This window comes from Mytilus trossulus, chromosome 4, assembly GCF_036588685.1.
Source record: "Mytilus trossulus isolate FHL-02 chromosome 4, PNRI_Mtr1.1.1.hap1, whole genome shotgun sequence".
NCBI lineage: Eukaryota > Metazoa > Mollusca > Bivalvia > Mytilida > Mytilidae > Mytilus > Mytilus trossulus.
In genome coordinates, this window is record NC_086376.1 from 62,813,650 (window position 1) to 62,934,924 (window position 121,275).

Here is a 121,275-nt window from a genome sequence, read left to right on the forward strand (position 1 = left end):
CTTAAATCAGTACTTTTATCTTTTGTGTTTTTGTTAATTTTTGTATCTGTTTCGTGTCGATCTGGTGAATCAAAGTGGTTTTTATCTATTTCTCAGATACAATAAGCAATAGGGCAATGTATTTGGTGTATGGAATGATTATAATGTGTACATATCTGTTTGACAGGTTTCATCTTACCTCGACCTCATTTTAAGGGTTTGATGAACAACTTTTATTATTCTTGGTTTTGTCTATTTCTAAGATACTTAAAGCAATTTGAATAGGGCAACTATATGATCCTAGGTTCATGGGATGATTGTAAGGTGAGCATGCATGTCTGTCTAGAAGAGTGAATGTAACTTGGCCTTGAACTCATTTTCATGGTTCATTGGCCAATAAAACGTTTTAATGTTTTTTGTCAGATACTTTATAACCAGAGACATATAATAATAAAATTGAATTATATTTCTCTGCTATAACAAACACGTCAACTTTATAAGGTGAAATTTTGTTGCATGGACTGATTTTAACTGTGTATATGTCTGTCTTTGTGTAACCTAATTTTTTTCAGAACAGCTATATAGCCTAAGGGACCTTAAATTGACCAGTGTATAACAATTCAAACGAAAAAACAACGATCTAATCTACATAAAACTTGAACGAAATGAGAAACACTTATGAACCACATCAACAAATGACAACCACTGAACATCATGTTCCTGACTTAGTATAGGTGCCAATAAATGCAGCGGGTTTAAACGTGTTTTTTTTAAATAGGTACCAACCTTCAAACCAATCTTCAGACTTTTTGCATCGGCTATAAAGATTATTCTGTTACATTACTCATTTTATCTTGTTGTATTCAAATTGAAATGCAATACATTGGATTCAAGACTTTTTAACAAACAGAACACAAATTAACAGTAGTTCTTGAAGCGGAAACATCAAATGAAATGCAAGTAACATCTGCAAAATTATACATTCCGACTTGCTTGAAAAAGTTGAAACTACAAAATATTTAGGACTTACTCTTCAATTAAATCTCCGTCTCTTGGATTTATTTGTAGAAACCTTAGAAAAGTCTCGCCTATAGTTAAAGCTCATGCATTTAAAGCTCATGTCCAACCTAAATTAGAGTACTGTTCAAGGGATCCACGTCAAAAACAGCATGTATAATTTCACACTTTCACAAATTGAAAAAAAAAATCACTATAGCAGCCCGTTCTATATGCTACTCAGTGCTTCCATATGATAACACTAGCACAGTTACTGAAATGATGACAGACTTATTGTAACCAACTAGAAATCTTAGAGTTTAAGATACATACTTGTTTTCTCCTACAAAATTATACACGAAATTGTTGCAGTCCCTACATGTAACCTTTTGTTCCGGTCATGATAGACCGCCAGGCCCAATAGAATCAGACATAGAAATCCATCGGACTCATCAGCTTAGGCATCTAAAGACAGTTATAAAAATTCATTTTTATCCACGTACAATAATGTATTGGAATCATCAGCCACAACAAATATAGTTTTATGCAGTTAAAATACTTTAGACTAGTACATGGTTTAAGAGTATGATCTCAGAATCTGCAGTTGCATCCCTACTTTCTATCCCTACGTAGCTAGGCTATTAAACTATATATTTTTAATGTATCTTTATCTAAATGTTAATTTTCAGATATACATGTACATAAGTTTGATTTTTATTTCGTCTTTTTTTCTGAGATTATTTTGCAAATAATTTATTATATTTTTTGTACAGGTATATGATCCCAGAGACATATATATGTGTATATATGTCTCTGATGATCCTTATATTTATATCGCCCGAAACTGAAAGATGATGAAGAAGAATCGGATCAGTTTCCGAATACGTTTTGCGATTTACAATATTTCAATATCGACCTTCACCTTTTTAAAACGTGGATTCACAAAAAATTGGTTGAAAGAAACAGATACTTTATCGATACTCTGTATTCCATGGAGAAACCTATGGTATTTTGTTCAAGTGGTTATAAAGTGGAATTCAGCACTGCGAAATTCACACTCAGAACAGTTGTAACTGGTAAGAATTTGATTTCCAACTCTTTGTTTTTTTCTTCCTTTGGGATTCAGAGACTGAACAAAAGCCATTTTACGATATGACATATAATTTCATCAACAATCAATTTTCAACTCCCTTTGACGGTGATACAAGATCCAAAAATGAGAAGCATATCCCAGCAACTTCATTATATTACTTGAACAATATTGTAGTCATTAGTACTACTACTACTAGTCTTTTCCAGTCTAGATAGTCTAGAGGCCTAGAAAAAAAGTTTCCTGTTGAAGTACTGCAGAGAATATCATTATGAGTTGTTTTTTACAAACATGTTGCATTGGGCATAGGACTTTTGGGCAGAAATAAGAAATGCACATATCATCATTTGTGCGTTTACAATTACATAGGACATTTTAGCGTCTGAAATTGAATACTAATCTTGTCTCCATTTTTAAATTCATGAAGGATGTTTGATCAAAATTTCCTGTAATTCTTTTATTTAAGAAATTAAAATATTTTTAAAAAGTAGGGGGACAAACAAAAGAAACAACATTTTATTTTTAATAATTCAACCGGTTCTGGCTAGTTTAAAACAGTAGTATAGACCAGAATTGATCCCTTCTTTAATATCAATCAAAATTTTAGAACTACATTTGTACATTAAATTTTTCATGTTCATCTTGTGAAATGTCCTTTCCTGTACATTAAAAACCAAAGAGCCAAATTTTACACTTGGCTACAATGTGAGCTTTTCTCATCACTTCCTGTCCATCGACTTGTCATCTGTGGTCCTCTGTTAATTTTTACAAAAATCTTGTACGTTGAAACTACTGGCCAAATGTGTTGATTAAACTATTCCTAATCAGTTGTTAAATGATGTTATGGATAAATTGTTTCTAATGTTTGTTTTGTAAGAGGCAGAAATTGTAACGTGAGGTCTCATAGTTGATAATACATGTATAAGGTCACTGTACATGTATACTGGAAAATAAGGGTGAACTACGTGTAGTGTACAGGAAGTCAGATTCAGTAGCAGCACAATTACAAAAAAATGTATGAAGATTTTGATAGAAAAAAAGGATGTTCCTTTTAGAAAAAGAATATAAAACATGTTTAAGTACATGTACACTTGTTTAAACAGTTATAATAAAACTTAGATAGTCATTCAAGTATGTACATTTGTACATGTAAAACAGGTTCAACTTTATTTTAATTTGAAGAATCATTTGAAAAACTAAATAAGATTTGCCAAAAAGCCATGGACTGACACTGTGATTCATTTATTTGAGAGAAATACCTATGTGAATGAAATATATATACAAAAAAATTGCAATTAAATACATTAAGATCTATATATAAGGGGATCCAAGCAATTGTTTAAAATCTCAAGATGCATACATGTAGCTTCATTATAATTTTGCTGAATCACTGAGTTGATTTACTTTATTTTCATTTATGTTTATATTTGTTCCATTGTACCATGTGTATCATTTGAACTTGCTTTAATTTTTATCAGAGTGACACACTTAACTTTAATTTATATACCAGTTGACTTTTTAATTACATGATACTAGATAGACAGTTGTCTTGTTTGACAATTATGAGAAGTTACAAATGACATGTTATATTGTGACAGCTGATCCTTGTTGTAATTGATTAAGATGTGAAAGTATAAATTACTCAATCATGTACATACTAATGTACAATTAACGGATAAAAAGGAAAATAAACATATGGAGCTGTACTGATTTATGCCTCTTTTCAGAATGAGAGACAATGATCTTAATCCAGCAACCATAGTGTCAACTACTTGTATAAAGTTTTATGTTTCTGAAGGTACAATATCTGGCTACTTTATAGTTTAAACATATTTAGTAATATTGGATTGGGAAACAAGTTTTACAAATTATATTAATCCTTTTCCACTTTGCGGCATTAGCCTGCTCCTTTTTCGAAATCTATAAGGGTGTCTTTTACGTGCAATTGATATTGCTCTCTCTGAACACAGGTCAGCCATTTATCGCCCCCTTCGGACAGACTATCATCGTTTCCTCAAGACCATACATGTGCTTGCAAATGGTGTCAAGGGAGAGCCGAAAATTCAGTCCCTGAAATTTTCATCCCGGAACGGGAATCAAACCATGAGCCTTTGTGTTAGTAGTCCGATGCACTAACCACTACACCACAGATCTCCTGGCTACTTATAATCTTGTAAACAAGTGCTTTCTGTAAGCATGGCAAGCAGGGATGGGCACGATTACTGACAAATGTAATCGATTAATAATCGATTACATGAAGGATTTTTGTGCAATCGATTAATAATCGATTACACTTATTTTTGTATGTAATCGATTACAATCTATATTGAATTTATTTTACTTATTTTTAACTTTTTTGTTATGATATAGAAGGTCTAGAATTATTGACAAACATTAAAAGTCTTTTATTTCAGATGCTGGAAATATACTAAATTTTGTAAGAAGATCTGGTTAATCTTATAAACTCTCAAGCAATATTAATGCACTTTATTTTATCAGTACTATAAACTGATGAATACATGCAGTTTGTCTCTTTTCATTTCAAATATAGGTTTCATTTTATCAAACTATTTTACTAAAGTAATCGAAATGTAATCGAAAGTAATCGATGATTACATCATAATTTTTGCTGTAATCGATTAAATTACGATTACATGTAATCAAAAATATGGTCGATTACAGATTACTGTCGATTACTTGAAAAAATGTAATCAATTACAATCGATTACGATTACATACTACGATTACCCCATCCCTGATGGCAAGTTCTATGAGGTTTCAATCTGCCATATATCCATCGTCCTTGACCTTATTTTAAAGGTTTAGGGATTGCCTAATAAGACATTTTTTTATCACATGATTTTTTTTTCAGTACAATACAGTACAATATTGATTATTCAATATTAAACAAAACATGTCAGATTTGGGTTTGATTTGGAATAAGATTAATACATTGTAGTATGTTAACATTATGACTTATGAACAAATCAATTTCTCCATGAACAATGTATACATTATTCATGTGCTGCAGTTTTTATTTTTTATAAGATTACGTATTGGTTTACTGTGTACACACATGGTTAAAAGTGATTTTAGACTGAAAAATTGCAGAATGGTTTATCTTCATCTTTATTACATGTACATTCATATTTAAGTTACATGTCTCTATACTATATATATTAATTGGGAGGTAAATGAATTTTTGACTGGGATGATTTTTGGATTAGAAATGAAATATTAATTTAGATTACATACATAAACTGTTTCACATATATGTTTATAAATTTATTTTCTTCAAATACTGAAATAAGCTGGTCCTTTGTGTGAATTTTTATGCCACCGCTACAGCAGAGGGGGCATCAAGTTTTACCCTTGTCAGTTTGTATGTCCATCCGTAATTGGGATCTCTTCCTTTAGATATGGAAAATTAGCTGATTTCTTTTTTTCATTCTCAAACTCCAGTTTGCATCAACCAATTGTTATAACTCTTATGCACAATGCTTACAACCAAAAAAACACTAGATTAAGTATGAATTTGGGTAGTGTTATAGTTACAGTACATGTCACTTTATTGATAATGTTATAAACAAGCAGGGGCCTCATCTGTGTCTAATTGACACTTTCCCTTTTTATTTTTCCTATCTTGCTACTGCAGTTGTATCAAAATGCTAAAAAGTTAATTTTAGGTTATTATTTTGCCTACTTAATTTTTCGAAATACCAATAAACATATTTTGATGTTACCTGTAAGATTTATAAGTAAGTCACTTTACTAGTGAAATTTATGCTGTTTGACAATGGGAATTCAGGGTTCGACACTAACGCTAGCCCACTAGCCTGAGACTAGTAACTTTTGTGTCAGGCTAGTTATTGTCCGTGTCACAGTAGCCTGAGGGGCTAGTAAATTTATTTGTCATTGAACATCAATGAATAGTCTGTTGTACTTTCAGCAGAGTACAGTCCAAACGCCAGTCATATTCTGACAACTTTGTCGAAAATGTCTGCACTGGTTCCACAATCTGTTTATTTGGCATTGGAGGGTAAAATTTCGACCATAAACCAGTTGCTATATACAGTCAAGTTGGCCTAAGGTTACTCAAACCATATTAATTACTGTAAATTCAGAAATTATCGCGTGCATTTATTATTGCGATTTTGTCATTTTACACTTGAATGCGATTTTAATTTTTACGATTTTGAGAAAAGTCATGCAATAATTTCTGAATTTACAGTATACCATTGTTCGTCCCTTATAGTAAGAAACCACAAAGTTACTAGATAACTGGTTTTGAAATGAAAATTGATTAGACTGCATACCTATACATTTGGTTTTATTGTATTTTATTATTCAAACCATATACTTAACGCTTTTATTCTCTATCGTATGCATTGTTTACCCTCATCTATCACATAGTTGTCTTGAAAATATTTAAAATTGGAAATGTCCTTTATAAAAATAGAGTGTTGAAAGGTTCCCTGTTGAAAAAATGCCTGAGTTTTGATTACTGGTATATGCATCTCAAAATGCTTACTAAAGTTACTCATGATGACTGAGCCACTCAAAGACCCAGTTTTTGATTTAGGATTTTGTATAAGGCAGCCTCCTAGTTAGCCAATATTTGCTCTGATGCTTGTAACAAATATATATATGCATTTCCCCATTTCCTTTCAATTTTATTTATCATATATGTAGATCCATCAGGGGTTGGGGCATAATTCATTTGTTATATTTTTTTCTTCACCTTATTAATTTGAATTAAAGTCTGACATCACTGCTTCAAAATGGAAGATCCCATGTGACGTTTTTTGTGTTGTTAATGTTTTATTTTGTCTTGCTTAGATTAAAAATTCCACAAGTCATAATGAATGACAAATATGTATGCATGAAATTGTAACAAAACTTTCCACTAAGTTTAAATAGTCACTATCTGTATTGAGGTACTGTACTACTACAATAGTAGTCAGGTATTACAAATTGTAAAGAAATTTTCCCACCATTTAAATTCATTGAAAAATTCATTGAAGAATATATGAATGATATTTTATAAAGGTGTGTTACAGTACAGAACAGTACAGAACAACAAAGGAATGATGATTTAGAATCACACATGCTCCTACGACCATCAGAACTTAAAATGATACAATTAATATCTCTTTTCCTCATACAGTTAATCGTGACTTTTCAGTATTGTTTGTCCTCTAAAAAAGAAAAACCTCAGATAAACCACCTTCATAGTTGTTTCAGTCAGCTTTTATCTTTTAAAAGGCTTAAAAAGTTGTTAGCAGTTACTTGATTTAACAAAGGGTAAGTCTTTTAAGGTTATATTAGTACATGGTAATATATAATATAAATAAAATGTACATGTATGTATATTTATAATTTCATTCGTTTAAACGGGCAGTGCATTAGAGTGAAATTAATTTCTCCTGGGTGTTTCATCATATGTAGCATAGAGGGCGTAATGTTTTCCCGCTTCAAAATTATTTTCGCGGTATTTTATTGCCTATGTTATCATTCAGCACGACATCGTCAATCTGAGCAGTCGAATTTTCTTGGTAAATTTTAATTCTGGTTAAAGTTTATTAAGCTTTTTATTTGGAGAGTTTTTTGTGTCGATACTGATGTTTGAGTTATATATTATATGTGTAGATATATATGTATGTATTGAGATTATTTATCATTAAATATAGAGCATCGGCGTTGTCGTGCGACTATCCACTTTACAAAGTCTTTGGTATTTATTATAGATTTTTATGTCGTTTGTATGCAGAGTGTGTACATATATATACTTGGATATTTGGTACAAGTATTGATTATACTTGGATATTTTGTACAAGTATTGATTATACTTGGTTATTTGGTGCAAGTATTGGTTTTATGTCTACATTGATGGGTGGTTTATACCAGGAGAATTGTATTTTCTTATTTTTTGAGTTAACAAATTCTGTGTTTTTCATTTGTATTTGAGAAATTTGATAGATTAAAGATAATGTTGATAGTAGGTGTATTATCCTCAGATGAACTGTTAAAACTAATTATTAGCTTTGACTCACTGCATCAAAAGTTGCAAAAGGCGATGAGACTTTAATACATGTAGTTGTAATAAGGGGTTAACTGTACACTGTTTCTCTGCCTACATGTAACCTATTTTTTATGCCTTAACATGCACTTTTCTAAAGTTAGTATTGATACTTTTAAAGTGTATTGTCTGACATCAAAATAATCAAATATCCTGATTCTTTTATTTTCATGGTAAAATAGGTAATAATTTCTGCACTTACTTTTTGGTTTGGCCTGATCAGTTTTCTTTAGACAACCATTTTCAATGCATTTGTAAAAAAACAAGTATTTTTCCGGTTTCCCTGAACAAAACCCTTACCACTTGAGATCAATAATAGGTGGAAAGTCAAATCACTATTTGAGAGCATTAAAACCCAAAATAGCCAATGATGATATTTGATTTATACATGTATAGATATAACAATTATCATAATTATTAATGGTTTTTCCTTGCAACATTATCTAGAAATGTTTGTCAATAAAGTAACACATTGTGTTCTTTTTGCTTCTCAGCATTGCTCTCCACTGCAATGAACCAGTATTTTACCAGTATTCTTCCCAACAAGGGAAATAATTCATTCTCCAATGTAATTTAAAAAAATCTGTTATAGATGTGAGTTTCTAGAAGTCCTACATGAAATGCTGATCATTGAATTAATGATGTTATTGCAGACAGCATGATTATATTGACATTTTGTGAAATCCCAAGAGGTTTAAATATTTATATTTAGAAGGTTTAAATCTCTTGATCATGACATTCGAGGAAAATGGAAAAAAAAGATATTACCAGCATGAGGGTTTCATATGCATATGGTTGTAAACTGTCCGATAGCTAGGGTTATTAGCATTTCAGTGGATATTTAGCTTTGAGAGATACTCAGGACCTAAAAACCTTGACTGAGTTTTATATAATACCGACTTCTTTTAAAATTCTAATTATGATTATCTGAAAATTGATAAATAAATGAACTGCTTATTTCAATATAAAGATTTAAATCAGAGTATTTTTACATAATAACATTTGTTTTGATGTAAATTGTATATACATATAGCAATGTCTTAAGATGTGCATTATTCATTTTCTTATTTCAAAAGGTTTTTGCGAAATATTATTTTGCTTTTGAATCTAACAAAAATTTACAATTGTTAACCTCATAAAGAGTTATATTTCCTGCTTTACCTGTCTCATTCATAATTATAATTGTGTATTCCCTACTTGAACAGTTTGGTTATGTAATTGTTTGTAAGCATGGCCTACATTTTCACATAATACTTCCTGGTCCGGTGGCAAATATTTCATTCCAGTACTGGTTAGGATTAGAAAAAAAGGAAATAATACTTTGAATAAGTAAGTACTGTAAAACATTTTGACCCAGATGTAGTTAACATCCTGGTAAGCACACATTACTTACATTTGTACTTTGATATATATATTATAGTTTTTCTAGGAAAATCCCTCATTTAATTTGTTCTATCATTGTTGACATATTTTTTAAACTTTTGTAACTCCTGTTAAAACATAAATAACACACAGCTGTCCTCTCTTTCTGCTCCATCAACAGATTTTTAATCCATTGAAAAGTGTGATTTGGAAAAGTATCAAATCAATTTAATGTTTCTATATCATATGTGAAGAAATTAAGGGTCTTATGCATCCTTTTTTATGCCCCAACTGTAGCTTATGCCTCTGTCTTAGTTGGTGGAAGGGGCATTCAGATTTACCACTGTCAGTCTACATATTTATGTTTAACCCTACATAAATACGTCCCAAAGTTAGTTACTGTTGTTACTGTTGTCTAACTTTAGTTTGCCTCAATCAAATGTTATTAAACTTATGGTATAAACAATTCTTATTACCACAAAAAACAGATCATTAGTTTGAATTTTGGTGATGTCACTTTTATTTTCTATTTATTCAACTTGTCCTAACTGTTTTTTTGTTTACATGAAAAAGGTTGGAACATTTTCTGATATTTCTCATGTTCCATGCCACATCCCTGTACTTTTAAGGTCATGTTTTGCAAAAAAATACCTGAGCATCTTGTTGGCATTTGGATGAATGATCTTTTTGTATACACATGTACCTGAACAGAGCTCAGAGAAATGTTAGTTTATGTACTTCTTGTTGTTACATTGCTGTCTTTATGATTTTTACCTAACATGCATTTATTCCTCTTTAACTGATGGATGTATTTATCATGTTTTGATGTTGAGTAGAATATAATGGTAGTATGATTACTTTCCTGATAGTTTGTAGTCTGGGAATAATGATAAACTAGACATTTGCCTGACCCATGTAATTCTACCTGTGATTTTAGAAAGTAATTTGCTGATGGGATAATTGTCTTCACAAGTCTTCATTTGATGATATATCAATGAGATCCTATGATTACAATAAACCATTTTCAGTTACAGATCAAATCATTTACTCAGCCTATGGTTGTGACATCCTATGGGCAAGTAGGTAGTAAAAGTCATTTGATCTGCAACAAGTTCAATTGAAAATGAATAAATAGTGATTTAGTGTTGTTTTTGCCATCAAACATTGGTAGTGGGATGAAGAATTAGGATTTAAGATTGGATTGTAGATACAATTACATACATTGTCATTTGTAATGGTAAGAGCGCTAGTTCTGTTTTAAATTATGTACATGTATTTTTACATAGTATTTTCTTTTTAGAGGTGGATTTAATGGTTGGGGTAGATCAAATGACCCGCCTCCCTTATGTAGCATCATATACATTTATGATAAAGCTGCTAATAATATTATTATTGTTTGACGTAAATTTTACATTGAGGTTCTGAAAAAGGAAATCACCAATTCACCAACATTCCAACTGACTCCATTTTCAGAAAACGAAATCTGTAACAAACATAAACTTTTAGCAACCGCTTTACAAGCAGAGCCAAATACAATGAAAGTCCCAACTATGAATTGGCTTCCGAAGCTACACAAAACCCCTTACAAATATAGATTTATTTCATCTTCAAGCCATTGTTCTACTAAATTGTCTATCATTCTTACCAGCACACTTGGTACAATTAAAAACCTTATAATAAATTGTTCAAATAAGGCCTTCGAAAATAGTGGAATAAATTACTTTTGGAGTGTCAAGAACTCGTTGAAGTACTTGATAAATTGCATGCTTATATTGCTGATTTTGAATCTGTTCAAAGTTTTGATTTTTCTACCCTGTATACCACATTGCCTCACATTCTCATTAAGAAAAAATTCACACACCTTATTAAATGGGCATTCAAAAAATCAGAATGTGAATATATATGTTCAAACTCTTTTAGGTCATTTTTTAGTAGCAATAAACAAAAAAACTATGTTAATTGGACATGTTTTGATACTATATATGCCCTTGAATTTTTACTAGATAACATTTTTGTTCGCTTTGGTGATTCCGTATATCGTCAGATTATCGGAATTCCAATGGGGACGAACTGTGCACCACTTATTGCGGACCTCTTTTTGTATTGTTATGAGTTACAATTTATGACAAAAATAAGCAAAGACCCATCAAAACAACATCTGATAAACAAATTTAATAATACTTTTAGATATTTGGATGATATTTTGGCTCTCAATAATGACAACTTCAGTATGTATATTAATGAAATTTATCCTGGTGAACTTACTTTAAATAAAGCTAATACTAACAATGACCACTGCCCTTTCCTCGATCTTGATATCTATATCACTAACGGAAAGCTGAATACCAAAATTTATGATAAAAGGGATGATTTTTCATTTCCTATCTTTAATTATCCGTTTTTAGATGGTGACGTTCCCTTGTCACCATCTTACAGTGTTTATATATCTCAACTTGTACGATTCGCTTGTGTATGTAACAATGTTTTAGATTTTAACGAGAGAAATTTATGTATTACTGAAAAATTATTACACCAGGGTTTTCGATATCACAAACTAGTCAAAACATTTACTTAATTTTATCATCGGTATGAAGACATCATTCGTAAATATAGCTCAACATGCAGACTTCTTATACGTTCAGGTATTTCACATCCAATTTTTTATGGAAATATTCTTTATAAAGCACAAAGGTGTCAGTATTCACCTCATAAACTTACAAAACCTTTGAATAGACTTATTAAGAAGGGATATAATTACGATACTGTTGTCAAGTCATTAAAGATTGCATATTTTGGCGTTAATATTGAGTCACTGATAAGGTCTTTGCGTCGGAACTAAACACATTTATTCTAAAAACAGTTGTTGGCATGACACGGGTTATGTTTTTCTCATATATGTTATGATGGTGTGATACTAAACCCCTTACGTGAAGGATTGTGCCTGATGTTCATATGATGAAATCATAATCTTTCAGTCAGTTTAATTGAAGTCTGGAGCTGGCATGTCAGTTAACTGCTAGTAGTCTGTTGTTATTTATGTATTATTGTCATTTTGTTTATTTTCTTTGGTTACATCTTCTGACATCAGACTCGAACTTCTCTTGAACTGAATTTTAATGTGCGTATTGTTATGCTTTTACTTTTCTACATTGTTTAGAGGTATAGGGGGAGGGTTGAGATCTCACAAACATGTTTAACCCCGCCGCATTTTTGTGCCTGTCCCAAGTCAGGAGCCTCTGGCCTTTGTTAGTCTTGTATTATTTAGATTTTAGTTTCTTGTGTACAATTTGGAAATTTGTATGGCGTTCATTATCACTGAACTAGTATATATTTGTTTAGGGGCCAGCTGAAGGACGCCTCCGGGTGCGGGAATTTCTCGCTACATTGAAGACCTGTTGGTGACCTTCTGCTGTTGTGTTTTTTTATTTGGTCGGGTTGTTGTCTCTTTGACACATTCCCCATTTCCATTCTCAATTTTATGATAAATGCATATACATTTTACAAGTATCATTCCAAAAATTTAAACATTAGCTTGCAAACGGGCCCCTCCCCCTTTTTAAATCCTTGATCTGCAACTGTATCCTTGGCCATAGCAGAGGAGGCATTAAGTGTTACCTTTGTTCGTCTGTATGTTCGTACCAAAATTTGTTTCCGTTCTCTAACTTTATTTTAGAAAACTTGTACACAGTGCTAATTACCACAAAACACAGATCCAGCTTCAATTTTGGTGGCGTCACTGGAACCGTTCTGAGTCCCCTTTATAAATGGAAAAATGCCTAATGTTTAGTTTCTTTCCTCTAACTTAAGTTTGCCTCAAACAAATGTTATCAAACATATATACAATTGGTTATTTCAAGAAAGTGGCGTTAATATCACCATTCTCGAGTTATACCCGTTTATAAATGGAAAAAAATGCAAAATTGTTAGTTTCCCTTAGCTTTTCTAACTTGAGTTGCCTCAACCAAACATTCTTGATTTATGTCCCTTTATAATGTTGTATGTAAGAGGGGGCATCATCTGTGTCCATGGGAACGCATTCTCCATTTATTTTGTTTGTAATAGTAGGGTCAGATTTTAAACCTTATGAATTTCACCCGGCAATACTGATTATTATAAGCATCTGAAATTTGCAAAATAGTCACAAATTTCACAAGATCCGTAGCATGAATTTGAAATTTGTTGCAAAGAAAAAAGGACCTGGTGTTTATTCAAGCACACAACATCTGCCAGCGGGGAAGGGGCATAACATTTTTGGAAAAATAAAGGCTTTCCTGATTTCACATCAATAAGTTCCCAAAAATGCTGTATGACGTCAGAGCAATCTCAGTCTAATTCAGGACCAGCTCTAAAGAGAAAACTATAGTTGCTTTCAAACTTTTAATTGCAGAATTGTTTATAGATGTAACCCATTGTGAAGTACTTATTACATTGCAGGGATAAAGTAAATAAACAATAAACAGGAAATGAATTTATCAATACACTGATCAATACTGATTGCAGTAGATTTCATTCATACATGTGTTAATCGATGTCCTGTTGTGTTTAATCACAAGATTATAGTTTTTATTGTCAACACAATAATTTGTTTGTGTTTGAATTTTAAGTTCATGTACTAAAAGTGGATTTGATTTTTACATTGATTGTGGTGTATTGTTGCAATTCACTTTGATTCTACTAAAATAGCAAGTAAGGTTATGATGTACATGTAAACTTTTTACAATTGTTGTATACATGTAATGTAGGGATGGAAACATATGAGCAATGAGGAAACAGTTGAGATCAGGTGGCTCAAAGGTAGGTTGGAGCTGTACATTTACATGTATACACATGGTTGAATGTTGATGATACTTTCATAACTAAAATTGAATGTATGTGCAATCTAAGCATTGAATATTATCATTCCGAATTCCCAAAAATAAATCCCAAATTCAGTTCAGCAAATGCTCACAATTCTGATTGATCTAGTCATTACAAAGCCAGAGGCGAACTTAGGGGGGGGGGGGGGGAGGGCAGAGGGCACAGGCGCCCCTTTTGGGGAAAAAAATTGGTTGCTTATATAGGGAATCACTGAAGCGTGACTGGAGGGGGCCTCCTCTTAGGTCAGTCAGTGGACCCCAACTTATGAAAATTTCTGAATCTGCCACAGAAAGCTAAACTTTTATCAAGCTTTACTCATATATGGTAATTTGGAGACCTCCAGGAAGAATTTTCATTGTTTACAGATTTGATGGTTTTAATGGTAGCAGTATGGTCACACATAATCTCCATTCAAGTCTTTAGGAAATCACATTTTCATCTTTTACTTTGAGAAACATATGATAGGCAATCTGAGCCTTACTAACCATGGGTAAAGTATGGAAGGTCAATCATTGCATTGGGTGAAAAGTGTGCTGCACTTTTTTGAAGACCATCTAGTTACCTATGTGGTGTTAAAATTTGCATCTTGTCAACTATCTTTATCCACACATATCACCTTTCATTTTACTTTTGTATTTGTCTTTTGGTTGCATTGTTTATTCTAAACATGCATAGTTTTCTCGTTTGAATTGTTTTACATTGTCTTATCATGGCCTTTTATAGCTGACTATGCGGTATGGGCTTTGCTCATTGTTAAAGGCTGTATGGTGACCTATAGATGTTAATGTTTGTGTCATTTTGGTCTTTTGTGGATAGTTGTCTCATTGGCAATCATACCACATCTTCTTTTTTATATGAAATATTTGCTGCTGGACATTAAGCAGAATCAATTGTTTGGTAAAGTTTGGTTAGCAACCTATTTCTGTATTAGTGTCTTTTAATAATTCAGAAATGTTTCCTAATTGAATTCCGTGGATTTTATTGATTGATATTCTGCTGTAGTTGATGGATGTCATTGTTTTAATAAGTTTGTTACTGTTGTTAATCTAATATCATATTGGTAACAGTGTTTTGAATACTCCAAATGTCATGACAAAATGTTGTTTTGAAAGTGGTGTTCAGTAAAGTTAACACCTCTTTAGTGACATACCTACATGAGACTGGCTTATATATAAGAGGAAGGACTTATTAACAAGTAGTTCTTGTAAGTACATAGTAGTGCATTTTTAGGCCCCTTTAGCTTGCTGTTCGTTGTGAGCCAAGGTTCCATGTTGAAGACCATACTTTACCTTATAATGGTTTTCTTTTACAAATTGTGACTTGGATGGAGATTTGTCTCATTAGCACTCGTACCACATCTTATATCTAGTACATGTAAGTAGAGACTGACTTATATATAAGAGGAAGGACTTATTAACAGGTAGTACATGTAAGTACATAATAAGTTACTTCCTGCTGCATATTTGAGTGATGTATATAGATACATGTATCTGGTGTCAAATGTTGAGTAAACAAAGATTGGATACATAAACCAAACTCACAAATATCTGTAAATTGTATGGTAGTCACAACTGATGCTACAAAAGTAAAAAGACTAGGATGTAACATCAAGGTAGTCTTACAATATAAATTGAATATAATAGTTATACTAATAATAACAGAATGTCTATTTTTAACGTTGGTCATTAAATTGTCTAATTTAGAAATATTTTCTTCGAGTGTGATAATTTTTGCAAAGGACAGGATGCACAAATATAAAAATTGCTTGCAAATTTGATTTTCGCTTTATCCAGGAACTGATTTTTTTTCTAAAAGTAATTAGTATTGCATTCCTTAATGCTCGTCATGAACCCTCAATTATTCTTTAAATAACTTTAAAAGAGGAGGCTACTATGTATAACGAGAAAGCAATTAAAAATGTGGGTGTCATAAATATATAGGGATTAAAAAATCTTCCTTAAATTATGATTAAACTATGATGAAGTAGTGTGGAAAATAATTCAGTCCCTGTTCCTATTGATTCTAAGGAGGAAGGTTCAGGTGGGTATTATAGAATATCAAAACTAGAAACCTTATATCCTTGTATCAGGTAGAAAACATCAGTGATATCCAATGCTTAGTAAGTATGATGCTTCTCCCTTTAATCTTAAGAAATTATTGAAAGCATATTAAAACATGAGACCACAGCTTTGATCTGACATATTGGTGTGTTTGACTTTGTTAAATCAATAGATATATTTATGAAGCTAATATGAGTATTAATATTGTCACTGTTTGACTTCTTGTTGCATGTGTAATACATAAGCTAGATCAAATTCATTTTAACAATTAACAATAGTAATACTTGTCTTAGAATGTACTTCTTTTCAATTCCTGAAAAGATGAAAAAATACAAATTCTAAAAATACATTTCTATAAATGAGCTTTATTTAGAGTCTGATTCTAAGTATGGTACACTTTTAAAATATGGATAATCGTTGGTCATTTCAATAATTTTGATTTTTTCGCTTGAGCAGCTACGGTGAAAGTAAGAAAAACAAGAGAGTTGAGATGACCAATGACAATCTGTATATCACTATTTTGCATATGACAACATCGAAATTAACATTGACAACGGCACATGCTCCCTTAGTTTCTAGTGATAATTTTTCATATCTCTCTACTGTGCTGAAAAAAGAAAATCCCATAAAATAAGAATATCAAAATATTACCCCACCTAAAACTCTTTGATAATTTTACATTTGCTTGTGTCTTAAATTGCGCTGAATTTGATATTTTGGAAATGAAAAAAAATGAAAAGCATTTTAATGAAGGTAGCACTGTCCAGTGTAACTTTTCTTATTTACTCAAAATAACGCATTGTTGACATGTGTATTTATTTCAAGCTTTGTTTCTTTTTAGCTCACCTGGCCCGAAGGGCCAAGTGAGCTTTTCTCACCACTTGGCGTCCGTCGTCCGTCGTCGTCGTCGTCCGTCGTCGTCCGTCGTCGTTGTCGTTAACAATTTACATTTTGAACTTCTTCTAGAGAACCACTGAATGGAATGGAACCAAACATGGCATGAATGTTCCTTATGAGGTGCTGACCAAGTGTTGTTACTTTGTAGCCGATCCATCATCCAAGATGGCCGCCAGCGGGGGACTTAGTTTAACATAGGACACTATGGGAAATGCATACAAATGACTTCTTTTAGAGAACCATTGAATGGAATGAAACCAAACATGGCATGAATGTTCCTTATGAGGTGCTGACCAAGTGTTGTTACTTTGTTGCCGATCCATCATCCAAGATGGCCGCCAGCCGGGGACTTAGTTTAACATAGGACCCTATGGGAAATGCATACAAATGACTTCTTTTAGAGAACCACTGAATGGAATAAAACCAAACATAGCATGAATTATCCTAATGGGGTGCTGACCAAGTGTTGTTACTTTGTAGCCGATCCATCATCCAAGATGGCCGCCAGCGGGGGACTTAGTTTAACATAGGACCCTATGGGAAATGCATACAAATGACTTCTTCTAGAGAACCACTAAATGGAATGAAACCAAACATAGCATGAATATTCATTCCTTATGGAGTGCTGACCAAGTGTTGTTACTTTGTAGCCGATCCATTATCCAAGATGGCCACCAGCGGGGACTTAGTTTAACATAGCACCCTATTGGAAATGCATACAAATGACTTCTTTTAGTGAACCACTGAATGGAATGAAACCAAACATGGCATGAATGTTCCTTATGTGGTGCTGACCAAGTGTTGTTACTTTGTAGCCGATCCATCATCAAAGATGGCCGCCAGCAGGGGACTTAGTTTAACACAGGACCCTATGGGAAATGCATACAAATGACTTCTTTTAGAGAACCACTGAATGGAATAAAACCAAACATAGCATGAATGTTCCTTATGGGGTGCTGACCAAGTGTTGTTACTTTGTAGCCGATCCATCATCCAAGATGGCCGCCAGCGGGGGACTTAGTTTAACATAGGACCCTATGGGAAATGCATACAAATGACTTCTTTTAGAGAACCACTGAATGGAATGAAACCAAACATGGCATGAATGTTCCTTATGAGGTGCTGACCAAGTGTTGTTACTTTGTTGCTGATCCATCATCCAAGATAGCCGCCAGCCGGGGACTTAGTTTAACATAGGACCCTATGGGAAATGCATACAAATGACTTCTTTTAGAGAACCACTGAATGGAATAAAACCAAACATAGCATGAATGTTCCTTATGGGATGCTGACCAAGTGTTGTTACTTTTTAGCCGATCCATCATCCAAGATGGCCGCCAGCGGGGGACTTAGTTTAACATAGGACCCTATGGGAAATGCATACAAATGACTTCTTCTAGAGAACCACTAAATGGAATGAAACCAAACATAGCATGAATGTTCCTTATGGAGTGCTGACCAAGTGTTGTTACTTTGTAGCTGATCCATTATCCAAGAAGGCAGCCAGCGGGGGACTTAGTTTAACATAGGACCCTATTGGAAATGCATACAAATCACTTCTTCTAGTGAACCACTGAATGGAATGAAACCAAACATGGCATGAATGTTCCTTATGTGGTGCTGACCAAGTGTTGTTACTTTGTAGCTGATCCATCATCCAAGATGGCCGCCAGCGTGGGACTTAGTTTAACATAGGACCCTATGGGAAATGCATACAAATGACTTCTTTTAGAGAACCACTGAATGGAATGAAATCAAACATGGCATGAATGTTCCTAATGTGGTGCTGACCAAGTGTTGTTACTTTGTAGCCGATCCATTATCCAAGATTGCCGCCAGCGGGGGACTTAGTTTAACATAGGGCCCTATAAGGAAATGCATACAAATGACTTCTTTTAGAGAACCACTGAATGGAATAAAACCAAACATTGCATGAATGTTCCTTATGAGGTGCTGACCAAGTGTTGTTACTTTGTAGCTGATCCATCATCCAAGATGGCCGCCAGCAGGGAACTTAGTTTAACATAGGACCCTATGGGAAATGCATACAAATGACTTCTTTTAGAGAACCACTGAATGGAATAAAACCAAACATGGCATGAATGTTCCTTATGAGGTGCTGACCAAGTGTTGTTACTTTGTAGCCGATCCGTCATCCAAGATGGCCGCCAGTGGGGGACTTTTGAATGAAATTAAACATGTTCCTTTTCTTATAAATGAGGTTGTGTTGTCACTTTTAGCCAAATTTTATATTTTTTTATATGATTTCAAAAACCCAAGTAGAATCAGGTGAGCGATACAGGCTCTTGAGAGCCTCTAGTTTAACCAAATAAAGATTAAGATTTTGTTTGTTTACATTTCTTATTATAGAAATGAAATCTGGTCACACTTGAAAAAACCTGATCAAACCACTCAAAAAGACATAAGCCTAGCAGGACACTTTACCTGAATATCATTAGTGTGATTATAATTAGCTTTCTTTTACTTTGATATTGATTGATATAGATTAGTGTGGTTTATTTGAACACTGTTCCTCACCATGGTATACCATATATTTATCATTAGATTTATTAATTGTGTATTTTAGAAAAATGGTAGGATTTTCATTGTTTAAATGGAAACTATGTTTTATTTAATTTCGGATTTGAAAATTTCAACATGCACTGTACATCATGTTAAAGTCTACACTTCTTTAGATATTTAGAATTATGTACATTTCCAGAGACTGATCCAAGGGGGATGCCCCCCCTCTTTGACAATCAAAGCTTTTGAAAAGGGACATAGGATTGGATTTACAAATTGCTTGATACTCCAATTACACCTTACACTGAAGATATAAGAATACAAAGATAATTCATGAAACAAGATATTTTATTTAGACAATCATTTAAAGGGTTAATTGAGTATGGAGGGCAACACTTAGCAATATTGTTTGTCTGTTTAGTAGGAAAATATAGTTATTTAATTATAGATCATAATATCTGGCATTAGCAGGTTAATTATGTCAACATTATTGTATTTATAGACCTGGGTACTTTTATATCTTCATTGACCTGGTTCAGAATGGGGGTATTGAGTTTTTATTCTACGTTGTATTTTGAATCTCTCCTTGAGATGACGTAGATGAATGTTGGAACTTTGAAGCTTTATTGTTTACAAAAAGAATACTGGAATCTCAGTTTAGTAATGATGTTACTGTAAATAATAGATGTATTACTTGATATTTACACCATTGAATTTGTTTTATTGTCTGTGAGGTGTCATAAAAGGATATTCATTCTGAGAATGTGAGATATATTGGTTCTTCTAGATTAGTCCCAAGAGTTATTTCTTCCACCCACTATTTTATATACCTTGTGAATAGTTGAGTAAATTACTGGATAATTTGATTTTTATTCTTTCTATTATAAATGGTCATATCAATGACAATGTTGCCATTTATGGAATTTATCTTTTCATAATTTGTCTTTTGTTTATGCAAAAGTGTATAATTGTTTTGTTGATGATGAAAACAACATAGAACACGTGTTGAAGGACATAAACTATTTCATTTACACACATATATACTGCAATACAAAACGTGAATTTAAGAAGGTGTATTGTGTTTTTATCATTACAGGAATAAAAAACCAAAACTGTAAGTACTTTTGTACTTGTGGATTATACTACACATTTATTTTGACAGTACTGTTTTTATTTGAACAGAAATATTTTTCAGTTACATTTATTAGGATATTTTTTTTTTAGATACAAACAATGATGTAAGATGTACAGGTGATGAAGTCATATCTGCTCTTATTTATAGTATTTTCACTACTCTGAACCAGTTTTGACTTGATTGGCTTAGTGCACATGCAAGCGGCAAAAATAGATCATCTTTGTCAGTTAAAACTTTGTTTGAGAAAGTCATTTCTACTATAAAGTGTATCATATATATATTCTTTTGGAAATATTATTGAAGTGAAAAATAATAGGAAATGGTATCTTTCTTATGCGAAGGTATTGTTCATTTACCTGGCTAGTATTTATTCAATTAAGGTTTATGTACCCTTCTGTAGCCATTTTTGTACAAATTTTTCAAACCTCAATTGTATCAAAACTACAGATACAATGAATAATAGAGTTAGGCCATTTAGTACATATTTCAAGGGGAAACTTGATGCAATGCCTTATTTTTTACTGTTTCATTGCATTTGACAGAAAAAGAGGACTTTGTGCCAAATAAATCAAGATTTTTGTAGAAAATCCACAGCCTTTAATACAGAGATTTTTGTTTTAAAATTTGAAACATAAATTACTCACTTGATTTTCTATGATGTGCTAGTGTTTATTTTTTACAAAAAGTTCTAAGCAACCTGTAAATTCCGAAACACCTCGTGCTGAGTCACTAAAGTCGAGCGCACCCTAAAAGGTGTACTTGATTTTGGCCATATTTATATTTGTTTTAACCAATAACTACATTTATAAACTTGTTTTAAGGAAATCAATGCTAGCACTGCAAGCAATAATCCTATATCTATCAGTCATCAAATTGCCAAATATGAGAGTACAAGGATAAAAGCTGTGGATTTTCTATAAAAATCTTGATTTATTTGCCACAAAGTCCTCTTTTTCTATTAAATGCAATGGAACAGTGAAAAATAATGCTTTGCGTCAAGTTTCCTCTTGGAATATGTACAAAATGGTATATCTCTATTATTCATTATATCTGTAGTTTTGATACAATTGAAGTTTGAAAAGTTTGTACAAAAATGGCTACAGAAGGGTACATAAACCTTAACAGGATGAAAAGCTATTTTTGCCTTTCGTGCAGCCTTGACCTTCATATGCTTTTTGACTCTTTAGTTTAAAGCTGTTGAAATTTATCAGTCCCTTTCAGTCTTGTGAGGCCTGACTGGAGAAAATTATGGAGTATTTTATGAAATACATGTACATTACTACAGAAAATATTCATAAGCCACAAGAACTGATGACAAACTCCGAATAGATTTCATCATCTCTGTGCCTCATAAATATTATAAAGCTCTGTCCACTTGGTGTCTGCAGTCATTGGTTGTCTGTTAACGGTTTTGAACTTTCCTTGGAGTTTGTTATGTTTGTTATTTTTACTATTTATATAAATCTTTTCCTCTGAAACTAGACAAGGCTAAATGGAATTAAGCTTGACCAAAATAAGTTTCTAGCATTGATTTATATTCTAGTGTACCAGTACAAAAAATGTATTATTGTTGTAGAGTGGCCATTGCGAAGAATCAAATTGATCCAGATGAACAACACTGGTTCTTGTTAGAGCCTCCAGTGAGCAATATCTGTGTTCATGCTGTTAAATAATAATAAGATTAATAATGCTATATAATATATATGCTTATTTCATAGCATTATACATTTGTAGCACAAGCAATTTTGTTTTCCATTTGCGTTCTGAAATATTATGTGAGCAAAGAGAGTAGTTTTATGTTTTTCCTATTTACATCTGTAGGAATGCTCTCTGGAGAATTTGAGATTTATTTTATTGATCACATTTTAGGCATTACAATACGTTTGCTTAAGGTTTTGGTACATTGATACAATGGGAAAACCAAAGCCAAATAATTGTCACTCTTGGAAATGAAACTATTCTATGGTTTACACTCATTCCACAAGGACACTATATTGATTATATGTTGGTAAGAAAACGTTCAGGGAAATAAAAATAATGAAAACAAATTTACAATAAAGAAAGTGATATAATTATGTTGTATTGTTTTTCTTCAAAAACAGCAAATAATGAAAACAGAAGGCCATAGGAGTTTCTGTATAACTTGTTGCTTTGTGAACTAATCTTACTTTGTTTTTCATATAACTGCATATATGAAACAGGAATAAGCCAATTCTCTGTACATGTAGGAAGCTGGATAAAAAATAAATAAAAGTGTAAGGTCAATTAAAACTTAAAACTTTAATTAAAGTCACTAAGTAAATTGGAACAGACATTATTCATACAACATTGTTTTACATTTTTCATTTCAGGGCCTTTATTTATATATGTTACAGTAAATAGATGAAATTAGGAATTACATGTAATTACTAAACAGTTCAGTAAATACCTGTAATTACTAGTCAATTTAGTAATTACATGTAATTACTAGTCAATTTAGTAATTACATGTATTTACTGATTGGTTCAGTGATTACAGGTAATCACTGATTTATTTTGTCATTTTTGCAGCTATTTACTAACTTGATATTTTTGTTAATATCTTGACATAATTCAAAAACCCTAATAAAAAGATATGAAAAAAACCCATTTTTTTTCACTTTATAAATTTCTGACGTCCAAAGCGCTTTTCTGGGTTAACATTCATTAAGAATTCTTGATCACTTCAAATATTTCTTCAAGAGAGACAAAATACAAAATAGGATTTGCATTGTATGTGAATGATTTTGAAAGGTAATTTTAAAGCAATGGTAAATCGCCCTTATGATGTACAGGAATTGTAATTATTTAAGTATGCAGATGGTATAATTGTTTTTCTGATTCTGTAAAAGGTACTATTATAAAATTTAAAACATCAAACCATTGGTGGCCAATTTTAAATCTTTGGTAGGGTTGTTGTCTCTTTGTCACATTTTCATTTTCAATTTTATTCGACACAATTTTGTTGTTCACTCGTAATTGGAGTTTAACAATTCCATCGCACAAATGATGTTATTTAGAATCTAGGTGGTTATGTTAGGGTAGAGGAAGAATGGTATTTTGATGGTAATGTAATTGACATTGTTGATGGGTTTTGTTACGCAGGACATGTAAGAGTACTGTTGATTATCATTTATAAAGGTACTTTTTTGAAACACAGAAACACTGAGTTAAGCAAGGTAGAAAAGCGGTAATTGTCTTGAAACCACGTACAGGAAAATAGATATAAGAAGATAAGTGCCAATGAGACAACTATCAATTCAAGTTACATTTTATAATTAACCCGTTATTGGTCAATGTACAGCCTTCAACATGCAGCCTTGGCTCACAAGGAGCATCAAGCTATAAAGGGCCCCCAAAAATTAATTGTGTAAAACCATTCAAACAGGAAAACTAACGGTCTAATTTATGTAGAAAATGAGAAGCACTTATGAACCATATCAACAAACGACAACTACTGAACATCAGCATGATCAGATTCCTGACTTAGGTACCTTTGATAACTATTAGGACAGGTGCAACAAATTGCAGCGGTATTAAACGTTTGAATGGTACCAAACCTTCTCCCTTATCTGAAACAATAGTGTAACATCACAACATAGAAAGACACGCTATAAAATATCAATTGGAATGAAAAGGTTGTGAGGTTAAAATGAAATTTGGTCGCAAAACAACTAAAGGCTGCTGGGATAGTGCAGATAATTGACACAGTTTCAAATGTGTTTTTAAAAAAGACCTTTGAATAGAAAATGTACAGTGCATGTTTATGTTTAATTACGTATTAACACAGAAATAATTCATTTCCCAAAAAATCAAATAAATATTTTTAATATAAAAATGAAGATGTGGTATGATTGCCAATGAGACAACTATTCACAAAAGACCGAAATGACACAAACATTAACAATCATAGGTCACCGTACTGCCTTCAACAATGAGCAAAGCCCATACCGCATATAGTCAGCTATAAAAGGCCCCGAGTAGACAATGTAAAACAATTCAAACGAGAAAACTAACAGTCTTATTTATGTAAAAAAATTAACGAAAAACAAATATGTAACACATAAACAAACGACAACCACTGAAATACAGGCTCCTGACTTTGGACAGGCACATACATTAATATTAATAATGTGGCAGGGTTAAACATGTTAGCGGGATCCCAACCATCCCCCTAACCTGGGACAGTGGTATAACATTTCAATATTTTGATAAATTTAGTAAGAGTACATTTTGTTTGTATTTTATTTTTCAAACTGATATTATTGAATCAAATTATATTGTGCAGATGAGCACAATTTGCTTACAGAAGTACAAGAATAGAAGAATAAATGTCAGTTTCAATGGTTAGTAAATAGCTGTAAAATTTCGTTTTAAAGTCAGTAATTACTGGTAAATACTAGGCAGTTTCAGGAATTACATGTATTTACTAGGTGCATCAGGAATTACATGTAATCCCTAAATTTTAGTGATTACATGTAATTCCTAATTTCACCTATTTACTGTAACATATATATCAAAGCAGTCAGACTTCTTGTTGTACAGATTTTGCTTATTGTTGAAGGCTGTACTGTGATACATAGTTGTTAATTTCTGTGTCATTCTGTCTCTTGTGGAGAGTGGTCTAATTGCAATCATACCACATCTTCTTATTCTTATATAAACATGACTAATCATCAATGCAATTATATAGTAAATTGAGAAGTTCTTACATATAGGTGCAAAATTGAAGAACACATAATCCGAGAATTATTATAAAATAATAGAAAAGAATTAAAGGCTAATTATTATGTCCCTGTCCTTAGGTAATAGACATGTATAGACCAACAAGGGTAAAACATAATGCCCCCTCTGCTATGGCCGCCATATGGGAGGGAGCAATACGTTTTTCATTGTCTGCCTATACATGTGTACGTATATGCATATGTATGTTCTGTACGTGGGGCCATAGCAGAGGGGGTAATAAGTTTTATCGTTTTCTGTCTATTTGTGTGTACATTTGTGCATATGCACGTTCTATACATCCCAAAGTTGGTGAAAAGATGTGGCTACTTCTAAACCTTTCTCGGTCTGTTAGTTCCTTTCTTGTCTGTTCATTTGTTTGTCCGTCTGTCCTGTTTCAGGTTAAGGATGTGTGCTACTCTGTTAAAATATAACAAGCTTTTTTAAAGAATGTTATGAATTGATAGTATTATGAAAAGAAAAGTAGGGGTTAGTGGGCAAAATATTTTAATGACAATGTATGAATAAAACCAGTGGATTTTGAAAATCTGGCAAAAAATAAAAAAAAAATAGAGGAGCAAACATCCTTAAAGTTTTTGGTCAAGGTAGTTTTTGATGAAGTTGAAGTCCAAACAAATTGAAACTTAGTACACATGTGCCTGTGATATGATCTTTCTAATTTTAATGCCAAATAAGAGATTTTATCCCATTTTCACTGTCCACTGAACATAGAAAATGATAGTGCAGGTGTGGCATCTGTGTACTATGGACACATTCTTCTCTTTGCTATATATATATATTTCATATAAAAAAACTTTAAAATTTTTTTATTTTGAAGACATTTATTGTTGGATTTACATATATTTACTACCGGTATAGTGAAAATATAGAGATAAATTACAAGCGTCAGAGGAATACTTCTTTTGACTTTTATTCAAAAGGTTAAGATTGTGATTTCGGAATAACTTGATAATCACTGTACATGTGCTTACTGAAGTAATCAAGCTATTGATTTTCCACCGTAATGACTTTCTAATGGTATTGACTCACAGGTTATTCTACTGGGTATCAACACAACAAATAAAAGAATTAACACTTTATTAACACTTTAAAAAAAAAGTGTATCATCATTGACTCATTTTGTTATAATATATGGATAAACAAATTGCTACTGAATTATCTTCAGCTGATGATAACGGTTAGACAACCAAAAATGTAACCAGAATGATCCCAAATGGTGGCACTTCATTTGGAATAGAACATTATATTTCATTTGGAACCATTGGATGTATTTAAAATATCTGATGTTCTAAGAGGGAATTAACAACCATTGTGTCTGTATATAGACTATGTCATCTGATGACAAATCCTAGTCTAATGAAAATATTCTGCACCTATATAACTGAATGTATCTATTTGTTATATATACATGTATAAGCACATAGTTTGTATTTTAATGTCTACAAAGTCAAAACTGTTTGTATAAAAACATGGTAGAACTATCTGACATCATAGTTCAGAGAGTAGACAATTGTGACTAGTGGTATGAATAGTGCAATGTTTTATGATGTTTGTTTAGTTTTTTTTTTAATCAAGTTATTTATAATTTCAGATATGTTAGCCTGGCATGGCGTTATTCCGAACATCAACCCATAAAGACGCTCCTGAACAGGTATCCCTTGTACGTCAATCAAGTGTATATCAGGTAGGTACCAGGTGTGTAGTTGTCATGTGACTCACTGTCATATTGTACCAATAATGGCTCATTAGGACCACTTAAGCAGCCTAACAAATTAACAATCCAAGTGTAGGGTAGTTAGATCTGTAGATTGAATGATGGCTGTCATTGTCAAATTGTGTGTCAAAGATCTGAAAATTGAAACACCAAATGTAGTTTTGAGATAGGTTGAATATGAAACTTTAGAAAAGTATCTGAACTAAAAGGGAAATCAATTACTGTATCAGAATGGATCACTTTTTTCTTTAATATCATCTCCTGCAGACAAGTCATTGAAATTTTATATTTTGTGTATTTTATTGGGTACTTACGTTTTGTGAAAAGAAATCAACAAACCCCAATAATAATGATGATTGAGGAATAACAGAATACAACACTTGTGCATTTGTGAAAATTTTATAGCCTTTGGATATGATTGTTTATCAGATAACATAAATAAAGGGTAGAATTAGACCATTCAAAAGTCAAAAATTTACTTTAAAGACCAAAAGTAGATTTTGATAATTAGAGACGAGATAGAGTTGTCTCCCTTTGTCTGCTTAGATGTTATTTGTAATAAATAGAAAGCTGATGATTAGGCTGATGGTTTGTTCTTTGAAATTGTTTCACATTTGTTTTCCTGGGGCCTTTTATAGCTTATTATATGGTTTATCAGAGGGTGTACAGTGACAAATAGTGTTTTTTGTACTTGTGGTGGACAGTTGTATCGTAAGCAATCATATAACACATCTATTTTATCTAAATTTTGTAGGAATATTTTAACTGTTATATATATTTGAAAGAAATTCAATATTTGGATAAAAAAAAAGAATAAAGAATACTTTATTGTATAATTAATATTGACCACAGTTGAGAAATATGTATACAGTAGTCTCTATCTAATCGGATATCGGCTAAACGAAAATATCGGCTATTTTACTATTATTTCAAAACATCAAACTCTTCCCTATATGCTTAATGTTAATCTTATCGTGCAATCAAATTATATTGTCAAATCAGATAAGAATATTCGGGTAATTTAGTTCAAACCATGCACAAATAGATATTTTCAATGTTTTTCTGACAGGAAGTGGACCCGGAAGTTATAAAATTACAATCTTTCAGACAGCATCAATTAAACAGCAACCAAATAACTAATTATAACAGAAATTTATGCATGCATTTGATTGTTATTGTAAATCACTGATTACTGGTTAATAAGGGAGATTTAATTAATGCATTTGCAAAAATTTTGAATGGAAAATCAGTATTGAAGTTTTTCTTTTTGTGAACCTGATACTGTTTTTTTTTCGCATTAATAAAAACATTAAAATAATTTCTGAATGAACAATATTCAGGGGTTTAATTAGTGAGCAGTGGTTGATAGTACAGTTTGGTCTTAATGAAATGAATTCATCCATGATGAGTTCACTTTTGGATTAACCTGAATCTGTTGTATTCACTTAGACTTGACATTTTTGAAAGTCAGTGATCAAAGATGTATACATGAATAGCTTGAAACATGACAAAAAATGGCCTGAATATAGACAATATTGTTTGTTCAGTCTAGTGGAAGTTGGAACCTGATGACAAATGAAACTACTCAGTATTTATCAATGAAAGATGAAACGGCATGTAAAGCTACTGCAACCCCAACGGCATGCTTTATATTATATTTCAAATTTTTGTTTTGGTAGAATTTAGATGTGAACATTTATCTTTTATTCACAACTTTTGGTGTCAGTATATGATAAAATTGAGAATGGAAATGGGGAATGTGTCAAAGAGACAACAACCCGACCGTAGAACAGACAACAGCAGAAGTTCACCAACAGGTCTTCAATGCAGACAGAAATTCCTGCACCTGGAGGTGTTCTTCAGCTGGCCCCTAATCAAATATATGAACTAGTTCAGTGATAATGATCGCGATACGAAACTAGTCTACTGTGATGTGTTACAGATTTAGTTTACGCTTGGTTTCACTCCACTGTGCTGTATTATGGGCTTTGAACTTGGAAAATTTAGCGAAAATAACCGTAATTCACAAATTTCCATGTCTAAAAATGGCTGCATTCTTCTATTGCAAATTATTGAATATCAACAATTACACATGTTCTGAAGGCACGTTATAGTTTAAAAATAGGTTGTCAATATACACCATAGTCCATATAAGTCTATATTATGCCTATATCCATCCAGAAAAAAATGTCAAATTAAGTCCAAATACTGCCTTATTTTAAGAACTTTTTGGAATTATTGATAGGAAAATTTATTTAGGAAATTACAATCCAACTTGGAATTAAATATATTTGACTTATGGAAGTTCTTAATTAGGCATGGCATATACAATCAGATTGTCCAAGCTTTTCATTCTAAAGACTAGCTGTGGTTAAAGAAAGCTCATTACAAAGTATTACCAATTGATTTAGTGTCTTAATGACATATCAGGGATTGGCAGACTGTTGCTTCGAAGAATTTTGATCAAATTTACACATATGAAGTCCTTGTTTCTTTTCGTTTGTTAAATTGCATAAAGAAATCCAGTAATAATACGGTAGACTTGTAACGAAAGTTGATTAAATAAGAAGTCAAGCTTATGGTTCTGAAGTCAAGGCCTAATGGTAACTGAATACTTTCTCATTTATTATATGCTAATGCAATATACTCAATGGTTAATATCTCAATCTATGAATATTGAACTTTTGGAGTCATACAATAGTCACTTTTGTATTGTAACATTGAACATTTTCTCTTATAATGTCAAAATTTTACAGGAATGTCTGATGGCCAGCATTCGTCTTATAAAAAGCAAGATATGGTATGATTGCCAAGGAGACAACTCTTCACAAGAGATCAAATAACACAGAAATTTACAACTATATATCACTGTACAGCCTTCAACAATAGGAAAATCCAATACCGCATAGTCAGCTATAAAAGGCTAAGAAATGACAAATGTAAAACAATTCAAATGAGAAAACTAATGTCCTAATTTATGTTAAAAAAAATTGTCTTATAAATTTGTCTCGTTTGTGTCAGACGTTTCTTTTCCTGCGATTTATCTGGCTATTTTATATGTGAAAGTAGATTATTATGACAACAACAGGAGAAAAATATCTTTATGTTAGGATTATAAAGAAGGCTTAGTTTCATTTCCTGTTAGTTTTTAACTGATGAATTATATTGTTTTCTTGATGTCACCTTGAGTCTTAGAATTTGATATGAAAAAGATCAACTTGGGATATTTCATGAAAACTGAAATCCAATGTTTAAGATTGAATAGAATATCATTATTTTTGTAAATTATAAGTTATAAATTTGTTTTTAGAGTTAAGAAAATGTTGTAGGATTTTCCAGTCTTTAAGAACCTTGGGGGCTGAATTTTTTCTAGATGACCAATCAAAACACACATTGAGACGGGTGTATAAATTGATCAAAACAAATAAGTTTTTAAAAATATATCCATGTGCACAGATAGCTGCTGTATTCCCAGTGATTTAATTATAAAATATTCTTGAATAACTCTTGATTGATTAAAGCAAGACAATTTTTATTCAAAATGATGTGAATTTAGTCATAAAAATGCATTAATAGCACCATATCAAATCTACCCCAAAATAAATGTAAAGAAACCACTAATATAAAAAGTATTCAGGGAGTATTATACTGGAAATACTGAGCTATATGTTGGAAAAATCTGAACTCAGCAGTCATGATTCTGTAGTCTTCATTCTATGATTCTGTAGTCTTCATTCTATGATTCTGTAGTCTTCATTCTATGATTCTGATTATTTTAGACCTTGTTAGGGGACAACACTGGACAGCTGTCAATCAAACCTAGATGATATATAGTGGAAATTTATCACTCATTTATATTCATTAAGATGTCTTTTTTTGGCTGAAATGACAAGTTATTGGTGTTTGAATTAATTGGCTGTAAATGTAATATTATATATATGACAATAAGATGATTTGAGATAGCCTAAGGTATATTTACAATAAAAAAGTGTCTTTAAATGTCTAAAATAAAGATAAAATTGTCACCTTGTGAGTGATTCAAATGTTGATATTTAGATCATCATATAAACTTCTTTTACTAAATGAGATGGCCCGTTTTAATATATGCAACATTTAAAAAGATTTGGCAATACACATGTAGTGTATTTGATATATTTTGGTATTACTTCCTTATCTGTTGATAAAATTTCAATTACTCAAAAGGCAATGAAATGTTTTTGGGTTGACCTTGGCTAAAATCCCACCTCGCATGATTTCCTTCACCATTGTGGGGAGAATTGCTCTTAGCAATGAAATAGCAATGACTAGACTCATTTTGTCTTTAACCTTGTTGGTTTTTATTGAGAGAAGTATCAACTAGAAAGTTAAGTAAGGTACAATCTGTAACCACTTGTATACTATATCTGAAGAAATCACTTTACTGGCAATGATCTGGCCATTGACATATTCTCTGGTTCTCTGCAATGTTTGCTCTCCCAAATATTTCGCCACCATGAACTGATTTTTACAGCGAATGACCATGAGGGCATCCCAGTGTATTGTTGAGAGATTTCCATTGTGGTAATACAATGTTCACTACTTCAGTACTTTGATTAAATCTGTAGAAACTGCCATTTCTTGTTGCTGTTTCTATAATTGGTAAAACAGTGTGTAAAACTACCTAATAGTTCCTCCCGGTGCAGGATTTTCTTGCAGTATTGAAGACCCATTGGTAGCCTTGGGCTGTTTTTTGCTATTTTGTCAGGTTGTTTTCTCTTTGACATGTTAGCTGTATCCATTCTCTATTTTATACACTGACATACTTATCCATTCTCCTGTAACCTTCAAGCAGGACAAGGTCATGTACCACTAAATATATCTGTCAAACATGTATCTAATTTGATTTAGCAGCGCCATCGGGGAACATTGGCTGTAAAAAGGCAGCCTAACCTTGAAACATTACAAGTTCTGTGTATTTTATTATATTGGTTATTGATTTATAGAGACAAATCTACCCATTCAATCATGTTACTAACAACTATAGTCATATCAAGTGAAACAACTGTTCATTGTTAGTCACTTAATGTCCTGTGGCAAGTATTACATGCATGATCAGGACAAGAACAAATTAGGCAATAGATTATAAATCATAAAGATAAGTACATACACAGGAGGTGAAAATTCCTAAATATTTAGTCCAATTTTTTGCCCTATAATTGATATTATTTTTAGAAAATAGAAAAGAACTGGTACTTCAAATTTCTTTAAAGATAGGATAAGTGTATATTGATAAAATCAATAAATAGAACATTTGTACAAGATTAGCAATTACTTCATGATATATGCATATTTCACCTTAATGAAGAAAACACTAATTTTATGCATTTTTATGTCTATATTTCTTGTGAGAAAACATTGGGCACAGCAACTCAACGAAAAATGATTTCAAAGAAGCTTTTCTTATAGCTGTGTATTATTCCTAAAATAAAATAATATTTTATATGCTCATACTTTTACCATCTTAAATATATACTCTTAAAGGTACAGTATAAAACGTATTATCACAACAGGACAATTAAAGCTCAGATATCAAGTCAAAAGTTCATATAATTGTAACCTGATTCAGAAATAGCCAAACATTAGTGAGGAATTATTCTTAAAAAGGGATAATCCTGACTACTTATTCAGTATCCAACAGTTTATAAACTGGAATTGAAGAATTTATTTGGCAGCTGTAGACACTTGTAATTAATTAGAATAATAAGGATAATCATTGTTGTCAGTCAATATATTAGAAATGTTTTATATATGAAATCAATGTCATTTATTTTGTCTGATTGTCTGGTCGTGTTTCTTTTTTTTATGCAAATATTAAAACATGTCTTAAACATGTTGAAGTAATGTGGGTCAGATTATTACATACATGTAGTTGGTAAAATACCATTTTGAACAGTTATCAGAAACTACACTATGGACTTACAACTATCATTACAACACTGACTTCAAAATAATAGGAAAACAACTATACAACACTGACTTCAAAATAACAGGAAAACAACTGTACAACACTGACTTCAAAATAACAGGAAAAACATCTGACATTGATACTCTCTAAACAACACTATTGTACTGACATAATCCCTGAACAACACAACAACACTTACAACAGAAAAAAACAGATAATCTCCAAACAACACTACAGCACTAACAACTAGACAACAGAAAAATCACTGACAATCTCTCAACAACACTACAACACTTACAACCATACAACACAAACTTAAACTCCGTTAAATAACAGATAAAAACAGTGATTATATCTAAACAACACTATAGTACTGACATAATCTCCAAACAACACTACAGCACTAACAACTAGACAACAGAAAAATCACTGACAATCTCTTAACAACACTACAACATTTACACAAACTTAAAGTCCTGAAAATAACAGATAAAAATCAGTGATGATCTCGTAACAACACTACAACACTTACAACTATACAACACAAACTTAATAGAACACTGATAATCTCTAAACAACATGTGGTTGCAGAGTGCTGATAAAAATCAGTAGATAATCTGTTGATTCATTATAAGATGGATACCAATTTTGAGGATTTAATGGGTATGTAGGTAAAGCACAAATTTAAATGTTCAACAAAGTACACGTTTTCTATAGGATTCTTTGCGGTCTGCAGAATTTGAGAAAATGAATAGGTATATTCCCAGTGTAGTAGAACTATTTCTTCCTTAGGACAATTGTTTAGCTCTCTTATGCTATTTCCCATTATATGTATAATTTTTGTCCAGAGGTTCGAACCAGTAAAGAAAGATAACACTCTGATCAACATATTCATTGTAATGGCTCGCCATAGTACCCTGAAAGCCTTGAGTTGCAAGTAAAAACAATCAGTTCAAAAAATTGTCTACAGTTAAATTGAGTTTTTATCCAAGGTTTGTTTGATTTTCCTTTGACTTTATTTGTCCTATTGGTTATTCATCAGCATCAGGTCTTGCATATATATGTCAAACTTTGCATTCAGATGTTGTCTGATGAGAACTTTATTATACAATGATTCATGAGCAATTTAAGTGACGATCTTTAGGGACGGAAATTTAATCTCTTTAGAATTGTTGGAGATTTATCTGACTAAAAACTACTAATGCAATTTAATGGAACAGATCCAATTCATTACCAAGACAATCCTTAATTACTCTAAAGAGGAATCACATTTTAAATATCTTGAAACTGAAATGCATACGTAAATTCAAAGCCTCAATTTATACTGTTTCAAAACTATTTCAGGTAAAATGTTTTCCATGTGAAAAAACAGTGAATCTTTGGCTTTATGGGTGTTACATCACTGAAAGCTGCTACATACATATTTATGAAGATTCCAGAATGCATTATACATGTATTTTGAAAGTTTGTCAAGCTTCCTATTGGAAGGTCCCAGTGGCTGGATGTTATTACAATGTTCATAATTGCTGAGTAAAAATGTATGATCAGGTTTATTTTTTGAAGAGATTCTTATAGTAGACTATATCTTACATTAAATGTTTTGGCATCAAATTGATTTAAACCCTTTTGCTTTTTCCAATGAGTTAGAAATATAAATTATGTCTCATGGAAGCTGGTAATTTTACTTAGTTTTTTTTTTAGACTTAGATACATTTTCTCATCCTCAAAGGCAACAATTTTTTAATTTTTTTTCCTGGGCTACATCAGTGACATATAACTTACGATGTCATCACTTTCTCTTATTCTTGTCTGAGAAAAACTCATCTCCCTTGAGTAGTGTAAGACAAAAAATAATCATACTACGATCAAAGGAAGTTTTTCAGAATATTAGTTTTAGTGAGCTTCCTAAATAAGAGATCTATGCAAAATATCCTCTTAAAAAGGGCTGCAAACATCAGCTTTAATTTCTATGGGCACTTCTGGTCAGAACACAAATTACATCTCTATTTAAACTGAGAAAACCTATGATCATACTGTTATATGATTGTAATATCTTTCATCTTATAACTTCATTTCAATTTTATCATATGAGCCTTTTCTATTGAACAAATTGAACCTGTATTATATAGTAAGAATAAAGTACATCTTCCTATTTAGACAGAATCCTTAAGGATGTAAATTGGAAGGCTTATAACCTTTTTCTTCTTTATTCTTCTATACATGTGTAGTCCATGCTGACCTTTTTCAACTGCTTACATCTTTAGACATGTGTAACTTTAATGAACTTTTCCTACTGCTTAACATCTGTATATGTATACATGTATTAGGCTAACCTTTTCTTGCTGCTAACAGCTTCCATACATGTGTAATTTTATGACCTTTGGGCTCTACTTGCATCTTTTGTACATGTGTAATTACCTGACCTTTCCTACTGCTTACATATTCTGTATATGTGTAATTCTAACCAACCATATCCTACTGCTATCAGCTTCCATACATGTGTAATTCTCTGACCTTTTGTTAATATTGATATATCTATTAACCACCATTTTATTGTTAAATAAAGGATTTAATTAATAGTTTCCATGATTACTAATATGTTGGATTAATTCTAAAGCCTATCAGTCAGGATATTTACCACATTATTTTAAATCATTGCTTTTTATGGAAAACTTTATTGGAACCTTAAATGTCTTCCATGCATGTTTCCTATCAAAGTTTCCAGATCACTGATTTAGCGCTGAAATAAATTGTGACAGCCACCAGATAACTATGAATTACATGTTTATTACGTTTCACACTTTTCCTTTCATTGCCATTGTTCAACTCTGTTGTATTGAAGTGTTGATGATTTCATTGTATGGAACTATATTTCATTTGCAAAAGCTTGAAATTATAGTGACTTACACCTTAAACGTATTTACACAAAGATACATTTCTCTTTCTCAATACAACAGTAAAGGTTACCTTTTATAGAGACGTGGTGTACTGGATTGGTTTATAAGAATTGGATACAGTCTAAGAAAGATGTTTGTTATAGGTTTATTATAAAGTAATGCCATCATATGTTATTATTGAACTTTTTTTATCAATACTTGATTTCTAGACTAAATAACACATGAGGTCTTTGTGTTTTACAGCAAACATAGCCATTTATCCTGTAATCATTTTACTATAGTAATAAGGTTTACAGATAATCGTAAGTGATAGATGTACAGTATCTGTATAATCAATCTCTTGTTTATATTCTAGGAGATCTGCTTTTATCATGACCAAAATGGTTACATCCAAACACAGGGGTGTGGGAGTTTCTCGTTACATTGAAGACCCATAATGGTGGCCTTCGGCTGTTGTCTGCTCTATGGTCTGGTTGTTGTTGCTTTTGACACATTCCCCATTTCCTTTCTCAATTTTACAGTTCTATTTCGGGCCCTGACTTTAGGATTCATGGGGGTTTTACGTGCAAGATTGCTCTTGTAGTCCCACAAACCCTCAAAGGGGCCTTCAAATACATTTCAATGTTGTTTTATTGCTTCTTTATAATTTTACAAGCCCATAACAATTGTAAAATTAATGTTTTGTTTAAAATTATGGACAAAATTGCTCTTTCAAAATTTTAATTTGGAAGCCTCCATGGGGGAAATCCCCCGCAAATAGTGACAGTTGGCAGGTATTTAAATTGTAATATGTAGTCTACACTTCTACCCATTTTCATTGTAATCCATTGGTACCATGTATAGATGTGGAACAAGTTTGATTTGGAATGTTACTTCAGGGGTTTAAACTTAAAGGTTCAAATGTAAAAACTGGTAATGTGGATTTGATTCCAGAATGATTGTTATTCTTATCATAATTAAAAATTTACTCAAGGGGTCCACTTTGGAATCCATGTAAAAAACGTGACGCATATTTTTAACTTTTATCATTTAGATGATTCTGACTGACACTTTACAAGAACTCTGTTTATATGAAGTAAATGTCATTTACATGTATATCAATAAACTGCCCATATAATATATCATGATAACTTTCGTTTATTCCCACGGTTTGAATGGAATATTACCGATAAAATAGCTAATACTTTCAAGTTGATTAGAAAGTACCAACTTGAGGAATATTTGGATGTGAAATGGTTTTATTCTATACATCTATATGAATATCATTTATATATACATGACAGAACCATTCGTATCTGATAACAGCTGGCCTTGATCTGGTCATCCATATATTGGAACATCATGATATTAGTCTGATAGTCAAGGCCTTTTTTAATCAAATAAACCATAAGGTATAATACATTATCATAAGTTCTATGATTACGGCTTTTTGGATTTTTCATGTCTTAGGTGTGTGAACACCGAATAAAGTATAGGCCCTTCTGATATGTTTAATACCTGTATTAAACCTTTGATTTTAGTCAGTGGCGGATCCAGAACTTTTCCTAAGGGGGGGCTGCTCCAGTCATGCTTCAATGATTCCCTATATAATCAACCAAATCGTTACAAAGAAAGGGGGGCCCGGCCCCCCAGGGCCCTGCCTGGATCCGCCTATGTTAGTGACTAATACTACCAGTTTCTCATGTGTTGAGATACTAATGGTCAGATACAAAAGAACCTTAATAAACTTCTTAGTTCAGTTTGAATTTTTTTTTAATTGATTTTTTTTTTTGGTTTTTGAATTATACATCTTTAAAGTTTTAAATTGTTATTTGAAGTCGAGGCTGGACAGAGGTTTATCCGGTGCAGTACTTTGAATGCACATCAACAGTATCATAGAGAACCTTGTTCTATCATAACAATGTCAACCTGTCACACAATAAAGTCAATTTTGTTTTTTAAAATATAATTAGGTGCTTTTTAAAGTCCTTGATAAACTTGCATTAATTAACACATTCAAACCTATATTACATATGTAGTTCAAAACTTGTAACATTTTAAATTTTTTTCATTAAAAAAAAATGTAAAGAATCAAACTCATTATCATTGTGTGTGCAGATAAAGTTTTATCTAGAAGATTTACGTAGAATAAAGATGGGTTAATAGAAAAATTGATTAATTAAAAAAAAATGAACCCAGTATATTATTTACCTGTTAAATTGAAAAAAAAGCTACATTTGTTATAGGATTCATCTATTGGCATTTTAAAGACTTATATCCCTAACGATAGCTTGCAGGCTTCAAGCAGAACATCTGACGATATATACAAAGGACATTGTATTATAACATGCATAATGATTAGTAAATTTCCATGTATGACATTTGGTGTTGTTTGATTGTCACTGTTACGAATGAGTGACAGCTCATGAAATCTTTTCAAGAAAAATGGTTTATATGGGATTCGACTGTCACAGTGTGAAGTACAGCCGTGTGGTAGATCTGTTCGTTTCTTGATAAATTTATTTATTGACAAGGCAATTAGGCCGTCCAGTGTCTCTCAATAGTTATATTCTTACTTAGAGACCTAATGGATTGAGGAATCTAATTAACGTGGTGTTATTATTTAACACATTTTATTTAAATTTATCTGGGCCAGAGTTTTGTTTGATGAAAAAAGACAATTGTTATTAAATGATGCTCAAAGTAGAAAGTAAATTGGCCAACCGGTCACGGACAAGTATAACATCTATTTTAGAGGATTTTGTCAATTTACGACGGAAAAAAGAGTCAGATGCAGTGGTAAATATTTTATTATACATATCTTAACAATTTACTTGTTTTAATTGATTTGTAGTACTAACAAATAATAATGGTTTATGCTAAAATTGAAAAAAAATGATGTGTTATAAATTGATTTTGATGTTTTGAAACTTATTTTGATATTAAAAGAAAAAAAGGAGTCTTGATTCTTGAAAGGCTTAGTCTGACTTGCTGTCTATTTTTTTTACTTCAATGGTTTGGTCTAAATATGCAGAAGTATTTCTCTTTCAAAAAACATTATAAATTCCTTGTAGAGAATAGATTAATACCTGGTTTCTGCTGAATTTAAAAACTTGTTGAAAGAAATTTTTTAATCCTTTGTTTTTGAACTTGAGGGAATGATTTTATTCTTTTTGTTAACTGAATGAAAAAGAAAACAGAAAGATATCAATAGTAGTAGAAACAATAAATTTATCAGAGTTGGCAGGAATTCCCATGGGGTGCATTGAAATATATACATACAAAAAATCATTCAAGAAATTTGTTCTATGATGTAGTGTCTCAGGAGATCATATTAAAGATGAAGGTGTTTTCCTAATATATATTTTTCTAAAACCCTGTAATTTCAGCTAAGCAGGATCAAAAGGTTTATGTGAGCTTTCACCATCACCTCTTGTCCATCATTCTGTGTCAACATCTTGGGCCTTTCATTTTTTAATAGATAATTCCTTTCAAACTATTGGGTAACTTGAGCTGAATATACTCTAGGTCCTAGGGTCCAGAAAAATCATATTTGCCAGTCGATCAATTGAAATTACAAATTTCAAAATGAAATTCCTAATTTCTATAAAATTTAATTTTGAAAATTTACCAAGATGATCGAGATGTTTTGAAAGTCCATTAAAAGCTCAATTTTGAAAATATACCAAGAAAAGAAGATTTTTTTTTTTAACCCAAAAGCCCATTTTAAGAGAGTTGTCACTCTTGAAGTTAATTTTTTTTTTCAGTAATAAAACTGCCACTCTGTATTGGATGGTAATTTACAGGGCCCTCCGTTACTATTATAAAGCCTCGGGAGATATCAGATTGATATAACAGCTTATTACTTTAACCCGAGTTGACAACTGACAAGAGAATTTATTAATCATGTTCAGACTATCAAACTTTCAGCAAAGACTTAAAACCATAAAATTAAAACTGAAACCTTTTATTTAATTTTCTAGAAAATAGAAAAAATATTTTTCACAAGTCAAACGTTATCTTATTTACTTTGCAATATGTATGTGTTAATAGTGCCCTCTTTGGACAGTCAGAGGAAATCCCTTTTCTAAATAATGGGTCTTCTGTACTTTTATTATCTAAGAACTTATGATTTATATTTCTTTTTTCAAAATCCAAAGTTATTTTATTGATTCTTGGGGAATTTTCAATTTCAAGTCTTTTATCATTGCTCAGATTCATTCCACAAACCACTCTGTAAATTATTTTTGCTAAATATGGTGGGAATATTTTCAAGTCCTCAAAAAATATTTTCAGACTCTTGCTTTAAGGACATTTGTAAATTGTATCCAGGATTTTGATCCATCTACAAATATGGCTTAACTGTTGCTAAAAAATAGAATAGAGGGGCCATCATGTGTTTTGCTTTATGTCTTTTTTAAAAGTTATTAGAGTTAGGTATTTTTTTGTACAGTAATTTTGTATCAACAAAACAGTTACCAATAACTTTACAGGATTAAGTATTGAATTAATTTAGTAATTTAGCACTAAAAATTGTTGAAATTATATAATTATATAAGACCAGTAATCAAATTATATAACAACGGCAAGAACATTTCTAAATCAACTGTTAACTGATTTAGTTGTCAAATTGTATGATTTAACAAGGTGATTTCTTTGGTTTTAGGATGTGTCACAATCTTGACAGTATCAATAGTTCCAAGTTATAGTTTGATGGTTCCAATCTCTGTAACAACACTATATGATGTAATACATATTGTTTCTTTCAGAATATTCAATTTATACCATCTTTCTACAAATTGAATTTGGAATACTCCAAAGCTTGTTATAATTAGTTTTACATAATGGAATATTATCGTTATTGTATATTTGGATGAGAATCTTATTAAATATGTTTTGCTGGTGGTGTTTCTATTTATTTTTTGGTTGATTTGAAATAGATTGCACCATACATTTGCCATAAAAGCATCTTTCTGTATGATGACATTATATAATTTTTAATTGAGACAGTCAGTCTCCAAAGCCTACCAGATATGACTTTGCTGTGCACTTTAGAAAAGATTTTACATGTTCTTGTTTCATGTTCATTGTCTAGTCGATGTCATAAGTCCCTGTATTTTATCACACTCCCCCTCAAATACATAGCTGACAAATGTTTATAACCAATGACTACATCCTACAACAAACTTCAAATAAAAAGAACTTTTCTGTCGTTTCTAAGAGTTTAAGTTATGGGGATGCGAAATATAATTTGATGTTGCCTGAAACAGTTGAAGAGGAGAGATTACAGTCTGGATGTTCATAGTTACAGTGTTACCTGCCTTAAATCAGACAACTGAGTATTCCAGCATCATTTAACGAACACCTTATTTTGGTCCAAAAATATGCTGTTTTCTCGTTTGAATTGTTTTACATTGTCTTATCGGGGCCTTTTATAGCTGACTATGAGGAATGGGCTTGCTCATTGTTGAAGGCTGTACGGTGACCTATAGTTGTTAATGTCTGTGTCATTTTGGTCTCTTGTGGACAGTTGTCTTATTGGCAATCATACCACATCTTCTTTTTCATACTATCCTTGCAAAAAAAAACCTGAATATTCCAACACCCTGCTTAAGCCGACATTTTTCCGGCCCCCAAGTGTGTTAGATTATACAGGTTTCACTGTATAATCAATATATTCAGAGTGATAAATATATGATATTTGACCATTATCTGACCATATGTGCCATTGAATTGGGAGTTCTGTTTCTGATTGCAAATCTTAATTAACTATCTTTTTCAATAACGTCCACTCCTTTATAGTTTGAGAAAGTATTAAAAGGACACTCTCTATGTCCTGTAAAATACAGTAGAAAAATCAATATATTTACTAGTGAATTCAAAATCTTAAACTTTCTGCATACTATTTTCAGCTATCTTATATGCACATTAGTCTCAGTCCCAGTTTTCATTTTGTCTTGACTTAGCCTATAGTCGCATACATCTTTGCAATTTTTTGTACATTTACCCAAAAATATGATGTCATGAAGGGTATACAATATGCAGTGGAGGTAGTAGTAATAGCCTTGCTAACATTAGTGTTACTTTCAGGAAGTGACACCATAACATATCACAAAGATGCATTTTTGACTGAATTTAACCAAAAGCTTGAATACAATATGAACATTACTTTTTTGTTTTGAGTTCACCTAAATTTTTGGTGTCATTTCATAAGGTATAAATAATTGATGTGTTAAGTATTTAGATTCAAGCCTTTGTTTTTAATTAAATTTTTAAGGAACTTTTTTTTTGAATTTTAGAATGCTACTTATACAGACTTTGGTCCTCTTTTACAGGTAACACCTGCCTCATATTATAGTGTGTGAAATTTGACAAAATCATGAATATGAAAATGCATAAGTTGCCTTTAGGCGCTATAATTTTATCTAGTGCAAGAAGTGATATTTTATGTTTTAAGAGTTTTAGTACTCTACGGGAACAATCATATCTTATGAGATATTATGATCACGTCCTATCTTATATAATTTTATTACAAGTTTTCTGACAGTTTCTCTTGTGATTTTCTGTAACAGTTGTCAGGCCACTGACAAAATACAGTATTAATCTTTTTAGATACTCCCTTAAATAGTATTTCCTGGTAATTAGATGCACATGGGTAACTTAAATATTCAAAACAATATTAAAATGCAAAGAAATAGTGTTGATTAAAATAAAGTTTACATATTAAGGGACCTACAAATGATATAACTTGATGTAAAAATGCATATAGAGGAGAATAAAGTTGATCAATCCAAAGTAGGTAATTATGACTATAAAAATAAGAAGATGTGGTATCATTATCAATTTGACAATTCTCCACAAGAAACCAAATGACGATAGGTCACTGTACAGCCTTCAACAATGAGCAAAACCCATATTGCATAGTCAGCTTAAAGTGTCCCTGTAATGTCAGCCATGTAGTTGAGAGGAAAAATAAAGAAATGAAGATTAGGCCAATGGCTGAAACATCTCAATGTTTATTGATACAATTGTATAAAGTATGCTCCCTATTGGAATTTTGAAAACAAGGAGTCCCTGAAATGTCAATTGTAACAATTCAAAGTTAAAAACTAACAGCTTAATATATGTACAAAATAAATGATTATGTTCTATTAACTTCACAGTTAAAAAAAAAAGTAGTACATGTATAATGATGTAGGATTATTATTGTTTGTTTTAAGGTTGTGTCAACACGCATTATTTCAGCCTACCAAATAGGTAGAAATTCTGACTTATATTTAAGCTTTAATCCATTGAATTAAAATATTTCCAACAAAAATAAGTAGGTCACTCTGACCTATATATTGGGCCTCATTGACTTCTGTAACTGTTATGAATAAGTTTATTTATAAAGATACATTATGCATTACCTTCAATTATATAACTTCTTAGCAAGTTACTAACAGCCACCTATTAAAAGTAAGTCACCCTGTCATCATTTACTCCCAGTTCCTAATTGATGGTAAGTTTCATGTTTGAACTCATTTTAGAATAGTAAAACAAGTTTCTTTCTTTAAAAAAAGAAAAGCAATACATGAACCTAAGACCGCTGACTGCCGGGTCACCAAAATATTGTTGCTGAATTTGTTTTTGCTTTTGAATTGAAATAATTGGCTGTGAATAGAAGAATCCAGTTGAAAGTATATATTTACAGCTTCTATTTGAATAGTTATGTTAAAGCTCGACTATTGAATTTAATACTTGGGAATGTACATAATGTTTCCGATAAAAATTCTTTGGCAAATCCTAATTTCTACTAACCGGAAGATTTATGCAAATTGCACAAACTTATCGCAATATAAATGTATGCACTCAGTTTGCTTTATAATCTAAAATTCCGGATGCGTTTATTTTATCTATCATATCTTTATATTTTGTTCTCATAATAGATGTTGTATGCGGTGAAACCTGTGACATGCAATTGATTGGGACCTCTTATGAAGAGACTTATCTTGGTCTCATAAAACATCTCAAATTTCAAGGATTTTCTGATTTTACTTAAATCAATTCAAACATTCTACAGGGAAACTTAGTTTTGCCGAAGAATTTCTTAATTCAGAAGTTTATGAATACCTTTACTCATTTTCGAAATAACCAATTTATATAAAAAGGTTTGTAGATATAAAAAGATACCAGAACTAAAATGATGTGCGCCAGACACGAGTTAAGTCTACAAAAAAAGCATCAGTGACGCTCGAATGAAAAAAGTTAAAAGGCTAAATACATGTACATTACAAAGTTAAGGAATCTTTTCTTTAATTAGACAACCCTTAGCTTTTCGAACTGGTCAAAACGTTTTGACTTCGGATTCATTGACATTTTATCCAGAATGTTTGAGAACACAAACCGATACTGTGCTTTTGATGTGATCTATAATGAATGAAGCAAGACGGGTCGGATAGTTGGTCAACACAATGCATACAATTTTCAAAACCGTACCATAGTACAAGTATGTAGATGCTATAAGGTTAAACTATTAAAACAAACAAACACAATTTGAATTGAAATTTCATAATAAACTAACGTTCCTGTTAGTATTTTTTTTCAATTCCTTTGAATATATATAATATCAATAAACACGCACGTCAAGTATTTAGGGATGGACATTTAATTTATCGAATGCATCTATTTTCAAATTTAAACGCATTCCACTATGTGAATATAATATTACGGAAGCTGGACAAATCGCCCCACTGGTAAAACCCCTACACCAAATCGCCCCACTTTTTCACCTTCTTGCCCCACTATAAAAAATCGCCCCAAACTGGTTAACCAACTCGCCCCACTTTTTAAAAAATCGCCTCACTAGTGAAAAGGGTTAAATCCAGTGGGTTTTCCCCTGCCAACTCGCAAATACCATTTCGTATCATTATTGGAGAATAACTTTATACTTGTAAGCTTAGTTATTTGTATTCATAACAATTAAAAAGAAACCAGTTACTTGTATCATAATCATACAATTTAAGGACTTCAATTAACATTTATGCATAACTTTATTGCAAAAACAGAGTTTTAATAGCAATTTGATTTACACTTCACTAAGGTTTTCGTGGGTATTGACGTGGTGCAGGAACATAGATATACAACAGGATTGGCACTAATAAATTCCTCGTGGATTATCTATTTGTCATGAGTGACATGAGTGGGGCGAGTTGACAGACTGTATTTCAGCGGGATTTAATCCCTTTTCATATGTTATAATACCTTTTTGCAATGGGAGTTTACCATTTTTCATAAGTGGGGCGAGTTGGTAAACAAAAGTGGGCGATTTTTTAGAAAGTGGGGCGAGTTTGTGAAAAAGTGGGGCGATTAGGTGTGGGGAGATTTTCCAATTTGAATATTCAATAAATTTATCTTACTTTCCATTTTTATGGATTTATAATAATACAAAACAAATAAATAATAACTACTCATAAAACCCAAATAACAAAATGCCCCTTATGAAATAAATAACGTAGAAATATAAGGATTATTGTTTATATACATTTTTTTTAATGATGCAAGAATTTATTAAGATTTAAAATTTATGTTTCCAGTACAAATGAATATTTAGAAATACCAAAGCAGAGTATCTTGTCATATAAACTGTTTTTTTCTTAATTGCAACACATTCTGGTTTCAATCATTGTTAGTTTCTTCAGAAATATAAATACAGTATATATTTCTTTGATTCGGATTGAATAAAATGAATTTGATAAGAATATCATCTTTCGGTTTTCCGATCTAATATTAATATTTTAACCAGAATGTTTTCTCTCGTAAGTCTATGATGAAATACACAGTGTCCCGTGGTTCAATCTTCAAACATAATTAGTTTACATGTTATCAAGACAACAGACACTAACACGTTATAATTGACCTAGATACACGCAGTGTACAGTTGGTCGTTTTAAAACATATAATTGCGTCGTCAAGGGCCATCAATAAAGACTTGATAACGACCTGTTGAGACCTGTATAAATAACCGAAAACTTTTGAGACGTTCCGAGAAATTTATTCTGACTTCCGGCCGAGGGACATCGAGTGGCCCATAGACACATCCAAAACTCGCCAATATATAAGCATGAACCCCTTAGGGGGTTCATGCAAAAACTTTTATTACACTTCGTTGGTGAAGATCATCCAAAACTTTTGAGGAAACTCAGGCTGTATTTGAAGCAATGAAATAAAAAAAATAATGTTGAAAGTTATTTTAAAAGTTGATTGGTTAGATATTTATTTGAAGTAATATTATATAAATTTAATTTTGCTTGTTGCAGATACTAACTAAGAGATATTTATTAAACCAAATATGAAAATTTCATTCAGGAAATACATCTGAGAGGTTATTGGCTCTTAAATGATTTTTTTTATGAAAGCATGTGTCTTTTCTGTTGTAATGACACAAGCAATATAATTACTGGATTATAGAGTTTTTTTCTTATGTTTTATGACACATACAATTTATAACTGACACTGGCTTATAGAAGTTTCTAATCTGTTTTATGACATATAATACATAACTGGCTTATGAATGAAGGGGAAATGAAAAGTAAATGTAAAATAAATATTTGGCTGAAATATAACCATATATGAAAAAAGTCCATTTTTGTCCAAGTTTGTCTAAAGGATTGGTCAGATATTACTAAAAACCACAAAAAAAATGTCTGTATTTAATCACCTGTCAGACAAAGCGTAAAAAGCGTCTGACGTTACTTCAGTTGACCAAGCAAAGCAGTGCCTAATATAGTATTTTGGTATATTGGTATTTTAGAGATAAGACATTTCTAAATTATAAGGTTTCAGTTCTACTGTGATAAGGTTAAACTATGTGGTCAGTGGTTTATAGCACAAATAATTGTGGTCAAAATGTCATTGTTTCCTTAGATAATTACCTACAGCTATATATAAAGTTACATTAACTATTCTTATAGTCATTTAGTTCTACTCACAAATTGTCTGGTTTGTAATTCAGTTCTTATGATCAAGGTTGCTTTTGTATCTTTCAGACATAGATTACCTTAGCTGTATTTGGCAAAACTTTTAGGAATTTTTGTCCTCAATGCTCTTTAACTTCGTACTTTATTTGGCCTTTTTAACTTTTTGGATTCGAGCGTCACTGATGAGTCTTTTGTAGACGAAACGCACATCTGGCGTATATACAAAATTTAGTCCTGGTATCTATGATGAGTTTATTATCAGACAGAAAATTGAAACTCATAACTACCGTAATAATTTACATTCAGTTTGTGTGTGGTAAGGGAGGAGAGACATTCATTTGATCACAGATAATTTACTTTATTTAAGCTTAAAACCTGCCATAAAAGAGGCAACAAATAATGTTTTAAAATTCACTTAAAGGGTATCTTTCTGTGATCCCCCCAAAATTGAGGAGCCCATATGAACTTTTAGATTGCAGTATGAAGAAAAGTATTTATGTATAAGGCAATAGTTTCAATGATTCAGCAATCCAAAAGCAAAAATTAAGTAAGATGTTAGTCCAGATTTTGATCTATTTTAAATTATTTTAATTCAATTTGGTAAATCTGCTACAAATAGTTATTTTAAAAACTTTCCTTAAATTTGCTGATTTTTCGTTCAAATTGATACATATGGGAATTGTTGATAAATGTTCCCTGTATAGTGTTATTACATATTTGGATATATTGCCATTAAATTTACTAGCTATCGACAAGCCAATAATCAAAGTTTTATAGAAAGCTGATACTTGGATTATCTCAGTGAAGTTTATCAAAAATCATCTGAAAAACAAACAGATTACAACAAGGAAACATTAGAAATTAACTTGATATGGATTGAAATTAGTTCTGCAAATGTATCTGTTATGTTTTTCTATCATTAGGGGATTGCTATATCAAATTGTCTATATTGGTTTTATCTCAAGGAAATAAACAGTGTACATATTAGATTTAAAAATGACTTAGCACAGAAATCATTACATGTTCTTGTACTTTTGTATCCACTAGAATCTCAAAAGTTTGTCGTTACTCAAAGGGAGCTGTATATGAGTACGCAAAAAGCAGATATCACATTTGTAATAATAACTAAATGAGTTTTAAACCTTTCTATTTTCAGGGCCAGAAATCATGGGTTGAAAGGACATTTTTAAAGCGTGAATGCACCAAGTTTATACCTAGTCCCAAAGATTCAGCAAAGTAAGTCTTGAGATATGGTTTTCACGCTGTTTGCCTTATAGGAACGTATGAAGGAGTCAAACATTAGCTCGGTCTGATTATGAGCCAATATATCTGACTCAATCAGCAACTTAAACACATTCTTTAGTTAGTACAGACTTATTCTGATCAGTGATGGTGTAATTTTTGACGACATTAAACCTGCCTGGAAAGTACAGAGTGCCACTATATATGACATCACAAGAGGTGCTGTTAATGACACAATGTCTGACGTACCCTACTCAGTAAACGTGAAAATTTTCGCCATTGGGTTATATTTGTTTATTTGGCAATCTCATATAATGCACAAAACCATCACTGGCATCAAAGGTGGTTTGGTGCGCCAGGGCTTCATTTTGCCAATTTATCCCCACAAGAAAAGATAACTGTATAATGAATGCATTGAAACAGTGAAAAAATTTGTTCAAAGAATGTTATACCAACAAAAAGTGCATTGCTCTAAAACTATGAATTAGTTCATCAAAATGATTTTTCTCAATAGAAGGTTAAAAACAGTCTGGGTTTAAAAATAGGCAACAAAATACACATAAGAAGGAATGTACTGATAAAGTTAGAAGATTTTAGTTACACTGAAACTTTAGATTATAAAACCTTTTCTTACAACACTCTTGGGATGATTTCTATTGATAAAATAGTTCTCAATGATAAACTTAGTAAGAAATATATGGATAATGAGCTGTACAAAAAAACTTAAGGAGAAAAATGGTCATATGGGAATATTACTGGCATATGATACAGTTACAGGAGAGGTAATGCAGTTGCTAACTTAAAATGTTATTTTCGCGACATCAATCTGTGACATATTGGGAAAAGATGCATTTTTCGACTGATTTCTATCATTCAAACTGATTTAATTTGAAAAAGAGTATATGAACACCTATTTTTAAACTGACATTTTGTTTCATTTTGCAGGAAGATAATGTGGATCAAATTTTTAAAAACTGCAAAAAGTGCATATAATATACAGCAAAAGATGATGTTTTTTTCTTAATTCATGACCATTTGATAAATATGTATCATTTCTGAATATGCATAAATTTTTAAGATACTTATAAAACACAGAAATTACAAATTATTTATCTTCAAAAAACAAAAAAAGTTATGATTTTCTTTCGAAAGGGAAAATATGGCCACAAATCCAAATTTTGAGCAAATATACAAAATTTTCGACCTCATTTAACTCAAAAAGTGGCACATGAAGGTATAATTTTTATTACATATTTGATTTAATCAGGTAAATAATAGTCTATGCAAATTTTCATCAACTTGTAAATACAGGATCAAAACTGTATCGTATGCCCTTAAAAAAGTACTGTTTGTATTATTCTACCAGTTTGGGAAGAAGACAAGTAAAAACATGGTTTTCAATTTCAAGGTCAGTTCATGTTTTTTTTTGTATTTTAGTATTTTGTACATCTGTTCTCTGGTAACATATCAATGTGATTAATAAATAAGACCCCTCTAGCCCCCCCCCCCCCCCCCCCCCCCAAAAAAAAAAAGCTCATCATAAAAATGATAAGTCCATAAAACAGAGGTGAAGGTCTAATTACATTTATTAACATTGAACAAATGTTAATTTTTGAAATCTCAAGAAGAGATTTTATATGAATTTATAAGGTTAAATATACTTACCATGAAATTACATTTATATTATATAGAATATGTTTGCTTTCACAACATGTTCTCATCGCAAGATTTCATGGTAAGTATATTTAACAAAACTCATTTAAAATGTGAAATGGACAAATGCCATCTAATAAGATAAATTAATGACACTCATATTTCCATGAACACAAAGAGACTGTTCCATTAAAGATTTTTTTTTTAAATTAGCAAGTTATCCCTCTTATTTATGAGGTCATAAAGAAGAAATTACGTCTTGGCACTGATTCAGAAAAAATGCAGCTTTGTTCAAAGCAACTTTATTATGAAAAGTTGAAGCAAAATTAGTTTCAATTTTAAGAATTAAAAAAAAAAGTCTTTAAGTAATTCTTTTATTTATATTTGTATTATAAAAAAAAATTGGTTAAGTAAATAAGTAAATAAAAAAATCTATCAATAAGCAGAGAAATTTTGTTAATTGAAAAAGAAAACGGAGAGAAATCAATTGTCTAGAAAGACTACATTGTAAATACAGCTGTTAATCAGGAGAGATAGTAATTTACTCTAAAAACAGTTTTCACAGGAAATTTCCTGTCTGACCCGAACAAATATGGGAAGGAATTTACTAATTACTTAAAAATTAGGTAAAACAGAGACTTTTTACAGGTTCTCGTAGGAGTAAAATCCTGTGGAAGGCCCAATCATTTCAGAAATTGATTTCCATTTATAGTTCACATATAAGGTTAATAGGACCATCATGTTTTTTCCTGTATTTATATTGTTGACATTATTGATTATAAATATTTACCTGTGTTTCAATATATTATCCTCTTCTTCCTTCAAATACAATTTGTTATTTTTGCTATAGAAATAGTATAACATTTTAGGGAAAGGACAGAAACAAAAACCTAAAAACATTCTATATTTTTGTGGCTGCTCTATGTTAGAGTTGTGGAAGAAGAAAAGATTTTCAGATGTTCAGTTTTACTTGATCTTTTAATCTGTTCATTCTAACTCTGAACGTTATATGTCTTCTAAGGCTTTTCTACCTCAGGCATAGATTACCTTTAATAGCTGTATTTGGCAAAACTTTTAGGAATTTTGGTCCTCAATGCTCTTCAACTTTGTACTTTATTTGGCCTTTTTAATTTTTTGGATTCGAGCATCACTGATGAGTCTTTTGTAGACAAAACACGCATCTGGCGTATATACTAAATTTAGTCCTGGTATATATGATAAGGTTATTTATTAACTAGTCTATAAAAGTAAATTTCCATTTGTTTTAAAAAATTCCCTCAATTCAATTGATTTATATATAGAATTGAAAGATAATTTCATTGAAAATAAACCTCAGCTTGTGTAAATGAAATAATCAAAAGCAGAATAAATTTCTTATAACCATTGTGATATTAGCTTTTTGATTTTTCAATTAAAAGGATTTTACAAAATCAAGGATGTTTTTTAGACTTTGATCTCCTACTTTTATTGTTTCTTGATTCTTTTCATCTCTGAATTTAGTGATATTGATGGTTGTTAATTCTAAGTTGGTAATATATCTTTTTTCTTCAGCATGAATTTGTACATCATTTCTGCAGTTAATTAAAATATTTTATATATTAATTTCACATGAGTGGAGATGACATAATATAAAAATGCATGGTTTGTTAGAGAATATAAAATTTGTGGGGCAGTAAATCGTAAATCATAACAATAATTCATTACCCCCAGAATCCCCTCCCCTTTTGTCAATTTATAAGTTCATTCCTTCTCTATTTTGGGTTCTTAATATTAAAAATCAGGATCTCAGCAACTAAACTTCATAGAAGAATTATGTTTTTGCCATTTTTTAAATCTTGTACTTTGATAAAGGTCAACACTATAAATATGTGACATTGACCTTTATTTTACGCTAGAATGACTTTGGTAATTTGCATTGAGGTTCTGAGATCTAAGCATCTGTAAATCATGTGGGAATGATCTTTATGACTATTAATGCATCATATTCAATGATAAAGATGAACTCTTAGATTAGGTCACTTTGACCTTTATTTAACTCATGAATAGCACTAGTTAAAACTTGAGTAAAGTTCTAGATCTAAGCAATTGTAAACAAAAAAGATATCATTCATGTTCTCATTTGATTCATCATAATTAATGAAAAAGGACCCAGATAATTTAGATGAACTTGACCACTATAAATGATTTGAATAATATAAAAAAAATATGTAAAATTTTATCACCATCAATGAGACAATCATCCTGTAAGTTGAAATAAAGTTGATGTTAGCAATTATTAAGGCAACCTACAGCCTTCAGCAATGAGGGAAAACCCCATACCATATAGTCAGATATAAAAGACCATGACATGAAAAATGTGACAATGAACCATTTCAATCAAGAAAAATAACTTAATTTATAACAAAACAATTTACAACAGACAAATATAAAATAAAAGACATAAACCAATGACTACTACTAAAGTACAGGCCCCTGACATTGGCCTCACAGAAATAATGTGGCAAAACTAGACATGTTTGTTAGATTCAAAATTGGGAGAGTAATAAACATAAGAACAAAATATGAAAATCAGAAGCAACTGGCTTTACTTCAAAGGTTGATACCAGGCAACTAAACATAAAAAACAAAAGACATCAAGCCCTGAAATTAGAGTACCTTCAGTTACTGAAAGCTTAGTTAAAAGCCAATTACAACTTTTTTGTTCAGTGCAATCAGCTGGCCATTTGTAACTTAGTAACTTAATCATACCTAGGTCCTGACGCCAGGATGATGACTCTCGCTGTGATGATTATATTGCTTAGCAAAGGCTTAACAGAGTTCCTGTAATTATTTTCACTGTTGCAGGAAAAATAATTTCTTTTGTAGAAATAAATTACCGCATTTCTTTGATATTACTTGTATTTTAAATGTTAGTTCATGTGCAAATCCATTCTTCTCAGTGTTGAAAAAAACCTCATTGTTGTATGTTGAATATTGGAAAGCAAAAATAGCAATCAATAAACTACATATGGTAATGCTTTAAAATCAACAGAAAATAAACATTATCTTGAATGGTGTTGGTGCATTAAGTCCTGCAGATATTTGATACTTTAGAAAATGTTTTTTTCTTACAAATGCACATTGTCAGATAAGATGTAAGTGTTGAGAATCAAGATTTATTACATATTCTGTCTCCAGCTAGAATTGAGCTAAGTGTTAAGAATACACTTTTGAAAGCTCTGCTGACAAATTATTTTCTATAGACTTCAGTTGATTCATAATTCTGACATTTTAATGCTATTCATCTTGTTCAAAGATAAAAGAAGTAATAAACAATACTTTTTAAAATCATTCGAATAAAAATCTAAGTTTAAATCTGAAATGATGCTATGATTTTTCCAAGTTTTTACTTTATTAATCAATAATGTTTGATATTTTTTTATTTTCAAGGCAAAGCATTCTAAATATTTGCAATGAATTTTCTTTCAATAAATGTCTCCATCCCCTTAGTGTACATAATACAACCTGATATTTACAAATAACCAAATATAACATGATATCTAGAACAATAACTTAGCTTAACTTATGTATCATACTATTGATTGAGCCGTAACAGAACATTTTAGGGTTATTTCCTAGAAATCAAGAGTTGACTGTATAATGATGCTTTGACAAAAGAATAGAAAAAGTACATGTGTTTGGTTGGAAATTTGAAAGGACAAACCTATTGTGTCAATTGGTTTTAAATTTGATTTCATCATATTTATTGGAACTTCTTATTATAATATTAAAATAAGAAAATATGGTATGATTGAAAATGAGACAAATCTCCACAAGTGACCAAATGACGCAGAAATTAAAAACTATAGGTCTCTATACCAATATAATTCTGCTCAGTAAAAAACACTGCAGCCTTGACTATCTCTTAAGATCTGTATTTATCTGATGAATTCACTTATCTCCTAATAATAGGTAATGAAAGGTTATTGTTCAGTTTTACCCATCCTGATAATAGTTAATTACTAAGCTAAAAGAATATATAATGGAAATTCCTTCTTCAAGTTTTACCCATTATATGCAGATGACACTCACACCTATAAGTGGCCAATATTTGTTTCTCACTGACTGAACTATTGAATGCTGAAAACGGTGATGTTTTCCGCACTAGATATATATATATCTTTTTGGCAGAACACTGTCCTTTGAGATAGGTAATTGCCCTCTATGATATTTTTCTGCCTTCAATGATATTTGTATGCCCTCTATGATATTTTTCTGCCTTCAAGGATATTTGTATGCCCTTTACGATATTTTTCTGCCTTCAAGGATATTTGCATCATACCCTCATTGCACGGTGAAGGGTGCATTTTAAGTGTTACCCTTGACTGTCCTTCTGTCTGTCCCAATTTCCCAAACTAGGATTTATAGCTTGATAATTCAAATTATGCAAAATCAATTTAATATTGACTTAATTTATGCAATTCAGCTAAATGTACAAGAATTAAAGTTATATCATAAGATTCATAACCAAAAAACAGGTTTATTCTCATTGAGTTTTCTTGAAAAAAAATCCAGAAAAATACAATCAAGTTTGTGTGAAAGTCTTGTTGATGTGCCTTGTTATTAACTTGCTTGATTGAGGAAAAGACAATCTGATGATAGTTGCTGTTAAAATGTTTTTTTATATCTCGGATAATTGGATTTTTTTTTTAAAAGAGAATTAATTATATAAGAGAATGAAGATCAACCAAAAAAAGTTTATGATATAATAAACATAAACTTGGTATTACAAATTGGAAAATTTCAGTAACTTGTGAGAGTTTGGTTCTTTATGAATCTGTTAATGTTATGTCTTTTCCATTTATGGAGTAGGCCTTTTGACAGTTTTATTTGTATTGTAAAATGTCCATTAAAACAAATATTGTTTGCATCTTCAGCAATTAAATAGATGAACAAAAATCTTTGAACAGTAGCTTTGGTGCTTTGACTGAAAACTCCTCATCATCCAAGTATAGCAGTCGTATTCAGAAAACTAACTTCAGAAATGAAAGACAGAAAAATTATTTAAGCCATTTAATGACCATATATGAAAATAACAATCTTTTGGTTTATACTGCAAATCGTAAGAACTGTGAACCTTGTAAATATATCTCTGGTACAAACTATCATACCATTCATGTACTATAAAATAGAAAAAATATAATTGAAAATAAAACTTGTTCTAAATTAAAAATGCTTTTTTCTTTGCTAGGTGTTGTTGTGGAAGACTAGAGAATTGGCATGACACAGTCCCTAAACAGTTAGAGGTACCTCCTGGGCCAGAAAGATGGCATCCATACGCACATACGGAATCCAAACCAACAGATGCCTATGGTACAATAGAATTTCAGGGAGCACCTCATCCAAGCAAGGCACAGGTAACTTAAAAAAAAGAGTATAAAAAGTAGCAATATGTGCAGTGAAAGACAAAAGAAAAGAATAATTATCCAGTGAACTACATCATAATAGAAAAACAAAGGATATGGGCTATTATGGGGAATACGACCATGACACAAAATCAGCACATAAAAAACAAAGGATATGGGTTATTATTGGGTATACGGCCATGACACAAAATCAGCACATAAAAAACAAAGGACATGGGCTATTATGGGGTATACGACCATGACACAAAATCAGCACATAAAAAACAAAGGATATGGGCTATTATGGGGTATACGACCATGACACAAAATCAGCACATAAAAAAACAAAGCATATGGGCTATTATGGGGTATACAACCATGACACAAAATCAGCACATAAAAAAAACAAAGGATATGGGCTATAATGGGGTATACGACCATGACACAAAATCAGCACATAAAAAACCAAAGGATATGGGCTATTATGGGGTATACAACCATGACACAAAATCAGCACATAAAAAAAACAAAGGACATGGGCTATTATGGGGTATACGACCATGACACAAAATCAGCACATAAAAAAACAGAGGATATGGGCTATTATGGGGTATACGGCCATGACACAAAATCAACACATAAAAAAAACAAAGGATATGGGCTATTATGGGGTATACGACCATGACACAAAATCAGGACATAAAAAAAACAAAGGATATGGGCTATTATGGGGTATACGACCATGACACAAAATCAGCACATAAAAAACAAAGGATATGGGCTATTATGGGGTATACGACCATGACACAAAATCAGCACATAAAAAAACAAAGGATATGGGTTATTATGGGGTATACAACCATGACACAAAATCAGCACATAAAAAAAACAAAGGATATGGGCTATTATAGGGTATACGACCATGACACAAAATCAGCACATAAAAAAACAAAGGATATGGGCTATTATGGGGTATACGACCATGACACAAAATCAGCACATAAAAAAACAAAGGACATGGGCTATTATGGGGTATACGACCATGACACAAAATCAGCACATAAAAAAACAAAGGATATGGGCTATTATGGGGTATACGACCATGACACAAAATAAGCACATAAAAAACAAAGGATATGGGCTATTATGGGGTATACGACCATGACACAAAATCAGCACATAAAAAAACAAAGGACATGGGCTATTATGGGGTATACGACCATGACACAAAATCAGCACATAAAAAAACAAAGGATATGGGCTATTATGGGGTATACGACCATGACACAAAATAAGCACATAAAAAACAAAGGATATGGGCTATTATGGGGTATACGACCATGACACAAAATAAGCACATAAAAAACAAAGGATATGGGCTATTATGGGGTATACGACCATGACACAAAATAAGCACATAAAAAACAAAGGATATGGGGTATTTATCTGTCATGTACTAATATGATGTGTACTATATTTGTTTATCATTTCAGTATGTTAGAATGAGTAGCTTTGACAGTAAACCAGATCAAGTTTTACAGTTGTTACAGAAACACTGGGGACTGGCATTACCAAAGTTACTGATAACAGTTCATGGAGGAATATTGAACTTTGACCTCCAACCTAAGTTAAAGCGTGTATTCCGTAAAGGGTTGTTGAAAGCTGCCAGGACTACAGGTGCTTGGATCATTACAGGAGGCACAAATACAGGTAGGGATGCAGTCATCAACCTCTCAGATATGTTCTTATTTGGCTTGAATTATCTGAATTGAGGAAAAACAGACACCAAAACAACAATGTGACCAAGGAAAACATTCATATTTTAAAGCATGAAACATAACATAGGGAAAATCTATTATCACAAATATAGGGAAAATCTATGATCACAATCATAGGGGAAATCTATGATTACAAACATAGGGTAAAATCTATGATCACAATCATAGGGGAAATCTTTGATCACAAACATAGGGAAAATCTATTATCACAAATATAGGGAAAATCTATGATCACAATCATAGGGGAAATATTTTTCTTGAAATTTACTCCAGTATTTTTTTCCTCAGTAAAGTGAAATTAGGTTCATGTAGAGCATTTCTCTAAAAGAGTCATATTTAGACAGATAATTAAATACCACACCAACAAGGATGTTAATCAATTATATAAGGAAAATTAATCTCCCCGATAAGATCACTTCAGAGTCTAATTATAGCCAAGATAAATCTATTTTAAATAGAATTGAGAATTTTTTACTGTCAGTTATACAAATATCTGTCTGCTTATTGCATCATCCCAATCAATAAGTTTTGACGTTCTATTAATTTTCTTGAATTTTTGTTCTTGTTTTATAAAAGTACTTCATTAGAAAAATGTGATTGATTGTGCTGGCTGTCAGAAATAATTAATATTTATGTGAAGATATTCAAAGTTAGGAAATAGAGAATTTTCTTTGTCAGATTTGAAAGTTTCATGTCTGATTTGATAAATAATATCCATCAAGCATGTGAATTTGGAACTAAATCTTTTGAACCTATGCATTTTAACTAGGATAACGAAAGTATTTTCCCAGTAAAATTAGGTAAATCTCTTGAACCTGTGAATTTAACTAGGATAACAAAAGTATTTTCCCTACAAATGAAATACTTAGAAATAACCTGTAAAGTTCTCAAATCCAATATGATTTGAAAGTTATATAGTTATCAAAGGTACCAGGATTCTAATTTAGTATGCCAGACACACGTTTAGTCTACATAAGACTCATCAGTGACACTCATATCAAAATATTAAAAAGCCAAACAAGTACAAAGTTGAAGAGCATTGAGGATCCAAAATTCAAAAAAATTGTACCAAATACGGCTTAGGTCATTTATGCCTGGGATAAGAAAATCCTTAGTTTTTTTTGTAAAATTCAAAGTTTTGTAAACAGGAAATTTATAAAAATGACCACATTATTGATATTCATGTCAACACGGAAATGTTGACTACTGGGCTGGTGATACCCTCGGGGACAAAACGTCCACCAGCAGTGGCATTGACCCAGTGGTGTAAATAGTTATCAAAGGTTCCAAAGGAATATTAGATGCTAATATTGTTAACATATTTGAGATGAACATTTATGCATAAAATACTGAGAATTGTTTGATTTTATTTTAGGTGTTACCAGACATGTTGGAGAAGCTATTAGTGATAGAACAACCAAAACCAAGAACAAAGTTGTAGCTATTGGGCTAGCACCGTGGGGAATTGTAGAGAATAAAGAAGATTTAGTCGGCAAAGATGTACGTTTTATTGTCAATTATCATATGTAGACAAATAGATGCACTTTTGTATACTGAAGACACGCTAACAGAATATCATATATTAAACAATTCGTATGTCAGATAGTTTTAAGCGCTATTCTTATACGGACAGTCTCATGCTTTATTTATGGACTATTTTATCATTCTGTTTGACACATAAGTATAAGTAACATAAAATAACTAAATAAAAAAATCAATATGCATTGTCTTAAGTATGAACTGTTATGAATCTTTAAATCATAAGATACTATTATGGGAGGAGAGAAAGTAGAAATGTACTGTCTGTGAAAGAAAGATAAAATTATAATCAGTCAGTATATGGCATTTAAATAGAAATTAAAAAAAAGAGGCCTACATGAAGAAATTTGAAATTGATTATTTAGTTTGAATCATATAATGATTGTACCAGACCACAACATATTACCAAAACAGATCAGCAGATTGTTTGCTGCCTAATAACATTGAATGATTCCTTTTCTGATTATTAAGGTATAAACTATATACCGCTGTCATGTATCGTAACATAGCAGTTCACACTATATGTAGTTTTTTGCTCAAATTTGCTTAACAATTTGCGACAAACCGACAATTAATGAGTTAGACTGTTTATTGGAATATAGAAATATAATTGATTAATTTCATTAGTTAGAATGATTAATCTTATACCAAACATTGGTGTTGGATCGAATCAAATTGTTAACTAAGCCATTTAAGGGGAGATAACATAAATAGAAAAAATTTTTACTTGTAGCAAGAAAAAAAGGTCGGTGACACCATTTTTACCCCTTTTATATTCTTAATGCATATTTTAAAACCTATCTACTTGTATTTTATTTCAAAATTCTATCTCTAAGATTTCTTTTTATTTGCAGAAAAGTGCTTTTAATGAATAATCTTTAACAATTTAAGCAATTTTGCACAACTTGTAGCTTGGAAAGTAGCATGGTGTCCCCTAATTTTTGTTATATTTTTATAAAAGCTTCGGGAAATCTACATTTTTACAAACTATAAGAAATTTCTATTTATAAAAACCAATACCAATAATAGGATCCTTCAAGTCTTCGTGAATAAGACGTGCTCTTAGAAATTATAATTATTATGATTTGAGTTTAATCTGTCCTATTTATTTCAATATTGTAAATATAATTTAGGTCACACTGAATTTCTATTTTGTACTGACACTTTTCCTTCATTAATTTTCAATAAAAAGTATTCACTACCTCTTGTACGATGAACACTTTTATTTCACATCATTTTCAAATGCCAATAAAAACAATCATATTAAAATATAAACAATCTAGCATATTAGAATATTCAGTCATGTTATGAAAATATGAATACTACATCAGTTTTTTAACCTGTCCAACCACCTTATTATATTATTTCAAACCAAATTTCACTTATTAATATCTTAAAAAAAGGATAGATGTAGATTATAGAATGTTTTTCAGCTACAGTCTGATTAAAGGGCTATAGACCTGAAAGAGACTGGTAGAAAAACACACTATAGTTTTAGAGACTACTATTCGTCACTTTTTGCTAATGTGTGCTCTGACTTTCTTGCATATAATTTGCTATCTGAAGCAAGGAGCATGATATGTATAGATTCTTACATGGCATTTTTTATATCAAACCCTTTATCCGCCCATGGTTGTGATATCAGCCCAAGAGTAGGAGGCTCGAGGGCTGATATCATGAATGAGGGCCGATAAAGGGTCTGATATGAAAAATGACATGTAATTATCTTTTTATCATATACTTCAGCAGAAGATATACAGACAAGAAATATCAAAATTTAATTTTTGTTTGTCTTTGCACTTTCAGAAAATATTTACAGACAACCAAAACAAATTCTTTACTTTAATTGTTTTATTGATAACAAGCATTTTATTTGTTTTTTCATGTTCTTCAATAATATTGTCACCTCATTTATGTCTTTCAAAACAAGTTTAACTTAATTCTTTTTTGCTCCTCAACTATTTTGGGAAAAGTCTTACACTTGCCGTTTTCCGCGTTCTGTTGTCGTTTTCAATCAAATTTCCAGAAATGCACGAAGTTGCATGTGATAAACGTCACGGAAATTAACGGAAAGGCATGTGATAACATTCCGGAAGCAGTCAATAAAGGTACCTTTATCAGCCCGCTATGGAAATTCTTAAGAATCTGGTCAATAAACCTAGTAATCCTTTCATAGCCTTTTGATATTTTTAAATGTTATTGAACTGTAAAATTTTAGTAATATTTTATACAAGTATATGATAAACAAAATTATCGCAAAAAAAAGATGAAAGAAAAATACACAAAATAGTGATAATGCTTCATACAATTTGATTGGTTAATGAATATTATGTTTTCTAGATTCATTTGAATTCTATTTTCAGCTGACTGTTCCTTATCATTGTGTTTCTGCCAATAAGTCCAATTATGCAGTTCTTAACAGATCTCATTCTTACTTCCTGTTGGTGGACAATGGAACTACGGGAAAATATGGTGGAGAAGTCATCTTTAGAAAGAGGCTGGAGAAATATATTGCACAACAGAAAATTTCAATTGGTAAATGAAATGATAGATTCGCACCATGCAAATGAATTTGAAATTTTTAAGGATTTTTCAAGTGTGTTTTTCATAGGCTTCTTTGAATTTAATTTCTACTAAAATCAGATCTTTTATCACATAGTTTGAAAATGACTATGACATGGATGTTAAAGTACATTGGAATATTCCAATAAATTGAAGTTAAAACAATAATATAAGAAATGGCTAGTTTATCTTGAGTCATTGGTAATTAAATTGAAAATAGTAAAACCTCCTTGACAATTTCCTTTACCATATACATTTTATGATCATAGGATATGCAATTGAACACATTTTAAAACAAGTAACATAAACTTAATATGTTTCATGGGAGTTAGATGGTGTCCAGTGTTCTCCCCAGGCCGTTTTAGCGTCGCGGTACCGCGACGCTATATTTTTCACCGTGATGCTATAATAATTCCCGCGACGCTATAATTATTCCCGCGATGCTATAATTATTTTGAAGATGCTATTTTACTTGTCCTCAATTTTGAACTTTCATCTATTATCGATTATGACCATAAAAATTACATCACCTTTAATTGTAATCCCTTTAAGTCGGACATTAAAGGCAATTAAGAGATTAAATAGCTAGGTGTTAATTGCCCTCAGGGTGATAACTGTTTGGATGCGAATATCCCAAGCTGACACTTGTGACATGACTAATACCACGTGTCTGCAATCACCAATTTCAACATGGAAAAATGCAATCACAAAACAATTCGAAATCTACGTTTTGTATTACGAAATTTCAAAGATCGAAACGATTTTTTTTTTTTTTTTTAAAAGGTCGTTTATTTGTGCATCTCTCCAAAAATTACTTTCTTTCTCTTCCGGTAATACGAGAGCGAGAATTTTGGTTTAGAGCTAAACTAAGTTTAATACTTCTTTAAAAAGTTATCATAATTGGCTTAAGTTTATGTTTAATCCATTTAATGCATTAAAAGCGTCTTATTCATGCTCAATCTTTTGTCAAACAATGTTTATTCTTGGACTCATTTTCGTAAATTTTTCTACGGCCGCCATTGCACATTTTTGTGTAAACTGCGTAACGGAACCGGACCAAATATGACAAAAATCCGCATTTTCACGATAATGACAACAGATGGACAGTAGACAGAAAAAATATACCAAGAGAGAAAACTATGCATTAACAGACTATTTGTTAGATAACTTTGTTAAAAATACATATCATTTTGATATAAAGATAAGAAACAACTGGGACTAATTCATTGAGTGCCATGCATGAAACAATGAATTTCATAAACATGATAAAAAAAAGTTTTTAAATTGATTTTTTTTTGCTACTTTTGCTACTTTATCTTTACTTGTTTTATATAAAAAATAGTTAATTTTGTGTACTAGATATTTAGTTTTGTATATAAACAGGTTGATCTATAATGAACCATTCATTCATATGACTTAATGTTGGGTAACTGAAACCACATATTTATTTTTATTTGGCACAAGAGGAAAAAAATAATTCTGTAGCTATAAATGAATAAAGAAAACATAAACTGAAACAACTGTTACTGATACTAGAGTATCAACGCGACGCGACAAACGACATTAAAAAAAATACAGTTATTTTTTTTTACGCAAAATGTGATGCTATCCAAAATTTCTGGGGAGAACACTGGTGTCAATTTAATTTTACAAATTTACTACTTAAAACATATACCAAAGTATCATATATACACTAGTTTGTATGATTCTAAATGTTTGATCTTATATCCTGACTATCAATATTTTATATTAGAAATAATTTTACATAAAGATCAAATTGTTTTTAACAGTAACATGAACAAACCTTGAAACAAACATCAAATGGAAAGTACATTCAAATGTTTAGGTCAATACAAATTAAACCTGTCTGTTTTACAATGTTTATCAAGTCTTTCAAATACAATCCTCTAGAACTTCTCCTTTTGTTTTCAACGTGTTAGTTTGAATATCCTTGTGGTATCTGTTGCCCCTTTTTTTGTTTCCACAATTATCCTGATTATCATGCCCAATGAAAAACATGATTGTATACAAGAATTAGTAGTGGTACTAGGAAAATTTATTGTGATACATAGTTCAGTAAAGAACTTCACTAATTTTGAATTCTAAAGCAACATTGTTTGTTACTTTCATTTTGATGAGATAACTTCACAAATTCTCATTACACCAATTCCCAATTGATTATATGAAAACCCACTTGAAAGCAATGTACAGATTTTAAACATTTTATTTGACGTTGTTTTCTGTCAGTTTCATAAGAATGGAGATAACAATATTGTATTTTAAGCTCCAACAGTATCAATTTTTGATTTGATGTCGTCTGAGCTTGGAATACTACACAGTTATCTCCTTAATGCTGGTGTTCAGATTACAGGAGTTTTTAAGGCTCGTCAATTGAAATAGGTGTAGGAGGGTATGAAGGAACCTCCAAAATACTCCCACAAACTTAATTTTGTTGAGTAATTTTGCATTCATCAAATTGATATACTGGTACATGTACCGCCATAAATGACCCCAGACCCATGCCCCAAAGTAAAACTTCTCTTTCTACCTCCCACATTCATTTCACGGAAATATCACTAAGACTTTATTTTAAGAAATAACACTTTGATATGATGTCACTTTCTTATCACACGTTTAAATGGTAGGAGTTTTGTATTTGTCAACAGCTGGTCGTTTTCTAGGACATACATATTTTTGGTAACTTGTGTTCTATATATAGTCCATATGTTTTTTTGATTGATGTTGGCATTAACCTGACTCTGAACCTTTAACTTGTCTCTTAAATTAGATGGTTTTTGTCTTAATACTGAAAAGAAACATTAAGTATTTAATTAATGGTTGTAAAAAATATTCATTGCTGAAGTTGCATTTTACCTTACGTTTTTGTAGTGCTTATTTTTGGCTTTGTTACAGACCCACATACCTGCCAACTGTCACAGTGTTTGTAGGGGATTTCCCTCATGAAAGCTCCAAAATGGAAATTTTGAAAGAGTAATTTTGTCTGAAACTTAAAACAAAATAATCAATTTTACCATGGGTATAGGATTGTAAAAGAAGGAAGAAGCATATACACATCATTTAACTGAATTTGAATACCTTTACAATGTTTTGTAGGACTATGAGAGCCATCTTGCATGTAAAACACTGATGAGATTTCTTGTATAGAATGGAAGCAAAATCTTGATTCTACCTCTGCATCAATTGTGATACAATATTTCTCTACTTGATACAAAATTAACTGTTGAGAGTTAAGATAAGAAATACCATATTGCATGAGATTTGTTGTTTGAATCTTTTCTTTGATGATTTTTATACCATTTATAGACAAACTTGATTCTCTTTTCCAAAATCTGCAAAAAGGTTGCATTTCTTGTGACACCATAATATGAAATTCATAGGAGAGCAAGTAAATTAGAGTCATAATTAAAATTTGACTAATGAGGAACTTTGAATTTATATATTAAAAAAAAAGAAAAACAGGCCCAGAAAAGGACAGTTCAGGTATAATTTTTTGGATAAGCTAGCTTATTTTTTTCATATAAGATCTTCTATACTAGTCATACAAGGGAGAACACATGCACTCTTGGATCAGCTGTTCATTTGTGTTTGCACTGGAATTCAAAAAAATCTCTTGTTAAATGAAAATAGATTTTACCACCATGAAATTGATTAATATGTAAATGGCTTCTTAAAATGCAGGTATATAAATTATATAAATAAAATTAACAGGAAAATGGTGTACTTTATTATCTCCTTGAGGACAAAGTCATTAGAATAATTATTATGTAATATTTTTAAAACATAACTGATGACATTTATAAGGTGCACAAAGTGCAGTGTGACTGTCCAATGGTTTTGCTCTCCATGAAAGGGGGTCTCATTGGGGGGTTCTGATCCCGGATCCCACTAACTGTTTTGTCAGATTCCTGTATCCCGATTACACTATGTACATCTGCAATTCTCATTTTTTTGTCATTTCCCGGGTCCCGCTAGACCTCATTTCCTGTTTTCACGACACAATAATTTGACTTTCACGTGTCACGCTTACAAAAAATTGGCAATCCCACATCACGCTTAGACCCCAATGTGACCCACATGAAAGGATTTTAAAGAATCATATCATGTGAAAATGTCAACATCAGCATAACTTTCATCTCCCACTACAATATTTTATGTTAATTTTCGTCTCATAATACCCTGTCATATATGATGTTTTTTATTGAAATCTTCACCCAAGCAAGGTAATCAAATTGTTAGTTTCATCCAATTCTTAGCCTTTGATCTTGAAGTTTATGATACTTAATAAGAATATAAAAGCTGTACCATGATGTGATACATCTCAAGGTGAACTTATGATCAGGAATAAAAGGGACATTACATAAAAACTTTTACTTACAAATTTTTTGAAGGTAACAAGAGCTCAATTGTTCGTAATGCATTTTCCATAGGGTACACAAACTAGGGGAAAACCGGTAGCAGTTCCTGTTACTAGAAATGCCAGTGTTGCATTACAACCAAAAAAATATATAGGGTCATGTTGCTCAAATTGACTTAAAATGCAGTTGAAAAAGATGGTCTATTTTTTTCGCCCAACTAAAAAGGCATATTTTAATGGCTCCGACATGTGGAAATAGAAGATACTTTCTTTACTTTGTAAAATGTGAATATGATTTTTTGGCAATTTTTAAACCTAATTGAATAAGCTTTCGAGTAAATGTAATTCCAATCCAGTATCATCCAATCAGATACTGTGTAAGATTCTATTCTGAGTACAAAGTTGCCGGTAAAATGTAAACAAATAATTGCGCTCTTATACATAATTAAACATGCATTGTTAGCCATTTATTGACACTTTTGGTCCTAATACTAATATTTTGGCATTGCATGTACATGATCATCTTGGTTCATCTGAACTTAACTATCTCTTTTTTGAAGCCCTTTATAGCCTGCTGTTTGGTGTGATCCAAGACTCTGTGCTGAACCCCATACTTTGACCTATACTAGTTTACCTTACCAATTGTAATTTGAAAGGAGAGTCGCCTCATTAGCACTCATACCACATCTTATATCTATGATCACTGAATATGGGAAAATGTTCATGATAAGCAATCTTGTTTAAATTTGGAGCCTCAATTTTGTATATATTTAAAGAAATAAGTGTAGTGCCATATTTTTTTTTTACATTGCTCATCTCATTCTACAATTTATCTCAAAATCTTTAAAAATTGACCATACATGGTGAAACAGTATGGAATACCTTCAATAAGTCATTACAGTCTGTTAAGGAATTTATACCATAACTGGCATTTCAATTAAAATTTCAAATGTTTAACAGAGAACAAATTCAACATTAATCAAGTTAGAATTCAGTTCCATCAGATGTTTATTGTAATGGTGGTAATTATCACATAAACACAGAAATTATCAATATAAAGTGCATTAAAATTGATCTGTAATGCTGTTGGGGAATATATATAAATGTTTCATTATCTTACATATCTTAATGCAAATGTTAAAGTTTGAGAATTATCCAGTATGAACCGTTCATGTTTTAATGCACCTAATCATCCCTTTACCCAATGTTATAAATTATTACGCCATGTGGAGAGCTGGGGCTTAATTTTTCAGAGATCAAAATTGCAATAGGACCAAAGTAAAATAGATTAGGCTACCAGGTATTTGTAATTCAACTCTTATTCTAATACTCACTACAGTAGTGTAAAATCGATGCCTTATCATTGGGAGGATGAAGTCAAGGTCACAAAATGACAAAGAGGACAAAATTAAAATTTTTAGGCTATTTGTAATTCAACTCTTGTGCCAAATACTCACTACGGTAGATAAAAAATTGATGCCTTATCATTGGAAGGATCAGGTCAAGGTCAGAAATTGACAAGTAATTATGTGTCAAATACTTCACCATAAAAAGCTATTGAAGGTCAGAGTCAAAAGTTTAAGGTCACAACATGATTTAGGAACTAAACAATTGTAGGCATATCAATGCTCAAGTTTTGCATTTAATCCTCTTCATTTGACTGTTATTGTCTAATGTTTTAGTAGAACTTATATTTTAACTTGATTTTCGCAAAAAAAACCCATAAAATTGGTAACTGTAAATTTAGAAATTCTTGCGAAATTATTATTATTCTTAAGAATGTGACAGGGTTATCCTCATAATAATAAAACTCACTTTTTATATTTTTGATATGAATCAAACAGTATTTTTCTGAATATTTTGCAAAATTTAAATTGCATTTTAGTTTTAAATGACAAATAATGAAGGTAGACAATAATTTCTGAATTTACTGTATTGATTTTGTGAGGTTCAGGACTGTATTTATATTTCATTATTTTGATCCTGTCTGATCTGCCAGCTGTGTGAATCAATTGACAGGTTTTAGATTGGAATTCTATTAGTACTTTATATAATAATTAAGTATACACCAAATAGAAAAACATATGCATATCTATGTCACAAGATTTTGTAGTAGTTTTTGCTCAAGACAGAAAAAAAAAGCTTGTAAAACAATTTCATTTACATTTAAAATGTGAAATGTAAGCCTACACTAATGTATAATATTAAAAGTGCTCTATTATAAGTTTATTAATTTGTCTTTATATGATTGATGTATCTGTATGCAGTGACATTTATATTTATTATTTATTTATGCCCGTCTTGGCGGTAGATAGACACTACAAATTACCTTTACCTAATTTACTCTTTAATCACTCAGAACACATATTTCATTAAAAAGAAGTTTTTGGGGAAACCTCTCTAGAAGATTGTTATTCTTCAAAGGACATTACCCACTTCAGTTCAAATGGTGTGGATGTAAGCAGTTTTTGGCAACCAACATTAAAAAAAAGAAAAAACGAAATGTAAAGTCTGCTATAAAAGGCCTATATATAATAAGTATAAACAAGTTTAAACTTACTGCCTGATTTATAACAAAACATTGTATGAAAAACAAATATCACAGACATGAACAGCAACCTCTAAACTACAGGTTCTAACCTCCTTTGCCATCAAAAATATAAATTTTACATAAAAGAAAGGTCAATACATTTTCTTTAGATATCATCACATAATTAGTTGCTTTCCCACATTATTTTTGTTATCTGTGTCTCATCTTTAAAAATAAGCTGTATGTATCCTTCTGTTAAGGTCACTTAAAAATCGTAAGATGAATTATTGATATTTAGTGATAAATATCAATTTATTAAATTTTTTTTTATAAGTCAGATCTCAAATTATTACATTTTCCACAATTTTTAGATAGCTATATTTTTAGCTCACCTGGCCTGAAGGGCCAAGTGAGCTTATGCCATCACTTGGCGTCCGTCGTCCATCGTCGTCTGTCGTCGTAAACTATTTCAAGAATCTTCTCCTCTGAAACTACTAGGCTAAATACTTCCAAACTTTAACTGAATGTTCCTTAGGGTATCTAGTTTATAAATTGTATCCGAAGTTTTGATCTATCAACAAACATGGTCGCCATTGCTAAAAATAGAAAATAGTGGTCAAATGCAGTTTTTGGCTTATATCTCAAAAACGAAAGCATTTAGAGCAAATCTGACATGGGGTAAAAATGTTCATTGTTGGGTTGTTGCCACTTAATTTGTAATTTTAAAGAAATTTTGCAGTTTTTGGTCATTATCTTGAATATTATTATAGATAAAGATAAACTGTAAACAGCAAAAATGATCAGCAAAGTAAGATCTACAAATAAGTTAATTTGACCAAAATTGTCAATTGACCCCTTAAGGGGTTATTGTCCTTTAATGACAATTTTTCACAATTTGTTCATCATATTTGCTAACTTTAAAAAATCTTCTCCTCTAAAACTACTCAACCAAATTCAACCAAACTTCAACTGAATGATCAGTAGGGTGTATAAAATAAAGTTTGTGTTTTATTTTCTATTTTGTCAAAAAACGTGGCTGACATGGCTAAAAATAAAACACAGGGTAAAATGCAGTTTTTGGCTTATATCTCAAAAACTCTAGCATTTAGAGCAAATAAGACAAGAAGTTAAAGTATTTATTAGGTCAAGGTCTACCTGTCCTGAAATTTTCAGGCGAATTGGTAACTGTTTTTTCAGAAACATAGCTCCTATGGCTAAAATAGAACATAGGAGAAAATAATTTTTTTTTTGCTTTTAAAGAAAATAGGACGATTCAAAGAACATTTTATCTGTTTTTTTAAATAAATTGAAAAGCCAAAATAATCATTGATGAGAGATTTTGCCCAGACAATTATGATCCTGGTCATGGCACCATAAGTGTATAGTATAATTCAACTATTGTAATATAGAAAGCAGACCACAATCATGCTATTTAACTTTTACTTCAAAGATATTTCTGAGTGTTAAGGCTATGTCCCTCACTGACGTCAACCCTACAATACAATAGGTAAAAACTGACGTCATAACTCTCGCGATACATGTTTATGAAAAAGCATGATAAATGTAGGACATGTTAATTGCATTTAATGACATCTTGGTGTATGAAGTTACAACGCAATTTACAGACAATTACATTCCAGTATATCTACTATTGTTAAAAATATTAAATTATGAATATTTGACCAAATATGTATTCCTATTAAAGTTTCTGTAATTTGTTTTGTTTATATGAAAAAGGCACCTACTTATTGTTTTATTAAGTGCCATGACACCTATAAAACAAATTAATTTGCAAGGCCAATAAATATATTTATTGACTTCTTAACATGTTAAGTGTTGCCTCAAAGGCAAACTTCCAATTAATTAGATGTTATTTGAACAATTATTCAGGTTTATTGACAGGTCATCATCAAGTTGTAATTTACGAACATAAATAATAGTAACAAAACAATAATGAAATTTCAAATGGACCATTGATTCGTCACTTCATTTATGTAAAACAAATGTTTTTGGAAAACTTTACATTGATTTTTGTCATTTACACTGTCAAACGTGTGTATTTATCCTTTAATGGGAGAGATAATGATTGATATTTTCTTTCCTGATGTTGTATGTGGGAAAATAACCCAATTATAGGAATTCAAACGTGTTTTGCAGAATTAATGTTGCATGTTTCGTGTTTGTATTTTATAGATATGGGAAAATTATGCAATAAAAATGATGTTATTGCTTTGTAGTTCATTAGAATCTATTACGGTACATCATACTATATCTTATTGTAATATAATTCATTCATCAATACCGTGGACAAATTGTATCAATGTTGTTTTGGATCTTCAAAGATCAACTTGAATTATTGATGCTAAAAAATAACAACCGGAAATTTAAAGTCTGATGAATTTATTTTGAAACTAAAATAGTTTCGAAAGGGCCTCATTTCAATCTTGATACTAAACAAAGTTCCTTAAGTTGTCTTTAGACATAAATTTAAATAGGACAATAAGTTTGGAGTGGTTTAGGGAGTATGAGCAGATTAATACAGCCTATCATCCCAATGTCAGTGAAGCGCTCACAAACATCTCTCCTTTGCTTACTAGACCATGTCTTTTAAAGGTAATAAGACACACTGACACAATAAAAACATACATAGTCCAACTACCAAAGGGATAACCACTAACTTGAACAACGGAAATGTTGGCACATTCCAAGTATGTTAAAAGTAGTGTTGTCAACGGTTAACCGGTTAATCGGTCGAACGACCGAATACCGAATACCAAAAACGCTAACCGGTTAACCGGACTTTTTTCAATTTCGATAGATTTGATAAAAATTTGTGTTGAAAATCAAATAATTAAATAGTTATGTTTTATTTTAGAATTGTCATCGTGGTAATTAGTTTGACAGATCAATTGTCCAGTATATTGATTGCTATTGTTAATCCTAAAAACATAAAATTAATTAGAGTTCGGGGCAGGATCTTTAAGAAACATAATTAGTTAACATGTTTTTTTAACAGTAATTTTAAATCAGTAATGAGATTTAATTTTACTAATTACTTCATTATTTCGTTTTCGATCTAATATTGTGTAAACCTGCATTTCAATTTGCAACCTCCGTGGTGCAAGGGTTAGTCTTACTTTGAATTAAAAAATTGTGAAATGCAAACCAATGTGAATGTGCCCAATGTATACGTGAAAGTACGAGTAACATACTTAAAGAAAATGCAAATACAGTGAAGAAACAGGTTGTACAGCATGTACAATGACCTATAGTTGTTAATTTCTATGTCATTTTGGTCTCTTGTGAAGAATTGTCTCATTGGCAATCATACCACATCTTCTTTTTTTTTTATAATTAATCATTTCAAATTGAAACACACCTCATTATTTTCGGCGAAACAAGAGAAAAAGAAAGAATAATAGGTTTCAGACATATGACATATTCAATTCTACGAGATTCAGATTTTTTTAAATTTTTTAATCTGCAGTTGGTACAAACGCTATAGTTGATACGGAGTATTTGATTATTAAAAGTCAAACTTCGCCAGGAATCCTCACAGACAAGCCTTTTTAATGCTAAAGGAAAAACTTCAATTCTAAAAGCGTATTTATGACTTGGATGAAAGGTTGTCAAATTGACACTCATACCACATCTTATATCTATGTGTAGGGTTCTATTGATAAAGCTTTCAAACACCAACTTAAATTACCGGTTAACCGGTTAATCGGTCGAACGATTATCCGAGTAACCGGTTAGGCAAAAGTGTACGATTTGACAACACTAGTTAAAAGTCATGTTGCTCAATAAATGTTTTTCTGTTTCTTAACATTGTTTTTCTTTCTCTTTCAGCTAGTGGTGTTAAAGGTCGAGGTGTGCCAGTGATATGTGTAGTATTAGAGGGAGGTGCCAACACAATACGTTCTGTGTTGGAGTATGTTACAGACTCACCCCCCGTACCTGTGGTGGTGTGTGATGGGAGTGGCAGAGCAGCTGATCTGTTGGCATTTACACACAAGTATACTCTGGAGGATGGGTAAGACATTAGAATTAAAACAACATTATGTTCTCTTATCATAGCTAGTGATGTACCAGAGTTATGCCCCTTAAAAACGTATATGCAAGCAGTGGCATCATTTATGTCCCATGAAAAATGTGCATAGATAAATGAAGATGAAAAATCTTCTCTGAAATAATTCCTACTCAAGTAGACAAGTCAAGCACAAACTTGATAAAGTAATTTCAGTACCTATTGCGATGTTTTTATTATTGCAAATAATGCGACAGGGTTATAATCGCAATAATTTAAACTTGCATTTTGAATTCTTTATATGAAGTAAACAGGATTTTTCAATATCTCAAAAACTAAAATCGCATTTTATTATGAATAATGACAATTTCGCAATATTAATTGCACACAACAATTTCTTAATTAACAGTAAACAACAATTAAATTATTTAATTGATATTGTGACTCATCTGCAGAGAGTAGCCCATACCAATAGTTGGTGCTTTAAGGGAATTTCCCTACCAGTACTTAATGACAATAGCATAGTACTATTTGAATACAAATTTAATTTCTCTAGATACAGAAGTCTTTCATCTTAATAGCAATAAGTGTAGGACATGCATAAACATAAGCCTAAGTGACAGTTTATAACATCATAAAAAGCTCATTATTAATTCTACTGTTGTCATAGATGTCACAGTCTAGTAACTAACGATGATTGACAAGTTATACCTCTGTAAGGTACATAACAAATAGTGTTAAGCTATCAGTCAGCTGTCCCTGTTAGATGTAAACATGAAAGGTTATTGTTGACTAAGCTTCCATGGTAATCCTTCCCCAGGCTTTTTATAATGTGTTCATTTGAATAACAGTACTTAAATTACAGGAAATGTTCATTAAATATACATGTACTTGAAATAGACCTGTCTTCAAAATATGAGTAATGGAAAAATTAAGAAATTTATAAAGCACTTGTATGTCATTCATGGTGGCGGCTGTTTGCATATTCATTATTTCTATGCAACCCTGAACTCTGAACCCTGAACTCAGTTTCCCAAAGTATGATCATGACTTGTGTGCATGTAACATTAAGCATATGCATTTTCCTAGCATATTCAAGTTTTTTAATAGATGACATTCATGCATTTTCTGATCATGTCATTATGTCACAATAAGAATCTATTGCTAATGACATTATTTTTGAACTCCATTTGTGTATTGTTAAGTAATTTGCATTTTTGAAGATGCGGATGCACTGTATTTAGTGCTGTACAATTTCATCAATAGCCCCAAGTACAAGTGTGAGTTCCTGTCATCACTTTGTGTTTGTTGTTTGTCCATTACCTTTTCTTGTTTTCATCATCTACTCTAGAATTAGGATGCTAATTTGACAAGTTTTACAGGATGCATCCCTGTGTCTTGTTTCATGTCTTTCATGCATATTGAGAGAAATTTCATCAGAGCCATGTCTTCATTCTGATTGGTCATCTCCATCATCTAACCATCTAAACTATAAGAAATGATAATTTGTAGACCCTCTTTCAGTCTGACTTTATCATCCTGAACATGCAAGAAATATTTTTGCTGAATGTTAAGCAAGCAAAAATCAATCAGTCTATTGGACTTATATAACTAAGTTGGTGACCTGTGTAGAACATTTAAAACGCTCCCAGTATTGTACTTTATTTGACCCCCTACAAATAATCATCACATAGTTTGACAATTAGCATAACTTTTTTGCAACAATGCCACTAAGTACATCTATGTCACATGTGTAGACTGACTCACATTGCCCCCCTCTTTAAAGATTCCTCATTTTTCCAAAACATGAATTTGCACAAATACAATTGTTTTTCAATAAAGAACATGAAATATGAATGATCTAAGGTGTTAGTGTCAGACAAGATGTTTGAATGATGTGATTTTTTCCGCTATTTTCTATGAATGATTTTCTGATGTATTGATTATTAACATCTGTGTTATAATATCCTCAGTAGGTTGCTTGCAGTAAGTCATTTTACTAAATTATATACCTCACAAAACTTCTTTTGTATTTCAAGTATTCAAAATTAATCAAGTTGCAAGCATGGTTCTATATCATGACATTGGTATTGACAGAGTAGGGATCACTGTGATTAGACTTGAGCAATGCCCCTCAAAACAAACTTTCTTACATGTATCTTTCGACTCTTTAGTTATCTCTTCTATTAAAAGGGACCACAATTAGCTACTTCTGTGTCAAAGTTGATAGAAAACAGAAGCACTCAAACACAATAGAAAGTATACATCTTAATGTATGTTATTAGTGACACACATAAGCGGTGCCTAAGTGAGACAAATGGCATTCACTTAAAACCAATGTCAGCTTTAGAAATTTATATCTTTGTATAATATTGCTGCTGTTATGGATTTATACAAAATAAACAAAGCAATTATCCGATCTTATTACATGAACTGTATTTTTTTATTACAGAACTATGCCAGAAAGTTTACGTGACCAGCTGATACTGACAATACAGAAAACATTCCTATACAACCAGGAACAAGCTGAGAAGTTATTTATAGAGCTGATGTTATGTGTTAAAAAGAAAGAACTAGTAAGTGGAGGGTGGTTTGATAGGAATTATAAAGTCAGTTTTCATTTAAATGTTAAAAACTGATGGTGATATTTGTTAAAGAAACCTTGCACTTAACTCAGGTTAATATAAAAAAGAAGATGTGGTATGATTGCCAATGAGACAACTATCTACAAAAGACCAAAATGACACAGACATTAACAAGTATAGGTCACCGTACGGCCTTCAACAATGAGCAAAGCCCACACCACACAGTCAGCCATAAAAGGCCATATAAGACAAAGTAAAACAATTCAAATGAGAAATCAAACAGCCTCATTTATGTAAAAAAATGAATGAAAAAAGTTAAGTTTAAGTGAACACTTGAAAATCCAAAGAATCATGAACAATAAAAATTGAAAAAAAAGTTTTAATTGTAAAAATTTCAGATTTTAATTGAACAACTAAAATGCTTGTCAGTCTCAATATTGAATGAAACCATTAATTTGGAACATAGGTTATAAATAGATATGAGATAGTTAATTATCTGCTATACCATGATGAGAATGAGAACATCAAAGAAGAATTTCATTATACTTGTCTAGGGCAAAAATCAATACTAAAACTTATTCATTGATGTAATCTGTATTTTAAAACTAATAAGTACCAATAGGAAGTCTTCAAGATATCACCAGGCATTCAATTTGTTATGTTCCTGTCGTTTGTAAGCTTTTAATCTAAAGAATACTCATTGTGTTATGACATACTGGATCAAAACTTTACACTTTCTCTCAGTCTATGTGCTTAACATTATGCAGTTGATTTATTACTTCCTATTATGAAGGAGCAAAAAATAAATGAGAATCCAATATTATCATTGAAGATTTCTACATCTGTGGCAATGGTCTAAAATGTAATGATTTAAAAAAAATCCTCAAAGCAAGATTTCTAATTTAAACCCATCAATTTAAATTTTTTCTTAAAAGAATTTATGATCACGAAGTTGGAACAAGAAATCAGATGCAGATAAATATATATGTATAGTACAATTGATACAACTCCCTCCCCCTCAGCAAGGGTGTGATTATATAGAACAAAAACATTGAAAATGAAAAGGGAAATCTTGATCAAAAATTAAGTTAGTATTTATATCATTGTGTATTGTATACATTACTGTATTTATTTGTTGCATAAATATAATAATTAATTTTTTAGATAACAATATTTAGAATGGGAGAGGGTGCTCAGGACATCGATTTAGCCATTCTAACAGCTTTACTTAAAGGTTTGTATATTTTATATAATTATTTATTATTTGATAGGACTTACAAAAATACAGCAGTCGATAAAAAATCCCAGCTAACCTCTCCTTTACTATCAATTGCCACAGAAAACGCACCTGATTTAACGAACACAAAAAATGATTTATATAAAGAAGAAGTTATTTCTCAATATTTTGGTCAGGTCTTTAAAAACCCCACCAGGCCTTAAAGGTAGAAAAAAATACGAAGATTTGAAAGGAAAGGACTACATTATAAAAATGATGCTATCTTATCCTGTATAGGATACAGTGGAAGGTTTGTAAGGATGAAATAGACCAGTTTTATAATTTTCTAGGAATTTGTAGTTTATAACTAACTGTTGTGATTTTATATTAGTTCGATAAGTGAGATATGATGTATTTGTAGTAGTACCAAAAGTAAAGTTGGCAATCTTTAGATATACAACTTTCAATCTGTTTCTTTTTTCTCACCAATAAATATAAAAAAAGAAGATGTGGTATGATTGCCAATGAGACAACTATCCACAAAAGACCAAAATGACACAGACATTAACAACTATAGGTCACCATACGGCCTTCAACAATGAGCAAAGCCCATACCGCATAGTCAGCTATAAAAGGCCCCGATAAGACTGTAAAACAATGCATTGCCACTATTTCTGAACTATTGCATAATACAAAATCTTTTACAATATTTTTATTTGCCTGATATCAATACTTAGAACCAAGGCTATTATTAGATTTATTATTTCTCACTATAGAAATAAATTGTTACAATTAAAGCCTATGTCATTCAGCATTATAACAATTGGATGTGGCGTTACTGTTTACAATGGTGTTGTATTCTACACTTATCTGTTATACTATACTTTGATATGTGATGATTTATTGGTGCATGCCAAAAATGCACAAATTTAGTTGACAGATTCAATTCATATGAGTATTTTTGTTGGATTGTGATTAAAATGCAATGCCATTGTCTACTAGAGTGTGAATAAATGGACGTATGGTTTTCGAGAACTGTGAATTGATGGGATAGATTTAATGTGATGAATTATAAATCAATGAATTGATATTTTTAGAGCTGTCTAAATGCCAACTGCAGAGAGGACATATTGAATTCTAATCCTTATTGCATCATTCAATTACACAAACTTAAAGTTGTAGATTTGTTATAATCAAAGTTTCGTTTCAAATTTAATTATCAAGTTAAATACATGTTGCCAACAGTTCTGCTGGTTTCTTGTTTGTTCTTTATTGCACCAATGCAAATAGTTAAAGTGATGTAGAGAAATTATGTCATATAATTTGTTCACGGTTGTTTTTAATGAAGTTGATATCAAATTTACTTCAAACATAGTACACATGTTCTCTATGATATGATCTTTCTAATTTTTATGCCAAATTACAGTTTTGACCCCAATTTCATGGTCCACCGAACATAGGAAATAAAAGTGCTTGTGAGGGGCATCCCTGTACTATGGACACATTATTGTTTCCTATTGTTGTTTGTCATTAAATGGAAATTCTGTAATGTTCTCAAAATGGATGTTTGAATTCAGAATTAAAACTTTTTGTAAAGATAGACCTGTATCTAGGTGATTAAGAGATATGAATGTTCTTCATATTAAACTTCAAATTTTTACTGTTACTTTTTCAGGAACCAATGCCAGTGCTCCAGACCAGTTAAGTCTGGCATTAACTTGGGACCGGGTAGACATTGCACGTAGCCATATCTTTGTATATGGACAAGAATGGCCGGTGAGTTGAGCAGTTTTTTAAGTGTCCACAAGTTGAAGTTAATGAAACCCTGTCTTAACTCATCAATTCTTATATGGCATTTGTTTTAGATAGAATGTCAGTGTCTTATTAAGCAATCATGTGTCAAAAATAGTGTGAATGTCCAACTATTAAAGTCATAATAAGTAGGAGAGTTAATACATTCATCACCCTTGTATAGTTACAATTAGTAAGAAATTCTTTTAAGCTATCTCAAATTAATTTTTAAAAAAATTATTTGATAAGCATGAACATATATCTTGGCCATTTCAGTGCAATGATATTTATTATTATGTCACTTAAAGGTCTTAAACATGTCAAAGTTGGCTTAATTGACTACAAATGGTCGTTTTATTCATATTTTTATGTTTACAATTAAATATTAGCTGCCACCTAACCAAAAGATCTATTTGAATTAAATCTGTATCTTTAGAAAAAAAACATATTATGTGGTTGTTAACTTGTAGATTTATGCACTGCAACATTTATCATCACACTCCCTCAATAATACTGACATATTTTATAAGGTCATCTCAATGTCATACTTGTTTATTAAGATAAAAGTAAGGCTCAATAGGATGCAATGTTTAATCTTTAGTTTGCACTGCTAAATGAATTTGGTGCTTACCAGCACTTTGATTATTGGAAAGTTCTTTGGACTAACCTGGGTGGGAACCAATTCAATGAATTCTATAGGGTAAAAGCTGAAGGATGCCTCCGGGTGTGGGAATTTCTCGTTACATTGAAGACCTGTTGGTGACCTTCTGTTGTTGTTTTTTCTATGGTCGGGTTGTTGTCTCTTTGATACATTCCCCATTTCCATTCTCAATTTTATAAGAATATGAATATCTTTGGACTACTCTGGTCAGGTATTTTAATCCTTGCTGTATTATTATATATGTTTGATATTGCAGGATTAGCATCAAGTTGTCATGATGATCAAGGTCAAGACTATAAAATGGTCCTATATTGTGGCATATGTTTGACTTTGCAGAATAACCAGCAAGGTCAGGCTAGAATGGGGATGTTGAATCTGATTTTTCATGTAGGACACATGCCACTTTCTCTTCACTTTGAAGTACTCTTTGTATGTGTCTGTAGGTGGCCAATTCAAACATGCCCTTACTTTTGAGTGCCAATCCAAATGTCTTGCCAGGGGTGGATCCAGCCATTTTAAAAAGGGGGGTTTCCAATTACATGTCCCCATTCAAATGCATTGATGGTAAAAAAAAAAAGAAAGGGGGTTCCAACCCAAGGCTTCCAAAACGGTCATATATTCCGGACATTTGTATAATGTCCGATAAAAGTCCGGCTGAGCAAAGCATGAAACGGTCATATACGTTTTAGTTATCAAGGCTTTTTCGGTCATTTTAACATAATTCACGATCTTTTTGACCCAACCTTTTGCCTTTAACATCAACACATTTCCGGTCATTTAAGTGACATGATGATTAAGTACTATCAAAACAACCCCTATTTCAGTACTTTCTAATTTTAATCAAGGCTAATAAGTAGTTGGACAGCAGAAATCTACCTGTTCAGGTGACAGGTGAACTACTTTCAGTACCGGACATCGTAGAAATTGATCGGTCTATTCACAATTATTTTCTTACATTTCAACGGTTTGTATCTAATTGATTTAGTCCAAAAGATTAAAATTATAAGAAATTAGTTTACCAACATTATTTGATGAAAAATTTAAAAGGTTTCAAATGAAAAAATCGTCAGAACTACGTATGAACCAGAACACATGTGCGCATGTGCACAGGTTGGAAATTCAATTATGCATCCTACATTTCTTCAAAAATGCTAAAATTATTATTGATACCTGTAGCTAACGTTCATTTCAAGTATTTTGTTGAAGAAAATAACGTGGAAAGAGTTTTTTTCACTCAATCGTGCTTTGTAAACTTTCACGGATTTTACGTATCCGTTTATGGTCCATGTTTTAACATTATCGAGTCAACATCCGGTTTAAAATGAAAGTAAAGTTTTTGACAATGTCATTTTGCACAAATAAAGAGTCTAAGGCAGATATGAGCACACTGATGTGCACACTTTGAATGATGCATTGCCATTTTAACAGTTTACATACGAACATCAAATTCATGTCAAAGTAAAGTTAAAAACGTTTTTTTTTAATGTAATGTCAATCATTGGAATGGCCATCTGATTACCATAATTGCCTTTTGTGACTAAGTCATTTAAGGGATTAAAATCGGGATCAGATTTTAAATGTCCGGCTGGCTCAAATATTTTTTGGAAGCCCTGTTCCAACCCCCGGACCCACCTCTCTGATCCGCGCCTACTTGCCTGAATTCTAGTCGCCCTAAACCTAGCTGTTGAATTAATTGTTATTTTGTTCTCCTCCTGTTTTTATCACTAGACATTAAAAAAATCAACAATTAACAAATTATTTATAACAAGTCAGTTATGAATGTTTTAATAAATGACCTTATATTTGTAGAAATGTTCCTTGGTAAAAGATATGATGGATGCTGTAATTAATGACCTTATATTTGTTTTTGTAGGAAGGTTCTCTAGAACAAGCTATGATGGATGCTCTGATTAATGACAGAGTGGACTTTGTGAAGCTGTTATTAGAGAACGGAGTTAGCATGAACACTTTCCTAACAATAGCCAGATTAGAAGAATTGTACAACACTGTAAGTGTCATTTTTCAAAATGCATATTAGAAATATTTCTGACGTTTTATGTAATAGTTAATTTTTTTGTCTGATCTGCAGCAAATATTTCTGGAAGACATGACATCACTCATTTTGAAATATTATCAATAAATAGCCAATCTTTCCTAAATTCAATATATATTCCAAGTCTCAATAAATTATTTATTAAGCTTCTGACGAGACTGTGTCATCCTGCTTTGACTCCAATTCAAATGCTGGATATATAGATTCCTACACTGCAATAAGTGTATTACGATATTTCTCCACTCGAGACAGTTAAATTTTATTATTTAAAGTGTGGCTTGCTACGCATTTTAAATAATTAAATTTAACTGTTGACAATGGAGAAATATTGTAATACACGAGAAATACTGTCGGAATCTGTTTCTCTGATGACTTTAATCATTCTTTTTCAAAGATTTTCAGAAACTTGTGTTCTTTATATGTGACGTCATCAGGCAAGGTCCTCACAATAGGAATATTGAGAAGAAAAACAAACATTTTGACGTCATTATCAAATTTCAACTAATCGTTTGCCAAGAACAGATTTTTCACTAGTGAGGAGAAATATTTTTCTCACACCAGTCAGGAAATATGAAAATAGCACAAAAATTAGAGAAATCTTCTATCTATTACTTTAGCCACATAATACTCGGCTTTTATACTCAGAAAAAATTTAACATTTGGTGTAGATCTTTATGTTTAAGATGTATTGTGTAAGCTACTTTTAGATCTGTGGGCCAGTTACTTTTTCTTCTTATTTGATGATACTTCAAATTTCTAGAATGATGATAGTCTTCATATATTTCTCAGCACTGTATTCAGGAATGTTATGATATTTTTAGGTCTGTCATTTAAAGTAGTATTAAGAAGACAATAAATTTAGTTCTCCTTAATATATTTTGTAGAAAGTCATCTTGTATTGTTATTGTTATTGTTAATTACACTAATGAATTTGTATACAAACAATGTAACATGTATAAAACATGCTTAAATTACAGATGTGAATATTGATAAGACCTTTGTGTTTAACCCTGCCACATTCTGTAACGACCTGTCCCAAGTCTGGAGCCTTTAATTTTGTGGTTGTTGCTGTTTATCTTATTTCTTATTCATTTTGTACTATTAGTTTTCTCTTTTGCATTATTTAAATCTGTCATATGATGGCCTGTTATGATTTACTAAGGCAGTATGGGTTTGGTTGGATGTTAAAAAAAAGAAGACAACTCTCCACAAGAGACCAAAATAACAAAGAAATTAACAACTATAGGTCACTGTATGGCCTTCAACAATGAGCAAAGCCCATACCGCATAATCAGCTATAAAAGGCCCCGAAATGACAATGTAAAACAATTTAAACGAGAAAACTATATCCTAATTTATGTACAAAAGTTGAACGAAAAACAAATATGTAACACATAAACAAAAGACAAACACTGAATTACAGGCTCCTGACTTGGGACAGGCACATACATACAGAATGTGGCGGAGTTAAACATGTTAGCAGAATCACAATATGAAAGCTGTATGCTAACCTTTATTTTCTATTTTCTATTTATGAATTCTGTTTATTCTGTATATAATATAAATAATTTTTGACTATATTATATTTTACAGAGACAAGGTCCATCGAACACCCTACGATATCTAGTCAGAGATATAAAAAAGGTTAGTTCATTCACAATTCAAGTATTTTAAATGTTACATATTCACTATGATAACCTTTAAAAACTAAATATTTCAGCAGTAGATTTGACCAAAATTATATTCTATATTTAAATCAGTATATCATTAAATGAATTTCTTCAGTTGTTGTGCATTAAAAAAAATGAAAAATGTGTGTTGCAAATAGATGCAATCCTATAACTTGAAAATTTAAACCACAGAAAATTTATTTCTGATTTCAAGAGGTTACTTCTTTAACAAATTATCTGAAAATTTTAATGAATTCTATCCTAATGGTGAAAAAAGACATATGATTATTATGACACTTGTGTTGTTTTATTTTGTAGCATGTTCCCTCCAATTATCATTACACACTGTTAGACATTGGTTTAGTTATAAATCATTTGATGGATGGAGCCTTCAGATCCACATATTGCAGGAAAAGATTCAGACAGAAGTATAATGCGATTAAAAGAAATGTAAGGTTACAGACAGAATAGTCAAACCGTATATTATTTAAATCAATGGTTGATTATTAATTCTCACAGTGGCCAGATTTTTAGTAGACTAGTCAAATATTCAAATTTGATTGGACAAATATTTAGAGGTTTCCTTAAAAAAAAGAGAGAGAGTATGATTTATTTTGATCGAGGAGCAGAAAGACCTATCTGGGGTTGTTGGAATTGGGCATTTATTTTTGTGGCAATTCAGGATCTACACTTAAAGGGACTGTTTTTTTTTATATCAAGCTATAAAGGATGCTTTAGTTTTTTTGAGAGAATAGGGGACTTTTTTTCTAAGAGGGATGACACCAACTTCTGCCGCCCCTCTTGATAATGTTGGGTAAATCCATGTTATGTTTAAGTATTCCAAATTAACTTTCAAACTATTAATCTATAGATATGGTCAAACACTTTTTTGCTGGATGAACATTTATAAGAATAAGTCTGTGCATAGGTGATGATTTCTACAGTTCAGAAGCAAATATTAATTGTATGGTAATTACTCAAGTGTAAGAGACCATACCTTTAAGATGATATATGTAGAATATTTAATGAATGTTAAGTAAATATTTCAGCTCCATTCAATAGCTGTAAGTAGTATGTCAAGTGCATAGCTGAGAGAGCTATGTAGACTTTAAACTAATTCTTTAATAGTTGCTAAAACAATTTTATTCTGTGGAAAAAAAAATCTGTATAACTTTCAAAGTAGCTCAAACTTGAGCAAATTGCTTGCATATAAAGATGACCAAACATGCTTGATTCGGCCTTCATAACACTATGCATAACTGAAAAAAGAAGGCATGTTTTCAGCTAACTCTTTTTAAATAGCTTTCAGAAATATTTACTCATAAGAAATTTCATTTTTTACGTTGAATAAGATGTTGAGAAAATATGCTAATTTTAGAAATAAGTTTGCATAGCTGACAGTTTGTGCAAACCAATTAAAGGTTTTTATGCATACTTTACATACACTTTTATCATGCATATTATCCTGTTCTAGAGTGGACTTGTTGCATGTAACTTTCAATTATTGCCATATCATGAATTGTTTCAACACGAAAAAGTGCATTTCAACTAATAATTCTTAAATACAGTTTTCATTAATTGCACTCGTTTTGTTTGATAATGGTTCCTTGTTTCATTCTTGAAATTATTTCTGTATTTGCTCACTACAATTTTCAGATAAAAAAAATAACAGATGGAAAAATATAAGATATATCAAAAAAACAAAATGTGATTTACATATTTTGCATTAATTTATATACTGCTTTTATAATGACATTTTCTAACTCTTTTCATTTAACTTTATCTGAGTTCAAAATATGGAATGATCATAGATTGTCCTGGAATGTGAAAGTTTTTATTAACATTAAAACAGAAAACTTCACACAAAAAAAGTATTCTTTTTAATTATTTGTAGAATACTTACCAAGGTCAAAAAAGTGCTTGTTTATTAATTATACATTTAGTTAAATATGAAACAAATTGCAATAGTATTGAATGATTATTAGTTTATAACCAATAACATTTGTAATTTAGCAGTAAAATGTGAAGTGGTTTAAGTAAACCTCTCTATAACAACTGTAAACTGTCTGCTAACCTTTGACAAGGTTATGCTATGATAACAGATAAATCAAGGGTGATTACTCTCCAGATATATTGACATTCCAGATCATTCTATTTCAGGGTACCGTGGGTAACATGGGAAACCTTGTAACAATGTTACCTGTCATCATCAATACTAAGGAAGCTCAGGAATTGTTCCCATACCCATTCCATGATCTGATGATCTGGGCCGTCCTCATGAAGAGACAGCAGATGGCGCTGTCTATGTGGCAGCATGGTGAAGAGGCTATGGCTAAAGTATGTAATACAACATTTAAATAGTACTGGGAATATCTCAACTTGGCAACTTAAACTGACATGTCAGTCATATTATTTGTTATGCTATATCAACTTGGCAACTTAAACTGACATGTCAGTCATATTATTTGTTATGCCTGTTGTTTTAGAATAAATTAGATAATTGGTATTGATATTTTACGAAATTTTCCTTTGGTCTTACTGACTGATAATTTCCTTTCTTAGCACAGTAGAATATGATAAATTATCGCTAGAAGCTAAGGTCCCATTTGTCTGTTGTCTATGACAATAACAACGCCATCATAGATAAAATAGCCATAAACAGATTATCATTGGTCATCTCAACTCGATTGCTTTTCTCATTTTTGCTGTACCAACACAAGCTAAAAAAACAATCTTGTTAAGATGATCAACAATAATATATAGTTCTTGTCTTAATGTTCTACATTTTTTCATATCAGACCCTTTTATAACTGTAGAAAATGAAATGAGTTTTACTTTATGTAAAACAGCACTATATATGTTTCAAAAATCATGAATTTATCTTTTTAATGACTCAATGTAAGTGATAGCATTTATATATATTTAATTTTAGTCTCTGATGGCAGCTAAGCTTTACAAAGCCATGGCAATTGAAGCTGACCAGGACGATTTAGAAGTCGATATTTCTACTGAACTGGGATCATATGCTGAGTAAGTAAAACAAGTAACACATATTTAGATATATAATATAAAATATTAAATTAAATGATCTTTTTAATTCATTTAAGACAATGTTTAAATGAAATTCATAATTTTGACAGTCAGATGAAAAATGGCAAAAAATTTAACATCACTGATATCTCAAAATTCTGATATAATTTCTAACTTTCTTTTTATTCTGATTTTATTGCAGTGAAGATGATAAGTGATAATTTTTTTCTCACACCCAATGTAGTCAAGAATGTTATATCATATAGTTAATTAATATTTTGCAGAGAATTTCGAAAGTTATCACTAGAACTGTTAGAACATTGCTACAAAATTGATGATGACTATACTCAGCAATTATTAACCTATGAACTGAAGAACTTCAGTGATCAGACATGTCTGAGTCTAGCTGTGGCCGCCAACCATAGAGCTTTTATTGCTCATACATGTTGTCAACAGCTTCTTAATGAAATGTGGATGGGTGGATTACAGATGAGGAAGAATAGTAGCTTAAAGGTAGGTCAAGATAAGGGTGGGAGCTATAAGCTTAAAGGAGGGCCAAATAAGGGTTAAGCATTAGGGAAGGCCAGGATAAGGTCAAGGTTTATAAGCTTAAAGGTAGATTAAGATAAGGGTTGGAGCTAACAATAGGCCAAGATTAGGACAATGATTGTAAGTTTAAAGGTAGGCAAAGATAAGAGCAGGGTTTATATGCTGAAATATATGCAGATAAGGGCAGGAACTATAAGGGAGCTATACTTCTAAATGTAGGCCACAATTAAAAAGACTATATGCTTCAAGGAAGGCTACAATTAGGGACAGAGCTATATGCTTATAGGTATGCCACAATAAGGCTTAGGGAATTAGTTATATTCAGTATATTTTAAAATATAAGTAATGATTATGTGGCAACTTATTTCTGCATTTCTTTTCTCCATAGGCAACTACACAATTATTATTATGTTTTCCTGATAAGCTTATAATGTATCAATATAGCATTTATATACCTTACTTTAGTTTCTTCAGAATAGTAATTCAATATTCCAATAAATATTTTAACGATTCTCACTTGGTAATTTTAAATTTTTAGCATCATAGGGTATTAATTGACACACTCTTTTTGTATCTGAATAAAATGTTTACAATTTTAGTTGGTTACCCCGATTTTGTTTTTTGTCCATGGATTTATGAGTTTTGAAAGCGGTATACTACTGTTGCCTTTATTTACAATGATTGTATATTTTAAGGTGATCATGGGTGTCCTGTTTCCGCCCGCCATTTTATGGTTGGATTTCAAGAGTAGAGAAGAATTACAACTCATGCCTCAGACAATGGAAGAACATTTAGATGAACTTGAGTCAGAAGCTAGCGATGCTGAGATGTCATTCTCTATCAACGATGAGCAGGATGTAAGTCAACTCTTACTTGTATATATAAAGGATTCGCCGTTTTAGAATCTAATGCATCCTGGGTAATATTATCAAAAGCGTACACCAAAGCGTTTTTGATTGGTTTAAAATGTTATAAACAATGGAAATTAAACCAATGACCTAACGTTATTTTCACTTTGGGGTACGAACAATGAAATTACCCATGATGCTTTAGATTCTGAATCGACCAATTGGAGACATGAGTATAATATACTGGAAATTCAGAAATTATTGAGTGCATTTCGTCGCTGTTATGCAAAAACCTCGTATCTAAGGTTTTCATAATTTTACACCAGGCAATAAAAACTGATTTTTTTTTATCGATTATTTAGAATTAAATATTTATGTTCCAATGTATGCAAAAATATCGTATCTTCTAACCAATCAATTACCAAGGCGAGCAAAAATTTCTGCACCTATATTGTATTTTCAAAGCTTTTCATTATTTCTAAGCTATACATAATATATTAGACAAAAAATTGACAAAACTGTACCTGTTATAATCTCAGCTGCTAGTGCCATCTTTTTTTTCTTTTGAGATATGATATTTTCGCACAACAAAATGTCTCACCAATCCGACTACACTTTTTCGTCACTTGTCAGAATTGGGGTTAATGATTGGTTAGAAGATCAGATATTTTCGCATTCAGTGGAACATACATATTTAATTCTTAATAATCGATAAAAAGATTTCCGCAAAAAATTGAGATACGAGGTTTTTGCATAACAGCGACGATTTGTTATTGTGACCTTGCCATTTCTTACTAAAATGCGATTTTAATTTTTGTATTATTGACAAAAATCATGTTTTATTCATATTAAAAATTTCTAAATGCGAACTGCAATTATTGCGATTGTACACATTTTAGCAATAATAAAAACCTCGAAATGATTTATGAATTTACAGTACTTTGTTCATCTCTGTCTGACCTAGAAGAGTTCTCATTTTCCTTCTCTTGTTAAGAACTTGCTTTCACAATTGAGTTGAAGGACAATAATTAGTAAGGAATAGATTGTAATGCTCTGTATCATTTCAATAAATACTGAAAACAGGAATTTTAAAGAATGAAAAAAAAGGAAGAAAATGTTTTTGAAATTCACTTTGAATATTTTAAGGCAAGGTCAAATGATTACATAATTCAGAATTCCTGAAATGATTTAAAAATAATTTGATCATTGTGACTTAATTGGAGAGTTGGTCTCATTTTCACTCAAACCACATCTTCTTATATCTATTATTACAACTATAAAGATGAGTTTATTATGTTGCTTAAGTGTGTGCTTTTGCACATTAGATTCTAAAAATGTAAGCCTTTACTTTGTAGAGTTGGGGTGTATTTATTATTTTACTTGCGTGTGTGTTTTTTGGCACATTAGGTTCTTACACTATAAGCCTTTACTTTTTAGAGTTGGGATGTAAGTAATTCAGCATGTACATGTATTAAATATGCTGTGCATGGACCTTTTACACATTTCTCATGGAATATGTCACAAATTTATCAATGTGCCTCAAGAGGGATATTCATCTTATTTAAATACTGTTGACAAAGAAAAATCCTATTATGTGTTTCTGATGAAAAATAAAAAGAATAGTACTGCAAATATCAGTTACTGACTGAGTTAATTAAAATCAACTTCTCCAATAGGAATTTTTGGACATTTGAATTGAAGTGGCATAGTTAAGAGATATAAATATCATCTTTTGTAAAATTATATGTTTCAAATCCATACACTATTTAAACTTTTTATTATACCTATTGTCTCTAGATGTTTACAAAGTGTGATTATACTATGCCTTATCCCTTTTATATTCACAATATTTTTATGCAGAAATTCTGACCTTTAATTAGTTTTGTGTGGAAAATGAAATAAGAATGATAACAATTTGTATGATTTTGCAGTTGGCTTGTTTAGTTATACTGTCCCATTATGCTAGAGCCAGTTGTTTCCCTTTTACCGTCAAAAGATAAAGATTTTTTAAACATAAAATTTAATATTGTAAAAGTGTCTGCAAGAATATTCACCAGTACTGACTTAGACTTTAAGTCACAATAGAATTATAATGTTTAAAACCTGTATTAAAGGTTCATTATAAATTTTAACCTCGTTTTTGGTTGTATTTTAGAATTTAAGCAAAGTAATCAATTTTTTGTGTATTAATTATACTTTTGTTATAATGACATACATGTATTTATTTTATTTAGAGAAGATTGTGTTTTATAGACTGGCTGATCTGAAGCTTAATATTTTGTTTAGACATCTGTCTAATGTTAAAATCTGTATGTTGTCCTAGCAATGTCTTTTGAATATTTGTGTTGTTGGGTTGCTGTCTCCTTGACAGACAGCTTGTTTATTCCTTTATTCAAATTGGTGGTTTATTTGATATATACAAGTGTAAAGGAGATGTGGTATGATTGCTTTTTAAATTATTTTGATTTATTTCTATTTTTAGATGTTTTCAGACGATATGAATGTTGGGTCCAGTAAAGAGTCCATTGCAAAGACCTTACAAGACAAACCAGCCAATGGGAATCTGTCTAGACAAAACTCTCTGATGACGGATAATAGCAATAATCAAGAATACTCTCACTTTGTTCTCAGGAAAAAGAAAAGTTCCCTTCGACTTGGGAAGAAAATATATGAATTTTACAATGCACCTATAACCAAATTCTGGTTTTATACTGTAAGTGTGAGAATTTATAATAGATTTAGTCATCTGAAATATCCTATAAGCTTCAGACCTGCCAACTATCCCGATTTTAGCGGTATCATCCCGATTTTTACCCCTCAACCCGAATCCTGATATTGGGATCGTAAAATTAGTCAAAATCCCGATTTTCAACAAATATACCCGAAATAATTATTGTTTACCGATTTTGAAGTTTTTTTGATCAATTTAAAAAAAATCAATCTTTTTACCCGGGGATATATTATGACAAGTTAATGACCCTACGCTAATCAACAGTCACAACAGGTGTCATAATTAGTGGTTGTATGTAATCAGATTACCTAATTGGTCGTAACAGCATCAAAATTATCAATATGATCAAACAGCCTTTCAATTTTAATCAATTTATCATACAAGCACAATTTGCAACATTTGCCGTAGTTCCACAGCAAAATCATAATTAATTGAAAGATGAGAACTGTAATGAACTCTCAAGAAAACATCGTTTATCTTGAAATCTGTTTTATTTTTGAAATCAGACATCGTGTATCTGTTGATTTAAAATCGACGCCATTTTGTATACACTTCTACTGTGTTACTGTATAAGCCTCCGCCGGTAAGAGCACCTCTGAATACAAAGAAAGATAACTCAAATTTTATCCATTTTCACATTGATACTGATAAAGACCACGAGTAATCCTGACTAAATCAAAATCTGCCTTCTGACATCCTTCTTATTTTAGGACATGTAGTTTTAGGTGTTTTGAGTCAAGGTTCATAGATGAGAAGGTCTTTGGAGGGGAAAAAAGGGGGGTCTCTACTTTGAATCCTTTATTTTTAATGCCATTTTCTCAGTTATTTTGTCAATTTTATAATTTAATAGTACAAGAATCATGCAAATAAAAGAATTCAAGGCCTACAAGCTCATTATTAGTATACTAAAAGAAAAAAGAAGAGAACTTAGACTATTTAAGGAGTAAAAAACAATGCTCACAGAAAAGTCGCTAAAATTGTAACCCTTAAAAATCTTGTCGCGCACTAAATCCCCCATGGAGATTTTCAAAAGTTGGCAGGTCTGAAGCTTGTTTTCAAGACACATATTTATTTTGATAATGATATTACATTAATTAGAAGTACTACATGTAAGATCTTTAAAAGCCAATTTTTCTTTTAGGGTATTCAACTCCAGATTTTCTGTATGAGTAATCTTGTATTTTTTTTTTACATCTAATTGACTAAGAAAAACTACATACATTGAAATATAGGATTGGAGTAGTCCTTTTATTTAAGTATTTTTCCAAGTGAAGAAAAACAAAATTCTATAGAAAAGCACAAATGCACTTGCTTCAATGTGGTCTCTGGAACAAAACCACTACCATATTTAGTGAAGATAAAATTGACATGAGATTTTAAACAAACATTTCTGTTCTATTTCAGATACTGTATGTGTTTTTCCTTCTTTGCTTTATGTACACAGTATTAGTGAAAACTTATCCACATCCAAATTGGCAGGAATATTTCATGATGTGTTATGTTTTGACCCTAGCATTTGAGAAATTTAGACAGGTTTGTAAATACTATAGAGTTATCTTTCTTTTTCTACTGAATATCAAAGTTTGTTTGTAGAATCCTCTTGTGTTAAATTTTTAAAGAAGAATATATGAATATTGGATGGTGCATAACTCATGTGGGTTTGTGATTATTTATAAAGAAAACTTATTGTTAGTAGTTTCATGATAGGAAAGATATGGTCACAGTATATCCCTGAAAAATGTTTATGACAGGGAGGTGGAATACAGGTGTACAGGTACTTGCTACACCTTTCTGAAGAGAAATATTTTATTTTATCCCATGTGTTTTCAATGTTGTAATTGTAAATATTAAATTTTAATACGTTACCATTCCAGTGATAAGGGGGAGATAACTTAGCATGTTGTCTGAGTAAAATAAAATGTCTGGAAATCATTGATATAGTTCTGGGTCTATACAGATAAATTCATTACCATAGCAAAAAGACAAACAACGGTCCTCAATGCTTATTATATATTTAGACTGCTCATGGTCTTAAGTTTCTTTCTATCAAATGTCCATTGTCATTGTCCTTGTTTCATAGTTCTGGGTCTAAAACTTTCTAAATTTGAAGATAATTGTTTCAATCTATCAAGGACAATAGCAGCAATGTATGGATATCATATGTCTACAAATGCAAATAGTTGAAGCCATAATATATGAATATGCTATAATATAAAAACCTGAATAAGTAATCCATTTTGTTCTGTTGGACAACTTAAAACTGTTTTTTCGCATTAAGTGCTTGTGTAAATTCAGGAGTCTCTGGCCTTTGTTTATCTTGAATGTTTTTTTAATTTTAGTTCATTTATATGTTTAGGAGTTTAGTGTGACTTCCATTTTCACTGATTTAGTACACATTTTTGTTTGGGGCCAGCTGGCTTTTCTTGCTGTGTTGAAGACCCATTGGTGACTTTCAGCTGTTGTCTGCTCTCAGGGGTAGAAATAAGAAAAGACCATTGACTTGACAAAGGGCAAGTCAATATCTAGATTAACTTGCCCTTGTATCTGTTAACTTCCCCGACTCATGAGAACGGCGAAGCCGTCCGCGCCGACGAGCATAGCTTGTCGCACTTATGACGAGGGGTCTGGTGGCTGCTTAAGGCCCCCAGAAGCTCTGGGGTAAATGGTGCCAAATCCTGCATTCTAGACCTCTCCTGGCAGATGATTTCAAGTTTCTATACACCCTTTTTTAAACAAAAACTTACTTTTACAAAAAAAAGTGACAAAAAAATTTCAGATGTACATGTAGAAACTGACCCAATTGTCAAATTTCCTGTAAAAAATATGCTTCATTCTAAACAATGCAATTATAATTTATTGTACAGCAATACTATAAGAGCTTGTTTCTACATTGAATGAATTTGAAACTTTTAATTTTGTAAAGAGAGTCAGCCTGTTGAAGACCTTGTGGTGACCTGTAAATGTTTGCTGCTGTTGTTGTTCCTAGTGAATTAGGTGCATCTGGTCTTTAATACTCTTTATTGTAACTAACTGACAAATTCAAATTACAATAGGTAATTGTTCACTGCAGAAATGAGCACATTTAGTATGCTCAGCTATAAAGGTAAAGAATTCATCCAGCCATTTTGTTAAAAATTTACGTTTTCTATTTCCCTCTTCATATTTTTTTTGTTGCTCAACCCTGTTGAAGTTGGATTCTTTAAGTTTTTTTAAAGGGGGGACATAATTTACTAAAAAGTTTTCCATTTGTTTCTTTCTACTTTCATTTTTAAATCAACTCAAAAGTCGTTTGCAAAACGCGTTCTGATTGGATCATTGTATGGACTTCCTTTCACGATTAGTAGCGGAAATCCCAGAGCAGGTGCGACTGAACATTCTAAAACGCTGGCGCTCATTGGCTTACGCATAGGAATTGACCAATAGAATTATTTGGGACAAACTACAATGTTTACGATTTTCCTGGCATGAGCATATGAAATAAATAAAGACGGCAAAAATAGTAATACAATAATACTCAGTTGTTCATCGTACAAAATTACGTCTGACATAGTTATACAAATATTTTATTGGCACAAATTCATTAACAATAAATGGTTAAGACCTATTGCATATATTATTATATTAATTGACATGATAGAATGAAACACAAACACAAAATTTCAACTTGCCCGGCGGACAACTATGTGATGGGATTCACTTGCCCGCTGCAGATTTTACTTGCCTCGGGCAAGCGGGATAGCGCTTATTTTGAACCCTGGCTCTTTGGTTGGGTTGTTGTCTTTTTGACACATTCCCTGTTTCCATTCTCAATTTTTGTTTAGATATAAATTCAATACCTTTCAGCCTAGCCAAACAAGGGGAAAATTCCATAACTCATTTTATTTATTGAATTTGACGACTGTCCTCTTTCACAGGTAGCACCTATTTCATATCATATCAGCTACATTTATTTAGTGTATAGAATGTAACGGAAATTTTTTTTTTGATGGGATTAATCTTGCATTGCCCTTATTATCTTGTTCATTTATAAAAAAAACAAAGTTTTAGGGAGAAGCACTGGTTTTTTTTTTAAAACTTTTTAAAATAAGTAATTGATCTATAATGTGATTATAAGGAGAACATGTATGACTGATAAATTTCACTAAGCCATTACCTTCTTTTCATAATTCAATAAGTTTCAAGTTTGAATTGTTTATATCTATTGAAGTAAGCTCCTTATAAATTTATGTTTTAACTTTTGGACTTATGTGATATTATTTGTAACAAAAAGGGGATTTTCAAATTTTTAAGACAATAACTTAAAAATGCTTTCATCAGTTTTATCAACCTTTGGTGAATTTTTTATAGCTTTTGACATTAGCAGCTTTTCGATTTTTTTAAATTAAAATTTTGTGTTTCAGAGTTATGTGATTTTAATCATAAAAAAGGGGGAAATTTTTAAGTTTGCAGACCATGCCTTGAGCAGCTTTCATGACACTTTGGTGACTGGTTTATTTAGTTTTTCATGAATTTCTGATTTGATATTGAGAAGGTATGAACTTTATTCTCTGAAAAGTGTTGGGTTTATTATGTGTTTATGGCGCAGCTGTTTATTGTGATATGGCAGGCGCGGAGCTCCCTAAACGCCAACATGCAGTTGCGTGCACATCAATTTCGCATGCAAAATAAAATTGCAAATAAATATTTATAAATTAAATGATTAAAGGAAACATATATGTTGTCACTTTATTAATTGATGAAATGTCATTAAATAACGGCATTTGGTTTCAAAATAGAAATTCTATTGGAGATCATGACAAAATCGGACAGTAACTTGTATCTTTTACAAAATTTGAATTTGTTGTACTCAGTCTAAGATATATAATTTCGGAGCACATTTTACAGAGTACGGTTTATCTGTTTTGAATGAGATGTACGAATCGGCATTAGATTTATCAGAACCCTTTGATATCGTTGAAAATATGACATGGCAATGTGTTCGACAGACTACCAGAGCCAATCACCCTGCAAACACGCCAAAACAGTATTGGAAAGTCTCATTATAATTTGCGTTTCTAGACCATATGTTAATGGAACTGGGGCTAGAGTGTAGTCGCGTCTGATATTATCCGAAAATCGCTTCTTTGTGTCGTATCTGCTTATTCATATTGTAGGAAATATAACAAACTAACAAATCTCAACATTTTCTGAGACATACGAAATTGACCAGGTATGTAGTTTAGACGAATTCAATTGGGAGGTCGCTCGATGGTGAATACATACGTTGCATGGTTTATAACATCTTGTAAGTGCTACCGTGGAGATCTATCAGTGTACTACGTCTGTTGAAATCAAATGTATGATCAACAATGCACAACTACTGGTTATCATCGCTAGCATTACTGCATATTCATCGGCGTTTCAGTGTAAATATTGACAAAGTAAGGCCATAGTTATTATATTTTTTGTTTTACGAAATTTTTTGACAAAACCAATGGGTAGGAGGGCCAAAAAAAAAAAAAAAAAAAAAAAAAACTGCTGCTGATGATTTTTTTTTAATACCAACCATCAATATAAAAAAAAAAAAATTTTATTTCACCAGGAGATTTTCTACTAGTGTAACAACTATTTTTTTTTCTTGACAAGGTTTGAATTGAAAATCAATGTGCAACAACTTACTAAATCACCAAGAGCATAAATTTAGATTCTTTCATGCAGTTATGAACTTAAAAAAAAAATTTTGGCATGAAAAACACTAGGTCGGAGGAGAAAAAATAAATAAAAATCAACATTTTTAATTTTATTTTTTTTCCTATTTGGCAAAAATTAGGGTAGGAGGGTTCGTAAAACTAAAAATAAAAAAACTACGGCCTAATAGAGAAATTCGTTTCTGCCTAGCCATGAAGAGCAGATTTTGGACAATTTTGAGTAAATTCTGTATCAGAAAAATGTGTAGTTTATGCTTTCAATTAACCATGATTTACTCTATTCAGAAGCTTTATTAATAGTTTTACATTCATATATTGTTTATAAGTCCTATCTACATGTAGCTCCTCTTTCAACTGTCCTATAACCGGAAACCGAAAAAAACAACATTTTTCTGCGTAAAAGTAGTGTCCCAAAAATGGTGACTACATACAGTGCGTTTTCTTGGGTTTTTTTATGACATGAAAAGAAAATAAAGGTTGGCTGTAAGATGTATAATGAATCATTACTTAAACTTTTATGTCAATCCTTTCTATAGTATAGTTCCCTTTCACAATGAAAGATAATTCTTCCTGGAAAAATATTTATGTTTATACATGTACTATCTTTAGAGGATAGTCAATTATTTATATTCCTGTGAGTTATTAGAAGTAAACTTGTATTTGGTAGCAGATCAGACTCATCCTACTCGATAAAAACAGCTTGTTTATGATGTTCAAACAGGAAGAAGCAGAGATTATTGGAAATCATTGCCAACCCATAATTGTGCTTGATTAAGAAACCTTTCATTAATTGTCAGTTTTCTGATAATCCAAGGAAGTAAAAGGATTACCCTAAGCTGTTGTTTATGTGTATAGTTTAGAACTAGGACAGAAAAGATAGGTTTTATTTCATTTCGAAATAGTGTTACAGCTTTAGAAAGTTTTTTTTCTACCACCAGATAATGACTGATTATGTATATTTTTTTGGCTGAACTACAAAATGAAGCATTCACATGCATACTGTTTTTAGCTCACCTAGCATGTTAGTCTTATCATAATGAAAAAAAACCCACATACAAATCAGACAAGTCAGGAGCCTCTGGTCTTTGTTAGTCTTGTATGTTCTTTGATTTTAATTCATGTATATGTTTTAAAGTTTAGTGTGACATCCATTTTCATTGAACTAGTACACATTTTGTTAAGGGGTCAGATGAAGCCCTCCTCTGGATGCCAGATTTTCTTGCTGTGTATAAGACTCATTGATGGCCTTTGGCTGTTTTCTGCCCTTTGGTTGGGTCGTTGTCTCTTTGACCCCCCCCCCCCCCCCCTATTTCCATTCTCAATTTCAAGTATTACATGTTTTATGTATTTGACTGTCTTTGAGAATTTGTACTTTGAGAACAATTGCACTTTTGAATAAATCCATGGTTAGCATCTGAGATTATTTCTGTAGTCCCAATATCCTGTATTATTAATTTATTTGTGTTTTATGTCAATAGTGAAATTAAAATTTTAAATGCGACTTTTAAGATTTCAAGATCTAATTCAATAGAATAATCTTTTAAATCTTTTAAACTATTATCATTAAAACATTCGTACTTGTTATATATTTACTGGTATTGATCAAAGAGCTGATGATGCCACCATTTATTTATTTGATTTAAATATCTGTCTATTTAATTGTGTATGTGAATGTTAAGTATTTTTTGTACCATCAGAATGCCATCAAATCAATGGTTTTAAAAGCTGTAAAGTGATAAATGTATAGAAAATATTTAAAAATTGAATTTCTATATTTAATGCTTTGATTTGGATAAATAAATATCAGGAGAAAAGTCCATTAAAATGGTTGTTTGTTGTATGTAGATATATTTAATGTTGATGGGAACCTTTCAAACACGCATAAATGTATCTTATTCAATTATCCCTTTGTCCCACTTTTGTTTCCACATTTCATCCTTATTACTGGACAGAATTCGGTGAAACTTTTACAGAATCTTGCTCACATGATTTATGTATGCATTTCTTATTTATTTCTTCATCTGAATAATTTTTGGGGTTAACTTTTGGATGACATGCACTTCACTATATCTACATAATATACTTTGTGTGCACATGTGTATCCCTTTCTACTTAACATTATTTAATTGTAACCTGCTCAGAATCTTAACTGCATTTTAAAGTACTGAAGACACCATTCTTATTGGCGAAACCAGACCAGATTATATTTTTACCATGCAGTAATAGACAACTTTCGAGTTTGATGCATTTCCATCAAAAACTCTGGTATTAGTGAACATCAATCGTGCAGTTAGGGACATCGTCACTTCCATTCTAATGTTGAGCGAGTGGTTGAACAATAATAATTTTATATTGCATGATTTACTTGGCAAACTCATAATTGACGATCAGCACTGCTATCATTAGAAATGTGATTAAGTACTTACAAAACAAAGATCATTTCTAGTTTATCCTGCATTATAACGATCAGTAAGATGTTTGATAAACTTGGATAGTGCAGTGATACAGGCGATCCCCTCTATCTGGTAAATGACGTCACAAAGGCGCGCCTTATTGACAAGTTTTTTCCGTTGACGGATGAACTCGAAAGTGGTCTATTGATGGGTGTTGTTGTATTTATTGTTGTTTATATTACTCATCCAGTGAAAAACAATTGTGAATATTTTGCTGTATCCACTGGCTATTACCCAACCACAGGATTACTACTTCAGGTGTTGGTTCACCATATAGAAATTCATGTAAACTAAAAAGTCAAGACAAACATTCAACAAATATATTTTTTTGTAGCTTTAATACATGTATATTGTTTTTATTTTCCTCTTGTTGGGTGCTGTCACATTAATGTACCAGTATCTTTAAAAAAAAAAAAAAAAAAAATAATCGTAGGTTATTTTTGGACTATTCACTCTTTTTTTCAATGCATTGCGTTAAACAGAACTTATGTTTTGTATGTCAAAAGAAAGTTTATTGCGTGCAGATAAGAGTAAAATGAATTCTGGTTTTTTTTCTGTAAGGACATAATAGTAAACCATTATTGTAGCCGAGGCAGTGAAGTAGTAGATAAACAATATATAAAAGTGCCTATTATTCTTGTCGTTACCCAATCAATAATGGCGTAATAGACTACTTTACAGCTTGGTTGTTATAAAGTGTCCTTTATGTTGTTGTAGTATGAGTGGGATAAGGAACGTGATTCTAAATCCTTTTTTCAGGAAAATTATGTTTGCTTTGAATCATGTGTACGTCATTATGGCATCACAGATTTCTTTTTGTATCGCACTGTGCAACAACTGCATTGTTATATTAAACCAATTAGCATTAGGAAATCTATCAAGATATAATTGACTGAAATAACACCACTTCCGTCAAATACATTTCCATGGTTCAAGTTTTATCAATTTTTGACCAAGTTACTACACAGTGGGAAAATATGTTAGTTTTGTTTTCAAGAGCCACTTTTATTTGGTTTCATTTGATTGTAATGGTACTATACACTGTATGTTGTGAAAAAAAATATTCTGTGAATTTTACAGATTTTTTTCTGCATAATACTCCCATCATATAAAGGAACAGAAATATGTTATAACAAATTCATTTTGTCATTAAGGGAATTTTGTATAGATTGTAACTCTATAAAAGTCTGTTTAATTTATTTACAGTTTCACTTAACTTATATTAATTGGGAGCTTTTGTCAAATGTTGAAAACTGAATAAATTTATAGGTCTTCAGTAAACCTGTTTGAATTGTCTTGGCATTATATAGCTGACTATTTTTTTGTTGTCAGGTTGCTGTCTCATTGATATATAGTGGTATGCCCAATATCTATTTTTACCCTGTTATTCATAAAAACAACAATTGGTTGAAGCAACTGATGTCTTCTATGTTTTTTGCTAATAACATGTTTTGTCTCTTCTGATGAAACAGCAGTTCTAATAAATTTGTATATATACAATGTATTGATAATTAGAGTTACCTATTAAATGTATGAAATCATAAAAGTAAAATGGCAAGCAGTCTATTAATAAGAATATAAGCATTTTATTCTTTTAAAATATGAAACAAAATAAAGTCCTAGTTTTCTAAATCAAACATTGAGATTTCTATAACAGGAACAGACACTAATGGAATTGAACTGTAACCATCTTGTCCAGTTGAGTTACTGCCACTAGATTTAAATGTTAGTCTGGCCTTTGGGGGTTTTCTCCTGCGACACAGTTGGCATAAAAACTTCTTGAACTGGATGCGAAATTTTTCTCCAGAGAGGCAGTACAAAAAAAAGTTTACTGCATGATTAATATACATAAGTTGATAACATATAACTCTCCACATAAGTGTGTTGGCCATGTCCTCGTATGTTTTTGGTTTTGTAGCAAACAGCCCATATAACGGCCGTGGTGTAGTAGTAATAATCCATGCAAACGATATGAAAATTAAAGTAATAGCTAACTTCCTGTGCGTGTTTCGGATCTGACAGTCATCTTTAGTCATGGTATTTGGTATATGTTTTGTCTTCATCAAGCAAATTATTATCAGAATATTAAATATAAGAAGTGTCAAACATGGTAGAAAAGAGTAGAGAATTAGATTTATCCACGGGAATATTCGGCACACAAAGTTTTCATATGCATAAGCAGCACACATGAAATTAGAACCGTCTAGTGATTGTTTTGTTGGAAATAACTGAGCTGTCCAAAATATATGAATATTTACAAGTATGAAAATCATAGCTGTCATAAATGTGATGAATCTAGCTCTGGACAAGTTACACATGGAGTTGGCCTTCAGAGGAAACCAGACGGCTAAAAACCTTTCAATTGTTACTGCCACTATCAACCAGGCTGAAAACTGGATACTGAAATGTACCAGGAACATAGTGAGCTTACAGCTGAATGCATTAATGTGGCTAAGCTCAAAACCAGATACTGTCCTAAGCCACGTCTTAAAGGCACTGACAAACAGTACTAAAGTATCGGCAATGGCCAGCATTGCTAAGTAAAAAAACGTTGGAGTCTGTCTCATCTCCCTACGTAACATTACGATAAAACTGAATATATTTCCGACAGTTCCCGTGAAAATAATCAAAGGCATCACCCATTTAATCAGATACATTGCTGTATTATAACTATCAAATGTTTCCAGTATCTCAGCCAGACTTGGTCCCTTTGTTATATTTCTAGATGACATTGTGATGCCAGGGTCTCTAAGCAGCTTGATGTTTTCAGCTATGATTAAGTGTGAACTATTGGGTGATGGATACACTGTTGTCATCTTGATCTTTTGTGTCTTTATTTCCTGGTTTCTTGTTGAAATTCTTGTATATATTCAATGTTGATTGTGTCCTCCATTTCTGAAATAGAACTATTTATATAACGGATGTTGTTCAGTATAGATTCTTATTGGGAGGAGTGCTGGGGTACATTTACAATATCATTCCATCATGAAATGGTGAAATGCTGTAGTTATTTTTGTCAGCTGTGTTTTTATTATGATTTTTATTGTAATCAATCAGTCTTTTTGAAAAGAACAACATGTCTATTGAAACAAAACAAAAGCTGGTATTGATTTTGCACTTCCGGTCTAAAAATGAAAAATGTCTGCTGCATCATATAGAATATCACATAACTCTATCTGTCAGAGATGGATTATTTTAGAAATTTATAACTGTTTGGCCATTATTTTGTTACAGCAATTGTTAATTAAGAATTCAGCAATAAAAGTTTGATTCCTGTGGATGTCCACGTAAAATCTAAATTAATTATAGAATTTCTCCACCGTTAAAAAATTACTTTGTATAACAAACAGTTGTCTTCCTGGAGGTAAACTGTCAACAAATTACTTTGTATAACAAATAGTTGTCTTCCAGGAGGTAAACTGTCAACTGGCGTATGTAAGACTTTTTAGAGAACATGCAATTCATTGGTTTGATCTTAATGTAAGACTTTTTTTTAACTTCCCAGGATGACAAAAAAAAATAAAGATATGACAATAGACAATTATTGACAAGGTTCCTAGCTTAGAACCAGCACATGTATGACCCTCTATACATCTTGTTCATCATTGAGATCTCTCATAATAGAGCCACAACTCGTATAGGATTGGATATCTCAAGCAGACCTTTTTTTGAAAATTGACAAATGCCTTGCATTTGAATTATAAGATAAGGCAAACTTTTCTTTGATTTTAGGTTAGAAAGTTTGTTCATAAAATTGAAAATTGAAATGGGGAATGTGTCAAAGAGACAACAACCCGACCATAGAAAAAACAACAGCAGAAGGTCATGAACAGGTCTTCAATGTAGCGAGAAATTCCCGCATGTTTTGATCCAATCTTTGTTTGAATTGTAAGAAAAGCAGTTAGATGTTTGTAAACAATAAATTGCATTGTTCCCTTAACGTTGTCTTTTAGGATGTGTAGGTTTGTTCCTTTTTAAATTGAGTGGTAAAAATTAGCAATTTGGCAGTTTTGGACTGAATGATTGATGTATGACTTAGTAATCTGTTTTTCATTCAAAATTTAAGCCCTTTGTATTAACCTATTACAACACCTTATCCCACCTAAAAAAAATAAAAAAATGAAATAAAAAATTTATAATTATTTTTTTTTAAATAAAAATAAAAAGTTTCAATGAATATTTTTGTTTTATTGTCTTGTATTGAAAATATTTTAGTAAATAATTGACTGGTCATTTAAAATATTAAAATAAAGTAAGATAGACTATTGTTTTCCTTATTATTAAATAACTCCTTACCTGTTTTATACTATACAAGTTGTTCCCCTTTTCATATTGCAAGAATCAGTTCATTTGAAGTGCATCTAAAAAATAACATTGATTTCACATTTAGCAATTAGCAATTAAACTGTCTAGTTGCTTACTATAATTTCCAATAAAAGTTGTTGTTTTTCACAAGCCAACTGGAAAAATCGGAAGATGTTTCATTTATTTTTACAGAACAGATTGTTTTCGAGTTGATTAACCAAAGATAACTATGCAGAATGATAATTTAAGCTATTGGTTCCATATATATAAATCTGTTATAGAAAGAGCCACATGGATTTTATAATCAATTGCTGTGAAATGGTTTGATGACATTTGTTTGTTTTATTAATGGAGAAATTAGCTGTGTCCATTTCTATAGCGAGTTTGGGATTGGCTTTGTTTTAAATGTTTTTATTTATTGAATAATTATTAATCTTTAGAGGGACAATTCTTTTGAATGAATATCTCCCCATAGAACATGTAGAATATCTCAATATTTGTAGTTAACACCTCCATGGTTTGTTTTTGCCAGGGAAAATTCTTTAAGCATTTTTTTCTATGGTAATGAGCTATAATATGTATATGAAAGTACTCTAACAATTGCTTATAGCTTTAGTGTGATCAGTGTGTAAAATGAATACATATGGGTAATAATAAACAGAGGATATTGAAACCAAATACCTTTCTTTCCTATATATCTTATATGAATTCTCAATTAATTAGTTACCTTTTATGGACCCTACAGTGAGAATGTAATAAAGGTGTACTTGTTTAAATTAGACTAGGTGGAATAATATATATAGAAATAAAAAGATGTTGAAGGATTGTTGGTGAGACAAATATCTATCCAACATAGACCTAATGAAGGAAATAACAGGGCTGCGTTCAATATTGGGGCTGCATTCAATATCGTAGATTTTGACTATTGAACGTATAGCTATATACTAGTTGTTACATAGATATAGATTATTGAACTCAGCCCTGTTAAATTTAATATACAGGATCATGTAACAGTAAATGTATAGATGATTGTGTTAGACATTTGGTATAATAGCAGGCCAATCTACAGGCCACTCTGTGTTGTTTCTGGTAGTCTTGTAATATATACATCTCCAATTACAAGATGTGGATTTCTGTTTATACACCTGACTCAGTCAAAAAGATGTCCCTAAACATAGATAAACCCACCTGACTCTTCACAAAAATACATAGACTACCATAATTGAGTCAGGTATTTTAAGTTAATTGCAACTTCTGATTTCATATTTGCATACTTAACCCTTGTCATGCAGGGGCCGTTATATTACAGCCGTACCCAGACCACCGTTACTTTGGCATCTTTGGCGCTCCATACATTTGGAGGTCATCTTAATACCATTTAATTCGTAGTGAATGCACGTTTCCTCAATCTGACGCTATTGATTGTCATGTTTCTCACTTTTAATATTCATTTTAAGCTAAAATACGAAATTCAAATATTGATTTTGGAGGGGTGGGCTTACCTTCAAGGTTTGAAACACAGAGTTAAGAGGACTGAAACCTTGACAAATACTGTTAACCTAAAGGCACATAATGACTGATTGTGTTGATTATCAAAATAAGCCAAGGAAATGATTACTTCTGGTTGCAAGTCCAGTTAAAGTTCAAAATCTGAAAGAAAAAAAAAGAATTTTGGTGAATTTTGGTGCAAATGACCTTCTTTACACTGATGATCCTAGATCAGTTTCACTCCGACCTAACAACTGTTGTGATAAAAGCTGGGGTCCACTCTGCATGGAAACTACAGATGGATGTATCTTTTAGCAGCTCGGGGACTTACAGGATGAAATAAATAACAAAAACACATCAAAATTGATGCATTTTACAACTGAGGACCAACTTTGGGGCAAATTTCCGCCAAACCTTCCCCGCCTCCTCAACCTGACCATCCCAACCCGTGATCCTCTATCTTAGATTTATTGCAATCAGTATGCATTAGCAGCAGGGTACTGCTCATTTGCATATTTTTGCAAATACTCAAAATCTAGACAATTTCTGAAAACAATTCAGCATGGTAATTAAGTGTTAAAATAATCTAAATATTTCCAGGTTCATGCAACCATTAAAAGTTCATCAATGTATTATCACCGTGTATAACCCTGTATAGACTGTAGCAGAAGATATTTTAAAACAAAGTAACACAAAAGAAAATTTTAGTTAACATGTAAATCATTGATTGAATAAAAATTCAAACTTATAATTTTATTTTCCAGGTTATAGCGGCTGAACCAGCAAGGTTTTGGATGAAACTTAAAGTGCACTATAGCCAGTTATGGAATGTGTGGGATAGTATAGCCATCTGGTTCTTTATGATTGGCGTAGGGCTACGATTCCATCCTTACACTCTTCAATCATCCAGGGTGGTCTATACAGTTAATATTGTATTATGGATCATGAGGATATTAGAAATTCTGTCAGTCAACAAGTACTTAGGACCTTATCTTAAAATTATAAGCAAACTTGTGAGTAAAATTAGTACCTTAATAACATATTGCCTGTCTACAAGTTATATCATTGGATTTTATCATTATCAGAGTATAGAGTCAAATTAGCACCACACTAGTAAACTCGGTCAAGAAGTTCTGAAATACCTTTAAGAATTATTAGCAAACTCGTTAAATACCAGTTATACCAATTTCTTGATATTTCTCATCTGGACACATTTTCCTGATTAGCTATAACAAGACAATTAGAAAAATGATTTCTCCAGCCTCTGAATGATATAGATAACAATAGCAAGAAGAAAAATTTAAAAAGTTAGCATTCATATAATGTTATGTAATGTAATGGATAATGACTTTATACATTGAAAGGATGAATTATATATAAGCTGTGTCTGGAAGAGATCAATCAACCTTATGCAAGTAAATGTATAAGACTGATTGTTTTTGAAACATTCAAATACAAAATAAAAGATGAATTTTCAACTGTTCTATTTTACGATTCTTATAACAACTCAGTGTTTAAACATTTACAGACCCTCCATACAGATTTGTTCAACCTGAAATAGGTTAACAGATGTATAGGAATTCATTTGCTTTTATAAGTCCATTTCTATCCCAGGCAGCTCATATATTACATCTATATTTGTAATAACCTATTTTAGTCATTGAAACTATTTGCTTTTACTATTTATTGTTTTAATCAAATTATTCAGGAAACTTGAGAGACTAATTTTTGATATATAGCTGTCTTCAAAATCTGATACCCTCTTATTCATAAAAAAAATAATGTCAGTTAGTTGGTTTACAGGTAAAAACATCACAAATCTACTGTAACGTCACGGTACACAAATTGCACCGAGTACCCAAATTGCACCTATTTAGCAAAAACATCAGTGGAAATCTTACAAGATTTCCTAGAGACTAAAAAAATTGTATTTTTATGATTTGATACTACGCACATCTTTCAACATAGGTAAACATTTTTAGATATACACAAAACGTTCACAGTATTTATCAACAGATGAAGTGTTTACTGAAAAAGCAAAATGTATGGAAACGTTGCCATGCAACGTCATCAAAACATCATCTTTTTAAAATGACCTAATACAATATGTTACAAGTATCCATTTCTTAAAAAATGATGAGTAAGCATGGACTAATATCCAATTGTTCAAAATATTTGCTCTGTTATTCGACTTTTGACAATGCGAATTTAAGCATGAATGCAATTTGGGTACTCCTCATTACAGAATCATTGATGGTTTGGGGGTCAGTTCAATTTTTCTATGATTCCATATGGATTCAAAATTAAATTGGTGAAACCATATTGTAAATAATGATGCATCTACAAAATAAACACATAATGAAAACTTTTGTCTGAAGCATTAATGAACGTAGGTGAAAAAAATGTCAAAATATGTGCAATTTGGGTACCCTCATGTTACATGTAAACAACCACCATGTACTCATGTTGTTTTATCTGCATTATCAACTGTATATTTCTTTTAACATTTCATTTTAATAATAACGTGAGAAGTTTTATAAACAGTTCATTTACTTTTCAGCTGAGAGACATGTCATATTTCATCATCATTGTGACACTAGTTCTGATGAGTTTTGGTATAGTACGACAAGCCATACATTTCCAGAACGAGGAATGGCGCTGGCATCTTGTTAGAAATGTATTCTTCTATCCTTATTGGATGATATATGGAGAATTGTTTGCTGATGAAATTGACAGTAAGTATTGTAATAAGAAAAAACTGCTTAGTATTCACATTTCAAAACAACTGCATTAATAACTTTCATGTTCTTGGATTTCATTTTTTCATGGACATTTGATTTCATGGTTTTGTTTAAGTCTGGATACAAGCCTATATGTGTACCATGTTGAACAATTGAATTAGTGATTAATCTACAACTACCCAATCCCATACCTGTTAAGTCACATGATTTTTGCGGGTTACTGCCTTACAATTTAAGGGCCCAATGGAGATTTTTCAATACCTACCCAGTCATAAAAAAACAGTGATTTCATCAAATGCTACTTTAAATCCTGCAATGTAAGCACTTATGGTTGGACATTTACCAAATAAACAATCAGCTTGAATTTTAATTAATTTTCAGGAAAAATTTCACAATTGTGAATATTTGCAAGAAACTGGTATATGTAAAAGAATATAAAAAAAATCCAATAAATACTAAAATACAAATATCTGTTGGTTAATGTTATGACCTGACATTTTACTTCCTGAATGCTGCATTTTCATTTTCAGAGGTTGACAGGTATTAACATGATAAATGTAGTTTTAAGTGCAATACTTATGATCATGTTGTTCCTGAAAGGGCATATATATCATTACCGTGCTTTAAATAATTCCTAAAGGAATTGTCAAAGTAAAAAAAATCATGACAGATTTGTATAATCAATGAAGTTTGTCATGAAATTCATAGTGTCTTGGTTCATCAATAAAAATAGGGTAGGATGTTTTTAGAGTATATAAGTTTATGAATTATCAAACAGCTATGAATATAATTTATCTTCCATCCCTAAATAGCTACTTGAACTTCTTCATGTTAAATTATATATACCCAATAACAGCTCAGTAAAGTAACGTTGGCTGAAAGCATCGGAGAAAACTGTCATTTGCATGATTTTGTTTATGTTTGAAGCTTGTTTCTAAAAGAAAGTCAAAAGCACCTCAACTCTAATGAAATTCATACATATTTTGCAACTTCACACACTTTGTTAACTGCTGAAATATTCAGATGAGTTTATCCTTTATATGAACTCCCCTTGGTGATGATTGAACTAAAAACATTCTATATGATTATCATGATTACAGCCTTAGGACATATAATTTTAAACCTGTCAGTTCTCTGATTATCATGATTACAACCTATCATTTTAAACCTGTCAGTTCTCTGATTATCATGATTACATCCTATCATTTTAAACCTGTCAGTTCTCTGATTATCATGATTACATCCTATGATTTTAAACTTGTCAGTTCTCTGATTATCATGATTACATCCTATCATTTTAAACCTGTCAGTTCTCTCAGTCATCTTGGTTTCTAGATACTCAATCAGACACTTTATACCATAGCTAATATGCTAGGTGATACAGTATAGCGGGTTATTTTTGCATGTGTAAAATTTCGCGATTTACATTGAATAAGGTATACAAATTATTTTGACCGATTCAAATAAAATTAAGAATGGAAATGGGGAATGTATCAAAGAGAAAACAACCCAACCATAGAAAAAACAATAGCTGAAGGTCACCAACAGGTCTTCAATGTAACGAGAAATTCCTGCACCTGGAGGTGTCCTTCAGCTGGTCCCTAAACAAATATATACTAGTTCAGTGATAATGAACGCCATACTAATTTCCAAATTGTACACAAGAAACTAAAATTAAAATAACACAAGACTAACAAAGACCAGAGGCTCCTGACTTGGGACAGGCACAAAAAAAAAAACATTTATCAATAACTGTGCATGTGCACTTTTAAATTTGTGGAATTTAATTTTACGATTTCAATCTATCTGCAAAAATAAGAGAAAATTTACACCCCACCATAACAACCTGCTATACAGTATGATCACAAAAATAAAATAAAAATTAAAGCAAGGTTAGTGCATACGATTTTTCCGTAGTTTTTCCGATTTTGCGATTTTGCGATAAAAACTACGCTATTACAGTCAAAGTCCAATAGTTACGGATTCCCAAATCATCACCGTTCAATTTTGTAAAACACGGATTTTTATCATTACTTTTCCGTCCTGGTCCGGTATTTAGAAAACGCCAATGTAATGCTTCCAGTTTCTCAGGAGTTATCAACCTATTGTTGGGAACTATCTGACTTCCAAAGAGGCAAACTTGCATTTTATGAAGTAGCTTTCCCCCTTTCTCTACTTCTCCTTGACAAAACGAAAATGTACGAGTCTAGAACATCTGAACAATTAATGAATGGAATACATACTACAGACAACATGTTGAATGAAAAATTTAAGTGCACATCATTTTGCAACCACTCGTCAGTAATTTTTATTGGTAAATGCAAGTTTATAAATGATTACTGAAAACTTTCCAAAAATACGGAAAATTTAATAGTTTGTTACTGATTTTTTCAAAAGGGGTTGGCATCTATGTTAGTGTTGATTTTGAAGTTTTTACATTAATTGGTCAAGGCTATCACTACTAAAATTAGGCTCAGATTTGAACAGGCAAACACTTTTCTGAAAAAAAAATTTGTCTGAGCATATCGTATTAATGAGAACTATAATAATGATTGTATTCTATATTTAACTTTGTCTCTTTCAGCCTGTTACGATCCTGATCGGCATCCTGATGGGTGTTCCTATGCCTCTTGGGTTTCTCCATTATTGATGACACCTTATCTGCTGGTAGCCAACATATTGTTGGTTAATCTTCTCATTGCCAGGTTTAAGTGAGTATTGTTGGATTATAGTGATAGTGTAAACTCTTCAGTTTTAAAATATATTTGTGTATTGAAAATTTTAATGAATTGCAAACTGTTACAAAACATAAATTACAGTTCTGTTTAGCTGATAATTCCTGGAACCAGTATGGTTAACAATACTGGCATTTTATGCTTTATATTTTATGTATTATTTGTTATTATATCACTAATCGTGATTTTTAATGCTTCTTAAATTTCTTTTTTACAGTACAACTTGTATTGATTCTTTCTTTTTTTACAGTGCAACTTTTATCCGGAACAATGCTCATTCAGAGGCTATATGGAAATTCCAAAGATATCAGCTGATCTTAAACTATGAACTTCGACCCATACTACCTCCGCCATTGATTATGTTCAGTCACATTTTCCTGTCTTTGAAGTTTATAGTCAGACGATGCAAAGGAAAGAGAGATTTATTTGACAATGGACTGAGTAAGTGAAATGATTGTGGTTAATACATTCCAAATTAAGGCATTAGAACATGCCGCAGGTAAAGTTGTCCACTCTTCAAAATCTTTAAAAAAAAATCATTTTGATGCTTGTATAAATATGCAATCTTTCCTCATGTCTTTTATACACAAAAATTGATATATTTGTAAACATGCCTTTATGAAAACCAACTGGATATACCTTTTTGATATTTTAATTCATGTGGAGTTATTGAAGTGTTAAGTTTCCTGAGGGCAAATTTGTATCTTAAAAAATAGAATATTATTAATTGAGCTTTTTCAGAGTCATACACTGCAAACTTATAACAGACCTGCCAACTTTTGAAAATCTCCATGGGGGATTTAGCGCGCGACAAGATTTTTAAGGGTTAGTAATTAAAGCGACTTTTCTGTGAGCATTGTTTTTTACTCCTAAAATAGTCTAAGTTCTCTTCTTCTTTTTTTTGGTATACTAATGATGAGCTTATAGGCCTTGATTTCTTTTATTTGCATGATTCTTGTACTATTAAATTATAAAATACCTGAAGACTAGAGAAAATGGCATTAAAAATAAAGGATTCAAAGTAGAGACCCCCCCCCCTTTTCCCCCCTCCAAAGACCTTCTCATCTATGAACCTTGACTCAAAACACCTAAAACTACATGTCCTAAAGTAAGAAGGATGAAGACAGAGTTTGATGTAGTCTTACCTATGGTCTTAAAATGAGAAAATGGATAACATTTGAGTTATCTTTCTTTGTATTCAGAGGTGCTCTTACTGGTGGAGGCTTATACAGTAACACAGTAGAAGTGTATACAAAATGGCGTCGATTTTAAATCACAGATACACGATGCCTAGTTTCAAAAATTAAACAGATTTCAAGATAAACGATGTTTTCTTGAGAGTTCATTACAGTTCTCATCTTTCAATTAATTATGATCTTGCTGTGGAACTACGGCAAATGTTGCAAATTGTGCTTGTATGATGAATTGATTAAAATTAAAAGGCTGTTCGACCAAATTTGTGTATACAAATTAATTTTGAGATCTGTGATGACCCATTAGGTAATCTGATTACCTACAACCACTAATCTGTAATTATGACACCTGTTGTGACTGTTGATTAGCGTAGGGTCATTAACTTGTCATAATATGTCCCCAGGTAAAATGATTGATTTTTTTAAAATTGATCAGAAAAACTTCAAAATCGGTAAACAATAATTTTTTCGGGTTTATTTGTTGAAAATCGGGATTTTTACTAATTTTACGATCCCGATATCGGGATTCGGGTTGAGGGGTAAAAATCGGGATGATACCGCGAAAATCGGGATAGTTGGCAGGTCTGCTTATAAATGTTGGCGATATCAGGCCTTTTCTTGTTATTATAACTACAATGAATAGTTTATTGGACTTGCATTAAATTTTGAGATTTTAATACACAAATTTGAACGTGGATAGTGTTGTTCTGCTTTGTATTTAACAACATGAGTTCCAGTTTATCACAGAATACTCCAATACTCTTTGACAATTTCAAAATACTTTAAACAGCTTCCTCCAAAATTGTCATGCCATTTTAATGGGAGGGACGGAATAGGGTCTGAAAAGCAGGTGATTTTTCACTCCTGCCAGAAGAATCACATGTATGTCATGGAAAGTAAAGTGATGAATTTATTTTCAGAGTTGTTCTTGTCTCCCGAAGATACAGAGAAGTTACATGATTTTGAAGAAGAAAGCATGGAGGACTTCTTTAGAGATAAAGAACAAAAGTTTCAATCTTCTTCTGATGAAAGAATTAGAGTTATCAATGAAAGGTAAGCTATGTTTTTATTTGAAAAACGTTTTTTTTTTATTTCTGATTTTAGGAAATGAAATAATAGACAATTCATGTCATTACATTTATGATAACTTTCTTATATTTGTATGTACTTTTCATCTCACCTGGGAGGGAAGTCTTAAGAGTACAAAACAAAAAGACTACAATAATTTGGCAGCAGTTATTGTATCAACTGTTTAGTTATCCTAGTTTCAATTGGCAGCATCAGCATTTAGATTCAATTTGTGTTTAAAGTTTTTTTAGACAGCAATGACTATGTCAAACCTTCATGGAATTTTTGAAAATTTGAACAGAATATGAAAATAAGGACATGGGTGGGGTATGATTACTGATGAGACAACTATACATCAAAGTTCAATAGCAGTGAATGTAAGCAATTATAGTCGACTGTTTTGCCTTTAACAATGAGAAAACCCATACGGTTTACGGTTATGAAAGGCCCCACATTGATGAACAATTCAATTGAAAAAACCAACAACCTAATTAATGACAAAATAATTTATGAAAAACAAATAGGACGGACTTAAACCAATGACAACAGTTGAACTTCTGGCTCCTGACTTGGGACAGGAACATAAAAAAGAAATCTTTCATGCAAAAAATAGATAGCAGGCCACAATCATAAGAGAATTATCATTCTAAAACCCTTTGGGAGACTTGCTGTAGACTAAAACTTCATCATATAGTCATGATGTCAGACTTAATTTAGGTTCAAATTGGGGGTAAAAATGTCAAATATTCCACTGCTGTTTTCCAAATATATTCTGACTGACAAATCTGTGAAGTTATCCTATCAGAATACTTGACACATTTATATCCCATAGAAAGTAACCAAAAGTTAGCGTGCAATAAATTCTAATATTGCACTAGTGCAATAAGTCTTCAAAATTCATGACGTCTAAACGACAAAATCTTTAGTTTAAACCAAATTTTACTTTCAAATATTATATTGCTATACAATAAAAGGGTTATTGCATCAATATTGGGGAATATTGTCCCTCGTAGAACATACATTGCACTCGCAAGCTCGTGCAATATAAAATTCTACTCGGGACAATATTCCCGGATATTCATGCAAAAATAAGCCTATAATATCATTCAATATATCCTATAAAAATACAAACTGTTATTTATATTCATGATCAAATTTCTATGCATTACAGGGTTGAAGGTATGGCAATGAGAATGGATGATTTTACACAGAAGGAGAATACCATCAAGTTATCCCTACAGACTGTCGATTATAGATTGAGTAAACTAGAAGATCTATGTATCCACACTTCAGAGATGACACAACAAATTAGGAACTATATGGCAAGGAGCTCAAGAAATGTTAGTATGTCAAGTTCAGGAAGTCATTGTCGTTTAGAAAGTGAAGATGATACGCCACTTGCACCTGGTGATTTCACATTTTATCAAGATTTAACTGTAAAAGCCGATACTGGACAGGGTAGTGACAGATCTTTAAGTGTGACGGAAGCAGTTCGTAGTTTACCTTCACCTCTACTAGTACACTCCAGGAGACCAGTCAAAGATGACTTCCTTCGTAAATATACAGACTATACAGTACAATCTTCTCAAGTCTCACCAAGACATTCTACGGAAAGACAGTGGAGTCAGAAAGTGAGGAGAAGTTCCATTCCAATAATCAGTCTTACATCAGAAACACATTCACCACTTCATCTACGTAGACATGTACCTGACACTCTCACTGTCAACGTAGAGAAGGCTAATGTGTATAGTCCTAAAGCATCACCGTCACAAACTCCTGATTTACTGATGCAACAGAAGGTGACACCTCCGACAGCTGAAGTTGCAGTCAGCCAAGACTCTGAGAAGGACACAAATGGCAATGCATCATTGTACTCTACGGCACATCTCAGTTCTAGTATGGTAATGACTACATCCAACCATTCAGATGTTCCACGTGTGGAAGTGGAACACACAGAAGTTCCGGTAGCGCAGATTCCACATTACGAAGAACAGGAGCAGATTCATCCACCAACTTCTCCCGAAAAATTATTTGTACATTCAAATTCAATATTTACATATCCAACATCAGGTTCTTATACCACTTCAACATCGGTAGTACCTATTCTTACCTCATTTCATACAGCCGAATATACAACGATTACTGATGAAATAGACACGTCTTGTATGATTGACCGTAGCCCGCCTGGTAGCCCTACCTCTGGTGGGGCATTCTTTCCAGATGGATTTTTCGATCCAGATAAACAGCATCATCAGAAGTACAACAAAGAAGCAAGAGAAAAAGAATTCAAGAAACTGAAAAATGCTGAAGAAACTGAACACCGTAAGATGGAGAAAGTCATTAGAAATCGTCTCCGTCAAATCTCTTTAGATGAGACAGATAGCATTAGTGACATTGCCAAGTTAGTAGTGACAGAACTAAACATGACTGAAGAAGAACATAACGGACATTACGAAGATGATAATGAAGAGTTACATAGCTCTACCGAGAGTGTTGCAGAAAGTGTTGTTGATAAACTACAAAAACCTGTAGATATAACAATCGGTGATTCCTCCTCAGATATAGAATCTGAGAAATTATAGGGTGCTTATTTGTGACAGATTTGTTAATAAATTAATGTTGTATTAGACAAGTTATATGGTAATATAATAATTGTTTGTTTTGTATAAAATGTAAAATGAATATGTTTAATATTCAAGGGATATTTTGGTTATGTTTAGTTATTTTGTTGAAACTACATGTATCAGTATTACAATGTTTGATGTATTACTGCATAAGAAATCTTTGATTTGTTATAATGCAATAATAATTTTTTTACCAATCTCCATTGCTTCGGTTTGGTTTAAACTTTCAGTAAAGAGGATAGAAAGGTATGATAAAGTATAGGTCAGATTGTTTGGTATCAGAGCTACTTATATTTATTTTGAATTCGAAAATTATGGGGCAGTTATCATAAAAATCTATTGTATTTTATTCCAAAATATTGTAAGAAATATTTTTTTATCATTGAAATTAACAATAAACAAATGCACATTCCAGCCATGCATTAAGCCCTAACTTTGTTGTCATGTCACGATAGGAAATATTACCTATGTTTTGCTGTTTATTTTTCCTTTTACATAAAAAGTCATGTTTTCGATATCAACTAATTCCATAAGGGTAGGATATTTTTTTATGAGATTTTGATACATCTGACAATAATTCATTGCAGTGCATATACTTTTTCTGGTCATTCTTTTTATAAGTTTGTTAACCACCCCTCTAGAAAGTCTTGCCTCGTTTTAGTAGTTATTTAGCCTGTTGTGTTCAATTTTCTTTACATTGGTTTTACTGATGGTGTTTTTTTTCTGAATCTCATTGCCCAAGAAGTTAAATATTTATTTGTTTTATTTTGTGCCAAAAATAGAGAATCTCAATGCATTATGCATGTTTGTAAAAGGCATATTTCATTTGGTTTTCTGTAGCCATTATATAATGATTTATCCCCCTTTGCACCATTTCCTTTGGTAATAGATCATACTTTAACATAGGGCTATCATGTAGTGCTTCACATACAGATCTAATACCATTTTACAAGAAAAAAAGAAGATTCAGTCATTCCCTTCTAGTTTTTATTTTTAATTCTTGATCAATTATTAAAATGGAAAATAGCAAGATTTTCTTTACACAGGATTGCTAATTTCAACTGTATTGCAGATAGCACACACAGAGATCAATTTTTCTGATAATGTGCTGTCTATAATTTTGTTATAATTTTTTTCTTGGTAAATCATTGCAATTTGTTATATTTAATTTAGTCATTTTTGTTAATTCCTGTATTTTTTTTTACCTAGCTTGTTTTACAATGCTTCCACTGCAGGTGGTTCATTTAGCATTTTGTGATCTGTATATTTAATTGAGACAGGTTAAAGTCAAATACATATCTTAAAAAAAAATAGCATAATTTTCATTTCATTTTGATGCTGGCCAGTAGTTTTGTTTGTTGTGTAATTCTGTTCACTTAAATGAAATGAAAAGAAAAAAAATACTTGGCTAAGGGGTATTTCTAAAAGTTTAGAAGTAGATGTGGTTCGTAGATATGATACATATTTCTTTATGAACAAAGTGAAAAGTTATATGCCCCAGACAAGCATGGAACAATGCTTGATGAACAAAGTGAAAAGTTAAAATATGACCTCAACAAGCATGGAACAAAAATTTCAAATCTCTGTTCCTGTTTTACTGTAAAAGAAAAGAAACAAGGACACAGGCATTTGTTTCTGTCATAATGGGGTTTACTATCCATACCTGTACCATTTTTCAAACAGGTATGGATAGTAAACCCCATATTGACAGAAACAAGTGCCTATGAACAAGGACGATCAAAGCAAATTTTGAAGTCATTTTATACCGTAAAAGGTCATGTATAATGCGCATTCATTGTGACATGGTACAGTTATTGGAAGACAATTATATAGGAATATTCTCAAAAACAATGAATTTAATGTTGGAATATTCAAATGTATCATATACATTGTAGTACATAATTATGTTTTATAAATCACATGACAATAAACTGTGATACATAAAATAGACAATGGGTTTGTTACACTTTGTGATGCAATAGGTAATAGATTTTGTTACCCTAATTGTATTTTATTTATATTTAATGTGTGCATGTAAACTGATCAATTTGTTGTGAAATTGTATAAAATTCTGTACAAAAAAACAAAACACACCAAGATTTTATTTTGTTACACTATTTATATCTTCATATATATATTTTTGCAGATTTGAAAAAAGCTATATGTAATTGGTCAATAATTTTTACCCTGTGCATAATATTTTTTGCTGCTGTCTTTTGAACTAAAGGTCTTTAAAAATGCATTTCTTGTATTCATAGATTTTTACCTATACATATTATAAATTATATTTATACTTGTATTTTTTGTCTTTGAATCTATAAGAAAGTTTTTTTTTCTTCAAATTTTTAACTCCAATGAAAGCTCTTTACATCATTTAATTATAAATGTCTTCATCCATTAATTCCAGTTTTGGGGAATAAATGAGTTAATTGATTCTTAAGTAAATTAATTTAATTGTGACATCTAAATTGTATTTATAATTGCTTCACATTTACATATAAATCTATTTTCTTTAACCCAGTTATGTCTTGATATTTATACAATACCTATTTCTTCTTTAATAACTGCATTGATTTTATTTTAAAATTATGAACTACTGTAAAGTAATAAGAAAAGTTAAAGTATTCTCTTGCATGAATTTGATCTCTAACAAATATAAGAAATAAGATTAAGAATCAAGAAAAAAAGGAAAAGAATACCTCAGGAGTATGTTTGTTAATCAAGAATGAACAGAAGATTACCTTCGTACTTAACCATTATAGCATTGTTGTTAATTTTGATTGACATTGTAATGACCAATCAGAATTGTTTAAAACTCTGATTGACATTGTAATGACCAATCAGCATTGTTTAAAATACTGATTGAACTTGTAATGACCAATCAGCATTGTTTAAAATACTGATTATGCATACCGGTAATTGTGTATATTACTATGATGTAAATATTCATGAAAGTGCTACCCTGATTTTATTTATTAAAAATACCTGTGATTATTTAGAATGGAGCAAATTTTTATGCAAGTATTTTTGATCAGATTTATCATCTTACGAACAAAGTGGATTAGCAATTAAAAGTGTGAAATATTATTACCTTGTTTTATTATTGTTTTATCAGTAGAATAGAGAATAGAAACAGGGAATGTGTCAAAAAGACAACAACCAGACCAAAGAGCAGAAAACAGTTCAAGACCACCAATAGCTCTTCAACTCAGAGAGAAAAGGCTGCACCAAGAATTGGGCTTCAGCTGGCCCCCTAAACAATATTGTATAATTGTTCAGAAAAATGGATGCTACTGGAAACTGACTAAAAAAAAATAATGATTTAAAAAAAATGAAAAACACAAGACTGACCTTGGACAGGCGCAAAAATGTGGTTTGGTTAAACATGATTTGTGAGATCTCAACCCTCCCAATCTTACCTCTAGGCAATGTGGAATAAACAAACACAAAGAAAACGTACAGCGAAACTCAGTTTACAAGAAGTCTGATTCTGATGTTAGAATTTGTAACAAGAGAAACTAACGAAATGACGATGATAAATATAAACTAACAAAGTATAATTAGCGGTTACTGACATACCAGCTCCACTTAAGAATGTCAGTGATGTTTAACTTAAGTTTGACTCTACCAAATAGGAAAATTATGCACAATGCTTATTACCACAAAACACAGATGATATCAAGTTCAAATTTAGCTATTCAAGAGTTATCTCACATTACAAATGGAAAATGGCTAAACTTTTAGTTTCCCTTCTCTAACTTGGGTTTTTCTCAACCAAATATTATGAATCTTACACAATACATACTACAAAACTCAGATCAAGTACAAATTTAGATAGCATCACTTTTACTGGTCTTCAGTTATAACTTGAAGCGCAGGCATCATTCAAGTCTCCATAATTTTGATATTTCAAACTATGAGATGACTGGAAATTGATAAAGAATGGATGATGAAAACTACCCAAATTTAGCATGGTTAGCCATCCTCGAGCATTAAGGGAAGTAAAGTTAGTACGTACTGTAATAAGACTAATATCAGAGATAGTAACCTGAACCATAGTTTGTTTAGTTTTCAGCATACATTTCTTATTAACTTCCCAGAACTCATCATTATTCATGATTTAAATAATTCCTTGTTTAATGGTTAATGTCACCGTAACAAAGTTTTTCACAAGGGTGAATGGGTTAATATGGAAAAGTGAGGTTTATATTTTAGTGGAAATCTGTTGAAACACACTAAACCAGAATAACCCAACATTGACCAATGAACCATGGAAACTAGGTCATGGACAGATGTTATCTGCCAGATAGAAATGTACATTTACAACTGCATATAGTATCTAAGAAGTGGACCTGATAATGCAACTTTTAACAGTGATCTTTGAAATGAGATAAAGCTCAGGTGAACCAAAATATAGACTGTCCAAGGACCAAATATACTGAATATGACATAGAACATTTACATAGAAGTCATTAAATATGAAAATGTATGTAGTCATGGACAAGAGATATTAGGAAGATGAAAACTTCTTAAATAAAAGCATCTGTATAAAAAGTATGAAGCATCAAAGTCTTTTACCCTATGAAATACATGGCATAACACCACTCATTTGGGGCCAGCCAAAAAGCACATACCAGAAAGTAGTACATATTTAGCACAAAATAGTTTCTGTACATGAGCGTAACTCTCAAAATATGTAGAATATTTAGGTTTTGGTATCAAATGAAAGCTGAAGGATTGGTTTTCATTGTAGAACCCCTTTTGACTTACCTTTGGACTGAGACTACTATAACACATGTGTTATAGTAGTCTCAGCTTTGGATAAGAAAAAAATTGCATGAAATTTTTAAGGGAGGATACATTTTGCCTGTTTGTCAGGTCTGAAGTAGATATAAGATGTGGTATGAGTGCAAATGAAACAACTCTTCATCCAAGTCACAATTTGCAAAAGGAAACCATTATAGGTCAAAGAACGTTTTTCAGCAAGTTATAAAGTACCTGTTTTGGTACATCCTAAGTTCCAGGAACTAGTTCTCTTTTATGTGTTGATTTTATTCAGAACAAGACACCATTAAGTGTTGCTTTGACATGCAATGATTGTCACTTTATTTCTAACAAAAGAGCTTTGCCAGCTTGAAACTAATTTACATAGAAAGCAATAGGGCCATGAATTAGTGGTGTGCTTCCACAAATTGATTAGGCTATCTCCTAATTGTAATTTCCTATGTTTTGCTTTCTGCCAATTTCTTCACAGGCAAAACAATAACAATTATACAAGCTTCAGATGAAGAAAGTGTGTTTACTTTCAATGGTAGCAGTCCTCACACAATAGACAACTTTGGAGTTCAATGCATTTCCATAAAAAAACTTTGGTTTAGTGAACATAATTCATGCGTTTAGGGGCCTCGTCACTTCCTTTACAATTTTGAGCGTGTGGTTTGAAAACTATAATGCTATATTGCACTTATTATTCAGCAAATTGAATTGTCAAAAATGTCTTTAAGCACTGCTGTCAATAGGGAATTGTGGTTCAGAATTTACAGAATGAATATTATTTCTAGTTTATCCTGCATAATGACATTCACTGTCTTAGCTTGATGAACAATTAAAGTGCAGGGATACAGGCAATCCCCTCTATCTGGTAAATGACGTCATAAAGGTGCACATAATTGACGAGTTTTTTTCCAGTGATGGACAAACTCGAAAGTGGTCTGTTATAAAAACTATGGACTTTCACACGAGTGTATCCTAGATATTTTCTTAAAACGGATGTGAGCCATTAAAATTATATAATTATTCAAATGTTGCAAAAACATAATTTAACCATAATAAAATCTATAGGGTATAACTAAAGCCTTATAATATCAAGGTTCAAATTTCAAATCTCTGTTCCTGTTTTACTGTAAAAGAAAAGAAACAAGGACACATGCATTTGTTTCTGTCATAATGGGGTTTACTATCCATACCTGTACCATTTTTCAAACAGGTATGGATAGTAAACCCCATATTGACAGAAACAAGTGCCTATGAACAAGGATGATCAAAGCAAATTTTGAAGTCATTTTATACCGTAAAAGATCATATATAATGCGCATTCATTGTGACATGGTACAGTTATATGAAGACAATTATATAGGAATATTCTCAAAAACAATGAATTTAATGTTGGAATATTCAAATGTATCATATACATTGTAGTACATAATTATGATTTATAAATCACATGACAATAAACTGTGATACATAAAATAGACAATGGGTTTGTTACATTTTGTGATGCAATAGGTAATAGATTTTGTTACCCTAATTGTATTTTATTTATGTTTAATGTGTGCATGTATACTGATCAATTTGTTGTGAAATTGTATAAAATTCTGTACAAAAAAACAAAACACACCAAGATTTTATTTTGTTACACTATTTATATCTTCATATATATATTTTTCCAGATTTTAAAAAAGCTATATGTAATTGGTCAATAATTTTTACCCTGTGCATAATAATTTTTGCTGCTGTCTTTTGAACTAAAGGTCTTTAAAAATGCATTTCTTGTATTCATAGATTTTTACCTATACATATTATAAATTATATTTATACTTGTATTTTTTGTCTTTGAATCTATAAGAAAGTTTTTTTTTTCTTCAAATTTTTAACTCCAATGAAAGCTCTTTACATCATTTAATTATAAATGTCTTCATCCATTAATTCCAGTTTTGGGGAATAAATGAGTTAATTGATTTTTAAGTAAATTAATTTAATTGTGACATCTAAATTGTATTTATAATTGCTTCACATTTACATATAAATCTATTTTCTTTAACCCAGTTATGTCTTGATATTTATACAATACCTATTTCTTCTTTAATAACTGCATTGATTTTATTTTAAAATTATGAACTACTGTAAAGTAATAAGAAAAGTTAAAGTATTCTCTTGCATGAATTTGATCTCTAACAAATATAAGAAATAAGATTAAGAATCAAGAAAAAAAGGAAAAGAATACCTCAGGAGTATGTTTGTTAATCAAGAATGAACAGAAGATTACCTTCGTACTTAACCATTATAGCATTGTTGTTAATTTTGATTGACATTGTAATGACCAATCAGAATTGTTTAAAACTCTGATTGACATTGTAATGACCAATCAGCATTGTTTAAAATACTGATTGAACTTGTAATGACCAATCAGCATTGTTTAAAATACTGATTATGCATACCGGTAATTGTGTATATTACTATGATGTAAATATTCATGAAAGTGCTACCCTGATTTTATTTATTAAAAATACCTGTGATTATTTAGAATGGAGCAAATTTTTATGCAAGTATTTTTGATCAGATTTATCATCTTACGAACAAAGTGGATTAGCAATTAAAAGTGTGAAATATTATTACCTTGTTTTATTATGGTTTTATCAGTAGAATAGAGAATAGAAACAGGGAATGTGTCAAAAAGACAACAACCAGACCAAAGAGCAGAAAACAGTTCAAGACCACCAATAGCTCTTCAACTCAGAGAGAAAAGGC

At 31.4% G+C, this 121,275-nt stretch overlaps 1 protein-coding gene across 5 annotated transcripts; it reads left to right on the plus strand.

The window, feature by feature from the left end:
* Positions 1–1,897: 1,897 nt before the first annotated feature.
* Positions 1,898–116,835, plus strand: LOC134715721 (transient receptor potential cation channel subfamily M member 3-like). Of its 5 annotated transcripts, none has more exons than XM_063578085.1 (27): positions 1,898–2,051; positions 27,330–27,422; positions 48,387–48,466; positions 55,356–55,521; positions 57,003–57,219; positions 58,663–58,787; positions 61,190–61,361; positions 72,143–72,326; positions 74,773–74,896; positions 76,070–76,139; positions 77,797–77,897; positions 80,447–80,581; positions 82,220–82,270; positions 82,615–82,746; positions 83,346–83,360; positions 84,457–84,633; positions 85,229–85,326; positions 85,611–85,839; positions 86,571–86,732; positions 89,206–89,436; positions 90,859–90,987; positions 104,152–104,400; positions 105,948–106,122; positions 108,713–108,839; positions 109,114–109,304; positions 110,977–111,109; positions 112,296–116,835. In XM_063578085.1, exons 2-27 carry the CDS (start codon positions 27,345–27,347, stop codon positions 113,704–113,706), a joined length of 4,962 nt encoding a protein of 1,653 aa, XP_063434155.1. In that variant the 5' UTR covers positions 1,898–2,051; positions 27,330–27,344; the 3' UTR covers positions 113,707–116,835. The 5 variants fall into 5 exon arrangements, with proteins under 5 accessions (XP_063434155.1, XP_063434158.1, XP_063434157.1 ...); XM_063578088.1 differs by lacking the exon at positions 1,898–2,051 and adding an exon at positions 14,045–14,192; XM_063578087.1 differs by lacking the exon at positions 1,898–2,051 and adding an exon at positions 15,843–15,975.
* Positions 116,836–121,275: the final 4,440 nt, after the last annotated feature.

Coding starts and splice junctions, on each gene's coding strand:
- LOC134715721 (XM_063578083.1), top strand. CDS start 38,964: ATGATGCTCAAAGTAGAAAGTAAATTGGCCAACCGGTCACGGACAAGT. Junction 39,072..48,386: donor AAAAAGAGTCAGATGCAGTG/GTAAATATTTTA, acceptor TTCTATTTTCAG/GGCCAGAAATCATGGGTTGA. Junction 74,897..76,069: donor GTGTTAAAAAGAAAGAACTA/GTAAGTGGAGGG, acceptor TTAATTTTTTAG/ATAACAATATTTAGAATGGG.